Source organism: Nesoenas mayeri (assembly GCF_963082525.1).
Source record: "Nesoenas mayeri genome assembly, chromosome: 1".
In the NCBI taxonomy this organism is placed as follows: Eukaryota; Metazoa; Chordata; class Aves; order Columbiformes; family Columbidae; genus Nesoenas; species Nesoenas mayeri.
Window position 1 is genome coordinate 93,817,664 of NC_137541.1, and position 144,179 is coordinate 93,961,842.

The 144,179-nt window shown below is 38.9% G+C and overlaps 3 protein-coding genes across 4 annotated transcripts in view; 2 read left to right on the top strand and 1 right to left on the bottom strand.

The window, feature by feature from the left end:
- Positions 1-63,390: 63,390 nt before the first annotated feature.
- Positions 63,391-98,218, top strand: GUCA1C (guanylate cyclase activator 1C; the record flags this gene model as incomplete). Its single annotated transcript, XM_080350977.1, has 4 exons — positions 63,391-63,582; positions 92,140-92,289; positions 95,025-95,112; positions 98,088-98,218. The coding sequence occupies 4 exons, from the start codon at positions 63,391-63,393 to the stop codon at positions 98,216-98,218; spliced, it is 561 nt and encodes a 186-aa protein (XP_080207103.1).
- Positions 98,219-117,376: 19,158 nt separating this feature from the next.
- Positions 117,377-134,047, top strand: HJURP (Holliday junction recognition protein; the record flags this gene model as incomplete). Its single annotated transcript, XM_080351105.1, has 11 exons — positions 117,377-117,406; positions 118,787-118,853; positions 119,452-119,516; positions 120,691-120,718; positions 126,450-126,511; positions 127,679-127,771; positions 128,495-128,576; positions 129,522-131,101; positions 131,642-131,705; positions 132,880-132,967; positions 133,972-134,047. 11 exons carry the CDS (start codon positions 117,377-117,379, stop codon positions 134,045-134,047), a joined length of 2,235 nt encoding a protein of 744 aa, XP_080207231.1.
- Positions 134,048-141,920: 7,873 nt separating this feature from the next.
- The window catches only part of TRAT1 (T cell receptor associated transmembrane adaptor 1), a 9,642-nt gene continuing 7,383 nt past the window's right edge, over positions 141,921-144,179 (bottom strand). For both annotated transcript variants that reach the window (XM_080361433.1, XM_080361434.1), the window contains exons 5-6: positions 143,481-143,539; positions 141,921-142,376 (exon numbers count right to left, since the gene is read on the bottom strand). In XM_080361433.1, the coding sequence (XP_080217559.1) occupies positions 142,098-142,376; positions 143,481-143,539 (338 nt within the window). In that variant the 3' untranslated portion in view covers positions 141,921-142,097. The remainder of the gene's footprint in view (positions 142,377-143,480; positions 143,540-144,179) is intronic.

Consider the following 144,179-nt stretch of genomic DNA (forward strand, 5'->3'; position numbering starts at 1 on the left):
GAAAGAGACGCCATAACAAGTTTCCTTTCTGCACCGCTTGGAACAAAATGAAATATGTCCATATGTAGAACATAACTCCAGTAAACAGCAAAAAAATGCAGCTAGAATAGCACATCAGAACATTCTATCAGCTCTCTTCCGTAGGAGTGAAGGAAAACTTACAATCAAAAGACCCTTAATTTCCAAACACATTGTTTTTTTCCAGCAGGTGGAGCTAAAAGGAAAATTTCTGCTGTACTTTTTGGACAATAGATGTGGCATGACCTCAAGTAATGTAGTTATATAAGTGCTGAACTGCATGGCTAAAGGAATTTTCTTTAAACTAATGGAATACTGTACATATAGAGCCATTTATTATAATAGGTAAAATATGCCTAGATCAATAAAGAACATTTGTACACTATGAAAAGAAAAAATTAATATGAGGATGGGGTGTTGCTTTTTACTGTTTCTAAGATGACTGTGCATTTTTTTAAATGAATAAAATGTGAAATTGATCTTTATAGAAGTCTATCTGACTTGCTTTAAGCAGTAGCACCACCACATGTCAGGAATCAGCCAGAGGTCCAAAACACAGTATTAACGCTGAAAAAAACTCACTAAAACCTGCTTTAAGGAAAATATCCTGTAGGTTGTTTTTTCAAAATTCTACAAAAGTAGGATATTAGTCACAGTTTGCAAGGCAGATTCTGTTTCTAGTTAAATCTCCTTCCTACAATTCTTCTTCCATCTTTGCTCCATTTTAGGGCATTTCTTATACCATGCCTAAATTGTGTGAAGTCAAGAGAGTCCTCCCTGACTGCTGCATTGCCCCCTCTCCAGAATTCACATTTCATTACTCATTTGCTGCAGCCTTTGCTGCATTGTCCTTTAGTTTTATCAGTGCATGTTGGGATCCTATGGCAGGAGAAGTAAGGTGAAAATCTGGCAAAAGAAATCACTGTCTTGCTGATGTCCTGAAAACTGCTTTTCTCTTTAAATACCACGTGTAAGAATTAAGTCTGAGACTCCCACGCTCTCTTAGCCACATTGAGAAATCAAAAGAGAACTTGAGAGGATTTTTTGCTCTGAGTTCTCCAACTCCCTTGTGCTGTGTAGTTAGTTCCATGGAAAGCTGACCTACAGCAATGCAGTTAGATGAAAAATAATAGTGGCACAAATGAATGTAAATGGCCTTTTGCTTTGAAACTAATGAGAGAAGAAGCTTGCAAGGGATACTCATTAATTTTCTTCAAATATGTAGAACTTTGATTCATGTGCACTAATTGTTACTGAGATGTAGCTGGCACCTGAATTCCCAGCCCCTGTATTTTGCTTAAGTCATGCAAAGAATAGCCGTTGAAGGTCAGTTATCTGGACAAGGCTGTTTATCCTCTAAATCAAATATTTTAAAGAAAACTCATATCAATGACATCTGCTTGTGAGAAGAGTCAACATAAGCTCACATTGCTGCATATTATATTTTTCTTCATGGTCCCACACTGACAGTTTCCTAAAAATTCTTTCTTACAAATGACTGTCATGGTGGTAACTTTCATTAGTTTAGAGACTCTGTGGTAAAAATTTGCATCATTTTGCCGTTGTGTTTTGTAAACTGACATACAGATAGCATTAAAGCATTCCAGTATGACAATGTTCTCACTCACAGCTCATTCTTCTATGGGGAAGAAGCTATACACTATTGTAGTGGGGAGTCCTTAGCTGTCTAAAAAGTGTTTTCTGGCTTTCTCTTGCTGTATCTTTATTTACATATTTCTTTTTAAGACACCATTTGTCCTTTTTGAAGCTTCCAAATAGCCTTATAATCAAAAAGGTGTCTTTGTCATTTGATATCTCAGTTGTTCTGTGCCCCTGCCAAGTAGATATTGCAAAGTCTGTGTCCTGCTATCTTTAAGTTTGAAACAGGCTGAAAATAAGCTGCTCTCAATGCAAGGTTGCCAGGTATTCTTGTAAGCCAGCTCTTTGTATTTAACCCTTTGAAATTCACCTTGAATGTGGATTTTCCCAAGAAACCGAGCTCTTCATTATCTTCAGCACTACCTACAGAATCTGCTGACTCTGCAAGTTTGCATGCATTTTATGATGGGGCAGTGGATCACAGTCTGGAATCCAATGTCATTAGTCAGCTGACTGATCCAAGTTATGACAAGCCACTTATGTTAGAAATAGGAAAACTGTCCTTACCTCTTCTGAATACTGAAGATTAATTATTATCATGCTTCTGAGGTATCCAGAGCATTGTATCAAATGTGATGTAAACATCAGCTAAACGGCAAATAAATTTTATTATTTATAGTTGATATGAGTAGAGAGTGGATCAGGCCATTGGTGTTTGGTCTCTGGTCTCTGAAATCCATCTCTGGCTTCTGCTGGTTGACTCAAGCCTGGTTTCGGGACAGGGAGAGGCCTGCTTGTGTTAGCTGTACTGAATTTGCTGAGCTGGGGGAAAATGTGTTAATGCCTACCAAGCCAAAGAGATAATAACACGCACTTGAGTTCTGATAACTGCTTTGTTCTGAAGTATCATGAATTATAGTAGCACTAAGAAAAATACTGGATTTTTTTGAAACTATGTATTGCACAATTTAGGATGTTACCTAATAAACGCCTCATAGGCAGTATTCAGTAAATGAAAAGCCTGCTTGACTTTCAGAGAAAGCAAATGAATTCATTTATTCTGGAAGGTTTTCTAAATGGACTTGAGACTCCAAGATTATTAGATACTGATAAAAGATGAAGTCCAAGGATTTGCTTTTGAATCATAGGCTTATAACCACTTGTCTCTGATTTTAAATAGTTGTCCATTTAATGACAAGTTCCATAGACCAGGTGGAATATAAAGTTATATGGCCATGAGTAGTGACAAGCTAAGTAGTTAGCTAACTCACTGTTTAGATTACAGTTGTTGCTAATGATGCTAATAATGACCACAGCCAGATCTGACCAAGCTACAAAATGATGCCGCTGACATCTTCTTGGAGCAGAGGGACTATGAACCGAGCCTTCCCCTTAAATCAGGGCTGCCACCTAAGGAGACTTCCTGGGACTGAGAGCCCTCACCTCCTCTTTGGTGAGTGATTATTTCTCCTGGATACATCCTTGAGTGAGCCCTTTTTTCCCCCTGGGCAAGCAATTGTTTCTTCTGGGTACCCTCGAGTTAGAGACACTTCACTTTGAGTCAGTGCATGCACACTGTGGATCATCATTCTTGTGTGGTCATATGGTAATCATATCCCCAAACCTAGAGTTTATTAAATGTTTTCAGGTTGCTGATTGATTTTGTATTACCCCCCACTTGCACTGGTTTCTTTCCTTCCATTTCAGTCTGTCATTTGGTTTTGGTTTCAGTTCTGAATTGAAGCTGATTTAAGCTTACATTTGTTTGGAGTTGGTTTGGGGTGCCCCTGTGACAACTGTTTGGAATAGTATATGTGTAAAAATATACTCAGGAAAAGTGAAAATTGTCTTTTTCTTTCTTTAGAAAGGATGCCTATGATCTTGATTCAGAAATCAACACCTGTGTTTCCAAAGTCCAGTTTGTTACAGAAAGGTAAGTTTGCTATGTGGAGGGACTTGCTAACAGCTGTAAAGCAAGAAGATACCTCACTGTTAGCCAAACCTCATGCTGCCTGATGTCCTGCAGTGATCCTCCCTGAGCCTCCCATTTCACTTGCTACTCCTGCCCCTCTGACCAGCCTCGATGGTTCCAAGGAGACTGCCACATGCAGTTCTCCTTTATGGGGTGAACAAAATGGTTAATGGACACCAGGGACTAAATAATCAATTCGTTGTGCAACCCAACTCAACTTTCCTAGAGAAATGGCCCATTGTTTTAACTCATTAAGGTTTGTAAAGCTGATTCACTACAGCAAGCCTCGTACAGTTGGCAGGGTAAGCAACAACATGAGAGCTGAAAATTGTGGGAAAAAAAATGTGGAATTGAAAGAATGTGTAAGAAAAGGAGTGGGAACAGGGAATGACACAGTAAGAACTGATATAATGAAGCATCTAACTCATAAACCTTCGTTAGAGAACCTAAATAGTTAGTAATGCAGCAAGTAATAGAGTGACCAGAAAAAGAGCACATGGTCTTTCAGCATCAGGGTCAGTGGTCTCACTAATAACCCTTCTTGCTCTAGGGTGGCCTGATCCTCTGCTATTTGAGGACAGAAAGACACATGGAGTAAACAGGCTGTGCCTGACCTTTGTGCACAAGAAAAAAGAGAGGAAAAGGTAGATGTAAACTGCAGTAGTGTTGCACTTTTACACTTTCACAAGAAGTTTTTTATGACCCTGGCAAACACAGGAGGAGTGGGTCTCTGTGATTAAAGAAAAATGTCACAGTGAAAACATCATGGGAGCAGAAGTCCAACAAAAAATTTAATCTCTATGTAAGACTCAAGAATTATTTAAATCCTAGCAGTTCATAAGCTACTCTGCTTAAAGGCCTGTGAATAAATAGTGGTGACCATCAACAACTGGTGGATATTTTCTCATACCCAGGCCTCAAGTAAGAAACCAAAGAAATTTTCGGTATATGCTCTCTGTGCTGTAAATGTAGCTTTGCATTTGCGGAGGAGAGATGTGATCCCAGTACAACAGTGAAAAACAAGGGCAAGTATCTTCATGCCCTAAGTATAAAAGAAAAATAAAAACTCAAGACATTCCAGGTGTCTTAGGGTACAAGCACACTAGGCAGAAACCCCAAAATAAAGATCATACTTCTGTAGAGCAGCTACCAAGGATAGGAAACTGTGACTGCAGAGGAACAGTTTCTCTTTAGAGGTTCTGTTTCTGCCCTGCTGCATTTCACATGTTGCAATAAACTGAAGCACAGACCTAAATTTCAGATGTGCTTATGTTTTTCTGTGTTGCCTCTGGTGACTTTGCACCTTTAAATATATAACTCGATAATAAGGTTATTGATATAATAAACTCTCACGGTAGAGGACTGTGGACAGCAGCAGGTCTGATCTGGGGTGTTCTGTGAAATTTTGTTTTATTAATAATTGTAATAACAGCTTATGATGACAGCACCGGGTGCCAAATAAAGATAAGGAACATTGTACGAGTTCCATTTGTGATTGTCTTTTTCTGGAAGCATGATGTAGTTTTCTTCATTTCTCAAAAGAGGAAAAGGTTGCTTTTGTTGGAAAAGTAAATTATCTTTCTCAGCTGTTTGTTTAGTCATTTCTCCTTGAGGTTATGAAGCAGTGCAGCCGTTTCAAGCATTCCAGATCTCCTTATCTTAGATAATGATTTACTTATTTTGAGAATTTGGCAGTGAAGGCCAAATAGCACTTGAGTACATCACAAATTTTAGTATAACCTTCCAAGACAGCATCTCTGTGAGAAGTACATTGCTGTCAGCTGATCTCTAGTCATACACTTGATTTCTTTCTGGCAATCATTCAATGAATATATGGTAGAGAATGGATCTAAACCCAATACTTTAGGTTGCAAGATTGTTATAACAAACCAGTTAGGGAATGCCACTACAGGTTTATAGCTGATTTCCACAGATTGTTAACTGGGTGATCAGCCACTTTTGCTGCCTTTTTCAGCTGTAGTCCTTGAAAAGATCTCTGCAGAAACAGTGGCCATAATATACGTTTCAGAACTATTGATTCCAGGTCTCAGAAATAAAATGAAAACTAACCGTTAGCAGATTACTTCTGTGGTTTTAATTTCACTAAAACTCAGCACAATTGGCACTGTTCTCATCCTTCCTTTTGTGAGGCTAATTATCTTGAGGATAATTCTTTAATTTATAATTTTTTCAAAAATTCAGAAGTCCAAGAGTAAGAACATTTATTTCCTATTTTTGATAAAATAGTGCAGGGATTATACTTTTTATTATTTTAGATAGTTGTCATAATGCTTTTGGTATGATCAAGTACCAAAGAACCCATCATGGGTTATAATGTTTCTCTGTGTTGTGGAAGTGTGACTCACTTCAAAATACTCCTTTTTAAATACTTAGCCCGAATTGATGCAATGGTTTGATGCCTTCTGTGGTGTAAACAGGAAGTACATAAAGCTGCCATTTTAATGGTGATAGTTTTATAATGAACTTAAAATATCATTTATGTGCAGCCATTGTAATGTGCAGTAACAATGGAGTATTATTTGGGATTCCAATTTTACAGAGTCCAGTTGCTTATTTTTCTATCCTTCCCCTGCCTTTGGATGTGGGCATTTTTAGTGTCTTTATTCTGTCTAACACATGACAGAGGTGCTTGGTGTGTTTTCTCCCCACCTCCCTTATTTCTTCCCCTCTCAATCCCCCCCCACCTCAGCCCCCACTTTTACAGTTCTGATTTTACAGTTCTGATTTTACAAACACTTTGAAGTTCTCCATCATTTCCCTCAACTCCTCCTCTCGTTGTCTTGGCCTGAATCAGCATAGGGCATTATCCCAGTCACAATGGTCCAGGCACCTAAAAGAGGCAAGATTTGGAATGAGAGATCAGAGCACGTGTCTCCAAAACTCTGCTTCCTGCAGCAAGTCCAGTGAACATGCATTTGCACCATTGCTGGTATTTCCTAGTAGGACTGAGACCTAAAACTACAAGCTTTACTTCTGTAGTTTTGTATGAAGTGAAGTAGGCCCCAGAAAATAACACCCTTCTTTGTGTGAGTTTGAAAAATGAATATTCTTCTCTAGGAATTTTAATTTTTACTTATTACTTAAAACTAAAGGATAATGGAGAGCCCAGCTATATACAGAAACACTTTGAATGCTGGGCTGCTGGACAAGTGCCATGGCTTCATTGGGCTACTAGGATAATTTCTTTAGCAGACACAGCAGGAGAACAGTGTGTTATTATGGCAGGCTAATAACACATTTGGAGGTGAAAAATAGCATGGAAATAGCATGGAAATCATTGTGGTATTTAAAAAAAAAAAAAAAAAGCAGTGATGAGGTTTGGTTGTGGAAATGAAATGGGATGGTATTATGGTGTCTTTTCAATGACATTAGATGAACAGTACAGAAAATGTTTAAAAAATAACAAAACAAAAAAAATCTACTCCCTGTGTTAGCTAGAAATTTTTAGGAAGAACTACCTGGGGGAGTGGTGGGAGAAGGCAAGTTCAGCTCTTAGAAAGGAGGAAGCCCCACTGGAAATAGGGGATGCTTTTTTCAGTAAGCGGTCTTTGTATTTATTTTGGATTTTGACTCAGCAATATTTATGTGTCTTCAGTACAGACCAATAAGAACTGTAGTGTCAGTTTTTGTAAAGCATCATTAACACATTACCACATGCATCATCCAGCAATGCTTTTAGAAGAAAGTTCAAAGTTGCTGGGATTTTTTTTTTTTTTCTTTTTCTTGACATTTAGCTAGGGAGAATGTCAGATATGACAATAAATCCTGATTCTGAATTTTTAGAAGGAATGTCTTATAAATCTTGATCCTACAGGGAGCAGAAGTGAACTAAACAGAAAGGAGGCACCTGGTGGCCAAGGGAAGGTGTGAAAAAAATAAAAATAATAGAGGCTATGAAAGATGAATCCTACAGAAAAGCTGTGGCTGCTGGTGGTTTTCCCTGAGCACATTGTCTCCACTTCTAATCTCCCATGTCTTGGCGCAATATTTCAGCAGGGGGTGCTGGTGAGCACAAAGCACAGGGGTAAAAGGGGGGCTGGATCTTTGGTCCTGGAGCAGAGCTCCCTGCAAATGGGAGAACAGGCTGCAGAGGTACTCTCAGTGGGCGAGAAACACAACAGATATTGTCTTGCATGGTAAGAGTTTTCCAAAGGCTTTGCCTAAAAACTTTAACAGGGAATGGAAAGGGGAGGGGAGGGGAGGGGAGGGAAGGGAAGGGAAGGGAAGGGAAGGGAAGGGAAGGGAAGGGAAGGGAAGGGGAGGGGAGGGGAGGGGAGGGGAGGGGAGGGGAGGGGAGGGGAGGGGAGGGGAGGGGAGGGGAGGGGAGGGGAGGGGAGGGGAGGGGAGGGGAGGGAAGGGAAGGGAAGGGAAGGGAAGGGAAGGGAAGGGAAGGGAAGGGAAGGGAAGGGAAGGGAAGGGAAGGGAAGGGAAGGGAAGGGAAGGGAAGGGAAGGGAAGGGAAGGGAAGGGAAGGGAAGGGAAGGACATAAGCAGTGCAGAGGAGCAGGAATACCTCTGTCCCTCCCAGCAACTCAGGCTGGATTCCACCTTGCTCTTCACTATGACTCTTTTCACACAGGACAGCGGTTGCTCGTCCATGATTTAGTGACTCCACGGGACAGCCATGCCTTGGGCCTACCCCATGTGTCATTAAATCCCACCAACTGGTAAATTTTCATCATGCATGGCCCCAGTATTCTATTATAAATCTTGTTTCTAGCTGACCATAGTACATGTTCAGTTCTGTTAGACTCAAGTTTAATGAAAATGCTCAAACTGAAGCTTCCTTGCAAGGATCTGACAAATTTACTCTAAGGAAAATTCACAAAATCATCTAATTTTCCACAAAGTGTGCAGAGGGCATCCAGTGCACTTTAGTTTAATAACTCTGGGATGTTTGTGTGTTTTTTGCTTATTATGCACCTAATATTCTCCATATAATAGGTTTTTCACTTTGTGATCTGCAAACAAACTTATTTATGTGTCAAATATTTCAGCCATCCAGGATGGCAATCACTGGAAGACTATGTAGCTATTATTGTGTTTTGACCCACGGATATGAATACTTCTTCAAGCTGAGAAGGCAGAGGCAAACCATATGCCTTTTTTTTCCTCTAGACTCAGGTGAGCAAATTTGCATTATTGTTACACTCTTAGATATTTTAATTTTCAAACCAATGCACTTGAAAACTTAAATAACCTTTTTTTCATGCTGGAAAATTGACTTAGATAGCAGGGTGACTTATAATTTAAGTAAAGTTCAAATCGCACTGGCAGGCAAGTCTGTTTAAGTGTAACCATCTGTGACAGAAAAATTTGGCAGTGACTGCAACAAACTGCAGCAAGCATAGTACAAAATATAATCACCTTAAGAGGTACTTTTGTGGGGGTTTTTTGTTTTGGTTTGTTGTTTTTTATTATTATTATTATTATTTGGTTTGGTTTGGTTTTTTGTTTGTTTGGTTTCTTTTCTTGAGTGTTTCCAAAGTGTATAAAAGTTGCAATATAGGACTACAGATCATTTATGCAGCTCTTTTATAAGGGACCCTTAATCTTTTAAACATGTCATTTACACAGAATTGCTCCTCAAGTAAATCTTTCCATCACTAATTAGTGGACAGATTCCCTCTCCTGCTGGAACCTGCTCCAGTTCTCAGATATCAACATAGAGAGACTCCAACTAAATGTACAATTTGAATCAATCCATTATTCATCGGCTAAGTTGTTAACACAGGTTCTTTACGGAACAATTGGTCATTGGCCCTATCAGTCTGTAGCACAGGTGATGATATATAAAATGATATATGAGTCGTGTTGTAGATGAGGTACGGGTGCAAGAGCTCTCCTAAAGCATACTTCCAGTTTGTGAAATGCAGCTCATATGAATACTGAATAAAGATATTGGAATTTTAAAACACAGATGTTTGGCATAGAAGGATCCCGGATTTCCTGGTGTTCAGCCTATGTTATATAGGTTAAGTTCTGACACACATAAAAGGTTATGTGGGTTCATCTTGCTTTACCACTTGTGACTGTGGCAGATAGATGCTGGTGCCACAGCTTCTGTAAGAGCTTTAAGCAAGTTCTTAGGAAGACTTGCTTCAGGTCCTTTTAAGCTGTTGACACTGATGAATTATTATACAAGTTTTAGCATGTTTTTCCCTGGTTGATGCTCCCTATATGACAAGACTTGATTTTTATTTTTATGGGGTCCGTCATTTTTATCAGGTTTAAGCTTACTGTTGTTTAGATGCATGTTTTCTTGTATGCTTTGTAGCTGTGGAGTCCAAAAGTAGATTTTTCAGAAGTGCTTAACCTTGACCTTATTTCTGTCTTCTCAACTTGATAGTTTTTGGCCAGTGGAGTGCTATTTCCCTGCCTGCTGCTTGTAATCTGCTTGTTTGCTGCAGGGTGAAGTGCAGATTGTACCTGTCATACACACAGCTGGATGTCATAAATGATTCACACCTATTTTCAAACAAGTGTACTTTTTATAAAAGTCCTTGTAGTAGGTGTTTTATAAACTCAGCAAGACGACGAGTCCAACAATGTAAATAGGAAAGAACCAAGGGTCTGCTCTGTGTTTTGGATTATGACCTTACCCAGCTTTAAAACAAAACTTTAATCACAGAATCAGCTGCTTCAGCTCAAACTTCTGAAACTAGATGACAAACTTGTGGCTTTCCTCTTCTTTTGTCTCAGGCTTGCCCAGTGACTGTCTTATCCTGTCATGAGTAATTCTTGCTCTGTGCCTTTATTTTTATATCCTGCTGAGCTTGACTGAGGGCTCTTTAAAGGAATTCTCTTGCTTTATGTATCTGTATTAAAATGTATGGGTTCATTATCATTATTTTCTTTCCAGCATTGATAGCATGTCTCCTACTTCTTTTTCTAATTGTTATAACTGCTCATTTGTGATAACTGCTCAATAATAATAAAGTAGCTGTTCCTGTTAGGCAAAGTTTTCCAATTTGAGCTATAAACAATTTCTTCAGTTGCTACAATTGTTTGGGCAAATTCATCACCTATTCAAGTATTTGTGAGAATTTTGTAAACATTTAAGCTGACATAGTTATCTAAAGTCCAGGGCTGAGCCAAATAGAAAGGAGCAAACATAACACTTGAAACATACACTTGGTAGGGGGAGAGACATAAAAGCATGGGTGACATCTTGTAAAATGCTGAGCACAAAGTTAAGAGGAATAAAGAGATAACACAAAAGAGTGCCGGCTTGAAGAGAGTGAATGTTGTATAGTTGTGGTATTAACATAGTGAAATCTTTAGCTTCTGCCCTGAGGAGTTGCTTTGCATTGCTTGAAGTCTCAAGGTGGCTGCCTGTTAAGTAGTGTCAAGAAATGAGTCACTGCAGGTTTCCTGCTTTGAATTGGAAAGCACTCTGGAGCAGAGAGGATGGCAGGAGCCTAAGCCTTTCAGTTTCTCCAGCAAAAGTTAACTGCTGTCTTCTAAATGACCTCTGGAAGTCACTTGTAATTCTTCAGTGTTCAGGCTGGAGAGCCTGCAAGCACGGTGCTGCTGCAATGCCACTGCAGCACCTACTGCTCTGCGATTGGAGTCTCCTGTAACAATAACCATCCAGTGCCACCCTTGCTTCAGATGCTAACTAGTTAAACAGTAGAACAACTTCTGAGGGACCAAAAAAAATCATTCCTTCTGAAAACGAGCTGACTATTCTTTTGTTCTAAACACGTAGTTTAGTGACAATATTCACTTCTTCCATCGTTTTTCGGAGTCTCATCTCTTTTTAGTGTTATATTAATATCATTTGCATGTCGCTTCTTTGTTCAATCACTTTTAAATATTAAGCCCATTATCTTGGCTCTCAGTCATATTTAATGGACTTTTCTGTGATTTGTTCTATTTTAAGTACCAATTGCCAGTTCTCTTTGTTAATGTATTGTATTTGCCCTTCCCCGTTTTTCCTATGAAATCAGAATCTCTTCAGATCTTATAATGTGCTGCCACATTCTTATATATGTTAGATATTGAGAAAGCGATATTAGAATGAAATGAAGTCTAATCAACTTCATGTATTATGTGTCTCATCCAAGAGATTGGAGCTCAGTTCTCTTCATGTTTACCTGCTCCTTCTTGTTCCCTGCACCAATGCATGGCACTTCAAAATGTTTTTATTTTGTTGCAGGAGGTGGCTGTAAGGCAAAGAAAGATCAATCTGATTGATTCTTGACACTGTTACCTTTAATTCATAAATTGTTTTCATAACTTTTTCAGTAGTGGAAATGTCACAAAGAGTCGTGTTTGTTGTTCATGTTCATGCTCTCCATGTCCTTCAGCTCCTCCATGAGACATGTCAGTTCAGAAGAGATCTTTCTGAACACTATCATTATCACTGTTCAACAACACTAATACAGCCATTTGGTTTTCTTGCTTTTATATCTCTCATTCTTCATCCAATTAGCCTGTAAGAATCAAAGATTAAAAGGGGTGGTTGATACTATAAATCTGCAATTTATAAGTCTTGTCTCTCTGTGTTGATGGAAACTGCCATCTTCACCCACTCTTTGTTATTTCAGTATTGGCTCCTTATCAGTAACCTTCCTCCCATGCCTGCCTTTCCTCATGGCTTGGGATCCAAGTCTGTACTTCATTCCCTACTCACTGATTTCAATGTTTTCTTTTTAGCTGTCCTCTCTCCAACACTTAAGTTGTTTAATTACAGGATGCAAGCATTAGGCATATGTTCAAGTTCCAGTTTTTATCAGTGTCATTTCTTATTTAGTTTATGCTCCATACAGGTTTTTATCAGTGTCATTTCTTATTTAGTTTATGCTCCATACAGGTTCTTTTTTATTATTATAATTTTATTTTGACATTCCAGGTTCTGTATGTTTTGTATTATGCTGTTGCCAATGCTGTGTGTGTTTGGACTCCAGTAATCCTCTGGACAAATGCTTCATGATTTGCCTATTGTATCTGTCACATTGTTGAACACTCTGTTGCTTCAGGTGCAATATTTAGATATGCTGGCTTTCGGACTCAGAGAGCACCGTTTCAACTCACTGTAAGGCTCTTTCGGGTGGTAGGAAAGATTTATGTTACTTGTACTCTTACAGTTCTGCTGTGTTGCCACATTTCTTTGTGCATTTCTTAGTAAGTATTAAACACTAGTTATTGATTAAGAAGTCTTGTTTCAGCATTTTTCAGTTATTTCTCCCTCGTCAACATGGTCCCAGTATGTAGGAAATAGAATCACAGAATTATAGAACGGTTTGACTTGGAAGAGACAGCAGGACAAGAGTCTGTGAGTGCGATGCCTCCTGTAGCTGGAGTAAGAACGTTTCATCAATAGCCTCCCTCTGATTGGGCAGCCTGTAGTAGACACCAACCACAAGGTTTCCATTGTTGCCTTCATCTCTGATTCTTAACCATAAACTTTCTACCTGTTTGTGGCTATTCTTCAGAGACAGCTCTTCACCCTCTCTTGATCCAGCAGGCAACCCTTCCACCCTTCCTTCCTTGCCTGTCCCTTCTGAACAGGCTGTAGCCATTGATCACCACATTCTAGTAATGGGGTCTGTCCCACCAAGTTCCAGTGATGACCACTCCATTGTAGCCTTCTAGCAGCACGGTTGCTTCCAACTTCTCCTGATTGTTACCCATGCTACGTGCATTGGTGTAGAGGCACTTCAGCTGGGCTGTTGGTTGCACCCGCTTCTTAGAGAAAGACCCCTTAATTCCATTGAGGTATTTCACTGGTGTTTTCCTGTTGGCCTCTATTACCTCAGGAGGCCTCGCCCCATCCCCATAAGACTTCAAGTGTGCTCCAGTGAGGCCAACACATGTCAAGGCCACCAGCTGAGGGTCCTCGCTAGCACCCCAGCCCTCTACCCTTGGCATCTCATCCCACAGCTTGTCACAGGTGAGCCTTTTATCATCCCCCTTCCCCATCATGTCTAGTTTAAATCTCTGTCAATGAGCCCCACTAGCTCATGTGCAAAGACCCTCTTCCTCCTTGGAGAAAGGCAATCTCCATCTGATGCCAGCAAACCCAGTGCTGTGTAGGTACTCTCATTATCAAAAAACCCAAAATTGTGGTGGTGACACCAGCCATGGAGACACTTATTAGTTGACTGCAACTGTCTATTTCTTCTAACGTCACTGCCTGCAACTGGAAGGAGAAAAAAGAAAATAACTTGTGCTCCTGATTCCCTCACCAACCATCCCAAAGCACTGAAGTCTCTTTTGATTGCCCTTTGCTGATCTGCAGTTGTCTTAAAGGTTTCTACAATAGCCAGAATTTCTAACTCTGAGCCATTCTTTGAACCTATGAAACATATATATGAGACCGGCATTCACTGAAGTACTGTATTTGACTCACACTTACTGCCATCAGATTAAAGAGTCCGTTTGCTAAAACTGAAGCTACATGGTTATATTTCTTTAAAAGATTTTTTTTTTAACCTCCCAGATACTCCTTCAGTTTAAAATGAACTTCACATTGACCAATTTTTTTAGTTTTTTGTCATGCACCAAAAGAAATGGCACAAAAGGGCTGCAAAAAATGCTTGTTCACTTTATGGTCCTTGAATAGACAGAGCATCTGTTGCTTCATCAAAACCACTGGCATGGTGAAGAAGGCTTTGCATACAAAACTTGACTTTTGTGCCAGCCAATAGCTGTAGGTAAATGAAGAAATGAACCAGTTTCAAAAAACAGGCTGCTGCTTCTAACAGGGCAAGTTGATTGCCTCCCACTTCTCTAGTATGGTTTACTGAATCTGACACTACCTGATCTGGAGCAGGAGTGCAAATGCTGATCAGATGGCTGTGTCAAAAACAAACAAAAAAAATCTGTTTTGGGGTCTGCATAGATACTCAGTTGCTCCACTTCATTACAGTGATTAATTATACCCCTTCCGATCCTTTCTTCTTGGTTCAGTAGGTGGAGCTGTAACATCTGTTTAAATTTTCCCTTGGCCAAGTTGTACAATTGTGGGTACACTAACGAGTATAACTTTGAGTTCCCAGCACTGCATATATTTATTCATTTTATACAAATTGGCATTTGGCGTCATTTTGAAATTGCACATGAAAAGGACCCTCAAGATCTGTGTTCAATCTGCTAGTTGGGAAAAGCCATCAGTCTCTGTTTCTAATATGCAGTCTTCAGCTCTTGGATGGTTGTTTTCAGAAGAACACAAAACAAGTTTAGGTTCGATTTTAAAATTTTGCCTTTGGAAATAAATAATCTCTAATTAATACATTTTGTTTATTTTGCTGTTTCCTGTTTTGAAACAGGCTCTTTGGAGCAATAAAGAATGCATTAAAGCATCTTATTAATTGTTTTCAACTTCAGAATCATATCAAATCCACTGGCAATTGTTAGTTTTCATGTTCACGAGTAGTTTACACTGCATAGTGTCAATGAAAGCTTTTAAATAACAGGACACCATTACATAAATGGATATTTCTGATAATTTTTGCAAAACCGCTCTTAAAAATCCAACGTTAGTGAAACAAAACAAAAGCCTGGTAATGAGACTAATTCACTTTTCAAATGTTACAGCATCATTTGAGCATTGTCTCATCATCTCAAATCATTCTGAAGTCTAAGAACCCATTCCCATTTCAATTTTCTGTAAAAGTAATGTGAGTATCCAAATTAATTTTAAAGATCACAAAATTGCTACTTCTTTTTAGAGGAAGAACTGTCTAGTACTGATCTCTTGTATGCAAAATTATCTTAATGATGTCTTCTTTCATCTCAGTGTTCTCCCTTGAGCAGTTTGAGTGCTTTCTGGTTCTCTTTGGTTGCAGCTAAATATTTAAAGCAGACGCTGGAAACAGTGAAGATTTTGGCTTGTCTTCTTTTAGTTCCAAGGGCTGTTTTGATGTGGGTTGGTGAAATCTTTTCATGGTGCAAGGTATAAACTGGCAATTACCAACATTTTTCTTTACGATTTATTTTTCATAGGAGTTTCTAATGACCACGACTTTACCCTTTTCTGCTGCTTTGCTGCCACTGCCCGTGTGCTCTCCCATCCCTGGATACAGAGCCAGGCTGCTGCAGTGAGGCTGTCCAGCCTCAGTCCTTCATCCTTGCCTGGTTCCTCGGGCACACTGTGCTTCCCAGGGGCAGAAGGGATTTAAATGGGCAGGTCAGAGGTATGGCGGAAGGACCCACTTGCAGCATTACTGTCTTTCTTTACTAGCCTGTGTTGCCACCTCCACAGATAATACACCCAGCAGAGCTCAGCAGCTTCCATCCTTCTCAGCAGTTTACTATATACATTGATGAGTTTCTTGCCTAAGTTGTTTATTAGCTAGAAACCACTACTATACATAGGACGAGAAAAGAGCCAATGTTTTATTAAACACCTGATTCTTCTTGTTAGGTGTTGTACAAGCATTTCCATGATCTCTAACAATCTGAAATTGTATATTCACTTTCAGCTTGAAATATAGCTGTCCCGTTTGGAAAATGTTATTATCAATACTGATGTTATCCAAGAGACTTTATTTGTCTAATCAATTGAGTTGCCAGGTTGAGTTAGCAAATCCATTTGTATTAATCAAAAAGCAGTCTGTGGCTGTGGTGTATTTGTTTATGATGTTAGGTATGCATGCTGGATAGCTTGGATGCAGACATTACAATTCCTTTGCCATAGTCCCATGCAATTTAAACCTTAATAAGTCTTTCTTTTGAAAACAGTAATGCAAAGATGAGAAAAAACTTCTGGAGTCTATATAGGTTTTGGGTGGCAGATCATTTTTTGAGAAACTTGTTTAAAATTATAGCTAGTGGGTGCTCTGCATTGTAGAGCCAGGTGTTACTGCTTCATTAGAAGGTAAATTAATCAAAACTGTAGTAATCCATTACACAGCCCTTAATGTATTATGAAACATTTTATGTGCTTGTAACTGTCTTGAGGGGTGTGTAAACTCCACCCTTCAATGAAAAGCTTATAACAATTTGCTGTATTCCTTCATAGCATGTATCCTTTCACCTCAACCATCATTAAAAAAATGCTACATTGAGTTAAAAGGCAAAAGTGCAGCTGAAGATTGCTATGCGGTATCAACCTGTTTACACTTTTTTGCTGTGTTGTGTGCATGCTCACATTGCTGTTTAGTACATACTTGTGGTTTACAAAGGCTGGCTAAGCTTATGTGCCAATAAAAATCAGTAGTATTTTATTGTGTAACCTTACACTTTGTTCATAAACTTTCTCTATACTTGCAGACTCTTAAGACTGTTTAAAAAAGATATCAATAGTGATGAGTGATCACTATCTAGAGATACCTTATTTTAAAGAAGACTTTTGCTTAGCAAGTGCGACTGTAGTGTTTGCTCTTGGGACTGGTAAGCGTGAGAGGAGAAGGAAGAGAGTGGTTCAGGGTAAAGTGTAAACAGCAGAACGAAAATTTACTAAATATATTAGTTTGTTAATACATACATTTCTTCTGCATATCTTCAGTTAAAAAAAAAAATAAGCACATTTTCTAATTTGGTCAACTTATTTCTCCATGGCAATGGACCTGAATTTTAACAGCAGCAGTGAAAAACTGCTTTAAAAGGTGGGAACTCTTTTTTCTGTGAAATAATATTTATTTTGTTTCTTTCCTTCTCTCTTTCCCCATCACTTTCCTCATCCCTTTAAAAAAATAGCAAAAAAACCCCTCTCCTCCAAATGCAATTGTACTAATTGTGAACATGTTATTACTGCAAAATTATAGCAAATAATTGAATTCCAAGTTTCTTAGAAGATATAATTGTAAAGCAATTATTCTAAAGTGAACCAAATTATATTTTAGTTTTTCCCCAGCCATCTGGAAGCTACGAAATCCTGTCTCTGGGAGGCAGCCATCTTTTCATCTCTACATCTTCAAGCCCGCCATCCCATCCCCCTAAACTTCCCATCTAGCTTTTGTCAGAAAGATTCAGCAGGCAGCATGCTCCCAAGGAATATTTTGGGTTTGTTGAACAAGTATTTTCTGATTGTTGCAGGTTGCATTATTTGCTACTCTTCCTGCATCTCTGGGTTTGCAACCAAACTGCATTTTCTCAGTCAAAGTGGGCTTATTGTGAACCATCTCATAACAGCAGTGGATGAACAGACTGCTCAGTCCAACAAAACTCTGAATAATTCTTTTTAGGCTGGCACATATGACTGTGGCTCTGAGAGCAAGCTCTCCTGGGTGATGATGCCCCTGCTTCCCCCAGCCCCTGCACCATTCACAGTGGCTGCAGCCACCTTTGTCCCCGGGGCAACTCATATGGAAAAGGTACCTCCAGGTGGTTTAGCAAGCACTCCTAGCTGCTGTGAATGCCTGGAGGTGGAAAAGCACTCAGCATCTCACAGATACAGAACTAATGATTCTTATATCTAACATGGCCAAGTTGTCATGGCAATTATCAAATGAATGTTCTTATTTCCTGCAAAAATGTGGTTTATAATACTCTAAGCTACACTTTGAGTGACTACTTCGTGCAGGCTACCTATGCAAACAAGCTGTAAAAGAAGCTAAGTGCCAATTAACGCATTGAGAAGAACCTCTCTTGCATGAACTTGGCAAGGTACTGTAGCATACATAATATCTCTTATACAAACTCTGAAATGTTGCCTTTCATTTCCAATATGCTACAGCAACACCTGGTTTATAGGACCCAGGGTATTCCTGTGGAAAATCAACAATGGCATGCTTTTGGAAAACTACCCAGTTTATATTTAATGTAATTGTTCCAAATCATGTTAAGAACAAACTGAATGAAAGGTTTTTGAAATTTATCCCACTGGTAGCATTACATGAAAGGGAAGATCAACAGATCAGTTTGATGTTAATTACACATTTACTGTTACCAAGGAGGAAGTACTTAGTAGCTTTGGGATCAAATTCTATCCCTCCTCTAAGATAAGGTTTTAAGAAATTTGGCTGATTATACTTTCCTAAGTTTGCATGTACTGAATTTTTTATATCTCCTTATGTTTGAATCAGTTGTATTGTGTGAGACAACAAATAAATGTGGTTTTTTGCATTTATTTCTTTCCACAGTCTTCTGTCTCTATGCATGCACACGGACTTGAATTCTCTCTGTAGTTTCTCCAGGGTGTGATAACAGCAAGGCTTCTGCCCTCTGGAAACATATATGACTTTGCTGAATTAATAACAACATGGAAGAGGAGAACCAGCAGCAGATGCAGGTAGGTAAACCATTGCTAACCATCGAACCTAAATTACTTTCTAAATTATTATTTTGGTAGTGTTCATCCTTTCTAGTATTTGAAAGGAGACTGCTATTTCTATATTCCACTGTTTATTTTATTTCTACTTGTCAAAGATGTTGGTTTTGTTTCTTTGTTTTTCCCTTCTGACAGGACTGATTTTGCTTTTTATTTTGTGTCTATGGAAAGTAGATTCCTTGAAGAGCCTGGCACTGGGGTATCCTGCTGTTGCCTTCAGCTCTATCTCCTCTACTGAACAGTGGGAGTAAAGGCTTAACAGTCTTTTAAACTTACTCAGATTTAGTTTCCAGTGTGCAAACACTAAGTAGAAGCATCAAGTCAGCTTTCAAAATAAGGGATACCTTTGCAAGCAGCATGACATCTAGACCGTTTTCTCTTTTCAGAAGGATGTAACTTACTCTCTTTTACCTGATGCAAAATTAAACTTATTTTCCTCTTCCTTCCACTGGTAAAATTGCCTGCTCAAGCTCTATTACTGTACACTCAGGAAAATGAAGAATGTGTGTGTCAGGAGCTTGAAGAGAAACAAAGGCAAGGTGCAAAATATGAAAAGAATGGTTCTTCTATTTAAGGGGCAGGGAAAAAATGCTGTAGGGCGGTTGTAATGGATAAATGAAAGCAATATCTATAATGCTGGTTCTGTTTGTTAGAAATGTTGGAGAAAAATTTCCTCTGTTCCTGAGAGATTAAATCATAACTATGTAAAAGTATGTGTTTTGAAGCCCCTTCATACAGCTGAGCCACACAGGACAGCAGGTGTGCAGCACACAAGGATTGATAGTCCATAAAATGTGTTTTTTTGAGAGGAATATTCTGCTGTTAGATGCCAATTAGTATTTTCCTGCACCAGTTTCTGAGTGTAGCCTGTACTTGCTGCTTTGAAATTTTCTATTTAAAAAAAGTTTGGTTCATAATGCCTACTCTTAGGAATACTTTTATCCACTTGGTGTATTATTTTAGAAAGTGAGAAGGAAATAGAGAACCTGGATTGGCTTCCTTGGCCAGATCATCTTCAGACCAGATCTAGCATATCCTTGGGAACACTTCCCAAGGACACCAGTATCCTGCAGTATTCTGTAGGTATCCTGAACTCTTTTATCTCCTCCTCAGCAAAGCGGTGGCTTTGTGTTCTCTGGAAGAACACCTGAAATCTAAAGCTACTTCCCTTATCTATTAAAAACTTTACCTGTTTTCTGTTTAAGCACAGTGCTTTGACTTTTAATCTTTGTGATTGCAGTTGGAAATTATTTGTGGTCCATATGCACTATACCAGCTGCCAGTATTTGGAAGTCCCTGACTTTCTTTGTTCACAGAGAGGGTGAGTTTGTGATTTTTTTTTCTTGGTTTTGCTATTATTTTGTCTGTCATATTTACAGCCATTCAATGTCAGTTTCTTTCCAAACACAGCTTGGTAATGGCCGTTAAACTGGAAGTATCTTAAGTATGTAAAAAATAGAAAAGTAACAGCCTGTTCATTTTTCACTATTTAGAAAACTGAGAAAGTCAAAGAAGTGCTATCAAATATTTAGAATAAACGTAGAGAAAAGAAGCCAGGGTAGATATTTCATTTATAACAACATTCATGTGGTCAGAATGACTAAAAAATTACAACCCAAAAAGGAGCCACAACCTTAGTAAGTATTCTTTGGCTTTTTTTTTTAAATAACATCTGGATTAAAACTTTATATGTGCTTTTACAGGGAACAGTAATTTTTGGTTAGTAACAAGACATTTACCAGCATCTGGGATATCTAAAATTTAAGGCTAGAATGAACTCTGTTGTGGGAGAGCTGAAAAAGAACTGATTTGCTCTTGCTTTTTTTCCAAATCATCCTGTCTACAAAGTTGTTACTCTCGATTATGTCATTTCTAGTTGGAGTTTTTGCCTGGGTAAGCTAAGAGCAAAGGTAATGTCTTTGTTACTCTTCCAGACTCTGGAGGCACTTCTTTTCTCTCATCTACAACACATTTTCAGGTTCTTGCCTTACCCACTGCTCCAACAACTTTGGGTCCCAGCTGATTTTCCTCAGCGTTGGAGCTGGTGCAGTACGTATGGCATGTGAAGGCAACTCACAATAAGCAGACTTTCACTGGGAATTAACCTCTAGTGGCAACCACACAATGTAGACTGATTGAGCACTGGAAGTGAACAGCACTAAGCAAGTCTTAAGCACTTGGTCCAGCCAAGTGGGATTTCCTTGGTTCTTGTTTTTCATGGCTTTTTTTTCTTTCAGAATGTCATTGCTAATCCGTTATATATACTAGGTGAACAAGAAGGGGAGCACAAGGAGAGGGCACAGGTCAAAAATGGTACCAGTGGCAATTTTAGGAGATTTTTTCCATGCTGAGCATAAACGGTGACCAGATAACTGACGTACTTGCTGTGCAGCTGTCACTGTATCTGGGAATATGTGTGGGAACAAAGATCAGTAAATGCCCTGACACCTCTTAAGAGGCATATTTTGTGCAGATGGATGTTGGCGATTCAAAAGCTAAACTGGGATCTAAGCAAGGTCATTGGCTAGTCAGCCAGTTTATTTTTGACCTAAGCAGTGGTTAATTTAAGAAGCAGAAGGACTGTGATAAGCAAGTATAAACCGAAATGGGCAGCTGGCTGCTGAGTGATATTGAAGCAGAGTCATCCTAAAGGGCAACCCATTTGTATCCTCCCTCAAGAGAAAAGAAAGGCAAAGACCATAATGACAGAAAGGACCTCCACCTGCCCCCACGATACTTTAGTAGCAGTGAACTCAAACCATTTCTATTCCACTAGCAAGGAGAAAAAAAAAAAAAAAAAGGAAAGGCAAATGCACAAAAAAGTAAATTTTCTTTAAAATATACCTATATATGCATGCAAATTAGGTGAGACCCTTGGTGTGTCCAAATATAAAGCAATGTTTTAAAAACTGTAATGTGTTTTTTGTAGAATTTCTTAATTCCAGTGTGTATTACAAATATATGCAGTGTGAATAAAACCTGAGCTTTTTCATAACAGCTCAGGAGTGAAAGTAGTAAACAATCTTAGTATGGCTTTCTTATAAATAAAACATGCTACTCTGTTTTGTTTAGGATCTTTAAGTCCTCAGTTCTGTGCTGGTGGCTGAAATAATTAGGTTGTGATTTGAAGGCAGTGACTTTTTTTCAATATAAACATGAATTTGTCACTTTGAAGAAGGAACTTTCTTCTATTTCAGATAATTTTTTTTGGTAGTTGGAGCTTCTTGCATCACCCAGCTCTGCTTCTTGCCAAGACTAGTTTCCTCATCCTACACTACCATCCTAAGTGTGCTTTTGTGGAGGCGCTTCTGGCTGCCTCAGAAGACTTGCTGTCTTTTGCACTTCAGCTTAGATTTGCCTGACAGCACTCCCTTTTCTGTCTTGAGCATTAAGGTGCTGTTGCAATACTTAAAAGCAGTTTCAAATAGATCAGGTGTGACAGAACTCCCCTAACTCTCTGCAAAAAGCTTTTTGCCCAATTCCCTTCTGAAATACCACCGAAGTGGTGTTTGACAGATTTGTGTAGCTATAAAAGCTCTCAATTGCTATTATTACACACGTCTCTCAAAATATATTGATAGGCTTAAGTCTCCATATTTCTGATTCCACCCACTAACCGCAGCCCTAGTCTATATTTCTGGCTAACTACCTTTCTCCTCTTGGCCAGATTCATGTGCTAGTGTAAGAAACGGGAAAGGGAAAGGGAAAGGGAAAGGGAAAGGGAAAGGGAAAGGGAAAGGGAAAGGGAGAGACAACTGTTATTGCTGTGGCCTCAACACTGCCTGGTAGGAAGAATGGAAGGAATAAAATACTTGCAGTTCTCCAGTGTATGAATAGCTACTTGTAAATGCTAAAGTGGGGTACCTGCTTACTTTTACACTCAATTTTGAAACAAGGAGTTATCCAAGCATGAGCTGAAGTAAGCAGTTTATCTCCCGTATAAAGGGAGCCATAGGTTTGATTTCTGATAGTATTTTATGCAACTTTTCTTCTCTTTCTCATTACATTAGCCTTTGTTTTTGCTGTGACATTTAATTTACCAGTGGTTAGACATAAAGGAACCACTTGCTCTCAGCCAGTGAGCCGAGGTGTTTGGGACCACTGTGAAGCCTGCGCTTATGTGCAGCATGTGAGAACCATCCTCTGGGGACTTCTCCACAGCTCTGAACTGCATCTGAGAGACTGGACACCTGGGCCAAGGACACACTGTGATATCAGGGACAGTAATGAGGAGAGGCAGAGAAGAAGGAGCTGCTTATCCTTTTAGGTTGCCAATACCTATAGGTGCAGTACCACAGCTTGTTTGCTTGTTGCTTACAAGATTTAGGAAACTGATGATAGTTGCTGACTCACATGAGTGAACTGAAAGCCAATTTGGCTTTGGCAAAGCATAACATTAAGCAAAAGTCCCTACTTCTAAAGATGCACTGAAGCCCGCAGTTAACCTGGCCAGATATGAGAGGCATCTTTTAAGAGGAGAGTGACTGGATCAGGGCAATGAAGTACCAGTTCTGCAGTCACAAGGAGCAAGGGTGGCAATGCCAGGGGAAACAGTCACACTGGGGGTGCTGTCCTTAACCTTTCCTGCCTGTCTCAATCCATTATGCCACTCTGCACTTGTGCACTTTTTGTGCTGAACACAAACTGGACAGGACTTGCTGGACCATGACATCCAGAGAACTGGACATTTAGTCCTCAAGTCTATTCACCAGGGACCAGCACTTTCACCAGCTCTCAGTAAGCTTCAGAGCTAGAGTAAGAAAAAGAGTTACACCTGTGTGTGCCATGACCTTTTATTAATTCTTCCTGTACTGTGTCCTCTACATGTTTCATCAAAACAAAATTCTCTCCATTCTTCTGAGATGAATTGCATTGGACACAATGGGAGAATGAGAAATACTTTCTGCAGTTTTCCTCGCCTCTGTATTTTTTGACAGCACAGCCACTACGCACAAGTGTTTTAGCTCCATTTTAGCTAGCTCCACATTGTTTTTCCTTTCACACATTGTGGCTTATTTCCCTGTGCCCTGTCATCTCTTTAAAAAAACATGGCAGTCTTTGTATATGTTGTTATTTTTCATCACTCCAGGACAACATAATGTGACTGCAGTATTTGCACCTTTAGACGGTGATTTGTGGGTTCAGCATGCAGTTCATTTAAGTTCTGCTTGTGTACCATTCCTGCAGCATACTACAATGTGAATGGGTTTTCTGTGCACCCTGTTCTCCTGTTCAAAGGGCTCTAATTTCCCATATATTCAGCACAAGCAGGGCAACACATTCATTTTATAAATATTTTTGGTGTGAGGTGGCTTGTATGTTTATGCTTGGATCAGTTGAATCCTGTGGAGATGCTGGCTGGCCATACCAATGGCCAAGAAGAGATAGTTAGAGAAGAGTACAAGGACAGAGTATGTCTATACAACAGGTTCCTCAAACTATTCCCCCAGCATCTGGTGACTTATAGCTCAGGTTGCTCTTGACCAGAGGCAGTGTGTTTGCATTCAGTGGCCTTTGAGGCAGCTTTCTTTCACTAATTTCATAGAATCATAGAATGTCTTGAGTTGGACGGGACCCACAAGGATCATCAAGTCCAACTCCTGTCCCTGCACAGGACAACCCCACAGTTCCTATTATATGTCTGAGGGTGTTGTCCAGTCTGTTCTTGAGGCTTGGGGCCATGGCTATGTCCCTGGGGAGCCTGTTCCAGTGCTTCATTACCCTCAATTTGTTCAACTACATTTGAACTCCTGCACAGTTTCAGCATCCAAGACAATCTGTGGGCATATCCCAGTCTAACTCCTTGCACAAATACCTCCTTTAGTATTTTTGTCTACCTGCTGCCTGTTTCATTTGAGGTACCATAGTTCTTGCAGTTCTTCCACATGACTCTCATGTTTCCACGATTTACCTCCACCAGCACCTCCCTCGCTCCAGAGCCCTTGACTATGTTTGTGGTAAAAGAAATGCAGGAACCTCTGCATGTTCTCCATATGAATTAAGCAGCAGTTACCTGGCACTGACTGGGATGAGACGGGCTATAAAATTCAGTAGTGCACAGCAATGAGAACTTTGATTCTCAATCTGGAACAGAAAAGAGAGGAAAGACCATTTGGGGCTTTCTCATAACTAGTCTGACTCATATAAACCATAGTTATCATACGTTCCTGACAGCAACATACCAAGAAAAAAAAGATTGTTCTTATGGCAATCCCATGCCTCAATAATCTCTGTAACATCCTTTAGGTTAGAGCTTTGTGTAAGCATCTATTATTGTCTGCAGCAATTCTGGGAGATGGAGCTGGATGAACCAGCTCTGACATACAGAAAAAGGGGTTGAAGAAAAGCTCAGTTACTTCAGGGTTCATGGTATCTAAAGTAACCAATCTTTCAATGAGCTTTCTTTTATAAATGCTAGGTCTGTTGAAGCAAAGCTATGACAAAGATACAGTGATGGGAAAATCCAGAATATACAGAAATGCAATCCAAGCCAACAGTTACCAATATGATATAGGCTTATTTTCACTTACTCGTGGCACTCTGATTTTGTTTACCTTTTTATATATAGAAAATAGAAAAATCTTTAAAAAAATAGAAAAATTAAGAGTCTCATGGAAATACATGTAGGTATGTGAACATTGCTTGCCTTTTTTTTTTTTACGGAAGTTCAAATAAATGTGACAAAAGAAGTCTTAAGAAATCTTTGGGGAGAAAAAAAAAAATAACAACCCAAAGAGGTCTTTCTCTTACTTGTTCAAAATGTGCTTTTTATTTTTGGTTACTCTGTATGAATTTCTTTGGATTCTGGTTTCGTTTATTCTGATTTTATATATCTATATACCTCTACTTCTGTGGGAGTTTTGCTCAGAGATTTGTCAAAGGAGAAACAGGTCAGATTCCCTGGTTTCCTGTGGCCTTGAGATTCTCAACAATTTATTTTTCAAACCTAAATGCCAGTGGGTAGGTTTATAAGTCTTTGGAGTTATAATCTGTAGAATTTAAGACCTAAAATTAAATATACAAAGCATCTGCATAATTTAAGGACTCCATTATCATTTGCTTTGATATAGACATGCCTATTAAATTGATGAACACTCCTTAAAATTGTATTTTGAATGCTTCAGTAAAGTTTTTTGGAAGTTAAATGCATCTGCATTCAGAAACCTTCCCTGGTCTGTCACTGTTTTTCATAGTAGGAGATTGGATATATTCAGCTTTGGGGAAAAAATGATTTAGTTAACATGCAGTTTGAAAGCTCCCACGACACTGGAGTCATTTTAGGGAGCATATTTTCCAAACAGATGCTAAAGTCTCTCCTTTTTGCTACAGCTGTATTTTAGTAATTTTGGCAGGTGGGAATGGCCTTCATTTTGAAAAGTATTTGAGGACAGCTGCATCTGTTGAACAGGTGAGATGTCAAAAAGCTGTTGATATGTAAATAACACATTTCTGCAGAGTGCTTTACTAACCACACATCTCCACTTCCATTTCCACACCAGGCACTTAAAGTATGTCTCCAAATGATAGGTATGCAGGAGTCGGCAAGTTGCCTAGTGGAGTTTAACGATGAAGACATGCTTCCTGTGCATTTAAGGCTTTTCAGAAGACTTAGCAGAAATGAGGTGATCAATCTCACTGCAACCCTTACAACAGGTAGGTAGTTAATTGTAAAGTGACAGCCCTGATTCTTTTGCAGCCCCTGGAAGAAAGCCCTCTTTCAGGGCAGCATATCACCCAGGCCTGTGTCCTGGCAGCTGGCTGCTCCAGTTACCTTCCTGCCTACATATGCTTCTTGACACAGATAAAATTTCCTTCCCTGATGTACATTCTTCACCTATAAACTCTGCAAACTAGTCAAACATGTTGCTCTGGAATAGGATAACTGGCTGTGGTTTTTTTAAGCCCAAAGGGAGTAGCTTCATTCTAGAACATGTTTAGTTTTAAGGTGACAAATGGTCTGTGAAGCTCTCAAAAGCAACTCATTATAAATGAGGCCAGGCAGAAGTCCCTGTTGTTGCTCAGTGTGGTGAGCAAACATAATTGAAGCTATATAAAGTGAAACAGAGTTAGGATTTAGCAAGGTAATACCCACAAAAGTCACAAAAATAAAACACCTTGCTCCAGCTCTTCCCAGTACCTTGAGAATATAATGCCATGCTCTCATTTGCTGCTTCCTACATATGCTATGTTTTATTTCTTAATGTTCTCTTGCTTCATTTTTCATCTTTGCTTAAAGAATGTGTCAACATTTTGTAAGGGTTGATTTGTCAGTTTCATTTCTGCCAGTTTTTGGTCGCTTCCAAAGACACACAAGAGATACAGCAGCAGGTTGGAGAACTCTAGTATACCAGGTCTCTTTACTCGCAGAAAAGAAGAACAGAGGCAAAATTTTAAAACTGAGTCTGTAGGTTAGCCAACATTTTTAAATAACTCCCTAAACTCTTTTTACAAGTATTATTTTACGGTAGTGTGCTCTGATTAAAGTTGGCTCACCCTTCCTTGCATACCAGGGCCATGCAAGGCTGCACCCTTCAGGCTTTACAGCTGGGAAAGACCAAGTCTGAAGGTGACGGGCTTACATGGTTGTTTTTGGTTTTGTTTTACTCTTCATATCAGCAATACACTGTGAATAGAGGTCTTGCCAGTTTAATTCAGGTTTAATTTTCAATTTTTTTTCTCACAGCTTCCAGCCATCCTATGGTAATATTTATTTTACAGATGGTCAACTTGATCTTCTGACTTTCTAATAGGAAACTAATCCCATGCCTGAGTTTTTCATAATACAGTTAAACAAGTACAGCACAAGTCATTCTGAAGAACCAAGGAGACAGATGTTCCAAGTCAAAAGTTTAATAAGAGGTGTCTTCATGGAAAAGCTCCTGTAATAGGTTTTCTTTTCCCCTCGATGTCTCTGAAATATGGTATATTCTTGATTAAGTTGTCTGTTTTCATGAAGGAGACTACTGCAATAACAGTAAGAGTGAAGAACATGACATTTAAATTGCCTTTAGCGTTAAAAAGAAAAAAGACACAGATGGTGTATGAAATTTTAAGTTTCTCTGTTTCAAATATGTTCCCCTGCTTCAGTGTAGAGTGAAAAATACAAATTATTTCCTTTACCCATTAGATACATATGTCTTCATAAAGTGAAGGTTGCAAAATTGTTACAGCAGAATTGAATATTTCAGTTGCATAAGCAACAGCACTTAATGCTTAACCTGGATTAGTGTCAGACAGGACTCCACCATAACACAGAAAAACTATTGATAAACATTGAATGAACAGGGCTCACAAAAAAATTTGCCTGAGATCATCAGAACCTCATGCTGCTCAACTTTGAAACAGCATGCAAGGTGCTAATTTTCATCTTTGGAAAGACATGCTGTATTGAATAAATAAATTAAAAGTAATAAAATTTAATATCTGCCAGGCTTCCCCAGGGGACTTCAGTTCAGATGTAAGTGGTCAGCTTCTGGAGGAAAACCACTGGAACAGAAAGGCAGCCAGAGCTGAAGCCATCTAGAGCTGTCTGTTCCACAAAAATAGCACAGTTCTTTGTTTCTGTGACTGCTTACTGAAAGTGTTGAAATTCAGTGGGGTGGAAAGGAAAACCAGCAATGTGAATATAATACATAGCATTCAATTATTTGCCTTGCTCACATTGTGGCATTTTGACAGCAGTTTTACTAGTCAGTCATTTCTTAAGTATCTTTAAGACGTTGGATTGATAATTAGAAAAATATTAACTTCTGTCACACGAGAAGTATAATGATTGCTAATATTTAGAAAGTATTCTGCTCACTTTATTAGTGCTTAAGTCATACAACAGGCTCTACAAAAAACCAAGTTAACTCAGATTTGACCAAGAAGGAACCAAAAGAGTGTTAGATGACTGGTGAACTTACAGAAACTGTACCATGAAAGAAAAATCATATGGTTGCACCTCTTTGTTTTGTTTTCAAATTTGCATGGGTGAAAGAATGGGATGATGATTGTTTCTAATAACACACACTAATTATGTAAAATTCTGACATAAAATAGCCTCTATAAGCAGAATTGTACCCACATATCATTACCCTCAACTTCATATTATGGGCAAAAAAAGAAACACACATTATATGTAAAGCAAATAATTTCTTTTCAGTCCCATTGAAATCCTAACAGTCTAATTAAATAGTATTTATTACCTCAGATGAAAACATTACAGGACATAAAAAATAGTACTAAACAGAAAAAGTTTCATAATATAGAGTTGTCATACGCATAATTCCTAGTCTCTGCTACTTTTCCTGATATTATGTTCAGCCTTCCAATGCCCCTCAGGGTCCTAGCATCAAAAGCTTCAGAAGGAAGAGGAGATCATGCAGCTCACATCTTTAGTCATGAGGAATATAATGCTGTTGTTTTCTCTTTCTTCCTCTTAGAGGCCTATTGAAGTAATATTTATTTGTTTGCTAACATGCTGTACACCTTCCTTGCTCTTTTTTTGATCAGTTCATGGTACAAGTAGATTTCCTACATACGGTGCATTTCATGCAAGCTGGATGCTTGTTCTTCACTCTCTTTGTGCCTCTAAATATGGTTTTGCTCAAGTTCGAGTCTGCATTTCTTCAACTGACCATCAATGAGTTGTTTATAGTGCTGGGGCCTCCAGTGTCAGCCTATGCCCCATCTCCTACCATCCCATGCCTGCACTTCTCTAGACCACGTCCTGTGTCCCCACTTTTCAAGGCCTCTCCAATCACAAGAATGTCTTGAGGCCTTGGCCATACAGTATTTAGTGGGCTACAGGGCTACAATACACAAGCTGTGAAATAATACATGTTGTTTTCCTTAGTAATGTGATTCCAGTTAGGGATATTACTCTTGGAAACATTTTGGAACTACTTCAGCTAGTTTTTTCATGTGTCATGTCATTCCTATGGTACCGTATTTTCTCTCCTCATAGGATTTATGGTCCCAGATCCTGACTTTTTCATGAGAATGCTGACAGTAGGATTCAGTCATTCTTACTGTGTTGGACAATCTTCTCTCATACTTCAAGTCATGGCACTTGATCTACTCTGAATGTTAGCCATTCTGGGGTATGCAGGTAGTTCAGGGAATATGAAAAGCAGGTTCCTCTGTAATAGACTACTTTGAGGTTTGCTTTTGGTTTCAGTGACAGCTATTTGCCTAAATTTCATAGAATCATGGAATGTCCTGAGTTAGAAGGGACCCATAAGGATCACTGAGTCTAACTCCTGTCCCTACACGTGACAACCCCACAGTTCACACCATGTGTCTGAGGGTGTTGTCCAGTCTCTTCTTGAACACTGTCAGGCTTGGGGCCGTGACACCTCCCTGGGAAGCCTGTTCCAGTGCTCCACCACCCTCTGGGGGAAGATCCTTTTCCTAATGTCGAAACTGAACCTCCCCCGACACATCTTCCTGCCATTCCCCTGGGTTCTGTCATTGGTCACCACAGAGAAGAGATCAACACCTGCCCCTCCTCCTCCTCTTGTGAGGAAGCTGTAGCCCCATGAGGTCTCCCCTCAGTCTCCTCTTCTCCAGGCAGAACAAACCAAATTACTTTAGTCACCTCCTCATATGGCTTCTCGTCCAAACCCTCACCAACTTTGTGGCCCTCTTCTGGACACCCTCTAGCAGCTTTAGATCCTTTTTATCCTGTGGCGCCCAGAGCTGCACACAGTGCTCCAGGTGAGGCCGCACCAGTGCAGAGCAGAGCAGGACAATCACCTCCCTGCCTGTCTGGCAATGCTGTGCTGGATGCACCCAGGACACGGGTGGCCCTCTTGGCTGCCAGGGCACACTGTTGGCTCGTGTTCAATTTGTTGTCAACCAGAAGCCCCAGATCACTCTCTGCAGAGCTGCTCTCTCACCTCTCTTCCCCAGTCTGTATGTACAGCAAGGGTTACTGTGTCCCAGGTGCAAAATCTGGCACTTGCCCTTGTTAAACTTCATGCAACTGGTCATTGCCCAGTTCTCTAATTAGTTCAGATCCCTCTGCAGGGCCCGTCTGCACTCAAGAGTGTCAACAGCTACTCCAAATTTTGCATAATTGGTGTACTTAGTTAGTATTCCATCAGGTCCTATGTCCAAGTCACTTATGAAGACATTGAAAAGTGCTGGCCCTAAGGTGGATCCCTGCAGAACCCCACTAGTGACTGGTCACCAGCCCGACATAACCACATTTACTAGAACCCTTTGAGCCTGGCCCATCAGCCCATTGCTCACCCACTGCATTGTGTGTTTATCCAGCTGTATGTTGGACATCTTGTCCAGAAGGATACTGTGAGAGACAGTATCAAAGGCTCTACTGAAATCCAAAGAGATCACAGTGTCTGGCTTCCCTTGGTCAACTAGGTGGGTAACCTGGTCATGGAAAGTAATTAAGTTTGTTAAACAGGACTTTCCCTTCATGAACCCGTGCTGGCTGTGATCAGTGACTGCGTCGTCATTCAGATGGTTTTTAATAACTCCCAGAATAATCTTCTCCATGATTTTGCCAGGCACAAAAGTGAGGCTGATAGGCCTGTAGTTGCCAGACTCATCCTTGTTGCCCTTCTTGAAGATTTGGACAATGATTGCCAGCTTCCAGTCAGCTAGGACCTCTTCAGATTCCCAGGAGCACTGAAAAATCATGGAGAGAGGTCTTGCTATGACATTGGCCAGCTCTTTAAGTACACTTGGGTACACAATGGGTCCCATCAGGCCCCATTGACTTAGGGATCCAGGTGGAGCAGCAAATCCTGCACAAGTTTGGGATTGATTGGGAGTTTATCATTCTCACAGTTGTGGTTCTCTAGCACAAGGCTCTGGGGATCCCAAAGCCCATCTTCAGTGTTGAAGACTGAGGTGAAGAAAGCATTAAACACCTCTGCTTTGTCTGTATCCCTGTTATAAGGTGACCATGCTCATCAAGTAATGGGTCAGTGTTATTTCTGGCTTGTCTTTTTCCATTAACATATTTTTAGAAGCCCTTTTTATTGTCCCTCACAGTACTGGCCAGCTGCAACTCTAATTGAGCTTTGGCCACACAAATTTGCTCCCTAAAGTGGTGAGCGGCATCTCTGCAGTCCTCCCATGATGCCTGACCTTGTTTCACTGACCATATGCTTTCTTTTTTCCCCATATTTCAAGAAGAAGATCCCTGCTCAGCCAAGCTGGCTTTTTGCCTTACCTGCTTGACTTTCGACGTTTTGAAATTGCCTATTCGTATGCTTTTAGGACATGGTACTTAAAAAGTGACTAATATTACATTAGTTAATACATGAAATTAGTACAAGCTCCAATAAATTATTAGGCGTGAAGAATGCAGTTAAGCACAGTATCTAGAAGAAATTAAGGAATGTGACACAGGGTTAGACATTAGGTCCTATATTTACCATCACTTGGTAATTGCTTCATTTTGCTCTCTCTGGGTTGCCTACAGGAAATGCCTTTCCATGCCTTACATGGAAAGTTCAAACATATTCCTCTAGTGTAAAAAGTATAGAGGGTCTAAGGATTCGAACAAAAGTCCCTAGGGCTTGGAAGGAAAATAATGTTTCAATTCATCAGTCAAGTCCTTTTGATGCAATTGTTCCTCAAATACATTCAGTGTTGGTACAGTAATAAATCACACTCAGTAAAAGTACATCTAGAAAGCAAACATTGAATGACTTTTTGTTTTTGTGATTTTCTCGGTTATTGTGCAAATATATTGCTATATAGGTATGTATGTAGTTATAGAGAATAAAATATTTAGCATCTTTTTGCAAGCCACAACTGACAGCTAGTTCCCTAAGAAAAGTTCACTCTCATGATGTAATACAGTGCATGGTTTTGTTCCATCTCTGCAAACATACACCAAACGCTGATGGTATGCTCCTGTTGGACCCAGCCTAATAGTGAACTTAGCTTCTGGGTCATCCCACTCATTCTATCATGTTCATGGCTTCAATGTCCAAGGTGCCGTTCTGGTGAGAGTCAACAGATACGTTGCTGAGAGCCAGGCAACAATGGGATCATAACAAGAAACTTCTGCATGGGAAGAAGTGGAGACATACATCCTGATTTCACACCCATGGAGAGAATTGGGAATCCTTTTCTTTGGGCGAATGAGACAAAACCATGTTGGTAAATTGCATGTCAGGTGCAGTCCTACTCTGAAAAATAACCTTGTAAAAGAAATTTCAAATCATAGAATCATGTAATCGCTTTGGTTGGAAAAGACCTAACATCATCAAGTCCAACCATTAACCTAGTACTGCCAAGGCCACCTCTAAACCATGTCCCTAAGAAATGAAACCTTGCTTCTGGTTGCCCTACTGAAAAAGATTAAGTGACAAGGAAAAGCTGTTGACCCTGTAATGCTCAACCAGACTCTTCACAGTGCTCTATTCTGGCTTTTACCTGGCTTCAGTGTGATTAACAACTAGCCTCTTTTGCAGATCTAGTAGCAAAACTATTGTACATGCAGTGCCTTTCCATGGGCTTCCTAGAGCCAACAGCTAAAATTAGAAATGCTTGCTTTTTCATTTGATGTTAACAGGAACAATACAGAGTACATTCAGAGAAGAATCTATTGTATAAAACAAACCTTTCTTATAGTTACTCTGGAGAACAACCCCATATGAGAATAGTGCTGTACTTTCAGTCTTTAAAGATAACTTCTTGCCAGGCAATGCAAGATAATGATAGCACATAATATTCCTTTCTTGCTGCTTTTTCTCATGTATTGATTGGTTCTATCCTGTAGGTGTGACAGACCAGGGTGCTTACCCTCAATTCCTCTGAGCACTTTGAAGAAACTATTACATTCGTCAAATGACAAAAAGAATCACCTTAGAGAGTCAATTGAGAGACATCAAAAACAACTGGAAATTCTGCAGTCCCAGGTGAGCTGTTATTTGAAGATTATCCAGCTTTCTTTTGAGTCATCTGTGGTTTGTCTTTGTAGAAAGCTCTGTTGAACTCAGTCTGCATTTGAGAACTAAACACTGGGGTGTTTTATTTGTTTACTGGGCTCCCTTTCTCCCCTATCTCCTGGGAAAACAGATTAAAAAAATGTGGTTAAAAGGATTGTGGGCCATGAGGTACTTGTCCTGTTGCAGCTGGGGGGTTAACATTGCCTAGATAAAGATTGTATGTTTGAATCCACTTTATAAAAAATAATTTAAAAAAAAATCACTTAAAATGGTCTATTTTTGAAATTGTATATTCTGACTGTAAAAGCATTAAAACAATCATGGTACATTTAAGGTATGAGTATTTTTTTCAAGTTTGTCTCAACTCAGGGTTTTTCAGATAAGAATTAGGATTCTGGAATCAGCTGCTCTAACCTCTTATCCAAATCCAATGTAGAAGCTAATATCACTTGAAATAATTAGACATTTTTACAAACCACTAAGTTTGCTGGGAATGAAACAGAGAGTGACAAGTTTGAAAGATATAAACATTCTTCCTCCTGTAACAGGAACACAGAAACCAGTGTTTGCTTTGAAGTAGTAATAAGTTTAGCAACTGAAGGTTTTTAGGAATAGGATGTATCAGTATTTTATAGGCACACTGTTTGCTAGGTGCTCTTAAGGAAGTACCTTCCTTAGTCCAGGGAAACAGTGGGCTTCTAGAAGGAAGGCAAATGCAAGTAAGTCCTTCAGGATCCTGAGCCTAAACCCAGCATCTGGTTTCAAAGGAGAAAGAAAGAATTGTTGCATTAGATCAAGGGGCAGGTAGTAAATAAACATCTGCTGTTTGCAGGAATTTGCATCACAAAACTGTATGGTATAGTGCTTCTTCAGATGACAAAGTGCTTGTTTTCAGAAACAAACTTCTAATAGTGTGAACAAGGACATATGCTTGTTTCTGCTGTATTTAAGGAACAGAAAATTACTGTTTGGTTAAGTTATCACTTTGTGGCATGTAATATCATTTTTTTTCACCCTGATTTCCAATTCTGTCATCTTGAGGGAAAAGTAAATCAAAAGACTTTCCCTAAATATATTTAATCTCTAATGCTGTCCTAACAATTGAAATTTTCCTCATCAACTTATCAACTTTGCAGCAGTGGCATAGTTCTAAAAATTACTTAACATGTTCATTTTTAGACTACCTCATTCCATCTTTTTGTCACATCATGCTCTTTATCAAATTATTCTAGTATTTTCCAATAAGAGCCTTGATAGAGTTATTATTAATGATCAGAGATGAAGACATAGTGCCTCACACATTGTAATTTCTACCCTTCGCTGTGTAGTGATAAAAGGACAGGAAATCATTTCATGTTTTCTTTGTCTTTATATCAACACAAGTGTATATTAAGCTGATTTCTGTAATTCTCATAAAATCAGTTCTTATATACTCTTTGCTCACAGGCTCTCAAGCATTGCAGCCTGTGTACCCTTCTGCCCCAGCCCCAGCAGCTGGAGCCTGCTGTGGTGTTTGGGTTTGTGCCTGGTCTTCAGCCGTATGGGGCCACACCTCCGCAAGGATGGGTCTCTGGTATCCTGGTGTGCTCTGGGACACAAGGCCATCTGTTGGCATTTCCTTCTGAAAGTGGAACCTCTTCCACATGAGAGATTTCAGAGTGGTAAGAATTCTCTTTTCAAGAGCCTTATTCCATTGCTGGGGCTCCTTTGTCCTTTATCTCTTTGGACATGTGTGGTAGTCTGAGAAGACAGATTTTGCACAGGTTTTCTAAAATGTTTGCATTCTTTCCAGCTCTTTGATGGACTGGGAATTAAACAGTGCACCATTCTGCCATGGCTGCCACACCACTTGCAGGTGTTCTGCAGGATATGATTTGCTGTCTCAAAATCATAGAATAGTTTGGGTTAGAAGGGACCTTAATGATCACCTAGTTCCAAACTCCCAGCCATGAGCAGGGACACCTTTCTCTAGACCAGGTTGCTCAAAGCCCCATCCAACCTGGCCCTGAACACTTTCAGGGATGGTGCATCCACAACTTCTCTGGGAAACCAGTTCCAGTGCCTTACCACCCTCATGGTCAAGAATTTCTTTCTTATATCTAATCTAAATCTCTCCTGTTTCAATTTAAAGCCATTTCCCCTTGTCCTATAACTATACGCCTTTGTAAAATGTCCCTCTCCAGCATTATTGTAAGCCTCCTTAGGTACTGGAAGGCTGCTATATGGTCTCCCATAGTTTCTCTTCTCAAACACATTTTCTTTCCCAACTCCATTCCCTCCACCATGTGTCACTTCAGAAGATCAGGCTTTTCTTCTACATCACAGTCTCCTCTCTGCCTTGCTCTTAACTTCATCTTTGGCTGATCCTGATTCTTCAAATTCTCCCTTTTTGCCTGTCCTGTTTCACAGCCAATGTGCTTTGTATCTCTGTAGTGACATCTGTTTATCTGTTGCTTCATTGGATTTTCCATTCAAGTCACCCCATTTCAGAGAAATCAGTTTTGTTTGAGGTTTCACCACAGCGCTCTGGGCAATATGTATTTGGTTTCTTAAGGATTTCTGACCACAGTTCATGTAAGAAGCAGATGCTTGGACACATATCAAGTCTTGCAAAAGCTATCAGCCAGAAGTATGATCACACAAGGATGGTCAGTAGTTTCATGGATTTTTTGAAATCTCTTTTTAATAGCAAAACTGAAAGTACTTGAACTACAGAAAAACACATCACTCCAATTCTTTTGTGATGTTCTTGCAAGGTTGATAATACTCCTCTTTTTTCCATTCAATTAATCTAGTATTTTTGATCTATTTTCCTTTCTTCCCTAGAGATTTACAAACAAGTTCCTTAACACAAAATATCCAATTTTCTTTTCATATTTCTTTCTTTTCTAGAACGATTGTCTTTTCAAGTAAAGTATCATTGCTGTCACTAGAATCAATATTTTCAAAATTTTCACTCTAACTACAGAATCTTTTGAGGATTTTCAGGTGAAGAGGAGATAAGCTCTTTTTGGATGCTGCTTGAAATTAAGTCACCTATCGAAGAGTAATAAATGCATTCCTAAAAAGTAGTGATAGCACAATGCAAAAAAGGGATGCATAATACATATTGTTCAAAATGCAATACAAACATTTATTCTTTTTTTAATACAAAGGAAAAGAAAGGAAGAAATAGTCATCATTACACATAATTTAGGCAATGCTAACAGTTTTTCCAGGGAGGAAGTATAGATGCTTTCATATTTTTTTACAATATGTACTAGTTTTCATGCATAAACATACTTCTGTAATTCATAGAAAATGTACAAAAATTTCATTTAAAAAATTACAGCTAAAAGTAGCTGAAAGCTGTTGCAAAAGTATTACATATGGCTTCCCTGTTCCTGTTCTCCCTCAGCATTTTCTTAGAGCACTTCTGGGAAAAGAATAGCTGGTGAGATGGGCCCTTGGGATGAACCAAGTCACCAGCTTCTCTGTAGTATTTTGGCCTCACATTTATGAAATTGATACATCTATTTATTCCATCAACAAGGTCCAAACATAATTCTATGCTGAGTGACCACTCTTATAAAGCCTGCATTCCTTGTGCAAAGAATACTATAATTTCTTATAAAGCCTGCATTCCTTGTGCAAAGAATACTATAATTTCTACACATAACATGTCTTCTGTTGAAAACGCATACAGAATAGCTCTTAAACAATCACAAGGTGGGCTATAATTTGAAGGTTGAACTAGTGTTATCTATGATAATTTATTAAGAAAACCACTCATGTTAAAACATATTACTACTCCCATTTTATAATTTTTTTTTTTTTTTAATAAATCTGCATTCTGCTCATCTTGTGGCCTTCTGGAGAATCTCAACCTCAAGACATTTGAGAAGCAAAAAATGAAGGGTTATTTCATATTCTCATTTCTTGAGTGTCCTAAAACCAGAAAATATGGAGTTATGTGTTCAGTAGCACCCATTAATGCTATCCTGAATTATCAATGAATGGTAGAAATTATATGTGTGCAATCTGTACGGTTGCTTCGCATGAGGGTGGAGGGAGCTGACATGATGTCATCTGAACATGCCCAGGATGCATCATCTCAGAAAGAGCTGGTGTCCATAGATGAAGTGACCTTTTTTCTCCACAGGCTTGCAAGTGTAGTTAGAAGTCATTTTGAAAGGGGTTTTGGAGCTTATTTCTGCACTTGTTTCTTTGTGCTGCTATATCGGGGGCATGCTGAATCTGAGCATTAACTTAAAATGTCAGTTGCTAACCTTTTGAACAGTCATTCAATGAGCCTTTACCCTTTAATGGCAGGCATATATAATTAGGTGCCTAAATTTCATCCACCTTTTTCCCAAAGGCCTTATTCATTAGGATCACAAACAGTTCTTCATTCTGGAGGGAGCAGAGCCCCAGGTACAAATCTATTTAATTGTTTGGTTCCGTGTTTTCTGACAAACACCTACAAAACAGCACAAGAATGAAAAGAGTCCAACCACACAGTCAGCTTTTGGCTTTAATTCATGCAAAATAGAAGTTTGCCCCCAGAAAAAGTCACATTTCATTAAATGGAGACAGTCTACTCGATTGGAAACCCATTTAGCATTAGCAGGGAACTACCAAAGGTTAAACTTTACACTTATTCATGAGTTACACTGCAAAATCAAACACACACAATTCTTAAATGGACTAACCAAAGCAGGAGAAGAGCTGGTTACAGTATATCTGGCATCTTCCTTTCTCTAAGGAACAACTGAATGATCACAACAGAGTGTACTAAAGCTACTTTTCTATGAGGGATCAGATCAACCACTTCTGTGCCTAGATGACTGTAGGAAAATGAAACAAACCAAAACAAAAATAAAGGCCACATGCAAAAAGCCATCTGTGTTTCAGGACAGAGACTTAATCCCCAAAGAAAACTAGATCACCGTGCTGCACAAATAAACTGTTTGCTTTTCAAGCCATGGGGAACATCCCAGCGCTCCTGAGGTACAGTATTGCAATCTCTCATTTCACTCCTTATGTTAACTCTGTATTTGCATTTTGTAACCAAGCAATTTCAAATGTGCTTTCAGAAACATTAAAGATTGTGCTAATACTATTAAAAGTGATTTACCAGACCTAATTTGAAGGGAAAAAAATATTTATCCTTTCTTTGTAAGCCCTATTACCTTTGTATGATGACAAACACACAAGTCTAGTGGGATGAGAATCACACAAGTGCCCACGCAGCAGCCTGGGCTGCCTCGTGTTCTGCCATTTGTTTCAATTTTGGTTTTACCTGGTTGCCTGTGGGCTCTCCAGTGACCAGCTGCTGCACCAGCATGGCAGCAACCAGTTTCTTCATTAAAGCTCTGCAGGCTAAATACTGAGACATTAAGGCAAGACAAACTTCAAAAAGAGGTTTGTTATATAGCAGAGGCTGATGTGAGGGAGTACTATGTACTGAGTCTTGCTTGCTTTAGGCACATTATGGAATAAATTTTTGAGGCAGGAATTATTCTTGATATTTTTAAGATTCCTTGCTGAACAATACCTGTGCTTAAAATGCTGTTGGAGTGTATATAGTAAATGATTTTCTGTTTTCCTTTTTAACTGGTAAATAATAACATGAGAACCTTATTTCAGGCTTGAAGCAGTTTTGAAATGGGTAAGGAATCAAAGACTTTTCCCCAGGGGATTTGCATTTGTGCTCACAGGCCACAGCATCACAAAACACAAGTTTTTCCTTTGTCATTTGACAGCAAGAGCCACATGGAAAAGATGACATGGTAAAAAAAAGTCTGTTCTGTTAAATACCACACAGGAAAGGCTCAAATAATGAGACTAAGTAAAGAACAGCCTAAGGTGCAAGGTATCTACAGAAATTGTATACATCCTGAGTGGCATTTGATTGTACAGGAAAAAATAGTACTTTTAATGTTATGCTGGTTTGGTCAGGTTTTAATATAAAAATAATAGCATTCTTAACATTACAACAGGTACAAACTTCCCTGGACTGATCTCCAAGTTTGACAGCAATAAGTATGTACTCCTCCTGCTGTTGTTACATGCCTATTTTCACGTAGCTCTCCATTTGTTTGACTCACATTTACTACACACCAAAATCCAAATGTATGGTTAGCCCTTGCTGGTTAATTTATCACCCTCATGATCTGAGAAATGTTTAATATTTTTCCCTCAAGCATACAGAAGTTGGTGTGTCTATTAAAAAGTTGCTCTCTGCATGTCTATTTTTAGAATTGTAAATGTGCTGATTAAATTTTACCATATCGCATTTCTCAGTGAGAAGTTTCCTATAGATACTGACTACAAATTTTAACATCTTCTCCTTGAAAACAGTGTTGCAGTTCAGAGCAAGATGATGATTTTTTTACTGCCCTTGACATGGGCTGCGTGAAATACCAGATTCAGGAGCACGTGTTTGGTATACACATTATAGTTAGCAAGCTCTTTGGAAAAAGATTTTTCTATGCTGAACCACAAATATTTCCACTCATGTTTTAGCTCATGAATGATGATGAAGCTCATCTTCTGTGTCAGTAATTTTATTACAGTGACCAGATCAACTGAGGATTAATGCTTCTTGGATTTGGCAATAGCCTCTTAGACTGTGATATTGCAGGTCATGCCTTTGACAAGAAGACTAATTACTAATTACATTGCTCCTGTGAAGGTTTGTTTATGTTTTTTTCATTAGAATAGCTCCTATGCCATTTTTCAGACAGTTAGGTCAGAGTACTTTGCTACAATTTTTTATACAGAGAAAAAAAAAGTAACTTTTTTTTAATTAGGTTGTTCTCACATTCCCTCAAGCATTAAAAAGACAGAACCATTTTTATTTCAGATGGCTGAAAATTCTACCCCCTCATACATCTTCAAAGATTAAACTGGGGGGGATGGAAGCGAACTAAATAAATGGCTTTGCTTTAGATAGAGACCAGGCCTCTAGCACTATAGATTTCATTCCCAAAAGAAAAGCATCAGAATGTTAAGGTATATGCAATTGAGAAAATAACATTGTGATGTTATAGTTCCTATAATTCAACTTACCCAACATTTCTGTGTTGTGCTAGAAGAAATAGAACATCAGAGAGCAGTAAATAAAGCTGTATGTTAATACAAGTCTAAATTATAAGGCACGGCATGAGTAATGCTTGTAGTTAAACTGGTTGGGATAAAAACTTATTGGTGCTGTCAGTCTCCATGCTTCAGGATGTACATCGATCAATCAAAAAAGTCAGAAAAAACATCATCCCCTTGCAGCCCATTCTTCTTCCTTTCACTGCAAGTTTCTTGAGTAGCAGTATGTTGATTGTTTGCATATTGGTTTATTTGCTTTTCCCTTTTGTTCATTTCTGCTGAAATATTGGTTTGACCTGATAAAATAATTCCTAGACATATCTGCAGCAAGCAGTAGTGAGGAATCATGTGGCCACATGTGAAATGATTAGCGTTTTACTTGTTTTCTGATTTCCTGAAAAAGAGGTGTGTCAGATCTCAGTTTTTGGAAGATTAACCTGTCATTAAGCTAAGTGCTATCAGCAAGCGAATAAGCTGTTAATTGAAAAACTTTTTTCTATGACAATAAATAAGAGGAAGGTAAAAGCTGTTTCACCCACATTTTTCTACAAAAACTGCAAATAGGATGTTGCACAAGAAAATGGTGCTTTGAAGACAGAGGCCACTTTCTTGAAACTTTGGCCCTAAAATCAGAATTGTGAACCAGGATGTTTTAACATGGAGCTATGTTCCCCAGAAATGTAACTTAACAGTGTCTACCTTAGGTTCATGTAACTGACTCTATGATAGCAGTGGTTTGTAAGGCAATTTAATGATATCTTTCCAGACAGATGAATCTTTGTGCTGCTACCCAGGTGTGAGGCAGCTCTGTCTCCGTGGTCCTGCTCAGCTACAGGCACTGGTGCAGCACACAGTCCAGAAGGTCCATGCAGCGTTTCTTCCATGTACCCATAGAGGTGTAAGTCACGTCTGGAACATCCCATTACAAACTCGAGACCTTTTAAAAGAGAAACATTCTGCAGTGTGACACAGAAGGAGACATCCCAGGGAATTATTTCAGACTGTGAAGGTGTGCAACATACATGTTGTTAAGCTAAAAATACCTCTAGCCTAGCTGTGTCTGACATAATTTACAGGTACCTCTTCTCAATATAAAGGAAAACACCTGTTTTGTGAAACATAGATATTGTTACAATTGATGAGAAAGACAATGACCCAGAAATTATCTGTGTGGGAGATTTCTCTAAAGCACCAGAGCTGTTGTATGAGAATAAATCATATCAAAATTGAACACAAGTGCAACTCTAGACCTCCTGCTGCTTACAAAATGTTTTTAAAACTGGTGTCTTACAATATTGTTCTATCATTGAAGATTGAGAGCAGTTGTATATAAATATTAATTTACCAGATTTCTTGTAAACCATGATAAAAGACTGTGCTGTGGCAGGAAAAGCAGCATGGATGAGCTCCAGCATGGATGGGCATTCAGTGTCTTAAAGCCAGTAATACTCTTAACATGGTGACTGAGCACTCTAATTCTCTGGCTTGGGACATAATTTGCCTTAATTACTTGTGGATCATCTGTGTTAAAGCGCTGACTTGTTCTTGAAAACATAATGTTGGTGATGCAGTGAAAGTTAACCTACAAACCAGCTAGATAAGTTCAATTAGTACTTCATTGCAATTAATTACACAATCAACCCAGAATAGTATCAAACCCTCCAAATAGTAGGTTTATCTTTCCCTCTCTCTCTTTCTCTCTCTCTCTGAAAGAAAAAAAAAAAAAAAAAAAAAGAAAAGAAATAAAACTCACTGATATAATCTTTAGGAAGTGAAGACATCTATTATGTATTACATTTCAGAAATAGAAATCTGATAGCCAGAGGTTAATTTGCAAAATATAAAGAAATCCAGGAAAAGTGATTTTTTTTTTTTTAGATAGTGTGAATTGAACACCCAGAATCAAGAGTGTAAACATAAGATAAATCAAGCAAAGCTAAAAAGTATTAGTAGATTATTTCCATTAATTTGTTGTAGCACATCTCTGCAGCACTGAATGGGACTGTTAGGGTACAAAGAGTACAAAAAAAATCCTAATGTCATTTTTAATTGAACAAATTAAATCTGCACCAATTTATGATACCTTTGGTGGAGAAAGAAAGGGACTTTCAAATTAAGGAGCAGTTTTTATAATAGCAGTATGAATGGATAGCAGCCTTGCATTAGGAATTAGCAGTCAATTTAAGAGCAGAATATTGGTGAGCTGATTGAAAGTAAAATAGTTTCCTTCCATTAAGTGGAACATCAGTAAAGTTTTGAGTGCCTATAGCACACAACTGTTTCTTATAAGGGATATGAAATCTAGCACTGAGCAAGGCAATAAGCTGTGTGTCATTCATTATAAAACCTTGGAACTCATCCATTTTGGGTGATATTGTAGGAAGCTGTTGCCATCCTTTTGGTCAAAACGAACCACAGTTGTGTTGCTTTCACTTACATGGAATTCCATGATTTTCCTTCAAATAAATACCTGCCTATGTGCAAATAAAGTCATTCTTAAGCGGCAGCATGCATGATAGAAAAGGAATCTAAGTTAGTATCATCTGCTCTGAGTTTACAGGTCTTACCACTCTTACCCACTCTTCATTGTTTGATCCTAATCTGTCTTTAATTACTGCTTAGATACTATTCTGGTTGTCCTATGAATGATGAACAGCTAAATCCCTACAAAGGGCGCCACCTGAAACGTTACAATTTCAAGATTACTGCATAATTCTCTCCAGGTTTGCTGCACACTACAATGCTTATCTTCTCTGATTCTTTATGAGTTTCTTTTAGCCCTTATGCCACCATCTCAATTTGTTTAAAACATGTATATTAATACATATGCCTTACGCTATGACTTCCCTAAGCAATGACTACATGATCACAGCTGATAATCTAGTCTCAGATTGTTGGTAAATAATTAGGTCAGCTAATCACTACCTCATGCACCTTTAATTGCTTTTCAATTATGCTGGTTTTTGCTAGAAATTTAACATAAGATTTAATTGCCTTGTGTTCCCTTAGCAGCTTCTGTTACCCTGAAGCTGATAGTTTTCAACTTAACTCAACCCCACTTTCTTTGCTTAGCTGTTTGCACACAGTCGTTCTCCCATTTTTATGTTTCAAGCCACAGAAATTCTGGTATTTTGGCAGAATAAAATAAGGTAGTAATTTCCACTACTACTAGGCTCAGGATTTTTGTGGAAAGTGGCCTGAGTTGTCTTAAGTTGCTAGATATCTGGCAATTTTACATGAACTGAAGATCAGCCATTTTATCTGTCAGATGGAATAATGTAGGATAGTTTTGATGGATAGTTTGCAGCACACTTTATCCCTGTTTTGGGGCTAGCTGAAATATCTGATAATCATATGTTATACCATGCTTTACCTCATTTTTATGTGTTTGGATAGGTTGTACATTGTTTTTAACACTTCACATCATGCCTTAATGGTGACAATAATAGTTCCAGTATTGCTTTCTATTTGTAAGAAAGTGATGATAAGAACTGATGTAAGTGACACCTACCTTGAGCCCTTCTCCCCTTGGAAAGCATAATGTTTCCTTTCCTTATCTCTTCAATCATCTGTTGGGCCTTGTTGTCATTAGCTATGTCAACACATTTCAGAGAAATGGCGTAGCTAATGTTTGGCTAAACTGACTCGAGAACTTATTGTGGTCACAAGAGATGAACAAGAGCACTTAATGCTCTTCCTTCTGCTCTCCCCATCTGATCCTTTAACAGCACCCTGCACTTCAGGAGCTCTTTGTTTTCTTTTCTTACATCTTCTTTAATTCTGGAGGAGTTTTGGGTGGTTTGGGTTTTTTGTTTTTTGGCTGTTTGTTGTTATTGTTTTGGGTTTCCTTGTTTTGTTTTTCTTTTGAGCTAGAAGCTTGCCTGTCTCCTTTTGTGAGCTAGTAATTTTTGACTTTCCATGACTTTTATACTGGACATCTAGACCTGTAATTAACTTTTGTGGCTGGTCTGATTTGACCTTAGGTGATAATCAGCTTGCTTTTACCACAAAGAAAGTTACAGTACTGTGCATGGACACTTCATAAAACCGTCTTTCCAGGACACTTGTACTGCTAAGTTACAGTACACATAGATAGAAGATAATCAATGTCATTTGCTCCATGAAGAATCCTCTATTATTCTCAGATGGTATCTCCTATCACCTCTATAATAAAGGCCTGCTACCAGCTCTGTTATACATCCCTGTCCTTCCCAAATCTGTAACAGTTCTCTAAGTATACTCTAAGATATAGCTTGATATAATAAACTTAGTATCAAAGAGCAAGTGTGAAATTACCCACTCCATTTTCTGTAGGCAAAAAAAACAGGGCTCTCGAAGCAATTATGCACTATATATAAAAGACAGAAAATTGTAGGCTAGCATGAATCTGGTCAAAAAGGATTTAGTTTCTGCCTCCAACAGGCAGCCTGCACCCAGCTGAGTGCTTTCCCTGCAAAACCAGTCTTGTTTCTGCTTGGTTTTGACACCAAGCTGGGAGGAGTGGCTGACACAGCAGAAGGCTGTGCTGCCATCCAGTGAGACCTGGACAGGCTGGAGAGTTGGGCAGGGAAAAATTTAATGAAATATAACAAGGGAAAGTGTAGAGTCTTGCATCTGGGCAGGAACAACCCCAGGTTCCAGTATAGGCTGGAGAATGACCTATTCGAAAGCAGTGTAGGGGAAAGGGACCTGGGGGTCCTGGTGGACAGCAGGATGACCATGAGCCAGCACTGTGCCCTTGTGGCCAGGAAGGCCAATGGCATCCTGGGATGTATTAGAAGAGGGGTGGTTAGTAGATCAAGAGAGGTTCTCCTTCCCCTCTACTCTGCCCTGGTGAGACCACATCTGGAATATTGTGTCCAGTTCTGGGCCCCTCCGTTCAAGAAGGACAGGGAACTGCTGGAGAGAGTCCAGCAGGGCAACAAAGATAATTAAGGGAGTGGAGCATCTGCCTTATGGGGAAAGGCTGAGGGAGCTGGGTCTGTTTAGCTTGGAGAAGACTGAGGGGTGACCTTATTAATCTTTACAATTGTTTACAATGTTTATTCCTGAGTGTCAGGAGGATGGAGCCAGGCTCTTCTCAGTGACAACCAATGGTAGGACAAGAGGTAATGGGTTCAAGCTGGAACACAAGAGGTTCCACTTAAATATGAGAAGAAACTTCTTCTCAGTGAGGGTGCCAGAGCACTGGAACAGGCTGTCCAGGGAGTTTGTGGAGTCTCCTACTCTGGAGACATTCAAAACCCGCCTGGATACATTCCTGTGTAGCCTCATCTAAGCGTTGCTGCTCTGGCGGGGGATTGGACTAGATGATCTCTTGAGGTCCCTTTTAATCCCTAACATTCTGTGATTCTGTGATTCTTGCTTTTGGACTTTGCGTGTAGAAGGGCAGAATCTGCGTATCTGCTTATGACATTGTTTAATACCTGTCAGGATGTAGACCTACTTAAGATAATTAAGTCAGTCAAAGAACTTGCAAAAAGCTTAATCCTTCTCACCAACACTAGTAAGATGCTTTGTGTGTGCACACATATTTCTTTGTATCACAGTATCACAGTATCACAGTATGTTTGGGATTGGAAGGGACCTCAAAAGATCATCTAGTCCAATCCCCCTGCTGGAGCAGGAACGCCTAGGTGAGGTTGCACAGGAACATGTCCAGGTGGGTCTTGAATGTCTCCAGAGAAGGAGACTCCACAACCCCCCTGGGCAGTTGTTCTGTATTATGGCCAGCAACTGAGTACCCACCAGCCACTTGCTCACACTCCCACCTACCTCCATCCCCCAGGAGACGGGGGAGAGAAAGGGAAAAGCAAAAGTAAAAAAAAATCTGTTGTTCAAGATAAAGACAGTTCCATAATCTGTTTCATAATAATTATGAGCTAGAGTCTGAAAATGTAAGGGATTGAAATGAGAAAGAACTAGCAAGGAAACATTTATAGCTCTGCTCTGCCATTTTGAACCCATTAACACCTGTGGACTTATTTCTGATGAAAATAAAAGCAAAGGTAAAGTAGGATGTAATTGCACCTGATGAACCAATAGCATCTGACTCTTGTTAGCTATATCAACATAAAAAACTTGACTTCATTGTAAGTGACATTTTACAAACTTTGCTTCAAGATGAGACTGAAGACTTCAGCATGAGGAAAGTTAAGAATAGGCCTGATTGATGACAGGGAAAAAATGCTGCTCTGAGCTTTAATGTGCATTCATGAGATTTTATTTCTTTTGAGTGTTTCTTAACAAAGCTATTTATATAACAGGATTAAAACCTTATTTTGCTAGTATGTCGTGGAACTGCAACTAACCAATCTGAATGCCATCTGTCTGTTACAGATTATTTACCTTAAAGAAGAGTCACTCTGAAGAGCCTTTTGCTCTGCTTGTACTCAATAAAGAGCATTATGATTCTTCTATGTAAGCCATTTTAGAGAAACGATTGTTAATATTTTGTAAATAATAAGCATGTACATACTTACTAAAGGTAGACATGTTTTAAAGTTCCTTAAAGATACCATTTTCAAATAATTCATCTGATGTTCTTCGCCAAGTCTGTAGGCTTATTTGAGAGCAGTGAAAATGTTATGATGTACAAACATGTATTTGATGGGGGGAAAAAAGGGAAGTAACTTGGTGCTTCTAAACCAGACAGGCAAGAAGAGCATCCATGCTACTTGGAATAGCTGCAGCCGGTGATACAAAACAGATTGCAACACATAACATAGACCACGCTATATAAAAGAGTGAGTTAAAAACTGGGGCTAATGATCCCTTCAGGTTTCTGTTATGAGATCTTCCTTGGAGAATTATGACGGCTGTCTCGTATTTATGCTTTATTTTTGGTGACTGCATAACCATAAAATCTACTTCATTGATGTTGTACACCAAACTGAGTGGTAAAAATGTCCTGATTCACAAAAACATTTCAGACTGGAGGCTTTTTTCTGTAAACAGGTACACTGGTAAAATGGGATCATCGTCAGTATAATATGTAATTTACAAAATATAAATATTAGAGTATTAGTACTATCTGAGGATTACATGGCCAAGAGTATCCTCCTGAGTCATAGCTGCCCACCTCCTCATCCCAGAGTCAACTATGCCATATAACTCTATTCATAAACCAAGATCCATGTTTTAGTGCAGCAGATGATCAGCAGCCTCTCCTTTTACCAAAAGTAACAGAAACTGTGCTCTTTGCTAGCAACCTTCTCCTAGATTTGAGTGTGATATTGAGTCTTCTGTATGAAATTTTGCCTTGCATACCCATTGAAATGATTTTTTACTCTTTTGAAGATTTAAACCATAATTCCAGTCAATTTTGATAAACTAATAATAACTTTACACGTTACATTTTTCTGTAAATAAATGCCTCTTGATGTAAATTGTATCTATAGAATTCTTGTTTATTCTTGTTCTTCATTTCCTGCTACTTCATTTGATAAATATAGGGTTAATACAATGAATTTGACATTCTTGTTGAAAACACAGCCTCAATAATTTCCAGAAAGAAGACTTTAAAAACAATGATAAAACACTTATTCCCTAAACTGCCAAAAAACAGAGAGAGTTCTTCTAAGACCCTGCTGTTCAGCCACTATAATAAAGTCAAAGACTTGTCCAAGCTTTCAGATCCCTTAATCACACTAGCTTATCTTCAATTGTACATTTTTAGCATGTAGTTATACCAATATAATTACTACTTTATGCAGCTGTGAGAAAACATATGTTCTACTGTAGCTGCTTAACTCCTGTGTGCCAAACACAACACGTAGTCTTGCAAGGCTTGGAGCAACATCTGCTCTCATAAATTTGCTATAATAGGACTCCCTAGGCTGGGGTTGTTGGATGCCTGACCCTAGTCTTGTCAGGATGGTTAAATGCAGTGTAGCATTCAGCCAACTGTCTTGGCCTTGTTGGATGAGTAAGTTTAAAGACGTGTAGAGTGTTGCCTCACAGAGGTAAGATAAATGGAAAAGGCACTTCAGTAGCACTAATGCAGGTATTAAAATAAGACTATATCAGAATAAGGTAGTATCCGGACAAATATTTTTTCTGCAGTATCTCAGTCATTTATCTTTACATGGTATGTTAGACTGTGACTGTGTGCAGTATCAGTTTTTGCACTTTACAGTATTTATCAAAACTGGGAACTGTTGCTTTGAATTTTCTCATGCACTTCTCTCAAAATTCAGTGAAAGAAAGATCACTGAATAAAGCTTTACTTTAAGCAGATTTCTCAAAATAATTTAATTTTTGCAGAGAGGGCAACAGTCAGAAAATTGGCTTGTCAGTACTAACATGCTGTGTAAAATACTGTAAAATTTTATTGTAAAATATCCAACATTTTTTAAAAATCCAAAATAAATAACACTATCTGTTTCTTAAAAGATTTAGTCTTTTTCCCATAGTCCTTATTTCTTTGTAGAAGTACCTATCCAGCTGTTACTTGTTTGATTTTGCACATTTAGGCTAATTAAGTTCTAAGGTTTCACTCCACCAACCACTTATTTGCTCTTTTGTTAAAATTTACAACTCTAATTCTGTTGTCTTCCTAATACAAAAGTACCTGTCTCCTGTTGGATGAAAAAACAGGTTGAAGCATGCTTTCTGTTCATCTCTGTCTGATATTATTGAACTCCAGCTGGCAAAACAGTTCATTTAATCAATATTTTCCTGGTTTATACTGTGCATATCGCACTCTACCCTACACAGCCAGGCTGTCCAGGAGACCATGCTTTTCTAAGCAACATATATTCTTGTTCCTAAAGCAAAAGCAGATTTTTCATATCTGAGCTGCTTTCACTCCTTTTCTTCCAAACCCTTCCATCCCTTTCTCTTCCTGAGAAGCATCAGTACTGCTATAATTTGGAAGGGCTCAGACTTACCTGACCCTATTTGCAATCATTTCTGCCAGCCCTTTGCTTTCACTTTGCTCTTACAACTCTAAATGCACTTTTTCTGCTCCCTGGCTGAAGAAGCTGGGGCAGCCACCCCTTACTCCCTGCTTTCATGACCAAGTGGACTTTAAGACTGTGCTACAGGGCTGGAGAAAACTGGAGTTCAACAGTCCAGAGCCCTGGAACCAGCACCCTCTGCCCAGTGGAGGTTTCACCTGCTTCCACAACCTTGACTCAAAAATAAGAAGAGCATGGTCTGCCTGATTTCAGGTTTTAGTTTGACACTTCCTGCAGCAGCTTTAATGTGTTAACTGCGAAGAAGGTGATAGGAAAGGGTACCTCTCACTTTCTTTAAGTTTATTCTGTTATCTGCTTATTTAGTGTACTGAAGAAGTGTGCACCATTAGACAAGAAGCTGATGCAGTGAAGGCATTAGTGGGATATTCCCTGTGCATGTGCAGGAGGACACTGGAAATGCCAACCTCTCATTTAAAGAAAGCTTTTCTATGACACATACCTGAGCAATCCCGCTGTGCTCACCTTGCACACAGGCAGGTTTGAATCCAATTTCAGTCCGTGCTTCAGAGCCTTATGCAGAAATATAAACAAAGTTTGAGCACTATACGAAACACCCAGAACATAATAAACATCTGATCAAGTTTTCACCAGTCTATGACGTGTCCTGCAGTTTAACTCTAAGCAGAAATTTTCAGGTGCATATAGATGACCCGGAGTTGGCTCCTGTAAGACGATGCTTGTCTGAGAGTTACAATTTCTGAGGACTTGGCTTCACCGTGTTGTTTGCTCATGACGGGGCAATGCTACTCAGCTGCATGAGCAGCAATTTTAATAAGAAAGGGAACTGCTAGATTCCTCTCTTCGCAGGTTGAATTCCCATTTTACAACATTATGTAACTCTAATCCTGGTTTCAGCACTTCAGCAGGATGAAAGTGGCAGGTATTTGGCTCTTTTCCTGACACATCACCATAATGTAATGATGGATTTAGCAGAGTGAAACGAGGATTTTCATCTCTTAGTACCTCTTATGTCTCTCTTGGAAGCCAGTAATAGCCATGCTCCCTGCACGTGTTCAGGACTGTTTTTCAGGGACTGAAAGACTGTTCCTTTGTCTGGACAGCGAACAGAATTAAAATTGAAGCTGCAAGTAGTTTGTCCTTGAACAAAGGAGGAAATCTTTGGTTTTGTGCTGAACTCGATGGTCAGGAAATTGCATAAACTGAACACGTAAGAATTTGGCAGATGCTGTGTTTCTACCAGATTTGGAGGAGGAATGGGGGTTTGGGAGTATAACTTTGAAACATTGCACTTAGAATTTAAACTAGATGCATTGTGGCAACAGTGCTATCTAAACTCTCTTTGCAATTCTCTTTAACTTTTTCCTGCAATTTTAATTTGGCTCATCATACACTATGTGCTTCATGTAGGCAACAAAAAACCAAACCAATTGACTTGCAGATTCGGCTTCTGACGCTGACTGCTCTGTAGTAAAAAGCAAAGTGTTTGGTGTCAGGTTCTGAAGACAGAAGCAGAAAGAGTTTTAGATATTTTCAGACCATTTATCTCCTAAAACAAAAAGGAGTGATGTACTAAGCAAATGACAGAATTAGGGACATATTCTATACTCCTGTTACATTGATAATTAAAACTAACAAGCCCTAGGAAAGGTATAAAGAGCAACTGGTCCTATATTAGGCATCCACTCTCCAGGTGTCTTTCACATCAAACAAACATGGGATAAAGCACAGTTTAGTAGATTCTTCTTAAACTAAAGAAAAAAATACATGCAGGAACTATGACTGTTTGATTACCAGCTTGTGAAGTGAAACATTAGAGATATGAAGAATCTTTAAAGATATTTGTTAGCAAAATGATGACACTTCCATTCCAGTGTATATAGTTGCTGTGGCCAGCTATGTCATTAAGATTGTCAATATAATTGCTCTAAGAAATTTTCTGAGAGGAGAAAAACAATTCCTAAATCAGAAGAAATGCTGAAATCACTCAAAGACCTTTTAATGACCGAGGAAAAACTGCTGTGTGTTTTTTTGTTATTCTTTGATTCAGTAGATGCAGTTTGTAAAAGAGCATGAGTATGGTGCAGTTGAACTGTCAGATTTTAGTTCACACAATAAATAGTCTCTACAAATGTGTGTTATAAGCATGATATAATATCCTTATCATTATTATGTGCCTGAAACTGAGCAGATGATCAATAAAATTGCCAGAAGTACCAGTGGTTCCCTAAGATGACTTTTTTGCCAACAGGGAGAAATGCGTTAAACCCAGACTTTCAACACTGTTATGTGGAAATGCACAACTACCTGAAGTCCAGAAGTACAGGTATCTGAAATGCCACCAGTGTCAGCCTTCACAGTCAGACTTTTTGCAGGTAAAATTAATCTTGTAAGAATCCAGCTTCCCTCACTTTCTAAGGACAGTAACACAATAATTGAATATGTAAGCTAGGGTCTCACACAAGCTTGCAGTACAGTTTCCAGGTTCTGTCTGTGATTTGGGTTGCACTTCATTTATTGAAAAGGCATCCACAATTTATTTGCTTCCATCTTAAGGTATACAGTAATTCTAGCAGGGTTATTAGGCACTGCAACATGAATATTCTGTCTGAAAGAATCTCTGTCATCCCCTTTCTCTGTTGCTACTTTCCTTACTGAACTAACAACCACTGTGCATGCAGTGATATGAGTAGTCTGTATGTTGTTCAGTGGAAGCTGTCACATCCCCGCAGCAAAAGGCAGTTCTTCTGCACCTCTTCCAATGGCAGAACTGGTGGAGTGGGAGGGAACCTCATCCCTGAGATGCCAAGTGACTAAGTCAGATGTCAGATCTGCACACGCTGTTACTGATTCCAGCATGGTTTCACTGCAGCTCTGAGACAAACCTCTTTCTGTCCTGCAGCTTCTTATCTGGAATACAAGGAAGGGTTTTATAAAACATGACTTTTTCCATCATTGATGTAAAGTTAATATAAAAAGAGCTTTCTGTTCTTCTGCTGGCACTGTGTGGAAGACACATTGATGGCATCAAATAGCATAAGACACATAGTGAAGACACATTGGATAGCATGAATGGTTGACCTGCAGTCCAGTTCTTTAATTTTAAACACAGCAAACTACACATTAAGGCTGCCAGATGGTTTGGTATCATTTTATACAGCTGGCTGAGAAAACAGAATTAATTTTCATAAAATTGAGAAGTTTTCTGCTACTTAAAAGTGTGCTGAAATGGAAGCTGCCAACAAAGTAAATTTTCTGCTAGTTCTAATAGAATGGTGTGCACTGAAATCTTGTAAGCACACTTTGAGTGTATGATTTCAATCTTTTGCCATAAAAGCTCTGACCAAGCTACAAGAAGTTAAAGCCTTGTGGTGTTTAAAAGCACTGTTTCTTTTGTGGCACACAGGTTGTTTCCCTCCACTGTACCAGGGCAAAGCTTCACTACAAGCCATGGTCCTTTGTAAAGGTGTCCTGAGTGACCAGAACATGACTTTCCTGGCCTTAGTCCTTTAGAAATCTCCATCACTGGTGTGTATTTGCTTTTATTGACATTGAACTTCCTAGAGTTCTGCTGTAGTTTTTTGACAGACGTAGGTTGTCAAGAGAACAGCTTGACTTCATGCCCATAGGGGATCTGATATCTCATGTTTACAGTATGGGAACCTACAGTTACTTGATTGCATTCACTCAGAATTAGATTACCTTCCACTATAAAAGGTCCACACTGGTGTAATTAAAAAAAAAAAAAGAAAGCTTTCTAAATAGGGGGAATACCCTGCTCTCTTCAGTACTTCTGACATATAGATGCAGGCAGACTCCCTTCTTCATTGGAAACTGCAGTGACACTGACACATAGATATAAGAAGACCTTACAGAACTGGCATCAATGCGTGCATCAACATGATTTTTCCAATGGGTTTTGCAAGGGAAGTTATTGACCTCTCCTGTTTTTCAGAGTGGGCAGTCTGTGCCTTTATCCCCAACCTCAGCTGCACTGAAATTTTGGTTAAAGCAATCAATGTACAGGGTGCTGGTGCCCAGCTGCTGGCGAGGGGCTGCAGGGCCGGACACAGACAGTTCCAGACAGCTCCAACCCACCCACCATAAGGCACGGCTGAGCCCCGCAACCAAGATGGTAGCACCCTGGGAAAAGCCTGTGTAAGAAAGTGCAAAACGCTGCCTGGAAGCGAGGAGCAAGGGGAAAATGTGTGGGAAACAGCCCTGCAGACACTAAAGTCAGAGAAGGAGGAGCAGAGGAGGTTCTCCAGGCACCCAAGCAGAGATTCCCCTGCAGCCCCTGGAGGAGACCTGGACTGGGTAGACATGCCCTGAAGGAGCTGCAGCCCATGGAGAGCCCACACCGAAGCAGGTTTATTCTGAAGGACTGCAGCCCATGGGAAGGAGCTGCAATGGAGAAGGGGAAAAGAGCATGAAGGTAGGAGAGGAAGAGAGGAGCTGTCATGGGCTCACCACAGCCCCCAATCCCCATCACTTGCACTGCTGGGAGAGAGGAGGAAGAGGAGTTGGGAATGAGGAAGTGAGGGTGAACATGGAAAAAAGGGTGGCTGTGGGGAAGTTGTTGGGTTTTATTTGTCTTTCTTTCTCAGCATGGTGCTCTAATTTATTTGTGAATAAATTAAATTCATTTTCTTCAAGTCAGGTCTGTTTTGCTCATGACAGTAATGGGTAAGTGTCTTTATTCTGATACAGGAACTTTTTCATCTTATTGTCTCCCTGGCCACAGTCAACCCACCATAATCATTTCCAGCAGAAACTGGTACACTTCAGAATCACAGAATCATTTCAGCTGGAAGAGACCCTCAGGATCATTGAGTCCAACCATAACCCAACCAGACTCTAGCAGGGAGTGCAAGGAGCGCAAGAGTCACTCTTGGTAACTGCAGCTACTCAGCTTGATCATTCTCACTAGCCCACATTACATGTGTTTAGTTTCTATGTTTTATCTCCGTGGACAAATTTTTGCCCACTTCTTTCTAAAACTTTGTAGATGTACAATGAACTCAGGAGACAGGACTACAGCACCATTCAGAGAAGCTGCAGCTCGCTCTGCCCCTGTTAATAAACTGCTTTCCTCCAGCTTCTGCATATTGCTGATTCAGTTTAGAAAGGAAACAGCTCCCAGACACCTTTAATGTGAAAGGCAAAGATCAGATATTTTCATGCAATATTTGAATTATTTTCCCATCAGGGGCCCAATAAACATATAGATCTGTTTTCAGAGATCTCTTTGTATTTGGTCCTACACTGTCTTGCAACATCAGCAAAGTTTACTACCTATGCACGTTTACTGGGACATTGTTACTGGAAGATGCCAGTGCTTGGTTGTCCAAAGTGCATGTTCACACTCTGAGGTTTGTTGCAACAACAAACTTCAGTTTTTCAAACTTTTCCAGGAACTGACCTACAAAATTAAACAGCCTGTTAATTAAACAGCCTTCTGGTGAGCTTCATTTTAGATCAAGGATTTGACACTCATATTAGTATCAGAAAGCAGTTTTATCAGTTGTCCTGGCCTTTTCCTCCAATACTGCTGACTTATTATCTTTAAATACTCCAATGACACCTTTAAGGCATGGGAGGGTAACTCAGCTGTGAAAATGTCATTATTCACCAGCTGACAGTAAAGAGTTAGTTTCCTTACCTAGGGCTTCCATACCCTCCTGAACTTAATTAGTGTTCTCTCCTTTCTCTATTAACTTTAGCCCAGTTGTTGTTCCTTTACAGACTTCTCTTGACTCCTTCTATACACACACATAATACTCACCTCCTGAATGTAAATGCAAATTGTTTTTCCTTCTAAATAAGAACTTGAGATTCCTTCTGAACAATTAAAGAAATCAGAATCTTGCTACATCCAGTTTAAAAAAAAAAAATCTAAAATTCATTTCTATTTCAAGATGATTTGCCAGTAGAGAAGTGCTTAATTGTTTTTTGTGGATGCTACTTTCCAAGGAAAAAAGCATTCTTTGTTTTAAATTCTGGAATTTATTAACACAAGTATATTTACTACTCCAGATAGCCTTCTGAAATTATGTGAAGTACAACAAAAATTAAAGTCTAATTCAGAAAATCTGAGCTCAGCTTTAGCTTTCAGTTATTGTTGCAAAATATTGTGGCAGTCAAGACTATCAAAAGATTAATACAGAAATAATTTAGTTCACTTAAATGTTTTTTTGTGAACTTTTGTGGGGGTTGTGAATACATTAATGTCTTTGATGACAGGCTGGAAAATTTAGTCTCAAACTTATTAGTGCAAAACCAGAGTGATTATCTTTGAGTAAATCTTCAGTTTTAGAATAATTGCTCTATAAGGTGTACTTTGTATGCTAGGCAAATCACACCAACGTGGTGATTTTTAAGAACTGTGAGAGAAGTGATGTTAGTCTATTAAAGGTCACTTTTCCCAGCTCATGCAAACTTGCTGTCAAGAATAGTTCACATATTTCAGTGTGATGTGCTTTTCAAGGATGAGGCCTGGTTTAGTAAGTAAATTAACTTTGGTAAAATTTTCATGCCCCATATGTGTTTTTCAAGGAATAAGAATTTTTTCCTGTCATCCTATATCTCTCTTTCTACCAGTTCAGTGGATATTGTATTCTCTAAGAAAATAGAAGTTTGGAATGGATTAACGACTTTCTTAAAATACCAGCTTATGAAAGCTTATGGAAAGTCAGTCAAGGTCTCTATTTCCACTGAAGTATAATGGCTGAGAAGAACCTACCTGGTTTCACAAACAGAATGTGTAACGTGCACTTTTTAAGCTAGAAAGATCTATTCATGAAATTAAACTTTAAACAGCTTTGGAACCCAAATCAGTTTTGGTGGGGTTTTTTTTCCTTTTATATTTTTTCAAATTTTGATTCCAAGACAGAATCCAGTTTTTCAGGGTTTAGAGTTCAACTGGTTTGCTCTTAACAGTGAATGCTGATATGCTGACTTTTATATGATGATGAAAATAGTTTAAAACTGAAAAAAAAAATGTCTGGAAACAGTAATCTTTACTTTCTAAACACTATCAGATTTCCTGTGCCTTTATTTTAACTGCATGTCCTGATTAAGCATATACATTCCCTTTCTAAAAGCACTGAAGCCGAGCATATCTACTCATACAGTGCAACTTAGTGAAGAGTAAATTCTCTAAAGTGTTTTTGTCAGTTTTTCAGACTGAAGCACAGAGGAATACTCTTTGTCAATACTCAGTGAAAAAAAACAAACCACACTTGAATAATGTTGCAACTACCAACATTTTTTCATATCTTAAAATTTGTCAACCGTTACAGCAGTCAGGAAATATCTTTGAGATTGCTGTGGCAGCGTGAGACAACCTTACAGCACAGTCAGTGCTTCATAGCACAGTGGTGATGAAATTCCTTTTGAGAAATATAAACTATAAAAGGTTGAAAGATGTTCCCACATCTTTCTTTTAAGTTAAATTCCATGCTGGTTTTATTTTTGTGTATTGCCTCTCAGGATCTCATACCAAATGCTGATAGTAAGATAAAAAGATATCAGTTTGCTTTTTGGTTTCTTTCTTTGTCCTGTCCTGTTAACAGATCTTGCTTTCAACTATTTGGGGTTCTGACAGAAAAACAGGAGGGAGAAAACCAAACTTACAAGTTTTTTTCAGTCTGACATCAATAATGAAAAAAACTGGCATTGTGGCTGTCAGGAGGCCAGCAAAGGTTCAGATAAAACTTTCTGGATATGCTATAAAGTTACCGTACTCACCTGAGTCGATTCTGCACCAGTTGCTGTTGACCAGACATGAACCACAGATATACCTTACAGGCCATTGTTTCCATATCCTCTGTTATGGGTTATTAACCACAACATGTTATTAGCTAGTAATTCTCTACATGCAGATGAATATTTATATTAGTTCTCAGTAGAACTCCATTTTAAATGGAGTGCAGGGTTGTCTGTATCCAGGATATAAAACAAAAGAGTTTCTGTAGATTTGAAAGACTATTTCAATCCATAAAAAAAAAAAAAATAGCTGTCCCTCACTTGCTTGCATCTACAAAGCAGAGTATTCTAGAAACTGCAGCAAAGCTGTGAGTTGCAAACACAGCTGTTCAAGGAAAATTTAGTAGCCTGAGGGGAAAGAGGGCAGAATTACTAAAGCACCTTCAGAGGGTAAATTACATTTAATTACAAGTATTTCTAGTTATTGAACAAACACAAAAAAATGTGGCCTGTCATGGGCTTCCAGTTAGTTGCATGTCCATCTATAATCACAGATACATATAGATAGCATAGACGTCCATCTATGGATTATTTGTAGCCTGGGAGACGTGCCCTGGTGCGCTGCAGCTGGATCTGCTCCCATTTCCCACTGAGTCCCTCTGCACCCAGATGCTCAGAGGAAACATGATGCTTTGTGTGCTGTGAATTCTTGTGCCCGTTCACATAGCACTAACCTCACTGTTTAGATAATCCCAGACTCTACTCCAGCAAGGACTAACAGATTAGATGCAATTACTGCTGCCAAATCAAATTACGACTTATTTATTGAAAGTAAGGTTTCTTTTCAAGGCTAATGGTGGTGCTAAGCATGATATGTATGTTCTTCAATTTAAGTTCGTACAACCACTTTACAAATATTAGTTGCTAAATCGTTTCATTAATACCTTTTGGAGAATTTTATAATATTTAGTATCCTTCTGAAGGAGGAATAAGTCTTATTTATCCTTTCTCTTTTTTCCACTTAGGGTGGGGGGAAGGGGATAGTTGCCTTTTGGGGTTTTGTTTTTGTTTTTTGTTTTGTTTTGTTTTTTATGATAAAGTCATGTCTCTGTTGTATAAGACTCACAGAAAAGCAGTGATGTTGACTCAGTACTTTATAAAGGGTTTAAGTAGCATTAGAGTATTACCTAAGTAAGCTTACCAACACTTCAGAAACAACTTACAAAACTGACTTTAAGAGCAATCTAATAAAGTTTATGAGAACCACTGAAAATTATTTAATAGTAAAAACAATAGCAAATGAAGAATTATAGCTTAATTGCCATCTAATAATCTCTTCAGTGTACGCTATCACAACTCTTTCTGATTTTTGTTGTCTTATTAGCTGATATCAGTAGAACCATGTTTTGTCCCTCCATGCATTATGACTTTGACAGCAGACAGATTTATGCATATGTATTGTTTTGTCACTTAAGAAAACAGATATAGGACATAACACAATAAAAAGACACTAGTTTACAGGTTTATTGCCATGTAGTCAGAGCTGCATATCTTCACATACAAGCTTACAGTCAAATTAAAACAGAACGGGTCCTAATAAGGAAGCAGTAAGCCTGTGTGAAAAAATGATGGGAAGATGCAAATAGAAATTGTATGGAAAAAATAATTTACACCAATGCTTTTTTAATAAATGTGCAAATTACAAATAAAATGGCTTTGCCTGCATTGTACCCAGACATCCATCTAAGACAGGACCTGTGAAATAGTATAATTTTTTTCAAAATGTTTGTTCTTTGTTCATTCAGTCTGACCGTTAGCTGGATAAGCATAAGCCAATTAAACAGTCTTCGGATCACGGCTGGTAAATAAAAATAGCTGTACTAGTCAGGTCAAAAGTATTTCTGGTCCACTTTCTTGTCTCTGGCAATAGCCAGGAGCATGTGTCTAGGGAACAGATACCCCTCAGTCACCTTCCCTGCTTGCAGTAGCCAGTGGCCACTCAATCAAATAACTAGTTTGATAAATGGGTTTAATGGGCTTTTCCTCCATTAAATTGTCTAATTGCTTTTTGAACTCATATTTACTTTTTGCCTTCATACCACCTTGTGATAATCAGTTCCACAGAATAATTACACAAATGTTCTTTGTTTAAAGAAATCTGAGTGATCCTTTCTCAAATTATTTTGCAGGAATATTTCAAAGAATTTCAGAAAGGCTGTCTCGAGGTTAAAGGAAAATAAGACTTTTTAATTCAGTGACCTGTGATTTTTGTGGCCACAGTTAAGATCATTGCCTGTCACCATAGCAAAGAGATCAGATAAAAATTCTAAATGGTGCTGTCTTCCTGTGTCCTTGAAGTCCAAGCATCTTGTCACTGGATTGCAGAGACTGATGTTGCTAATATGTAACGCTGAGAAAGAATTAATAAGAATTTTGCTATGGAGAAAAAGCTGGGGTCAGAGTTTTGTCCATTGAAGCTTCTCCATGAAATACCTGTTGATTTCTCTGTCCTGATACCATTGTCCTCATTGACTGCGACTTCTGTGTTTCAAATGTTTCATTATATTTACCCCTATATTTCACAGCATAATGCATAGAAAACTTGAAATTTCCTAGGCACAGTTTGTCAGAGCCTCAAGGGCCTTTATTTCATAACCTACATTAGCAGCCATGAGTCACTTCCATGACATATGATGGTCTAAGTGCAGGTGCCATCTGGTACCATGCTGAGAGGCTCCAGGTGACCTGGCTTTTTTTTTTCCAATCATGTTCAGAAGAAACTAAGCACATGGTATATGTTTGATACAGGAACTACTCAGGCAATAGGTTTCCCTGTACGACTGTTGATGCTGGATTTAAGATTTTGGAATTAAATTCTAGATTTAATTTGTATGCATAATTTCAGCTTCCTCTTTCCAGGTCTCACACTTATTTTCTGGCAGTTTTGTTGTTTTGTGGTTTAACTAGAGAAGTACCTTTTCCTCAGACTGAAAGTGAGGATAGTATTAAATTGCTAAAAAGAACAGTGTTGCCAACATAGCCCTTCTAATCTGTGTGTACTTCACCACTGTAATCCGTCAGTAAAGCTATCCTAACAGAACCTTAAAAGCAGTTTCTTCTCCTACTCACACTTAATTCTAGCCTTCGTGTTTCTATTTTATCCTGGGCTGTTGCACTGCTTCTTCAAGTCTTCTGAGTGTTCTCTCTTATTTCTTTTTTAATTATGGTCTTTGCTGATAAGCATCTTGTTCATATGCTTATTTTGTCAAATGCTGCAGTGTAAAATTAAAGTTTTTTTCAGATTCCTCAAATAAATAATTTAGAACTGTTTGATTATCTTGAAGAGTTACTTAAAGAAAATATGGATTTCTCTGGTGTTTTAACCTTGCCTTCTGTGAGGACAAACACAACAGTTAGGAGATTCTTGCATTCTACATGAAAGAACTATGCGTGTTTTTAAGTACTTATATGTCTTAGTCTTTGATACTCACATTAATGCTTTCACATTTGAAAATGAAAATGTACAAAAAATTGTTGTAGACAATGATTGTAGACAAAAATCATTGTCTTTATAAAAGGAAAGTAATTGTCTATTGTTTCTGAAACCTATGTTTGAAGCCTTTGATGTTTTCCTTTGAATACTATTGTTATTTCTGAAGAATAAAAAATGGAAGTCAGAGTAACATTTGTGTTTTAAAACACTTCCTCTTTTCTGTTGAACAAGAAATCTAGTTAGTATACACTTGGAAAATCTGTGTTGGCATTTCCAATACCTAGGAATTAATAATTTAGATTTGATGAAAAAATATAAAGGACTGAAGGTTGCTACTTCAAGCTACCTTTCTTTTGCTTGCTTCTCTTGGTTTTTACAAATACAGCATTCTTTGCCTGCTAGTGATATTTTGAACCAGAGTGTTTCCAAATACCACTTCACAAGTTTCAGATTTATTCTGGTTTTATTCAATATTTTACTGCTTCTCAGTATTGAAGGCCTTGATCCTATAACTGACAGCATGCTAGCATACAGCTATTGTTGCTCTGGGGAGACTGTTGAAATCAGTGCAAAAAAAGACCAGAGATTAGAAAAATCACCTTTTAATGACAGCTATAGTATATGTCGCTATTGAAGTCCTCTAGGCATCCAGGTGTGCTTTTTTCCCCTATCTCTCCCTCCTCAGCAGCAGAGCCCTGACTGGCTGCAGCCTCTGGTTTATGCAATGTAGTTATAAATATGCGCTGAATCCCTGTTCCTGTCACAGCCCAGCTTGTTCCAGCCCTGTCACCTTTTGCAGTGAAGGCTTGTACCTATTTCTGATAAATATTATGCAATTCTAATATCACGTGATTAGTGTGCCTCAGCTCTTTACTTGTCTACAGATTTAAACAGAGTTCAAAATACTGGATGACTATGTGAACCTGTATGCTGTGACACAGAGCCTGACCCAAACCCTCTGCTGCAGGGGCAGCTTGTCCCGGTTCAGTTACGCCACCCTCACTGTGCACACCCAACAAGTGCACCACCGCTCACCCCTTGCATCACCTGAAAACCAGATTTTGTATGCATCCAACAGTAGCATTCAGTTTCTTTGCAGTTTTGAGATCAAATTTGTCTCTCGTGGCTGTTAATACCGCTTTCGCAGCTACGCCAGCCTGAACCTTGGTCCAGAGGAGAGTTCAGCCCATGCAGCTGCACAGCACTCCAGGGGCAGCCAGACTGCACTCTGCTCCACAGAGAGAAGCAGAAAAGCTGCTCAGGTAGTGCTCACCTTTCCTCTTGTGAGGCATCACCAGAGTGCCACTGGTGAGACAACATCTTTATGGTAGGCTTAGGTTAACAACTGTATTTTTACATTCTACCAGTTTAGTCTTTAACTACTGCATGCCATAGCATATGCTGTAAGGCTTAAACACCCTAAAACTGTAAATTGCTATGTAACACTATACAGCACAGAGACTATGGCATTACAAGTTTCCACAAAAAATTTGAATCAGTAAAGGAAGCAGTCCTGCACATCCTCTGCTGCTGGCCACCCTTTTTCATCCCTGTTTAATCTGTTTTCTTGTACAATCCAATGTTTTGTGAGACTAGGCAATGCAAAATTTAAATAACGCTGTCTAAATCTAACTATATTAGTATTCAATTATATTGCACGCTTTTGCCTGGATCCATTCTTACAGTTGTTCCCAAGTGCAACCACAAACACTCATGCTGGCCTAAGGGAAGGGAAATCATGGGGTTGAATGAGCAGTGGCAGTGAGGGAACAGTTTTAGGGACATTATTGGCTTATGCAAGCCTCAGATGCTTGTAGAACTCCTGTCTAAAGAAAATGGCAATTTTTTTGTGCTTCATACATATCTGCTTTCAGGGTTTTTTTCAGGTATCCAAGTCAAATCATATTGTACTTTTGGCCTATAAGGTAAGATTTGGAACACGGTATATACAGAAAATAAAAATGAAAAGTCAGTTCCTACAAGGCAGCAGCACAAAAGGTATCCAAATATTAAAGTGGGGCTGAAGGTTTAATTAAAACCTTGAGAATTATTAAAATATAGGTTTAGAAACTACTTTCAAAGTCCTTGTGTGTTGCTTATTCAATATTCATCCAGTGTACAGAGCTTTAGCACCACAGATGCCAACGCAAGATGAGAATCAGCATAATCAGTCCTCGTGCCCTGCTGAGGCTTTGCAAAGTGACTGTGCACAGACAGTAATCAGCTGATAAAACCATGGTGCACTAAAACTGGGTGCCAGTAATCCTGCTAGGGTGCTATATTTACTTAGTCTATATCAGTCGTGATCTGTAAGAGGTTTAAAGTCACTCTCAAAAGCAGAGTTGGTGTTTGAATCATCATTGTCGGGAAGCAAGAATTAACATTTGGATGAATAAATACTGAAAAAGGTTACTTGGTATGATTGCTATGGGTGCTGCTGGATCAGCGGATGACATTAATGCTATGGAAATTCATCATTGGTACACAAAATTTATGAAGGAGTGCCCTTCTGGACAGCTTTGTCTGCATGAATTTAAACATGTCCTGGATCTACACGGACTTACTCCAGAAGCTAACAGCTATGTTGAACAAGTATTTCACACATTTGACATGAATAAGGTAAGAATTCATTCTTAACTCGCTGGCTTTCTTATGGATGTATCATTTGATGCATTCGGCGACAAGTCTCAGAGGGTTGGCAATGCTGACTGTTCAGAGGTAATGGAAGTGATTCAGAGGTGATTCAATAGAAAACCATGGGCAAATAAAAATGTGGCAGGCAAACCATTTTGAATGCACTGTTTTCAGTACATTTTGTCATTTTGAAATATGCATACAGTCATTCTAATATACATTGAATAGTTTCTCATATTGGAAACCCAAATTTTTATTATTGTTTTCATCGTGTGTTAATAATTGGAAGTTTTATTTATATAACTCTGCCTGAAAAAAAATCGTTTTTAAAGCAGTATTTGGCTGGGTCCATAAGTATTAGGACTTTAAGAATATGCAATAGAGACACAATATGATTCCTTTTGTCACCAAATAAAATATTGCTGGATGGATTCCAAGCATCTTCTGTGTCTTAGTTTGGTATCAGTTAATCCCCCTTTTCTAAAGACACATCTGTCTGGTTTTGATCTACCATCCCAATTTTCCTGCTTAACATCCTAGGTCATCCCAAAGGCATCTAGTGGCTGTTAGTTACATTATTGTTTATGTTCTTCCAACTCATTGTTCATATAGGTTCCTTCTAGTCATGATACCCGTCCAGAAGACTGTGTCTTGTTATTTTCCCCTTAAGCCAAAATAACACTTTATATCAAATGCTACAAAAGAAGTGGAGAATCATGTGTAATTCCTCCTAAAGTGTTTGTCCTTGACTGTAATAAGGCTTAGGCTGAACTGTCAATGCTGCACAGTTTTCTTCCAGCTAATAGAATACATGGGCCCATCATGGTATAAAAACTTATTTAAAAAAAAAAGCAGCATTAGTGTTCTCTACCCATGTCATTGGTTCCAATGAATTCAGAGATGTGGATTAACAAATTCCGATACGTGGTTTAATAACCCAGCAGGCAGCTAAACATCATACAGCAGTTCACTTACTCCCTCTTCGTGGGATGGAGGAGAGAATCGGAAAAAAATAAAACTAGTGGGTTGAGATATAGACAGTTTAATAGGACAGAAAAGGGAAAATAATAATACTAATGAGAAAAGAATATACAAAACAAGTGATGAACAATGCAGTTGCTCACCACCTGCTAACTGATGCCCAGATAGTCTCCAAGCAGAGGCCACACCCCCACCCCTGCCCCCAACCCCAGCAAACTGCCCCCAGTGTTTTGTTCAGCATGATGTCATATGTTATGCAATATCCCTTTGGCCCAGTCTGGGTCAGCTGTCCTGTCTGCGTCCCCTCCCAGTGTCTTGTGCACCCCCAGCCTCCTCACCGGCAGGGAAGCAGGAGAAGCTGAAAAGTCCTTGACTTCATGTAAGCATTGCTCAGCAACAAACTAAAACATGGATGTGTTATCAACATTATTCTCATTCTAAATCCAAACACGGCACTACACCAGCTACTAAGAAGAAAATTAACTCTGTCCCAGCTGAAGCCAGGACATAATGAAAAATGTGTTATTACATGCATGAGTTTAGTAGCAGGTTAAAACTGGTCCAAATTGTAGCCAGAACTACTCAGTTTCAATTTCCAGAAATGGCTTTTCTGTTATTTATTACAAAATGAATTATATTTGTTTCTGAAAATGCTGAGAGTGTAAGGTACCTCGTGGATTTTTTACACCAACCTTTAATTTCTTGTATGATCCCCAGTAGATTAAGAATTCCCAGAATCAGTACCTTTCTTACACCGTTTTCTTGTTATGCGTATTTCCACAGACACACCCCACCCCCTTTTGGTTGCTTTTGGTATTATGTCATTCTTCCTTACATAATCTTCAAGTACCGTTCCTATAAAATCAGGCTTATCATGTGCTCTTCCCCCCTCTCCACCAATTACCAGATAAATGTACTGGAATTTGATTAAGTAGGATCACCTAACTTAATAAATGTGCTAATAACAGATGACAAGCAAACTTCTAGTCCATTAACATGCAATCTGACTGGCAGAAATTGTCAATCTACTGTGTTCTTTTCAGTTAATAAATCGATGCATTATATTTCCCAGTAAAGTTTTTCAATGTTCACTTTCTTGGGTAACACGCATGGACAGTGTCTGAGCTCATCAAAGAACTTTTTCAGTTTAGCTTTGATGTGTACTGCAAAAAGCCTTTGCATATCAGTGCTCTTGACAAATATTTGGAAATATTTCCAAATTTTTTTTAGACAAATACTTTCAAAGCAACTAGTGGCTCGAGGATGTTTCAGAAAATAGAGTCTGCAGCTTCTTTTAGTTACTCTTCAGAAAACTGAAACATGAAATAAACACTACCTGAAAATCAGGCTTCTGTCAAGACAGTAGCATAGCAGGGGAGGACCAGTTACAGGCACAGGGAAACTGAATGTTTGCCATGAGATGTAAGAAGTACCCTTCAAATAATTTTGCACCTACAGAAATGCCTAGCAGAACTTGCTGCTACTGCTGATATTGGTCTATATATTTGAAAATATCTTCTGTGCTCTGTAAATGGTGCACCTGGTACAGGCAGAAAGTGCAGAATAAATTAAATACAAACTGTCAGGGTACAGTTGCTCTTTACCACCTTGCTCCCTCCAGCTTTCTCTACTATTTGTAGTCTTTGTAACACTATGTTTAATCAACACTGTAACAGTTTTCTTCACTTGTTTGTATTACTTACAGTATTGAGAATGTGCATGTAGATGCTGACATTTGCTTTTTTTATACTTCAAGCATTACAATACAACATGTTGCAGTTGTGAGGAATACTTTTCTATATCTAGGTTATTTAGAGTACCTTTCTGTAAGGAAAAATATTTTGCAAAAGTAGCCAGTCACTCGGTATGAAGACAAGCCTTAGGTGAACCTGGAACCTGTCTAAACAGGCAAAGAGCTCCAAACAAAAAAGGTGGAGAGCATGTGGGGGCGGGAGTTGGTTCGGTTGGGTTTTGGGGGGTTTTGGGTTTTTTTGCTTTTGTTTGTTTGTTTGTTTGTTGGGGTGGCAGGGAACCTTTTTTGGTTGGTTGATTTTTTACAAGTTACCAGTCACAGGGCCTTCTTCTCAGCACAAATAACTTGGCACTCAGGGAGCATCTTGCTTAAGTTATCTGATGGATATTAAGATGTATGCCTTAAAGTTGTCTGCCTATACACACATCAGAGTTTGACTGTTACATAGTCCTGTCCATCAATCTCTGATCCCCTTCTCCCATTTCCTCATAAATTTTTAATTTAGCATATTTCACTGGCACTTCAAAGAGCAGGCATTTCAGCTGATTAGTTCCTAAAGTTTTAATAAAATATGGCAGCTGGTTAGCAGGGACACACGCAGGATGAATGTCCCACTCATGCAGAATTCAGCTTTTATTCATTGTTTAAGGCAACAGCTGGCTGGCAAAATAATCAGGCACTTGTTTCCTTTTGCCTGGTTAGGATACAGGGTGGAGCTGGGGTACTGGGGTGCAGAGGTTTATGAGACAAAAGACAGAGTCTGTACAAATCTAGGCTTTTGTTTTGCTGTTCCCAAAACAGCTTGTTTAATTGATGTTCCATGTTAGACAGAAAAAGATGTGTCAATGTTTCATCTGTTTGGAAGTCTTCCCCCCATTTTAATGAAATTAAATAACAATTTGGCCTTTAAGGCTTCATAAAATCCACTCTAAAACTGCTTATGCTAGTCTTATAACTTCATTATTTAATAATGAGCACCAGCTAAAGATCTGATATTCATTTCCAGTTCTGCAAGATGTTTTAACAGTTCTCTATTAGCTACTGTAATCTGAGGCATAGTTTTTATTGTATATTTTCTTAATTGAGCTGTTGCAGCAGTAGGCCCAGGAAAAGTTATTCAGGAGGCAGGACCAGAATGGCACATTCAGAATAGTCACATACCTGATACTGTATAGTCTGTATCCTTTTGCGGCTGAAAATAATATGAAGAATATGGCATCTACTTCCAGAAAAAAAAAAGCTGTCAAGTTTTTTCTCCTTGTCCAATCTATTTGTACAATGTAGTGGCTTGAAAGGTTTAAATGCTTAGAGAAATGAATCAACTAAACTAGAATGTTTTATCTGAATGTTTTACTTTTTTCCTTCTTAATAATAAAAAATCTATTTTTGTTGACATGGCAACAGTATAATTTTTAAGAAATGGCAACGGTATAACTACATGATTGAGATACACAACATGTAGCATCTAGATAAGCTGTAGCTCAGTTTTATTTTTTGCTTGTCTTGAATAAAGTCTTGTGAAAGCCTCACTAAAAAGCCTGTGGCAAATGAGGACCAGGACCTCTCAAGACACATGCCAGGATTCCATAAGCTTCCCCTTTGGGATTCATAGCACATCTGTTTAGTTTGCTATGATGTGTATATTTATCTGTTATGATATGTGTTTCCTGTGAAGTCATTCTATGGGGCTTCAGGCTGGCTTAGGGAACCAACCTACATAATAATGAGCTGTTGGTATACCAGCTTGCCAAGATTAGCACATATGGGATTTTTATGGCTTGGCGTGGGGCTTTCTCAGTAACCGTATCCTTATACTGTTCTTGATCATTCTGTCTATATCGACATTTTTCTAACAAGAGCATGACTTATGTGTAGTACAGTCATAATGCATTTGTCTTCTGGATTCTGGTCTTAATACAGAAATCCAATTCAAGGCTCCTTTCTGTGCTTAGCAGAGCTGAAGGATCTTATTTCAAGATGACTCAGCTCTTCACAGATTAGATGAACCAAGCCTCCTCACCCTTCTTTATACTTCAGTGGGATAACTACCTACCTGATTTGGTCATCAGAAACTATTTAACTCCTTCTTAACAGAAGAAGATATATTTTTGTTGGTGTGAAAGAAACCACACATAAACCGAGGTTCTGAAGTGTCATAACATCTTGCCCACTGTGATACAAATTTTAATATATTTTAGAAGTTGAAAATGGCAGGGTTACTTTTCTTTTTTTGTTCTAAAGTCTATTTTTTTTTTCTTCTGTTAGAGGATCAGATTTTACTGCTGCTGTGATGGTAAAAGTCACTGCCAGATCTTTGACATTACTGGATTAAGAAAATAATTTGGGATCTAACCTCTTGCAGCATGTATTTGGCATTTAGGAAGTGAGATTTCAAGCAAATCACAGATTTTGGTGTGCTGCAAGCATCCCCCTGAACCTGAAATTGCTGTAGGTGCCTCTATCAGCTTCCAGTTTCTATGATACTGAAAGTGCCATGCTTTAAATATTCAAATTTCTATAACTGTACTATCTGAAAACCTATCACTGAGACTGTGTGAACAGAAGTGTGTGTTAAGTGGATTATGCAAATGAAGCAATGTGATTACTTTTTCGTGCCTCCCCACACTCTTACTGTTTCAGAATTATATAAATAAGGACATGTTCCTAGTTCTTTTTATCTTAAGATTATATGAAAATTATTTATCACATGCTTGGTTCAGATGGGATGTTAAGTAAAATTCAAAGCATGTACTTTGAATTGGAGAGTTATGAAAAGTCTCCCTTCAGTTAAAAAGTCCCCTTCCTTAATTTCACTAGTTCTGATTCATATCCTTCCTTCAGGTTCTGGTGTGTGAATTGCACCAGTTTTTTATTTAAATAACCTGATGTCTACTGTGAGAGATTATCAGAGCATTTGTTTTCAATGCTGAAGTTATGATACTGTATGGACTGTTTATCGATTATCTTCCTTCAGCTGGATGAACACTTACTGGCATACACCAGAGCCACCATACACCTCATCAGCATTTTGCAGGATTTACAATTCTCCCTGTTTTCCCAGTGACGGAATGCAAGGCCCTCCAAACAAAGCACAGCAACCCCATTTCACAGTTTAGGAAGCATTCAGAGTCATCTTAGCCAGCACATTTTCAGTGCGAAGCATTTTAAGTTTAGCAAGGGTACCAAGACTGCAAACCTGGCACAGGATCTTGCACAACGTGAGCAGAAATTTCATATTTTGTCCTCAAAAGAGCCCCTGCAGAAGCAGGCTGAGCCCTGTGAACATGTTGAGGTAGCTCTAGCTAGAGAGAAGCAGCCACCTACTGACGAGCCTGCTTGCATTCAAACAGGCTGCAAAGAAAGATCCTGTGGAGATTCTATTTTTGCCTAATCCCGATCTGTAGAGATCTTTAAGAGGTTTATAGTAGTTTTACAGTTCCTGGTCTGTTGGTGAATTCTATCTGGATATGAGCCAGGGAACACAGGAGCACTACGCAAAGGTAAACAGTGCGGCATGCATAGAGAGAAGGTGCTGGGGGTGCCAGGGAATCAGCTGATAAGTTTGCTGCAATAGAAAACAGCCAGTGGTACCAGAAATCTATGAATTGTTCCCCTTCTGGGCAACTTAGTCTCCATGAGTTTAAGACAATGCTGGGTTGAGCAGGCGTTTCACCTCTTTGACATGGATCAGGTAAAGAAAATTTCTCGGACTATTTTAATCATGAAATGTATGTGTTAGCATGACCAGTAGAGGACTTTGGCCTAGTGATATCAAATAAGAAGCGTTAAGTAACCATAATTGAGATTTTTCTCATTAATTTCCAGCAGCTCTGCAGTATTATTTAAACTTAGAAAACTGGATTTGTTGGATTCTTTTCAATGTCATTTAAGCTGTTTAAGAGAAGAGCTGTTCAAAAATCTACTAAACAAGATTGATTCCTTGTAGGTAGGACTGGGCAAGAGTCCTAAAACCCTCATGTTCCCTTTTTTTACTACTGGAAGGTTGTGTAAATATATTTCTGTCTTCACTCTCCTTTTCAAATATTATTTTCCTCACCATTTCCAAAACAAAGTCTCTTCAGATCTATTGAGCTGCATTTTTGGACAGTCACAATGAATTTTTTTTCCTTTATTTTATTAGCACAATTTTTATTCTTATTTGGAAAGTCTGTAGAAGAGTAATATAGCTGCTTTAATTCCCTACCCAACCCTTAATAAAGCAACATTTAAAGCTGAGCAGTGGAAGGATGGCAGAATTGAATTTTTGCATAGATCAGAAATCAGAAGACAGTGTTAATTCTTCAAAAAGATAAATGGAAAGAATCAAGAAATGCAGTGGAAAAGTACAGTCAAAAACAGGAATAGGCAGAAATAAGATATGTAGATACCAGGCTTTGAGGAGGGCAAAGAAATAAGTGAAATGTAAAACAAACAAACAAGAAATCAAATTGATAAAGTTCAGCCACGAGTATAAAGATGGAAATACATCTTTGAAGAGTAGAAGGAAGAACCAGTGTCTCATGCCTTCTTCATACGTTAATTGAAACCCTTGTGAAACTCAAATGCAAGCTGTGCAGGAAAAGTGTTGAAAAGATAGTTAAGATCTTAGCAAGAGATTCTTTTTCCATCAGAAACAGAGAAGATAACTTGGACAAAAACAACGTATGAGAATAAATGCGGCAGTTTGCGCAGCTGCCGCAAGAGGGAGAAGAGGCTGCTGGCAGTGTCAGCCACAAGATCCAGCCCCTTGGGGTGTTTCTCCACAGGTCTTGCCTCTCCCACTTGCCCGAAAAACCACTTGGACAGGGATTACTAGACAGAAATACCACCGTGCTCTTGAGCAAACGCAACAAACCCTTGCCTTGCTAACCAGAGCCACTGGGAGATGCAAGTTGCTCAGTGTCTGCTCGGTTTGGGGAAGAGTCCAGACACCAAGAAGGAGAACATCTCCAATCAGAACAATGGTACCTAATTAGGGAAGACAGCCTCTCCTTTTCATTAAATGTTTAATGATGTCTCTCTATTGGCTCAGTTTTCCCTCTTCCAAAATGCTTAACTCAGTGGAATTTATAGCTGGTGGATGGGGAGGGAAGAAAAAAAAAAAGATGCTTTAATATCCAAAATTTTTCCAAATCACTATGCTGTGCAGGCAGATAAAAACAGGAAGCTGGGATTTAGAGTTGTGTAAGGATCTATATTAAACATTATTAACTGAAAAAATCCAAGTTGTCTAAGCTGAAATCCTTAATGAAAACAGCTTGCGGCATCAAAATGTCATTCGGGTGGGGGTTATTTGGGGGACTTTTGAAACAAGAATTTATTAACTTAATTTACTTTTTATAAATTCAAACTAATGGTAGCTACAGATGGTTGAAAACCAAGTATTTAAATTTTTTTAAAAGTTAAGTATTTTGTGGTTTATCACCCCCACCCACCACCACACACACATCTCCCTTCCTCACCAGGTTATCAAGATGTAAAAGTCGAATGGTTTCCTCTCTTTTTACTTTTCCCAGCTGAAGGCTGGACATTTCATTGGCCTCTCAGATTTCCCCTGGCTGAGAGGTGTCTTTCCCTTCATTTCTAGTAAGACCACTTAAAATTAACAGTTTCACAGTCACCACACTTGCCTCTCCATCCTTAATCAGAGGTTGTTTGTCCCATTTGCAGTTCCCTAATGACCACAAGGCAAAGCGCAGCCCAAGCTCTTGCCAACCCTGAGTTCAGGAAAATCAGTGAATGTGCAGTACCTACAAAAAAGGAAGTATTCCTGACTTATCCTCCTGATAAAGGAGGATGCAGCTCTTTGGCAGCTAGAAACCTCGACTTAAAAAAGCAGATTCAGGAGTGGGCCTTCATTATGTTAAATCTTTAGCTCCAAATGAAAGATGTAAAGTCAGTATCTCGGAGCACCTCCCATAATCATTAAAATGAAAACAACTGCACTACAAATGGTTCTGTGGGAAGTGTAAGTCTTGTTATTTCATTATGCACAGTCTGTTGGTTATTTATAGATATCAGGGCACTGTAGCATGTGTGGCTAACACCACCCACAAAAACATGTCTGGAAGTAGTTAATGATAAAAAAAAAAAAAGCCTAGGCTAGACGGTGTGCAACTGAGATAAGCACAATTGGTTATCTCATCACCAGAACAAGTATCATTGTGCTACATCCATAATCTCCATGTCAGGAATAATGAAGCAGTAGTACAAAAAGGAATCGGACATAATAGGCTTCTACAGATGTACTTTTAAATGGTCACTGCCTTCTGTTTTGGTTTTAAATCCATACCCAAACCCAAGGAAAACATTATTTTTTAGAAATATAGTAGCAGGCAAACAAGGAATGTGATTATTAACTAACAAAGCTGTGCCAGTGCTTGATCAGTGTTTTCAATGATAGAATAATTAAGTGATTGTATATATATTCCCACACAATTTGCTGTGTATGCCATGGTTAAAACTCCATAGAAAGTAGAGACGACATCTCTTTTCCTCATCCCCATGCCTGAGTTAGCAAGAATTTGGTGAGTTCTCCCCTCTTAGGCAGAGAGACTGGAGGTTGTGTCTTACTAGAAAGTTGCCTCATTACTGCAAAAGTTTTCTAGTTTATGAAGGAGAGGAAAACTATCCTTAAAAGAAAGCCACCATTCCGATGAAGAGACAGGAAAAGGAAATGCTAGCTTGGTCCTTCTCCTTGTACCATGGATAAGAGGAGGAAAGCAGAATTTAGAAGTTAAACACTCATTCAAATAGTTAGAAAAGTGTAGGGTGGACCATAGGGAAAAGATGGTGATGCTTGGGTCCTCACAGCTTGGGATTTTTAAAAAAAAAAGAGTTAAAGCCTTCATGGGGCAAATTTTCTGACCAGGATAGGCCACTCCAGCTCCTGATTGAGAATAGCCCCTTTCTACAATTTTGTATCCTGTCCAGATGGCTCTCTTTCATTTGGGCAGCCTAGGTAGTCCTTCTGACAGCACCTCGCCCAGGTCCGCTTGAGCTAGGAAGTAGGTTGCGTCTACCTTAAGAGGTATAAGTGGACTCTGAAGTTGGCTGAAGATGAGGGGTAGCCATGTGCATGAGCATGAGCTGGCAATGAAGTTAAAGAGAGGGAGATGGTAGGACAGGGGGAAGGAAATGATGCTCTTAAGTCAGCTGGCTAGGCTGGGACATGGGAATGCAGCAGTGGTGCTTTCTGTGGTCCTGCCCAGGTAGCTGCCTTCTGAGATTGAAATGAGCAGATCTCTGCATGCACCCAGCACTGGTAGGACACAGCATCTGATAGCAGTGGAGTCCAATGAAGAAAGCGAATGGAAGAAGAGAGACACGGGGCAAAGTCCAGAAGCACAAGCTGAGCCACACAGGAGAGAGAACTGGCATGTTTCAGAGCAAATGGCAGATAGACGCTGCTGAGGAAGGAAAAAGGGAGTGGGCAGAGTGAGCGAGAGTGGATTAAAAAGAAGAAAAGACAATAAGTTAATTACCAAAGATGACACAGCTTCCAGATTAAAAATCTGTAGATAAGCTTTTATTCAAATGCATTTAAAACTTGGCATTTGCCACTTCAAGCACTAGTAGTTTTTTTTGTCACACACTTCAAACAGGTAGAGTTCACTTGAATCTCTCAGAGTTGAAAGATGTGTGACCTCCTTGTTTCACGACACAGGGATTTAGTATCTGCTGCCTACAGCCAAGTTACTGCTGCTTTCATAATACCCAAGAGAAAGAAAATGTCATCTTGATTATTTTACTTTTCTGCCATTTTTTTATATGAGGGTAGTTCCTGATCCACCCTGCTGTGAAGTTTTTTTCTAAAAAAAAGAAGAGCAACTGTTATTTTCAAACTGTCAAAAGACTATCTCTTTCTCACTTGTAAAAACATCTAGATGGCACAATCCCTTCCCAAATGGATGAGATTTTATACCATTTTTAGAGCAGGATTAATGACTCCGATTTTTTTTCTATATTTTCCTACAGAGAGAGTTTTGCTCTACCTGCAGTGTGCATTTTCTGTATGTCCCATGCTCTTACAGTTTAGAAACAGTTGGTCCTTGAACCAGCAATTTTCTTTATTATAGGACCATTATTTTCAGTGCAAGTACCTAGTCCCACTGTTGTTGTTTGTATCTTTTTCTTAATGCCCAGAATATTGTACAGACTCCAGAAAGCTTCTTGGTATCTCTAATATAGATCTCAATAGATACTGTAATTTTACCTTCTTCTTTCAGCTTCAGTTCAGTTTGCTACAGATAGCTCATTCGGAATCATTTCACTGGGCCTCCTATAAACAAACAATTCTTTGTACCCATTGTTTCAGCATTCTTCAAAATGGCTTTGCTATATTAATTTCATCAGTTCAGCTTCACATTGTTGTGAATTTTTCTGGTTTTATTTATAAAGGTAGAAATGTTCCGTTCCTGCCGGCTTTAGGAACAGCTGATTTCTGTAGAATTTCTACTGCCTCAGCACACATTTCATTTGTGAGTTTATTAAGTGCTGTCAAACTATGCAGTGGGTTATAAATTTCAGCCTTTCTGTGCTCCATAAAACTCACCTTCCTTTTTTTGTCAGGTATAATATCTGCTATTATATACTATTCCAGTCCCCCACTAGGAGTGAGGGATGCTTTAAGAATGAAGTATAAATCCGATCACTTTTTCCCCAGGCATTTTTGCTGTCTTTTACAGGTATTTCAGTTATTGTTATTAAACTAAAGGGATCCTGAAAACAGGTATTAAAGTTGGAATGATTGTAAAATAACACTCTCTTGTAAGTTTTTTACCAGAATCTGATACAAAATCTGATACAAAATCTGATAAAAATCTGACTTCTGAGGGCCCATCTTTAAGTCAGTTGCAGTGGTCTCTCTCGTGTGCCTCAGTCACAATGGGTACAATTCCCCAAGAGTTGCTATCAGGAAGCAAGCAGCAGTAGTGTGTTTTTCAGGGGCAGAAAATAGCAAGGAGGGGAAGGGGTTGAGTAGATGTGAGCGACTCCCCAGTTCCCTGTCCCTAAGTGGGATCCTGTGAACAGTGCTTGCACAAGATCATGTGAAGAGATGTAAGAGAGCTGTTTATTGTCCAAGAGGAAGAGATAAAAGAGGGAGGATAACTAGCACTGGGTGAGCTATTGATGGACTGTTCATACCTGATCACATCATGTTAAGATTGCAGCCTGCCTAAGTCTTGTTCCTGGTGCCCTGTCTTTCTCTGGTGTTTGACACTATGATCAGTCGTTGCTTTAACAGCACGGCATGATGGCTGAAGAAGAAAATTCAGGATTTTTGTCAGACTGCGTATACCCAAGAGGTTTGTCCGCATATTTCCTTTCACATCCCTTGTCCTTGCTTCCTTTTCCCTCACCCCCACTGCTCCAGCCGGAACTCTCCTGCAGCCAAGATGCCCACACAGATGTGTCCCCACTCTCCCTCAGTCACTGGGAGCACACAGCAGCTCTAGGGCTCAGAGATGGTCTTTGGGGGAACAACCCACACCAGCTACCGAGTTCACTGTGCGTTCTTTGCCTAATGAACCAGTCTGGGCTAAACCAACAGCAACGTCTGCATCTTCCTGATTAATCTTCAAAAGTTCAGGGGCACTTGAGGAGTGCTCAAGCTTTCTTACTCTTATTCCACATGTTGAAGTATGTGGCATTAAACTTAGTGATGTTCTTGTAGAGAGAGCTGTAGCATACCCTGTTAAGAGAACAGAAGTCCTTCCCAAAAACTGTCCTGAGCCTGCACAATATTGATTGCTCTCTGGCTTATGTTGGGCTGAAGGGAGGTTGCTGTTTTTCATGAGGCACTCAGGACCTCCCAAGACTGTGCTCCTTAACTCCAATGTGCGATTATAAATCAAAAAGACAAGTGAGTGGGAGTGTCTTGTTCCTGCATTTCTAACATCCTATAGTTTTACACCAGTATTTATAGTTCCAAATTTGTGTGTGCTATAGTAATGCCCATGAGCTGCTCATCTCCTTGTAGAGAAGCTAATCAGTACAGGAGTATTATTGATACTTAACCCCTTCCCTGACCTTACAGAGGAAGGAGTTCAGCTCCTGAAAGCTGTAAAATACAAAGCAGGACTACAGAACTGACCAACAGCGAGGAAACTTGTATTTAATTCACTTCTTAACCCAAGTTGTTGAAAAAATTAATGCAAGAGATTCTTCTTTTGCTCAGGTTCTGTCACAAGGCTGGTGACCAAAAATGTGTGTTTTATCTGGGCACCGTGCTGAGACGGAGGAAATAGGATGCAATTGCACACAAACACAAGATACCACACAGCACATTAATGACAAGCAGTGAGTGCCTCAAGGAGGAGTACAAAAGGCTCTGTTTTCAGAAAGGCTTGAGGCACCTACAACAGAGAGAATGTTATAAGGGGCATATCTTTTTGCACTCTCAAACTTTTCCATCCTTACTAACAGCAAAAATTATAGCTATTCCTTACGGACAATTGAGGATTAGACTTCTATGTGTTGCTAATGGTTTGCATATAATTCGGTCAACCACTTTGAGGATTTCCTAATTTTTCTTTTTCTAATATGCAAGTTCGTAGTCAGTGGGATAGTCTGGATTTTCATGAACAATAATTTGAGCATGGCTCTCTAGCCACATTCTGAAATCCCACCTGATTTAGAACTGGGCATTAAAGGTAATCTCACATGAGTACGGATAGTCACTAAATAAAAATAGAAACTTACGCTATAAGAGGTTTACCATGGTCATTTAAATGCAGAATTTATCTGAGTTCTGATCATATGCAAGACTCTGGACCGGAGAGATATAAATGTGAATAGGAAAAAAAGATACACTTTCTGCATAATAACATGGGCGCCAAAGAATCAGTACCAGGTGATGATCCTATCCCAGAGATGCACCATTACTACAGCAAGTTTATGAGAGAATGTCCATCTGGGCAGCTTAGTCTGCATGAATTCAAGAAACTCCTGGGTCTGCAAGGCCTGGATCCACAGGGAGATGTATACATTAAACGAGTGTTTGATATCTTTGATCTGAACCAGGTAAATCTTCTTTTCTTTCTTTCTTTAATCTCATACTGCTGCTTTGGTTATGAGTTGTAGCCTGCACGCTCCTCTTTAGGGGTCTGTTCACAAAACTGATACTGTGGACAGGGTTGCCATTATGGTACACCAGAGGTGAAGAAGTGGGGCTGTGCTTTGAGTAGGACTCTTCTTAGTACTTTCCAGGGGCACTTAAAAAATGTCAAGAAACAATTCTGAAAATTAGATATAATTTGCAGTTTACTCATTATTCTTCTATCCTTTGCTTATCCCATACTTGTATATAAGTGTATGTAAATATTGGTATGCTCAAATACAAAGTTAAGAAGTTTTTACAACAATGTTAGAGGGGAAGATATGGTTTGCACTTAACCAATGATGAAGTGCAGCATAGATAAACAGATTTGCTCAAAGTACTGTACTGAACTTGTGGCAGAGAGGAAAACGTAACTCAGATGATGAGATCCCACACAGTTCCCAAGTTACAAGACCAAACTTAGTGAACAGGTCAAGCAGCCTCTCCAGGTTACATTTCTAAATTTCTCTCCCTGCTACTGCAATAACTGCTTGTGATTGCAATCAGCTCTCTGTAAGGTGGCTGTCTCCCAGACAAACAATATATATTTTCCTTATTTGTATGGAAAAGGCCAAAGCCATGGTCATCTGATACTTGTGTACAGCACCTTTCACTAGGTGGAGAAGACCTTAGACCATGTGGTTGTGGACAGAGCAGGCAAAAGATATCAGAAGATCTAACAACTGACAGACAAGTGAGGGTTGTTTTCTAGGTCTGTCTTCAGCACTGCCTCATGCTTGTAAGGTCCTGGTGCTGGCCATCTTGAGCTCTCCTCTCATTGCAATGCCAGTGTGTCCAAGGGCACTGCCTGTCAGCACACACACTGCAGAACTGTGAAACCTTCGCATTTGTGAGACCTTCAGATTCTGGATTAATGTAAAAGTGAGGAGTGTGGAATAAAATCAGGATCCAGAAAGAGTATTTTCTCAACATTAGTTGTTGTGGCAGTGGCCACATGGGTATTAAACAATATAGTATCTGAGAATCAAACCCTAGTGCATCAAAGCTCAGAAATCTGTACTGATCACTAGTCTGTAAGCCTTTGTAAGGTATGTTAGGTACTGAGAGAGTCAGCCTTGCTAGGGATGGAAGTCAGGGAACGATAACTTACTCTGGCATATATTTGAGACCAGCAGAGATTTTTATTCAGAATAAAAATTGAAAGGAACTATTCAAGATGTATGATTTATATCCTGAGCCCATAACAACTTTTTACAGAGCTTTACAGACTTGTTGTAGTGTAATCTCTATTCAGTATAATTTTTGCATTTCTGTTACCATACAGCCTTTGTTTCTTTTTCTAACACTGTTAATAGCACTGTTTTCACAAGTTTAATTATATTTTTTCTTTTATTACCAAGATTAATGACCACTGTTTTTAAGGTATACTTTTAGAAATAACACGCATCAATCAAACACTTTTCAAGTACATGACTATGATGTTCTTTAGGCGATTAAGCTGGGAATAAAGTGGCAACAGACCAGCCTCTCAGGGCAGGAGAGAGGAACATTGTATGTTACTGATGAGGTAAAATAAGAGGATCTCCATATTTCATACAGTCACTTTTTGTCCTATGCCCTTTCTACAGCTTTTTCTCCTCCCAGGGGCTTTTGGCAGAAATGTAGGCTTTGACCCTGAAAAGTGCTTTTAGTTAAGCGCAGATGTGTGAAGAGTGGTCAATGGATGGCTGACTGGGAGTATCACACTGCGGGCTCTGAAATGGCAGCTCTAATTGTACAAGTAAGGGGTCATTATCCTTCCATGACATTATGTAGAACATTTAGGCACCATGCAGTATTAAACAGATTATAATCTTTCACCTCCAAGCCACAGATGTTAATGGATGTGAGCAGCTGCATGCATAACACATGAATTCAGAAATAATTTGGTTATTTGAGTTTTTGCTTACATTCAGTTTCCTTCAGTACTATAGCATCTTCTCAGGTTTGTAGATTGAAATTGTATTTCCTTTGCTATTGTATTCATGTCTGGTTGTTGCTTTCTAAAAAAGGGGCCATTATGCCAGTGAGGGGTGAAGTACACTAAACTTCTTTACAGAAATTATTTCCTTTCTCTTAATAATACCCTTTATAGAGAAGTGCTGTTCAGCTAGACAGCTACCAAACTTGAACCTTCCCCCATGCTTCCTCCAGCTCATTTTATCACTATATGACCTGATTTTTTCCTTATCTAACTTTTTGTGGCCAGACAATACCCTGATTTAATAGTCGGATTTTTACAGTTGAAAATTGTCATGATTTCTATCGCTGAAGCTCATGTATAAAAGCATATAGTTTGGGGATTAGCTTACAGTTGCTTTAAATCTAACGAAACTCACTCTGGAAAACTTAAGTCATTTAATAAGGTCTTCTACTCTCGGCATAAAATATATTTTTCACATGCAGGCTTCTGTTTTCTCACAAATAGCAATCTGATCAGAAAGCTTAGTTAAAGTGTTAGGCCAGAGATTAATGTACATTTCCAATTATAGCAGCCTAATGCTCCTTCAGTGAACTTGGGGTCATCCATGTTTGGAGGTATTCTGCCATAGAATGAGATGATAAAACACTCTTCAAAGGTGCACAGACTTTCTCTGCTATGTTTCATGCATGCCCAGTTTAAAACCTCTAGCAGGTAAACTGTGGAACAATAACCTCATCGGATGTCAATGGGACTTGGCAGGTGCGGGGCCGTAATTACAGATGTGAATTGCATTTTACCTCCTTGTTAGCCTTGTTGCTTCCAGCTGAAATATGTTACAGACATGCTTCTCCTACTTAGGATTTCCATTTTTGAAAAATCATCTTGCCTGTAAACTGGAAAGAGTTAAAAAGGAATTGTGGCAGCATAGTAGTTGCTTCTGACAATTTGTGATAGATTGAAAGCCTACTCAAAGCTTGTTTCACTCAAGTCATCCATAAAAATAGCAAGAGTAATTCAGTTGCAAGCCAAATATTATCTTTCTCTGGATTTCTTTAGGTTGCAGATAATAGAGTAGTTCCGCTTCGCACTCATGGAAATGACTGTGGTCAGTGGACGTACAACAGGAGGGGTACATCTCCACATCAAAATCCAGTGTCATGTAGAGATGGAGGCTGCCTCTGGCCTTGGCAGCAGGCAGGCCATGTAACCTCAGAGCATTGCACTAACCTGCCATGCCAAAGAGGCAACGCTACTGTGGCTGTAAGGCTTCTAGGACTCACTTATCTTGCGTGTTTATACGTGGCAGAGCACAGCACTGTACAGGTATTCACACCTCTGGCTCAACAGAGCACATCTGCTCAATGTATAAAAGCTGTTTCCAGTCAGAGCCTGTTCCTATTGGAAATTAGTGACGTAGGCTGTGTAGCTTTCTTCTCAGGAACATACTAAATAAATGCTAACCATTTCTGGTGTGTCTCTTGGGCAGACCACCAGCTGTTTCATAATTAAATGACCTTGTACAACAAGTATGCAGATGTCTTTAATTTTTCCATCTTTCTTAAAAACACGGGTTCTATGTCAAGACTTTTCATCCTTTCCTTGACCTCTGTGGGAGGCTTTGCTGATAATTAAATAAATAAACAAATAAATAAATAGGCTAGCGGAGTTTGAAAGTTGTTCTTCATAATTCATAGCTGCAGTGAAAAACAAAGATGTTGAACATTCAGAATTCTAATTGCAAAGTTAACTTTCCTTGAGATTATCACATGGAATGCAGGAGGTAGCATTTAAGCAAACCTTTTATTCATGACTCATACATTAATACTTGTAAACATTATTCACATAATGGCATTGGCAGTATAACAAATGGTGGGTTTATCTTTTGCAACAGCTTTACACATAAAACCTTCAAAAATAATGTTGGTTTGGTTTAGTTTTGTTTTTAAAAAATATAACTGCAACAGAGTTCATTTTCTAAAAGATTCCATTTATTAGGTCATTTTAAGGAAAAATGATCTCTATCTTCTTCACCCTTAAGCTATTTGTAATACAAAAATGAAAAAGCTACATTCACATACAAGTAAGCTGAATTCCTTCTGCTTTTCCTATTCCTTCTGCATCTCAGTGCATGCATAACTGTCATGCAGTCCTAGTTCATGCAGCCTACTTGATGAATTCTAGAGAGGAAACAGTTATGTTTATCTAAAATACTTCAGTAGTTGCCAAGTATACTGATGTATATTTGATTTTCTGTGAGAATATGTATCATATTTCAGAGAGATTATATCCTTCAAAATGAGGTTACATCAATGTTAAAGGAGAGAGCATTTCTAGAAAAACAATGTCTGGTGTATCCATAATATATTGGAAGCATTAGTTGCTCTTAAACAGAAGTAAGGAGACATTCTTTAGTCAGCACTGCTATTACTTAACACTTATTCTAAAAAATCTTCTTTCTTTAAATCAGAAACCCAGATCATTGTTATCCTCTTCCACTGGCTTGCACATAGGTTTTGCTACCACTAAAAATAAAAATTGAACACTGTAAGAATTGATTGATTGGATTCTTTTCACCTGTGAAGGACAACATTTGCATAGCCATTTAACATGTGAAGCAATGTACTGAAAATGGGATGCTGGTGTTGTAGTTCTCTTTTTGCTTATTTTGGCATTGATTGAAACTAGCTGCAGGAAGAAGTGTCTGTTGCTTTGTAAGAAAATAGGATTTGTAAAGGTAGGATATACTGTGAAGAGTAAAGAAGATTAATAGACATGGCACCAAAGGAAAATTATGCAAGTGCAAGGGTTTTCTGTTGATGTTTTATGAAACATTGGATAGTATTCAACTGAGAGCAGTATTTTCTGCTACAGTTCTTACACAGAGATAAAGTTGATAGATGTAGAAAAATGGACAGTTCACAGCAAAGAGTTCATGAAATCTTTAGATAAGGAGCCATCATTTGTGTCAGTCTTTAGTAATCTTTCTAGTTTGTGATTTTTCATTTAAAATTTAAAGTAGTTCTGTGATAAACTAGAGTTCATCTGACATCATTATGCAGATTAGAACTATAAAAAAGATTTTTAAAGGAATCCATTTTAAAATCTAAAGCAGAAAGTTGAAACAGGCTGTTTGATGTAGATCAGATAATAAGAAATGCAAAAAATGTGTTACTTCAACAGAACTTTGTTGTATGTCAAAATGACTACATAGCAATGTAAACTAAATCTCAAGCTTTATTTTGCCTTTTTTTTTTTTTCTTCCATGAAGAATGAGAGTTTCATTTCATTCCTCACACAATGCTGGCAAGTGTTGGGACGCAGACCACCATTCCTTTCTTCCTCATCCTAGCTCCTTCCCCATTGTCCTGCTATGTCTTTATAGTTCTCATTTTCAGGTAGACTTTTCATCATCTGATTCTGTGTTCTGGCTATAAATAGATTTTATCCTCTCTGGCTATGGGCATATGAATGGGATTAGCCAAGAATATCTTCTCACGTATTGTAGTAGAAGGACATGCGAATCATTTGACCATTAAATTCTCCATGAAAGCAGTAGTTGCACCTCATATTCCAAGAAAAGTGTGCAAATGTTCACAGAAAGATTTAATGTTTTTCAGAGGTGTTTTGATTACTAATGCAATAATTCTCCATTTGATTTTCAGTTATTTTCGCACTCACTTTTTCCTCTTTCTTAAGAATTGTGAGAGACAGAGGAATATTATTTTCATTTATATGAGGCAACTAGTTGCTAGAGATTCTACTGAAGATGTCATTCTGTTAAAATTTACATGGCCCAGCTATGCGATGACTACCTAGCACTATGTGATAGCTGCCTTCCATGTTCTTATTGAAGACATGAAGAGGTCTTAAACAATGAAATAAAATGACTGTAGTGAGCAATACTTCAAACACTACTTGAAACCTAAATAATAAGTGTTTCCACCTCTTGTAGGATTACTTATAAAGGCTCAGGGCATCTTTGCAATCTCTCCTTTGATGGAAAATTTGATCTTCAGTCAGCTTTCTTTTCTTAGATTGTCTTGCTCTGATGTGTCCTCAGGACCAGGAATATGAATTGCCAGGCTGCCTAAGGAACTGCCTAGACTGTTTGCTGCACCCTTACATCTTTGCAGGCATTACCAACGTTGACACAATAGAATTAGGTGTAATAGTTAATAGCTATCCAAAGCAGGGTGAGAGAGGATGGTAAGTATAGAAATATTCTCCCAAACTTCTCTGAACAACTTTCCTCTTTTGTATCCTAAGTCTTCAAATAGTTTTGCAAACGTAAGTTCAGCTGCACGCACAATTTTAGGGATGTCTGCAGGCTAAAATGTCTCTCTGGACAAGTAAACTTCTCTTAGCTTACTCTAATCAGCAAGCTGAACCAAGGCAGTGAGGTTGCAGCAGCAACATCTGCATTATACACTACACTATGGTGCCAAGACCAGGTAAGCTGGCATTGTGGTTGGTAAGACAGGCTAATATTTTATGCTATTCCTTTTCTGTGGTCCTTTTGTTGGTCCAGCACAAACCATTACCACTTTGCCCAGAGAACTCTAAGTCTTACTTTTTCTGGTTTTTAACCCTTTTTCACTCTCACAATTACATCTAATTAGTCTCCACAAGAAGAAATACTTAGAAAACTTATTTTCTTTTCATAACAGTCATAGCTCTCATATTGTGAAGTCAACACTAAAAGCCTGTGTATCAAAAAATTAATCAGCTTCTAAACCAAGGGCTAGAAGAAAATAAGAATCAAGATATCTCTTAGCCAGAAAGAATTCTTCTGTCAGAAGTAAGAAACATTTGCAGCTCTTACTTCCTGAAATATCGGGGCTTTTTGGAGTTTATATGTTCAAATATATGAGTTTGTATGTTCAAATCTTTTTCCCATTAGTTTCAGACACAATTCAACCAAAGCAACAAAACCAGCAAAGCTAAACCATTTGCTTCTCCTTAATCTGGAGTAATGTTGTATAAAATTATCCCAAATGTAAAGTAACTAGCCTGATTACTGTAAACAAGGAGGAGGTTAAATTATGCTTTGTTCTTGTAAAGGCAGTGTAGTTATACCATTTTTGTCAGCATGCTTAAGTGCCTTTGAAAGGTACTATCCCCTTATAAAAAGTTCCATGGAATAGCAACTATGTTCTATGGTTATTTCACCTGGTTCTATGGAACACTATTTATTTACAGACTGTCTTAAAGAATGTGTTTGTTCTACTTCTTAACTACCTCCAGACTTATTTTACATCCACTTTTATACATTGATTCCCAAAATGCATCTATTACTTTGTAAGAACTTCCCAAAATTATTTGTGCAATTTCACAATCTTAGTTTTGTTTTCCAGTGATTTGGCACAGGACTTACTGCTGTGATAGTACTAACTTATGCTGTAACAATGTGTCATTACCAGCTAAAAGCCTAAGCTAACATTATCATTAAAATGATCACTCGCTTAATGTCAGTACAGTTGAATTCTTGGCTACAGGATTTGATGGTACAAGTTAAGATCTAAAAGTTTTAAACCAGAGGTAGTTCCCCAGTAGTGGCATGGCACCACCAAGTGTGGAAGCCTGATTCTTTACATGGGATATTAAAGTGAGGCCTATCTCAGATCTCTATTACGGTATTGCAGATTTTGGCGTTGTTTGTTTTTTTTTTTTTCATATTTCAAAAAGTGTAATCTGAATGTCCAGGAAATTTTCTCTTTAAAAGCAACATTTCAAAATACTAATGTAGGCGAGTGCTATTATTTCAGTTAAATTTTTCTTGCATTGTAGTCTTGGTGCTCAGCTGGACTGGATTAAGCTACATGATGAGGCAGTGGCACTCACAGTGCACCCCATGGAGTTTCCCCACCTCACTGAATAGCCCCTTCCTTGTCACCCGTGCACAGCGTGTCCAGGCTCACTGCCTTTGCAATGGAGATTTGCTGCACTTGGGCAGTAGGTCCATCACACTGTAGAGCGCGTCACGATCAAAGACACTGTTTGTGTGCGGCACAAGGCCAGAGGTACCAGATCCACTGATGCTTTGGCACCTGGCTGTCAGGAGTCCCCTTTCACACAAGGTCCCAGCACCTGAGATCCACAGGTTAAGACATCCCAGCCTGTAGGTCCTGTATGGAGCTGTAATGCCAACTACATTGCACAAGAGACCTAAAGAAAATGAATCACTGCATTGGCTACAGAGAAATCAGTGGCAAAAAAGAACCAACAATAAAAATTAAGCATTTAGGGGTTTGGTCAACTGATTCTTTGCCTTAACTTTTTTTCCTTAACAGGGATTAAATTTGTATTGCATACATTTTTACTGAATGTCATGCAGAAACAGATGTAGCAAAACTCAATGTGAGTCAGTATAGAAAGGGAGGAGGATGAAAGAATGATGAAGTTCAACTTCATTTTAAAATAATCTTCATCATCTACACAGTCTCCCACTGAGTCGTGCTGAGCTACTATGCTTCCTGTTTTTAAAACAAAAAAAAAAAAGGCTTTAGAGTTATTTCATCTGCAGTTACTCAGTGACCAATATTATGCATCAAACTGAAGCAATTACACTTTTCTAACAATGTGACGTTTCTTTGAAAATTTCATTGAAGTGTAAACAAGTTATCATGTACTCTGCAGCTTTCACTGAGCTTAAAAAGCACTTGGAAAGTATTACTACCATTACCAGCTAACACTGTAATTTTGTCACATTATGTGAATAGGCAAGGAAGATTAACTTTGTACAATTAATCATAATTACTTTTAAATACTACTTGTTAAGTTATGATGTATATAAAGGGGAAAATAATTTTAATGAGAAACAGTTCAGGAATCTGCTTCTTTTATTTAAAGAAATTGTAATTTTTTTTAAGTGCAACTGTATTTTTTTTTTCTACTTATTTCCTGATTAATTATGAATAGAGCAGTTAGAGGCTACTCCAGGTTTACATTTTCTTCTTTCTCCCCTTTATTATTTAAGTGTTACTTTGAAACATCCAAAACTATGCAGTCATGATTCACACATTTGTGGGTGACAATGATGTTGGTGAACCATGCTTTGGAAATAATAATTGCAGAAAAAATGCAGCAGAAATTAGATGGTCTGTTTTAACTAACTTGGCCGCAAATTCATGTAATGACAATAAATTGGTAACTGATTTCTTGTGACAAAACACAATCTATAATCTGCCATTTTTTGCAGAAATAAAAGATGCCTACTAGGTAAAAAAGGTAGAGGATATTAACTTTTTCCTTCCCTGAAGTCCTTTATCTGATAGTACTGAGTAGTTCAGGGAATGATAGTATATGTGCTTAACTTTTAGGAGCCTTCTTCCATACATGCCTTGAGACATTAATTCTTAGTAACATTACCTAGGAGCACCCGAGACAATCTGTTAAACAGAGCATCTTGGCCACTAGAAGACACATATGTCTTTGATGTGTGTTTCCTGGAGGTTTGTCCTGATACATTATTGGATTTGTCAAGGAAGAAAATTCTTCTTGAATAGTCACCAAGAAATTTGCTGAAAAATGTGTTATGTGGTCATGGCTGCATTTTTTGGATTTCTCTCGACTACTGCTTTAAGTTGGGAAAGATGTTCCCAAAAGCACAGGCAAAGGCTCAAAATTAGGGGCACAGAAAGCTGAATCCCACCATCCAGGAGATGATGGCAGAGGGTTAGGTCCTTCAGAACATGCTTTTCTCCAGTACACCCCCCCTTGGCACTGCTGTGCTGTGCTGCAGCCTGAGCACAGGACCCAGCCCCGCGCCTTGATGATTTCCCTGTCTTCCTGCTTCTCCAGTAATCCTGAAAGAAAACCATGAGTGATGGTGGGGACTTGGGGGTAGTCATTAATTTTAAACAAATAAAATAGTTTGTCATCTTAACATTTTGGATTTCACCAGGTTTTATCAGGGTAGCCTACCAGCCTGAGAGCCAGGGCACATAGCTGGCTCTGTATTTCCAACTCCTCTAACACAAAGGTCCAGGCATTTTCTAAGTCCCCAAATCTCGCAGGTCTTCTTTGTCCACGCAAAGCAGAACCTTGTGTAATAATCTGGTCAACATAGCCTTGTCTCTTTATATAACAGTGAGTATGCCACAAAACCACTTAATGATCTGCAGCTCCTAATTCCCTGCTTCATTCTTCATCCTTACCTAATAGCTTTTGCTTGCCAAGAGTCTCCCCCACCCTGTGACAAACGCCAGCTTTGTTTACTTGGGAAACTGCTGATTCTGGCCACAGCCTGTAGGGGATCTGGAGCTCTCTCCATGCCCCAAACTCCAGTATCAGACCTTAGGAACACATCAACATAACAGAATCACGAGTCACTTTGTATTTCTTCAGTAATGTCTATGCAACCTTTGAGGAACAGCTGAAAGTCTTCAGAAGCAAAAAGCAAGGAAATAGGTGAAGATGAAACGGAGCAAAATTAATCCTCCTTTAGGTTTCTGAGGGCAGAGAAAGCAGTGCTATATTTGAAATGGGGCCTACACAGAAAAGAGAAGCACATACGATTAGCTATAAATGTCACAGTTATTCTGAGCCATTGTAATCTGATGTTTGACCTGTGCCTCTTCTCTCTGACTTACGAGGTTTAAGTAGTATTCTGAATGACAGGGACTGGGGAGGGAAGGAGGCTTAATGGCCTAAGCCCTAGGTTTGAAATACCTACACCACCTATAATTGCACGCTTGTTAATCCTAATAAAGCCTATTGAGCTATTCTCCTGGTGTTGTCAGGTTGAGTTCAGAGATTTCTCCGAAACGAATGTGAATACAAGACACTGCTTATTGTGCATAGACTCTTAGTAGAGTCCTCAGTACTCTGAGTTCACTCATGACAGGGTTTTGCGCAGACGGAAATCTGCCTTTTCCACGCACATAGCCACGGTGTGCCATGGGAGAGGGCTGGCTCACCATCCCGGTAGCTCTGCCCCAACACGGTCAGGAAATCATGTCCAGCTGAGAGCCAGGCAGCCAAAACACCGAGTTCAGATCACTGTGGCCCAACCTTGAATCCCTGCGCCATTTAAGATCAGGTGTGCATTCACAGCTGACAAGTCAATTATTTTTAATCTGAATTCAAATAGTTTGAAGCTGTGACAGTTTTTAAGGACCTGTGAAGATTAGTGATGCTATTCTAAGAAGCAAGGGATAATGCCCTCCTACAGCCCCAGGGCCGGGGCATTAATTGCTGTTGTGTAATGCTGAGGTCCCTCACTGCCTGACTTTGGCCTCACAGGGCACACATCCCCCTCCTCACTCAACAAAAGCAAACAGCCTCCAGCACCTGCACACAGGCTGACATTCTGAAGCAAAAACATCTCATAAGTAGATAAAATTCAATTGTTTTCTCCTCAGGAGATCCAGTAACTAGTGAACAACTGAAATGGGGCCTGGGCAGGGGCAGTCAGGGCTGGTGGTGCCTTCAGGGCTGTGAGTATCAGTTTTATATCATCAGCAAATTCTAATTCTAGTTTTGGAGCCTTCCTTTGCCTTTGTTTTATGAATCAAACTGTTCCTGCAGCTTAAAAAAAAACACTCATCAGGGAAAGCAAAACAAGTTAAAAAAACACAGCATCAAAGGGCACAAACACATGCACAACCATAATGCCATTCTTAAGCTTTTAGTTCATCTGGTCAAGCCATTAAGAAACTAAAAAAAAAGTATGTATTTTTATTACATCTACTGTGCTAAGCAGAAAGTCCAGAAGACTTTGGGGCATGTATAAAAAGAACTGAACCCTTTTTTTGGTGTCCCAACAGCCCACTTTTCAAAACCATATTAGGAGATTTCCATCCTCCTATTTTACACCATGTCCAGAGGCATACCCTGTAGGCTTACCCCCACTGGCTCTGCACATACAGGCAGGGAAAGAAACAGGACTTCACCACCCTATTAGATAGATGTCCATAGTATCCAAATGTAATTATGCTGCAGCTGAGGAAGGCAGAGCCAGTGCCACACAGACATGATGAATAAGCCTTCACACACAAGAAATGCATCGATCACCCAAATTTGTCCCGTATCCTAAGCTGCCAAATAAGCAGACTTCACCAGCATTAACTCCATTTAATAAAAACATAAGAAGATTGCTCTTTGGAATAATAAAGCACCAGAAGCAAATTACTTCTATCTTCCACCACTGATAATCAGCTCTGCTTATTGTGTTGTTGTTTGTTTTTCATTTTATGGTTATTTATTTCGTTATTTTTATGGTAGCCCTTTGCTTGTGAATTACTGACCTCCTAACAAGCAACAGATGCTTTACTGTGTGTGCTGCACAGAGTGGAGTTCTACAGTGCCCAGAGACACATAAGGACCTACCTAGATACTTGCACAGCGAATGGTTATAGAGTGGTAGATGGGTAAATCAGCACAGCCGTATTCTTTCAATAGCATCATAACACATTTATTGTATTATTTGTTGCATTCACAGAACCACAGGATGATCTTCATAGGTTACCGTTATGGGTTTTTCTCCATTATTTAATGTACTATTCTGAGGCTCTTACATGCTACTGTAGAAAGCATGGTATTTCTCTGCATCTGAGAAAGCTCTGTACTTGTGTAAGAAGATCTCCATAGCCTTCTGCATCACATAAATATGTTCTTTTCTACCTACAATGTATGGGGTTTGGTGTAGAAGGGAAAAACAGTACATTTCTCATCAATCCCTTTCTGCAATGCTTCTGGTCCAACATCATGTAGGTAAATGTCTGCATTCTCGGTATTTCTATTCCTGGTGCACTGGTTGCTGTTAACATGTCGCCAGTGGTCTTTGTATGTCAATAGACTGAGGCCGGGACTTTCCTGACAACTACAACTTCTCTCAGGTATTTTTCAGAGGTGAGAGTTTTTGACCTTGGCCTTCAGCCCCTTCCTGCTTGGGACAGGCCAAACAATCTACCAGATCAGAATTACATACCCAAGCACATTAAGCAGATTATTACATTGTCCAAACTTCTGATATTTTGTCTGAGCAATGACAGTGACACCAAGATGTAGGAAAAAGTAAACATAATACTATTTTCCAAAATCCAAAGTGAAATGTAAGCGAGAAAGAAGAAAATTAATCTTGTCATGGACATCCAGCAAGCCTAAAATGAATCCGTAGTTTCAATAAGTAGCACGAAATGCAATAAAAAAGCAGCAACGTGAAATGCATCTAACCACATTCTTAATAGATCTATCGAATCAGATGATGAAAATGTAATCGGTGAAATAAACCTTGCCCTCCTGTAAAATACTTGATGAGATGCTTCTTGAAATAATAATTGAAAAGTTGAAATTCAAGCTGTGTGCCAAAAAGAAGCATAAAATTTGTGGTACATGATCTGTCATTATTTAGAAAGCATCTGCTTTTAATACTGGGCCTAATCTTGTTTGAAAACTACATGCAGTTACTGCCAAATCTCGTTTTATCTCAAACAGCAGTTGAATGGTGTCTTTGCCTTTGCTGAGTTTGCTGTGATTGCAATTACAATAAATCCAGCAAACACAGCAGAACCTGCACCAAGAGTCTGAGAAGCAACAGTCAGTCTGCACAAGTTATGCACGAACCAGTTCTGCATATATTTTGAATCCAGCGTGTTTGAAACATTGGATTTACCTCTTAGACGCCACTCTGCCGGACACCCTTGTGCAGAAATCAAAACAAGCACTACAAGCATGGCCATGAGTCGCACTGCATCTTTACAGGACTTCTCTTCCTTTGTCTCATAGTCTCAAGGGCAGATTAATGTCTGATGGCTGGAGAACCTCAACTGGCAAAACATGTGTTGATATATGACAATAAAAATAAGTAATACACTAAACCTAGCAGATACTCAGCCAGCCTTCTCAAACACAGGCCATCTGAAACTTATGACAGTCTTTCCAAGGCTTTCCAAGTGATTGAATTCTGACCAACAGAAAGATCACAAGATTAAATTTACCAGCAGCAAATTCTTTATATGGGCAGATGAGAAACAGTTGGAGCAAGTACTCTACAAATTCAGCAACTGCTTCTTCCATCCTTATCACATTTTTATAGAAACAAAGGAACTGTCGCAGTGGCTTAAACCACCTGGCCTGTCCTTGACAGGTTTCCATCACTAGCTTCAGAGAATAATGCAGAAAATATGGCATTAAGTCGATCTGAAATGCTCTTTCCCTATGAACATCAGTTAATCCTCACTATTTAGAAACTAGTTTATGACTTGAAAGCTTCATTTCCCATGCGAAATGTATTAGTCAGAGATATGATGTTTGTAAGGAAAAAAGGCAGTATCTGGATTTCATGCCAGGTTACTGGTTACCATGTACAACACTTCTGCATGATCTCTCAGATGAATAACACCTGGAGCAGCTCTGTTGAACTGGAAAACATCCACAGTTCCGCAGTACTCACAGGAATATAAGCAGCTCTGCTGTAGACATCTCATTAATACCAAACCAGATATCCCAGACACCCTTTTTTCACATGTAGATGTCTACCACAAAACTGATTCTTTTCTTCTCAAAAAATGTCAGTAACAATTGCTCAGAAGAGATTTGCCCTCCACCCCTATTACCCCCAGCTATCAGGGGGGAACAAAACTATCTGTGCTAACACCCTGTCCTAGAGTGTTTCCAGTTGAGTGCATCTTTTTTAACCACCACAGGAGATTTCTATGCTAAGGTGCTTTAAAAATCAGTGTGTGTTATAGTGAATGTGATGACCTGTTTCTGTGAAATTATGAGAATGAACAGAAAACAAATTTTGTTAAAGAGGGTTTTTTTTCTCTTTCTCTCTCTTAGGATGGATTTATAGACTTCTTGGAGTTCATAGCTGCAATAAATTTGGTTATACGAGGGAAAATTGACCAAAAATTGAAATGGTATTTTAAGCTATACGATGCTGATGGAAACGGATGTATTGACAAAAAAGAACTATTAAGCATATTCTCGGTAAGCAAGTTATGACCAATAACAAGGACATTTGACACAGTGCATTGTCCCCAAAACAGTCGTTCATCATGTGTTGTAAATGGGTTGTCTGTACTTTACCTAATGTTGTACAGCTGTAAAACCAGAATTGTTCTGCCAGCAATACTCCTGCTGTTAGTTTCCTGCTTATTGAAGTAAACGTATCTAAGTAATATTATACTTTAAACCACAGTTCTACAGATATAATGCTTTCCTGAAAATAAAAACCTGTAGAAGCAGTAGAGACTTTATTGTGATAAACCATACTGTAAGGCAGGGTAGAACTGAAGCAGCATAATGAATAAAACAGCTGGTTACAAGTGTTTGTGCCAGTCTGTTGTGGAAAACCGGCTCCTCAAACTGAACTTGCTGCAAGAAACAATATAGCTGTCATCAAAATATTCCAATATTTTAAATTTTTGAAAGGCTTTTAGATTTGTTTACTACAAATGCCATTACTCCTATTTTAAAATTAAACTGTGGAAATTTGATTTTATCATTAAAACATGCAATGACATTTGGGTAAAAATATTGCAGAAAATTTTGCAGAAAATGGGTCCATTTCAAACCCATAAAACCAAAGCAGTATTATTTCTTAAAAAATTATTTCCTTATTTTTCAACTTGCTCTAGTGAAATAATATTTTGCACTTCAGTAGCTGATTTCATCCGAAATGTATTATAGGTTTTTTTGCAAATACGAATGACTTAATGTTGCTCCCTAAATGTACAAGACTTGTTACAGATCAAGGTTTTGCTGCAGGGAGCATAAAATCCAAACAGGGATTTAATGTCATTATAAACAAGGAACGTATTTGTATTTTTCCTGGATTCTGAATTACTGCTGGTGCTGGGCTAGTCACTGTTACAGAATTTCAAGAGCTACTGCCCAAATTAAAAGGAACTGGAGCCACATGGAGCCACTGGGTCAAACAAATAAAGCTGATGCATCACCGTCTAAAGAGCAGCTTTCTGAAGGCAGAAGGAGAGGCTGCATCTCCCAGTTTTCTCCTCTCTTTCTTTTGCAGATATTCTCCACCATTTTTCACCCAGAGGCAATGAAGCAACTGTGTTTTGGTTTGGGATTTATCCTTTTAATGTGAAGATTTCTTTTTCAACATACCTGGTTTTAAAATCAGTTTAAACCTCTGTGTGTCATCTTCTGTTTTGGAGTATAAGAACTTTAATGTAAACCTGCCTAAGCCATTTGATCTAGGCTAGATTAAAATCAGTGTGCTCTAAAGAAAAATAAAAATACACGCTCACAGCCCTTATGGGCCCTGCTTAAACTAAGCATCAGTAAAAAGGGCTTGTCCAAAAATATATGTCATACCTGAAACATTAATTTAAATCACAGAAGTCCTATTAAAACTTCATCTGTCCCTATAGCTATGCAAACTTTGGACCAGCAGATCATTATCAACCATTAAAATTCTTTCCAGACAATCATAAACATTTTCAGTGCCTTTTAATAGCACAGTTATTTTTATTATTTAAGGGCGATTCTGTGGTAGTCAGCAATTCAAGTACTTCAGGAACCACTGCTTCCCTCTTAGCACTACAACAAATTTAACTGTGGCAGAGGTACAACCTTCCTCTGAAGACTGCACCAGGACCAGACATATAAAACACCAGAAGTATCTAAAGTATGAATTAGTAATACAAACTAGTTTATGTACCTTTTTTTGTAAAGTTCTTCCTGACTTTCTGAATTCATTTGTGCAAAGTAAAATAAACACAGTGATCATCATGAATTCCACAACAATGTTAAATAGGTTTAACTTACCTTTTATTTAAATACAATGAGTTCTAAAATAATATCAGGAACAGTAAAGGAAAAAAAAATGGCACATACAGTGAATTATCTTACACAACACAGTTCATCTCAAGATAATGCAGGTGTAGAAAAACAAATTCTATAGTATGGCCATTACAGAACATCTACACATGTGTGTTTACATATATATATTTACGTATTTTCACAGTCACTTACTAATTGTGATATTGAGTACAACTCTGTAAACATATGTTTGTCACTTCTGGACCACTGGCTCTTAACACATAGGCAACTATTTTATTAACCTAAATGATCACCATAATGCAAAAATTACTGTCTCAGTGAATAGGACACAATTTTGGAGAAATATTCATGTATACCTTTACTCCAAGCATTGGTTCCCTTTGCCACAGAAGGAGTAGAGGGGAGACTTTTGGTTTTCTTAATTTCTTTGGAGAACAAGTAAATTCTGCCAAACTCCAGGACTGCTGGTCTGACTTTATTTGTGATTACTGAGTTAAACATGTCTTAACAAAAAATGACTTAGGCTTTCTCCTCATGTGTTTTTAGCCGTGAAAAATAATACTATATTTAAATCATACAGACCATAGGGCACTCTCTGAAGATAAGAGAACTCTCTAGGGCAAGATAAAAATGCTGGTGTGGAATCTGAAGTGTATTGAAGAGCAGAAGTGCCACATGGTTTCAGAAGACCTTCAGAGATATGTAAATTAGTCCGTAATCTTCAGGCTGCGTTATGTTAATTAAATTTCCAATCCTCATTATTGAAGATTTACTTGAAATAGCTATTTATTTAGTGATTTTTGAAAGGGCTGATGAACTAAAGAGCTGAATCACAATTAGTGTAGTTCCTAGTGTATTGTTTTCACAACTTGATGGGAAAAATCATCTGAAAGATCTTTCCGCATTTCTGCCTTCAGGCTATCCAGGCTATCAATGGCTACACAAACATGTCTGCTGAAGAGTTCACAAACATGATATTTCAGAAGATAGATGTGAACAACGATGGTAAGAATTTGGGTTTTCTTGGCATTGGCAGGGATTTTCCCCTATAACGAAATATGGGACCAAGAGGGGAGCTGAACACACCACTGAAGAACTGACTGGTTTAGGCAAACTGAAAGCCAGAATCTGTTCCTTACCCGTATTACTTCAGCTTCACAGCAAACTGTGTATCAGTTGACTCTCTTAAGATGACATACATGTCACGTGCAGTAGGGGCTAAAACATGGAGGTCTTGTACTGTTCATCTAAAATGCCAGTACTCTGGTTGCAAAGCAAAATGAAAGTATCATCAAGGTACTTTTTTAGTATATTTGTGTTGGTTTAATCTATCTAAAATGTATAAGAAAATAAATTCAGATGCATGACTGCACAGGCTCTAGCATGTTCTAAAGATCAGACAGCACATTGGATGTCCCTTGAAGTCTGATTGTTAACACATGCTAAGACACATGTTACTGTTTTTTCTCAAAATAGCTAGACTATGCCAATTGGGCTCACATTTGGAAACAAAAACTGTTATTTATTGCTTCAGAGTTGTTTCTAACAGAAAACTTGTCACATGTGAATGTCTTCTCTCATACATCTAATCATGAAGAACCTCCTTCCACTGGCAATTAGATTTTATATCAACTATTGCAACCATTGACAAGTTAGGAATATCAGGAAAGCACTGCAGAGCAAAATCAGATCCCAGCCATGAATTTTGGGCATTTTTTTGTTCATTTTTCTAGCACTATTTCCTATGTTAAGGTTACTTTTAAAAAAGCTGTTTGTAATATATAATCACAGTTTAAACAGTGATCTTGTGATGCACGTGAATAACTTGTGGAGGATTTTTTTCCCCCACCTGCTTGGCCCATCTTTTGGGTGAAGGCAAATTACCAAGGGACCCAAATAACATATAGTCATACTCTGGAATCTAACCCAAATTCTATCATTATTCATTCTTTGGCCTCTGCTTGGACCATATGTTTACGGCAAGTAATAATCTTATCTGAGTTAGACCATCGGCTGAAAAAATAACTTTTGTGTCTTACATTTTAACAGTGGAATACCAGAACATTAATTATTCAGAATTATCTTCATCGTACTCCCATTTCAAACCGCTTTACATAGTTAGTTATTTTTTTAAATAGCTGCAAAGCAGCAGGACTAGCTCTACCTAAGGAACAGAACAAATTTGCCAAGTTTAGCTTAGACTATGCTACCTCCTTGTAGCTTCTTATTAAATAAATGTTGCAATGTCCTTCACATTAAAATTGAAAGAATAATCCCATGGTTGTGGGGAACAATTCTTAGAACAAATCTCCTGATAGCTTTGCAATTTATTTTCATGAGACCTGTCACGGTCACAGTGAGTCTGGCCATGCCCGTGTAACGATGTGTAACTGCACTGGTTTTTGTATACTCACGCACCAGTATTGGTACTTTGAAATATAAAGCTTGGGATCAAGAGGAGGGAATTCCAGACCCGCACACATGCATGAGCAGGAAAATGATGCAGAGTGTCCATCTGACGAGTCCTATCCAACCAAAGGCCTCAGTCAAAGGCAATACAGAGGGAAGGAGATGGGAAGTAAGAGTGCCTGGCATAGGAGAGACTGGAAGAAGCAAGAGGATGAATGGCAAAGCAGGAGGATGCAGACAAGCATACAGAGATGGTTTGTTCTGTCTCTGCTCCCAGGATGATTATCTAAGGGCACTGGGGTTGAAAGAGGAGGTGTGAACATCCTCAGGGCACTGCACCCCAGCCCTGGAGAGGGTCTTATTCCCCTCTCTGAAGCCTAAGAGCCAGGGCTCCTGTCAGCTGATGTCTTTCCACTTGAATAGCGTGTATATGACCCTGTCCACCAGTGCAGCGAGGACCCCTGTGACTGAAGAGGAAAGAATCTTTACTGCCCATGGGTAGAAAGTGGTTTTCACATTTTTCAAATGCTGATCATTTTCCTTTTTCACACCAATTGAAGTTTCCAAGGTTGCCATGAACAAAAACTGAAACACAAGAAACCTCTGAGGACTGTTAAACTCAAAAATAGCCAAAAGTCATCTAGCTAAGCTTTCACCAGAAGCACACACAACTTGAATTGCTGCTCCCCTGCACCCTGGGGCCCTGGGGCCCTACTCTTTGCCTGGCCCTCTGTCATTTCTTATTTCAGTGAGATATCATCCATTTTTGTGATTTTAACAAGAAGCTTTAAATCATCCTCAGAGGAAGAATCAAGCTTTTCTTATTAAACCAAACTCTGTTTTCCCTGTCAGAGGAATCCCAGGATCACTGTAATAACCTCTAAGCAGAGAATTGTGTACACTCTTGTGTAACATGTGAGTAGACACATACCTAGGACAAGCCTTTGCTTTTGCTGACAGGGAAGAGTGCAAAAAAATAAGAATGCTTAGTCATATTCCTGCTCTACAATAAAAATGATTTTATATTTGTCTCGGAACTTCCAAGGTATAGCCTGCTTTTGACATTAGCCTAAAAAGTCACACTTTGGATAACCATTTCAGTTGCTTGGAAGAATTTATCAATCAAACCACTTAAACAATTTTTTTACTACATTTTACCATGGCTCTAAATAATCCTAGTAGTCAATACAGGCAATATGCCTCATAATCCTGAGCAAATCATGCCCTAATCTACGTTAAAACGAGCTATAGGATAAATTCCAGTTAACTCAGTGAGAATTGGTCCATACATCTAAATTCAGCCTTGATACAGGCTTCATTAGCACTCTTTTCACACATTTCTGTCACCATAGATATTTAGACTTATGTGAAAGGTGTGCTTGATCTCTTTAACAGAAAAAAAACAAAAAAAGCAAGTCTGGTATAAAGTGAGAAAACATTAGAAAACTTGCCTATCAGCAAAGAATGGGGAACCTTCCTGAGGGATTCAATATGGCATGCATGGCCTTGTGTGGAGCTGAGAGTGATTGCTGGGTTCCTCGGCTCCTAAGAGGTATCTGATTTCCTTTTAGGGGAGCTCACTCTAGAAGAATTTATCAACGGTGTGGAAAGAGACGAGGACCTAATGGAATTGATTACAAAAAGTTTTGACCTTTCCAACGTGCTCAAGGTCATACAGAGCGGCAGGAGACACAGCGTCTGAAGGATCCAGTGATGGATGTGGCATCTGTGTCATCAGTTCAAGGAAGATAATATTTGTTATGTTCATAGAGCTTGACGTTGTCCAAGCTTGCCCAGGCAATACCAAGTGGCCTGCTCCAGGAGTAACAATTTTCGCTCTTGACTCCATAGCTCTCCTTTTCTTTACTATTTCCCTCGTTAATGACTGTGGCAGCCACAGAACACAAACCTTTGCCCACATATAACAGAAAAGTTATTTGATGCAGCACAAGTAACTCGCTTGGTCTCAATGAACACTGTTCAGAGTAATCAATAAAATAATGAAAATATCACAAAATGCAACCTTTCTAGAAAACATGGAGTTAACAAATTTCTTCTTTTAAGTACAGCCTCTTTAATCTACTACCTAAAGTGTGGACATGAACTTCTAGGAAGGACTGCGTTCTATCTGGATCAATTAAGAATGAAGCCTGGTTTGCATTAACTTAACATTTGCTCTAAGTTCTTAAAATTGGAGTAGGTTCTCTGGGAAACATCTTGGTCAGTTTAATATTCCTGAGATGTGCATCTTCCTTAACAAACTGTCTACCATTCTTGATTTTATTACATATGAAAATTAAAATAATGTAATGCTTTGATGTTTTGGTGTGGTTCAGCTACTGTTCTTTCAAATTAACCTTTTATAGAAGCACTGGAATGAAATTTTGTTATCTTTGTAGATTAAAATTAGAAGTTCAAAGAAGAGCTGAAACCAAATAATTTTGTAAGCACTCTGTTTTCCCAGAGATTTGTGTCCTTTGACTTGTATGTCCTCCTTTTCTAAACAATTTGTTTTCACTGGGCACTTTGCCATGGCTGCATGAGACAAAAGGTAAGAGGCATCGTGACTAATTCCTGCTGATGGGACTGCTGGCTTCTGCCAAACAGACTGTTTAACAGCTGTATTCTTCCTGCCTTTCCCTGACAGGGACTACTAATTTAGGTATCTCTGCCCTGCCCAGATACCTGGGTGAAAACTTTTAGCAATTTAGTCTCTCTGATAGTTCTACCTTCTTTCAAACTGGGTTGCAATTGTCTCTGAATGTGGTAGCTGTTAGGAGTGCGGGGAAGGCATTCACAAATGGCATGATCACATATGCCTCATTTTCCTAGGAAACTAGGCTAAAACCAACTCAATCTTACTTTATAAATAACAAGATTAATTCTACGAGCTAAAACAGAACTGCATGAACTGTCTGAAAAGGGAAAATTATAGTTCTCTCTAGTTCTGTTAGGACTGATTCTCTCTCGAATCCGTAACAAGTTTTATCAAATTACTACATTATATCAGAAGTTCTCCTTGGCTGACAGTGCCCTGCAGGAATCACACTAATATTTGTTAGTGTTAGAAACATCGGCTTTATGCAAAATAATTTGTGCATGGATCGGTGCAGGCTGAATGAAACAATTATTAAGACTTCAATATGAAAATGTTTTTCTTCCAAATTCACTTCAAATCTGTGTCCATTTGCACACGAAATGTGCTCCATCATCTGTAATTATTATCCCAGGTTCTGATTTGATCAACGGACTATACTAAGAGTATGCAACATGCATCACTTGACATTATAAACAGTTCTGACATTATAGTTCTGACATTTGAATCTTTTATATCCTTTCCTAAATAAATAAATAAAGGAGAGAGAATGATGCATGAGATTGCTGGTGGTTCAAATTTTAAGTTCTTGTATTTATTCACCATTGACACATTAATATGTCATTGTCAGTATAAGTTTTCTCACACCGAGACTTCAAAATATCCTTTTTCTTAATCTAATACTTTTGCATTTAGATCCTATGAGGGTTGTATCCTTCAGAACTGGCTTTAAAATATGGTCCAATCTAAACAATTTGGGTGTATGGGAGCAGATGTGGCTTGGATTTTTGCTTTTAAACTAACGAAATCATGGGCTTTGAAAAAATGAAAACTATCTATCTACACAGACTCTTTTTTATAGAGGCATTTTAAAGAGAATATGTCAATTTAAACTTGTCTAATTTTTCTGCATAACTGTAATTATATGAAGTGAATTACCTATTCAGGAGGAGTGTTGTGTTGTATTAAAAAAAATTATGTATGTAAGGAAATTCTTAGCCATTTTTTGTTACACTAAATTTTAAAGGAGTAGCTGACATGGTCATTTTCCACACTTTGATCTAAAATCATTTAGCAGAAACCTGTGTAATTAAGAAACAAATATCTTTACAGTTTAATGTAAACTCTCTGGCACATAATATCAAAAAATATTTACCTACAGTAACTCCACATGTGTTTGGGACTAGTCATAAGATTCTATCTAGTTTTTTATAAGTTGATTAACATAAATTTCCTTTAACTATTTAAGCATCATTTGATACATAGCTGTTTGAGATAAATGAATTATGGCCACAATTTTCTATTGGTGTCATTCTTCTAAATTCATCAGCTGCTCACCAAGCGTCTCAGTGAAAACAAGTCGCACATGAAAAAACCTCTCAGGTGTGACTCCCCAAAGTCTTGCTCTAAACCAATGTGAAGCTGCAACTTGTTGTTGTGGAGCTGCTTTGAAGTCATTGGAATGCTTATTGGAATGCTTATTGCTAGTTTAAGAGGCAGCAGAAAAGGAAAAAAAAAAAGCCTAATGTTAGCTCATGTTACGTTATACCCCTTAGCAAATACCAGCTGTGAAGGGGCAGAGCTGAGCCGCTGATCCTGAGGGCTGCCAGAGCCCACAGGAATGCTTTGGCTTCAAAGCCCTGCTTGGGAGAGAAAGAAAACATTCTAGCACTTGCTCTCAAGAAGCATCTTTGTCAACAAGATTGATGCAGATGCCAGCTGTGAGTGTCTGGAGAAGCTGGGCTGCCTATATCATCATCACGGGGCGGGGCCAGGTTTTAATTAAGATAGATGTGTACTGAGAATGGCTAATGATTTTGTCACCATATTCACCTTGAGAAGAATCACAGGTTTCAAAATCACTCTGTGCAGCTGGGTGAGCTTTGCCAATCAATGGGGTAATTGGTCGTTTCTCTTCTAATATAAGCTCTTTTACTGTTTAGAAATCCTTATGACTTTATGCTCTTTTTATTGCATCCAAACAGCTAAAAGTAATTAGTGTGACAGTCACCTTTTTCAAACAATTCTTAATTGTCCTAAAATTATCTCCTTTTCTTTTCTGGTAGCTCAATATGCTAGGAAAATAAATAGGTACTTTTTCTTCTGAGAATGTGGGAATTCAAAGCAAATTGCCTTTTCTTGTAGATGTGAAACTGCTTAAGCATTAACAGGCATGATTAAACCTTATGCCATAGTTACGCATCCCTGACAAAGTGGGAGGATAACTTTCTGTGGTGTGAAGAAGATCCCATATATGCACTTAATTTTTGACCTTATGTAAAATTAGCTGTACCATACAGACCATAGCAGCTAAATATTCAACTAAATATTCAAAGCTTGGGTTCCCTGTATGCGGGGCGATCTGTCCATTTACTTGATACTGACTCAAGATTTTCCACATGGAAAGATTTCTAGAAGTCTTGCATGGTTATAGAAATTGCTGAAGATATCAGGGAGGGATTTTTAAACATCATTTTAAAAACTTCTGCTAAATACAGTAGAAAGTTCCAAAAACAGCAAATATATGCAGCTTTATGCTGTACATTTTGACCTTCCCTTACTAGAAAGCTGAGGGAGAAAACAGCTCAAGTATGTGATTTTTAACATGGCAAAATCTACATGGCTTGAGGTTTGAAGAGCTCTGTCTGAAATAACAAGTGTAATGACCCATCTCTGGCTGGAAGGTATTTTTTCCAGTCCCAGCCCAACCTGTTTGCATCATTGGTGTATCTACATTCATAACCAGGCTTTGGTTAACCCTTGCTTTATTCTCCAGTAATGTGGAAACTTCTTCTGACCTAAAGATTAGGAAAGGAGCTACTGCTCAGGCAGTACATGTAGCAGGCAGAGAACTTGTTCACTTCTATAGCCTGACTGGGACACAGAGCAGAAGCCTAAGCTCCAGCTTCAAATAAAGGTATACAGCTCAATGTGAAAAGCAATGTTTTATGCTCAGGCCTGCACTGATTTTTGCCTTACAGCAGCAACGTGAGAGAAGGTTCACCTATCAAAGCTAACTTAACTGCCAAAAAGAGTTGTTCTAAAAATGTTTGTGTATCAATACTTAACTTTTATTTCCACCTCCTCTGCAGTAGAACTGTGAGAGAATTTAAGACAGGTAACTACATAGTTGTCACTGTGCTTACAAACAACACTATAATGAAATACTAGCTTTTGATTGCTAACCATCAAATACCACTGGCTCTGGCTTGAATGTCTAGTTGCTTTTAGTAAGTCCTGAACTTCTCAACTCATTTAAAGCTGCACTGCTTATAAAAAACCTAGACTAACCTACATCCCATACAGAATACCAGAAAGACTGGGAGGGTGGATGGGAGTGAGCCGCAGAACACCAAAAAAGACCACCGGGAAAAAGAAGCAGGGGAAGAAACCTGGAGAGGAGGTAGAGGCGATCAGGCTCCATGAAACAGACGTCATGGTATGTCAGCCTCTGGCCCTAAGGGACAAGCTCTAGAAGAAAGTCCAAATTTCAAAGTATGAAAAAGAGGAAAAGGAGAAGAGACAAAGGTGATGAAGAGGCATGTTCATGTTGTGACTGTTCTATGACTCAGATGATACTTGACAACTCAATTGCTTTCGCAACTGCTCAACAAAACCTTAAACAGAAAGTATATGATATTTTGTCTCAGACTGTCCACGATTTGGCTCTCCTTGCTGCCTTAATGGAATTAAAAACATTTCCAACAATGCACTGTTGAAGGAAGAGCCCAAAAGAGGTCATACACACTACCCTGTATAAGCCTATCTCCTGCACAAAGGTACAAACCAAAACTGCCTTTCAAGATTGTCAAGCACTCAGAAGGAATTGGATTAGTAATATTACACATTAGGAACTTGAGATCGTGATAATCTGCACCAGCAGTTTTTTATACCTGAGGACAGTGCTGGGGCACAACGGCTATTGCACTTTATTTCTCATAAACCAAGGGAATTAACCACTTAAGATGTCTTCTGTTTCTTCAGAGAGGATGTTCAACAGCCCAGCAGAACAAACGTTCTCCCTATATTATTTCCTCCCTATATTGTTCCTCCCTATATTATTTTCATTAGCTGTCCAAATTAGTAAGGTACTCAATGCAGAATTTTGCATGCTGTGGAAAACTGTTTATTTGGGAAACACAGTAATTTCTTCTCTCACAGGTAACTAAATACCCTCTGAATGCCAATGATACTCGAGCGCTGTTTTTCACAACTGAGTCTGAGCAAGTGATCTAAAGAGAAAATGGTTGATATTCCCTTCTCCTATCCCATGAGCCATCTTGTCTTCTGGCATTTTGAATATACATAGCAATTACAGATTTTTTAAACTCAATTTTTCTTGGAAAACTCAAAGTACACTGAGAATAATAAATGAATGTGGACTTACGGGCCATTTGTGGTCCCATATAAGTCAATGATCCCATTGGTTGCAAACTGAAACAGAATTTCTTCATGCTAATATCTAAAGAATATAAGAAATGTTTGATTTATTCAGAATCTTATTAACCTTTTATGCAGCACAGTATTTCTGTGGGCTACTGCAGAAGGGTGTAGTGAAGGAATGAAATCAGTGTTTTGGAAACACTTTTAAAAAATTAGTAAGGTGTTAGCACCATGACAATTTTCCTTTTAAAAATGAATGAAATATTCATGGAAAGGGTTGACACAGTTTTGAGTGTATCAAAAGAAACTAAACTCCCATCAGGCTTCAGGCGCAGCTTTCCATTCTTAGCATCCATTCACTTGTTCTTTCTATCCCTGTCCCCAAAGCAAAATTATGTAGGCATTTTTTACACTGGCAGCATACCTCTTTAATGGTTCTGGACAATATGGGAAGAGTTTGCATGTTTCCTCATCTTTTTATTTAAATTACAAATATTTGACAAACTGCTTCTATCCTGGAGGATTTCAAAACACTTCAGATTTAAAACACAGCTCACTCTTAAAGAGCTGCTAACACTTAGAGGAAAAAGTTGAACTTTTGCAATTAAATAGTTTTTTATTGTTCCTTGTTTCTTTTTTATACTAAAGGTGCTTATATCAAAAGAGGATCTTTATTCCCTTACCCTCAATTATTTTTTAATTAGGTCAGTCCTCCCTTTGATACTCTGTTCACCAGCTCAGCCTCTAATGGCAGTGTCAGCTAGCAACCAAATTTGGGCAAGATCACAACAATTCAGTCATCTTCTAAGTAATATGACTTCCAATAACATCCTATAAATAGTGAATATTAAACAGCTTGCAAAACACTATGACATATGTCCAGAACTACCTCCAAGCAGAAGAGTTTTTCAGTTTTCCAAGAAAATTTGGGCTCTTCCCTAGAACTTCAAAGTGCACAGGGAAAACAAATACACAAAAAAAATCCAAGTTTTTTAATTACCAGTTAATTTTTTTCTAAGCTGATGAGATTCCCAAGCACCCAAGTTAAAAGCTCACTTTCCCTAGATAGTGAATGGAAAGAGGAAGCTCTTGTAGCGGTAGATCAGCCCATCAGAACTACCACCTAAAGAAGCTGGTATGAACAATCATGCAAAATAAAGGTATAGGGCTGCTCCCCAAAAAGGGACACTCCAAAAATGATGCGTTCTTCCTGCCAGGGTTAGTAAATGCCTCTGGAGAACACAATTATAAATCTTAACTTAGTACTTCCTGGTGGGTTTGATAGTTTCAGAAAGCACATTTGTGCTCACTCAGATGCAGGACGTGTTCTGCTGTCACCTCTTGTCAGAACGAAGTCAAATAGCGCCAGGTCTCTGAATAGATGTGCACATCGGCAAGAAGCTATCCCCAGGACTAAAGGGAAGCGCTGACCAATGATCATAATACAACCCAAAGTGAAGGTAACGTAAGAAATTATTGTCTTGCAGGTACAAAAGTCAGGGAGATATGGTTCAGCAACTAAACTGTATCATTGTTTCAGATGGAAGACAAATCCTCAAAATCCTCCAAGCCACAAGAGCTTTTCCTGAAAGTGGAAGTGGCAAAGTATGTTTGGGACAAGACAGTCTGCTGCTGGCAGGAAGGAATATTTTATGCAAAGAGCAAGCAAACTGGATATGAATGAAGTATGACGGGTTGTTTTTCCATATCTGTTTTCCAGTTCTCAGTGGTACGGTCTGTTGGTGGCTGAACTATGTTTCTTTCCGCTCCAAATTCTTTGTGCTTTTTTCTACTTGCCCAAAGTGCTACTGGAAGCTTGAGGGAGATGGAGTCAGGCCCTGAGAAGGAGGAGAGGACAGATAAAGAAGGCTTTCCAGCATCTAGGGAGCAGCTTTGTGCCAAAGAAAACTGTTTACTCACAGATCTGCTACTCCTGCTGCTTATTTTGATTTCTTTCATTTCTGCTTTGCATTGACATTCAAGGCGCACTGAGATGATGAACTTTCCTCTTTACTGTAGAGATATAACAAAGCATCTTTTCCTATATATCTAAACCAGAAGCATCTAGAAATGAAAGCCATGGTGCAAGGAGGCCTTGTGACACTATTCCCATGACTAGGCCCTGCTTCTCAGACCAAGAGAAGCATTTCACATGTTGTGGTAATTTGCAGTAAAAATTGCCACAGATGGTGTTAGTTAGCATTTGTGGCATTTATGAGATTAGTATTTGGCTACAGATCTATCTCCACATGTTTCTGTGATACCAAAAAGGGTGCAGAGATAGAGAAGACTGGATAAACACATTCTTTTCTTAAAGGAGGTTTTGTTGAGAATCAATTTCACTATAACTTCTGTAGTAAGAAGGTGACCAGATACAGCGAGCTATATAAATCCAGCTCTGGTTTTCATGCTAAAAGTAATCCTAATCTATATCTGCAAAAGATTCCTGATCAGATCTTGTTTTCCCACATGCTGCTAATCTATGTACAGTATCGCCTTTAAAACATACAAGCGAGAGATATAACTCCTTGACTAGCAGCTCCTTTGCTCCCTCCCAGCTCCAACCTCACAGCATAGGTCTGTATTCACCTTACCAAACCTTCTCTAAACACAGAGAAATGTCTAAGCAAATGTTAGCCTCATGCATCATAAGAGTAAGGCAGAAAAAAAGTGCAAAGCAGTACTTTCTTTTTCTTTCTAAGCTATTTGGGTGTATTGTGCCAAAAAGCAGATTACCTAATCTTTCGGTTTAACTGAGTATGCTGACGAATAACACTCTAAATACAGGGTTAAGTGATGGGGAGCACAGGGTTCAGCTTGTCAAAGCAGCATGATGAACACACAAGTCACACAATAAGTGCAGGTATTATAGCTAGGGGTGCTGGATGATGTGTGAAGAACCAAGCTGTAACAGTGGAGACTGGGAACAGGTCTTCAAAAGGGGCATTTTAAAGCATAAGTACTGTGAGGAAGCACCATCCTGGCTTGGGTAGCAGGCGCACAGCTGGAGCTACAAATCCATGAGTGTTAGATGCCAGATCAGACAAGTAGAGGTAGCTGAGGTGACTCAGGACACAACAGCTCTTCAGAGCCCTGTCATCTGCACTTGTCACTTTGACTATTTCCTTCCCAGATAAATCAGGAGAGGAATTAGTCTAAAATCTTCCTGTTGTTTTTGTGTGTGTTTTTTTTGGTTGTTTGGTTTGTTTTGTTTAAGTAGGGGGATGTAGTTCCTCCTCACTGCCATGAGAAAAGGGCCTCCAAACATCCACATTGTGTACATATGTTGATGGCAAAAGGACGATTTCCAGGCTTTCCTGGTTCCTCTGGGCCCTGCTTCTATTTGTACCCACACCTCCACCCAAGCTAATCCCACCAATGCATCACAATATTTTTTCTACCTTAGCACTTGCTACCAGGTCTTTATCTTTTTTTCTTCTGGAACCCTATCCTTCAGCCAGCTTCATGCAGACCCTGTCTTAATTTTAAAGCCGTCTGCATATATGAAATTTCTTTGCACTTCTTTGAAGAGATCCCACCGAAGAAAGCAATTGAAGGGTCAGGGGCAAGAAAGAGGAAGGTTAGAAATTCAGAACTCCATGAAATAATGCAACTGTCCATTGCACCTCAGAAGTGATAAGCCAGACAAGGAAAATTGAAGCCTACATGTCCAGAAAGGTTTAACTCCTTGCTTTGTGGTCGATGGTAGTCAGACGTCAGAGCTCTGAGACACGCAAGACATAACTGTAAAGCTATGCTGCCCACTGACTCCATTTGTAGCCATCAATCCTTATGAGCTTTGCAATGAGGGAAGGATGCCCAGCACACCTGATTTTGGGTATGATATAAGTCAATATTATAACACATGGGAGTATATGCCACACAACTCTGATTTAGCCAGGTACCTGTTCCACAAAAATCCTTGAGAATACAGCAGCATGTTTTAGGCCTTCCAGGTGTGTTTAGAGGGAGCCCATGCCCTATGCAACCCCACTGCTCTTGCTATTGCCAAAGTCCCGGCTATTTGGAAGCCCCTGGCATGTTCACATCTCCATTTGTAGGACAGACCCAGAAACACTTGACTTCCATAAAGCTTGCCACAGATGTAAGAGAAGCAGAGGGTAGAAAGAGGAGGGGAAATCATAGCTCAGGCATAGCTCTGTTATCTATTTGTTCTCCACAGCAGCACATCTAGCTTAGAAAGGTGTGAATCTTCACAACTGCAGCCCAGAAAAAACACTTCCTGTTTTCTCCCAGCAAGCACTAACTTCTTCTGTGCTCTTAAACCACATCCAGCGTTTATAACCAGACACTGCCACAGCATTTGTGTCAAAATATGCCATTCTGAAAAATGGTCTTGCAGTCTCTGCGTAAAGTAGTTCTTTCAGGCAAGTGCAAATGTTTATGAGCAGTTTTCTAATAAGGACATGGACACATCCTTTTAACGAAACTAACATTTTCTAACTGAGGAACTGTTACAATGACCAGGTATATATTGCTGAATCATACAGACCAAATATTTATTTTGGCCACTTCAAAAATACCTGGTGAGCTAACTCTGGTTTTCCCAGGTCTTTGTTAAACTATTGCAAATCAGAAACATTAAAAAAAAACACACAGCTTTTTTATGCATAATTTGTACACTCACAGTAGAAAGGCCTCTGTATCTCAACTAAATCATTTGCAATGAATAATTCCACCATTCAGTACAGATGCAGAGCGTTGGAAGTTACAGAACATTATGGAAATGTATCTTCCATCCTCAGGAGATGGGAGAATTTTAATTCCTGGCACAGAAGGCAGGCTTGAATGAGAATATGATTAAACTTTTATAACTGCTTGATGTTTTCTTGGCTCAATCAATATTCTTTTCAATAAGCCCTTGGCCTGTTTCAGAACCACTGCCAATATTTGTTGTTGAGTAAATGTGTTTTTTTCACTCCCGCTGATATGATCAACAGAACGACATTGATCACAATGAATGCTGTGTTCAAACATTTTAAAACAATTTAATCTGCTCATGCTGGACAGAGGGTAGGTAGCCATTTTTAGTGGCCTCTGTTACAGATGAATATGCTTTGATATCACCTCCCATGTATCTGACTGCAATCGTTCATTTGTGCAAGCTGCAGGCATGGATGGGGTCACGCAGAATGGTTGCTTCCTTTCCTTCAAAGGAAGACCAAAAGGGACACAACAGGCAGTCAAGTGCTCCTCAGGAGGACTCACATCTGGGGACAGACCTTGAGCCTTCCACCCTGATGTGGGTGAAAGCACTCAGAGGAACTGGCTATGATCACTTACACGTTAACACTGTCAAGCAGAGGGATGCCAGACTAGAATTCAGGGTGTGCCTATGGCCTATTCACTGATCTGCCAATGGCATGTGCATAACCTTGGGCAAATCACTTAGCTCTGTGCCTTGGGTCTTCTATCAAACAAGGTTAATAAATCTTACTATGTTTTGTGAAACAGTTTGACATCTATGCAAGAGAGGCATAAGTCATGACATTCATTCAGCACATCAGTGACATTTGTCAGTCTAGGCAGGAGCCACATCTACAAAATGTCAGAGAGAGCGAAGGGTTTGGAGCAAAAGCCAATCCAGACAGTTTCAGCTGGTGCTGAGAAATTGTAGAAAGTGGTGAATAGTGAAAGGGGCAAGCATTCCTCATTCCTTTGCAAGCAAAATCTCATTCTTTGCTTCAATGATAGTGCAATTCAACTAGGTCTGATTCCTGAGCTTTGTGCCCTCAGTCTTCAACGATAAAAAGTTACTTTTGTTCTCACTTCTCCATTGCCACATGTAATAGAAAAGAGGATTGACCATTTCAAAGTAATGGCTGCCCTAGTAGTTGGTGTCCTATTCACAGACATGGTGGTTGAACTTGGGATCTGCCTTTATAAATTAGCTTACAGTTGGATATATTTCAGTCATCAGAAGGCTTCAGAAGTAACCAGGTACTGTGGGTTGAGCCCTGCCACCAGACAAGCACCCATACACACCCTTGTGGGACAGAACAGGAAGAACAAATGCAAGAAATCTTGTGAGTCAAGATAAAGACAGCTGAAAAGGTGAAGGAAAGAGGGGAACAACAACAACAAACTCTACAAGAACATTGCAAAGGCAATGACTCCCTACCCCCTCTAAGCAGAGCTTGCTGAGCAATGGTCAATATGGAAGGAAAAAAAAAAAACTCATCTCATTAACGATTTAGATGAGGGAATAGAGTGTACTATCAGCAAGTTTGCTGATGACACTAAGCTGGGAGGAGTGGCTGACACGCCAGAAGGCTGTGCTGCCATCCAGCGAGACCTGGACAGGCTGGAGAGTTGGGCAGGGAATAACCTGATGAAATTTAACAAGGGAAAGTGTAGAGTCCTGCATCTGTGCAGGAACAACCCCAGGTTCCAGTATAGGTTGAGAAATTACATATTAGAGAGCAGTGTAGGGGAAAGGGACCTGGGGGTCCTGGTGGACAACAGGATGACCATGAGCCAGCACTGTGCCCTTGTGGCCAGGAAGGCCAATGGCATCCTGGGGTGTATTAGAAGGGGGGTGGTTAGTAGGTCGAGAGAGGTTCTCCTTCCCCTCTACTCTGCCCTGGTGAGACCACACCTGGAATATTGTGTCCAGTTCTGGGCCCCTCAGTTCAAGAAGGACAGGGAACTGCTGGAGAGAGTCCAGCGTAGGGCAACAAAGATGATGAAGGGAGTGGAGCACCTCCCTTATGAGGAAAGGCTGAGGGAGCTGGGTCTCTTTAGTTTGGAAGAGACTGAGGGGTGACCTTATTAATGTTTATAAATATATAAAGGGTGAGTGCCACGAGGAAGGAGGCAGGCTTTTCTCGGTGGCAAACAATGATAGGACAAGGGGTAATGGGATCAAGCTGGAACACAAGAGGTTCCACTTAAATTTGAGAAAAAACTTCTTCTCAGTGAGGGTAACAGAGCACTGGAACAGGCTGCCCAGGGGTGTTGTGGAGTCTCCTTCTCTGGAGACATTCAAAACCCGCCTGGACATGTTCCTGTGCAACCTCACCTAGGTGTTCCTGCTCCAGCAGGGGGATTGGACTAGATGATCTTCTGAGGTCCCTTCCAATCCCAAACATACATACTGTGATCTTCTTCTTCTGCCTAAGTTTTACTGCTGAGCATGACATTATATGGCATGGAATATCCCTTTGGTCAATTTGGATCAGCTGTCCTGCTGTGTCCCCTCCTAACTTCTCGTACAGCCCCAGCCTGCTCATACTCCCTGCGGGAGGAGTAGAGTGGGAGAGAGCAGAGTGGGGAAAAAGAGAAAGCCTCATGTTTGCAAGTACTGTTCATCAATAGTCACATAATTAATATCTTGCCAACACTATTTTAACCTCAAACCCAAAACACAGCACCACACGGCTGCTATGAAGAAAGTTAGCTCCATCCCAGCCACACCCAGTACACCAGGAAACTAAACAGCACAGTCCCATTCTGGCAGAGGACTGATTAGACTGGAACTGATTAAATTACTTCTTCACAAAATTAAACATGCTCTTGAACAACTGATTTCAGTAAACAACCTTCAAAGAATGAGCAGCCCAGGAAGGGCAGCCTCAGAGCCTGCTCTGATTCCCTTCCAGCAGCCCTGCACCCCATGTTTGGAAATATGGAGCTAAATAACGTTACTCTGCCCAGTACCATGCTTGGGAGCTTAGCAAAGTATTTGACTTGATGGGAGAGATTTGTGATGGCTTCCTGATGGCCAGCCATGGTTGGTTTGGTCTGGTTTCTTTTATGTTTTATATAAACAGTTACGAGTGGTTGGGTGTGTTTAATTATTATAAGGTTTGGAAACAGTTGTCCGTTTAACAGACACTCATGCAGGGACTGCCTTCTGTGACAGAACAAATTTTTGGCTTTGGTTACAGTAAAATACCACTTTCTGTCCCACCTCTAGAAGAGCAGGGAAGGCAGGACTCCTCACAGAGGCAATGGTACATGGCACCTGCTGCAGCACCTGTGCTGACTAATTTACTGTGGTGTTTTCTAGTGATGCTCATGCTCCCTTTACCACAGGCTACCAGCTCTTCCACAGCTACTCCCCTCTCCACACTTCTCAGTCGTTTTTCACAGCCTCTGAATCTCTAATTATATTCACTGAGTTGACACAAGCTGAGTTGTGCAAGGGTTTCTGGAAAAGAGCAGTTATTTTATGCTTTCATACTCCCTTGTACAAAGGGAGCAGCGTGCAATCCCGAACAAATGTAACGAAGAGACATGAGTTTGTCATTTCAAGAGTCAATGTGATGTTTTGGCTGTATCTGAAGATCAACATTTACAGAGAATAGATGTGTAAATCACTTTTTTATATGGTTCTTCAGAGATTATTTACTATTCCAGATGCCTACATACTCAAAGATATTGACTGTAAAGAGTTCAGAGTAGAATAGTAAAAATGATCACTTAGTGCAGATGTTTTGATTTATAAAAAAGTGATTAAAAGATTAAAAGGATAAAATACAGCTTGGGGCTGGACCAACTGATGAGCTAGAGTGGGCACAGCCCTCTGCAGATACGAATAAAGACCATAAATAAAACAAGTACATATGGCAGCATACCACGGGGTAAGCAATGGCACACACAACTCAGTCCCACAAATTTTTCTTCTATAAGCCAAATTAATCCAAGAGAAGTCGAGGTTAAATCTTCTGTCAATCATTTCTGCACAGACCCACTCAACAGAATTGCAGAAGATGTGAAGCTTGGACAGAACTGAGGACAAGCTTCTAGCATTACACAGGCACCAAAGAAGTTTTCTTCTTGAAATGCCTATGTTTCTGCATCATATTAATTAACAGTATCATATTTTATAGCCAAAAAGTGGCACAATGTTAATTGTTTACTTAACCATAAGATTAAAAAGATGCTGGCTGTCTTCGCACCCTAAGAAATTTTCTGCCGATGTCAGTATGGCCTTTCCCAGTGGCGGAGCAAGAGTGAGAACCAATCTAAAAGCAAAGCCTCAGAAGTCTGGCTGTGCATTGATGATGGGACCAGGACATCTTCATCTCTCTGCTGGTACCATCCAAACCCCACATTTCCTCATGCCACAGATTGCACGATTACAGCTTTACAACCCAGCCACCCCCACTCACATGAGGACTGCAAACCAGTCCTCCCAGTACTCGATTTACTCGTGACTCCAGAAATCATTTTAATGATTTATTGAGTATCTTTATGGGAGCAGAACATAAGACAAGGTCCCTTCCAATCCCTAACATTCTGTGATTCTGTGTGACTTTGTTAAACCAGGTGCTACATAAAGACAAATGGGTAGTCCCTGTTAATTTACAACTCAATTAAGCAAGGGATGGCAAGTAGCAGACACAAAAAGAAGTACAGAGGAGCACTCAGAAAAGACAGGCCATTCTCACGTAACACAAGACAAATGACAGCTGCTGTTTCCTTAACATCAACATTTTAACATTATAGTTTTTCCTTGATTCGTTTCTTTTGCTTGTTTATAGTTTGATGCACTATCTTGCTTTGCAGTCTGCATAAATGCATCCTCTGGGCAAAAGCATTAGCTAACGTTCATTGACTTTGTGATTCCTAAGGTCATGGAGTTTGAAATTCTTGGTTATAACCTATCAAATATACCAGTTACTACTGCTATAGGATAGTTTTCATGTGCAACTGCTGAATGCCACTCTCATTTTCTCACAGGGGTGGTGTAAGAAATTCTTTGCAATTGAGGGCTCCTGTCAGTCTAGTAAAGTGTAGCATGAATTCCAAACAGCCAAAAGTAACTACTGGGTAGACTGGCTGAAAGACTGATCTTGTCCCAATGAAACTGAAACAACAGGAACATACCCTTATTTTCCCAGGTTAGTGACTACCTCAAATACAAAATGTCTGAGGCTACTTCTATTTCTAGTATAAAATTACATATTAAGAAATTAGAAGATGGTTGTAAACTGAGTGACTCCTCAGCTAGGGAATGTCAAAAGAAAGTAATTAAACTCATCCTGTGTGTGCACTGTATTTTGATATTTAATTATCAAAGCACTGCAAGGGGATCACAAACCACTATAACAAAGGCCATGATGACCCTAAAACCTAGAGTCAAAAAACCAGACACTTTATCATGCTTTTTTTTTTTCCCACAAGTGACTTTATGATACATGTTTTCCCATGGGAATAGCACTTTGTTGAAAGAACTGAATAGTTCATTATCCAATACTCTTTTTATACTTCTTTAAGTATGGCACCTCAGGTTTTATTTATTACAGATCATGTAAATTTTGCCCTGAACAGATACAGAATTACTTGTTTACTAATAAACTTTCTACTACTATTCTGACCTATCCCAATATTTGACCATGTAGAAAGTATCACATAATTTATTTTTCCAGTATTCGGGGGAGTAAAAGTAGAAGTAGTCGTATTCCTCTTTTGCCCATGGGAAAGATTACAGGGACTTGATTCAAACTACTACATGCACACCAATTTTGTCAAGTCAATCTGAGCTACGCAGAATCTGATTTATTCAGGGTATTTACAATTTTTGGTTTTTTTATCATAGAAAGTTTATATGTGCTTTTATATATTCAAAGGCTATCTTCCATTAAAGTGAATAGCAAGAGAAAGTGCTGAGAGCTTCTGCAAACCCCCTCCCAGATGGATATCAAGAAAATAAAGAACATGCAGTTAGGTGATTCTCAGTGATGTTCTGGTTTTTAGATTATTTGTCTTGCATTCATCCCAGTGGGAGAAGAGTGACAAATGTAGGACTGTGATCTAGTTCATCAAGATTTGAATTACTTCACTCGTCTTTTCTCATCCTGCTAGCTGAAATCAACACTTTGCTACTCTCCTAAATGTGATTTAACCACTGACCACAGGGGTCTATGCAGTGGTGGCAGAAAAATCATACCTTGAAAAACAGTAAGTCCTTAATGCAGAACCAGAAAAGGGGTAAGATCTGCTAAAAACAGGGTAAGGCCTTAATGCAAAACTTGTCAACTGTGTCTCCTGGTTTTGTTAAAAAACAAGTTTCTCTTTTAGTGACTTTGCCTGTCAGCCAAAGCCTTCATATTAGCTGCTTTCCTGAAAAGCCAGATACATGTTTTGGTAGACACAGCCATGGAAAGTGAGGTCATTGATAAGGATGGATGGATGTACATCTCGCTAGAGGGGCAACGAGAAACAGGTGACCAGAAACTGACCAACAGAGTATAACATCCCATTCATGTGAATACTTCATATAAAAGTGGGAGAACACAAGGATCTCGTCCCTTTTTCCTTATGGCCAACATTAGGAGAGGACATTGCTAGTCATCCCTGCGAACTGAGGCCTAGTGACAGACTGAACCCAGTTCCAGTTGGCCGCAGAGTCCAGTCCAGGACTTCAGGTGCCAGCCCAACGTCTGCCAGAGCAGTTGCCGGGACTTTAAAGATTAGTTTTGTATATTTTGTATTATTTTCCTCTATTTTATCAGTAGCATTAGTAAAACATTTTTAATTTTTCCAACTCTCTTTTCTCTGTCCTTCTTCCCCTCCTGATTGCCTGTCCTGAGTGGGAAGAGGGAAAGGGAGGGGATGAAGGGTGAAGTGGGGAAAGAGGGGGTTAACAATACATCTGCCAGTTTTATTGTCACCCTGCAATCAAAACTTCGACACTGTGGAAATTTCACAACCACATAATAGTAAGAATGTTTAAAAATGGATGAAAAAAGTATTTTTCTTTAGTTGTGTAATTTTAAAAAATAACATTTATTACAACTGAACACATAAAAAGTAAGTAGATAAGTAAAAGTCAGCTTTAGACAAGATGCCATTATGAAGACACCATTCTGAAAAGATGCATCTAAGTCTTTATATCGGTGAAATAGAAAATGTTTTTGGAATGGGAGGTTCCAGGCAACTCAATGTACTGATAGCAATTTTTAAAAATTAAATCTTTATTTATAGAAAATGGTTTGTTTAGGAACATTGGGAGAGGAACGGGACGATATCAAAAATACCAGTGCCAGCAGACTGGTAATGCTTTTGGTGGTGTCAGTTCCAGCCCTTCTCCTCGGTGGCCTCAGGCCTGCAACCCTTCAGGACACAATGGATAACAACCAGAAAGGGCATGAGTCATGGTGGCCACTTAGAGTCCAGTTTTCCAGCCCTTGTTCCTCTGGCCATTTCTGCAGAACACAACAGGAAGGTTACATTCTGTATTGCTTTGCCCAGAGCTCCCCACTGGGAGCCACAGTTCGATATTAAGCCACTAGAGACTGTCCAGAAGAGGGCTACGAAGTTGTGAAGGGTATGGACGAGAAGCTGTATGAGTGGCTAAAGTCACTTGGTTTGTTCAGCCTGGAGGACACTGAGGGGCGACCTCATGGCAGCTACAGCTTCCTCACAAGGGGAGGAGGAGGGGCAGGCACTGATCTCTTTTCTCTGGTGATCAGTGCCAGAACACAAGGGAAAGGCAGGAAAATGTGCCAGGGGAGGTTTAGGTTGGACATTAGGAAAAGGATCTTCCCCCAGAGGGTGGTGGAGCTCTGGAACAGGCTCCCCAGGGAGGTGTCACGGCCCCAAGCCTGACAGTGTTCAAGAAGAGACTGGACAACACCCTCAGACACATGGTGTGAACTGTGGGGTTGTCATCTGCAGGGACAGGAGTTGCACTCGATGATCCTTGTGGCTCACAGGACATTCTGTGATTCTATGACTGCCCAGTCCATACTGCTCCCCAGCTGGGGGGCAGCACAGCCTGCAGACCCAGGGAGCCCCAGCTAAGCCTGGCTTAAAACAAACAAACAGAAAACAAAACAAAATCAAAACAAACAAACAAACAAAACCCACCTATTTTACATGAAGTGGCTCATGCTCTTTTTTTAAAAATACTGGCCTTTTGCCGACGGCAGGGCACCACTTTGCAGGGAAAGCAGAATTTCCTGGTCTCGGCACCCACTTTCACAGCAGCCACTCCGCGGGGCCCCTGGGCCGCCACGTTCACCCCAGCAGCGTTCCCACTGGTAGAGCTCTCCTCAGAGCACCCGACCCCACACGGCCCACGACCGCTAAGCAGCGGCTACAGCCCGCAGGCGGGACACGGCTCCAGGACCCACCCAACAGGAGGAGCCCGCAGACGGGAAACAGCCACAAGGCCAGGGCCGCCACCGCCCCTCAACCCAAGCACAGAGCTCGGCGGGCTGCGCCTGACCCCGCGGCCAATGGGAGCTCACGGTGGGACACTGTTGCTAAGTGGAACAGAGACGTCGCGCCGCGTCCAACCCCCGATTCGCTGCGAGCCCCGTAGCCAATGGGAGGACCTTGAGGCGAGCTGGCGGTGAGGAGGGGGTGGGCGCTCGGCAGCTCTAGCAGCCAATCAGAATAAGAAGCGCTCCTGGCCAAGTACTCGGATGGGCTGCGGCGCCTGTGCGAGACCCAATCAGAGGTGGGGTGGGGGCGGAGGGGGCGAGTCGGCGCGCAATTTGAATTGACGTGGGGGGGAAGAGGGAGCGTCTGACGGCAGTGGAAGCCGGGCTGCGGTCGGGGTGAGCAAGCGCGCACGGCTGGGTGCGTGTGCGGAGCCGCCGCCGCCATTCCGCCAGCGCCGTGGAGGAGCCCAGCCTGTGCGCCATGGCCCTGGAGGAGTCCCTGCGGCGGAGCAACGCCCGCTTCATGGCCACCATCAACAGCATCTTGGAGAGGGTGAGGGCCGCGCGCCGCCGCCGCAGCCGTTGGATGGCGGGAGCCGTTGGCAACGGCTTGTTGTTTCCGTCGCCGTCCTGAGGCGGGCTTGGCGGGGACGCTCTGTCAGCGGCGCGACCTTCAGGCTGCTGCCGCCCGGCCTCGCCCCTGTCTGTCTGAGGGGCGCCGTGCGCTTTTACGGTCCCTCTTGCCGAAATGGTGTGCGGCGCGGCCTGGCCGCCCTTGTGCGTCCCTCTGTCCGCCTCCGGCAGGCTGCCGTGGCCCTGTCTGCCTGCCTCGCCTGGCGCGGTGGCCGGGCTCTCCACTCCGATTCTCCCTGACCACCTCCTAAGTCCTGCTTTGTTAGTGCCGACACGTTCATTTTTCTTTCCGTTTGCTGATTTGCAGTAACTGGCACTGAATTCTCTTTGTCAATTAGTTATTTCTGGTGTCACAAGCTCCCGTTTTTCCTGGCTGCTGAGAGCAGCTGTCACCTGGGGCCTCACGCAGCTTTGCAGTTTGTGCTGAGCTTTGGCGTGAGTAACACTTAGATCAGGGATTGCCAAGTTTTTTTGAGTCCGAGTTGTCTTTGTAGTGCCCTTAATCCATTTTAGCTAGCATTAGATGAGGTATTTTCAAAAAAATTACAGACAGAAGTGAAACTCCCTCCACAAATCCTCTTTATTTTAGAGCTATTTTCTGCTAAAGATGTGAGAACCATACACCTCCATCCAGAGATGCATGTATTTATTCAGGGATGTCAGCTTTGCAGTTCAGAGAAATGGTTTGTGTTAATGTCTAGGTGCTGGCATAAGGCTATATTTAGATATATATATATATAAGGCCATATTTAGATACAAAGCACCTATTACCATGTCAATAAGCATTCCTTGGAACCACTCTAACAGCAGAGGTAAGAACAGGAGTTAGCCTGTTAGTACCTTAGCAATGGTTTCCAACAACTTTAAAAAAAAAAAAAAAAGCCACAAGACTCTGTTTCTAGAATGTTTTCCTCATCTAGCATTAGACTGGATGACATTTTCATGTGTCATGACCTGTAGGTCTATAGTAAGTGGCTGCTTCCAGTTACGACAGAGGGAGTTTAGAAGCTCTGTAATTAAGTAACTTAACCGTTTTTTGAAAACTCGCTGAAGCCTCATTTTGTCAGCAACTGGCTTATGCCTTGAGATTGAACAACTCATACATATGCTTAAAATATGTATGTTTTTTCTAAGAATTAAAGTTTTGAGATTGCTAACTTCTAACTATAGCCAATAAAGCAGCATGTGGATAATTTCATGTTTTGGTCAAAACAAAATTGTGTAAAAACAATACTTAAAATGCATGTTAAAACATCACTGTAAGCATTTATTCTAATCTTTAATGGTCCTTTTTATTTAGTATAATCATCCTTTTGAAGATGATTTACTTATCTCCATGGAAACTCTCACTTACAGTACGCCTGATGGTAAGAACTTCATAAAGCTTCAATATTTACGTGCTGTGTATTTATACTTAGTAAAACATGCAACTGGTGAAACCTTTGATTTGTAAAGGCTGGCTTATACTTTTGGTTTACTAACCTCTATTCAGTATGGAATTAATATGGATCTCAGTCCTGTCAAGCCTTAACTATGGCTTTAACTAATGTCAGATACCATGTAGTCAGCATGTCTTCAATAAAATTTTAAGAGTAAAATAATTTGCTTTTTTTCCCCTCTTCATGGCATGTATGGCTGTAATGCTCCTTGGATTTTAGCTTAGTGTTGTTAGACTTAGCATGTGATTTTTTGTTGTTGTTGTTGTTGGGTTTTTTTGGGTTGGGTTGGGTTGGTTTTGCCTGACTTCTCAATTAACTTAGAATTACAATTTTCTCTTGTCTTGTTTATCTATGAGTTTTTGCTTCTACAATTGTACTAGAGGCTGTTCAGATTTGATAATGTGTTGTTACTATGTAATATGTTCTTCCTAAATGTTTATGTTTGTTAGAATGATAGTGTAATGATAGGTATATATAATGTTATAAGCAAAGCTATGTTTATACTCATATCTCTTGTTATTTCTAGGACCAAAATCATGGGAGGATGTGTCAACTGAGGACCTTAGAAAATGGCAGGAGGAAATACTTGAGGTAGCAATTAATGTACTCCTACTATGCAGTTTGTAGTAATGTTTCTTTTTCCTTATTATATAATATATATAGGAATAAATTCAAATCTTGCTGTGCCATATAATATTTGCAAGAGGTATTAATCAATTAATTCAACATCTGCCTTAAAATAGGGGTTTAGGATAAATTGGTTAAGACTCTCAGATGAGACAGACTAAAATAGATGACCATTTACCAGTGGTAAGCACCACTAGTAAACCTGGAAAAATAAATATTTTTTTTCTAAATGCTGGCTGATGGGGATGTGTACTTTTGGATCTCATCAGAATATTGTCATTGAAGTTAACAAGCATTGAATCAATTTCTCTTGGTTCAGGTAATCAGCTCTGCAATTCCAGAGGGCTTACTGGTTTCATCATTAGATTATTTTTTTTTTCCTGCAAAATAATACTAAAGTAATTAAAGTATTTTTGCAGTCTCAGCACTTGCTGTCTTTGTCAGGCTAAAGCCATTACTATTGTGTGATCTGCATTTTTTTATTCTGAGTACTTACATTAAACAAGCAGTTACTTCTTTTTCTATTTCCTGAACTCACTCGTAAGAACTCAACAATGAATTTATTCTAAATCTCAGTGTTTCTGCCATAACTGCAAAAAGTCACGCTGTTGCTACATTCCTAATATCTGCCTAAAAAGCTAAGTTATGTGGTGTGCCTTGGTAGTTAACACAGAAGCTGTTTTGAACCCCACAGAGTGAGGGGACAAGGGGTAAAATTCAGTCTTGGGAAACAGGAAAGTATTCAATGGAGAGAGCAAAGGGGCTGTATTTCCCTTTCCTTTTACATTCCTGGGTAATACCTTGTGCATCATCTACTAATCATTGCTGCACAACTTTACAGACTAAATACATTAAGGACTGTAAGAGGAATTATCTATCTTAGCCTGGGCCAAGGTAGCTAAAGCTTACATTCTTGTAGCGATTTTAACAGCAATAGTATGACAAGAAGTAAGTGATCAGGTAACTTTTAACATGTATTGTATTTGTGGCTTTTCTCATCAGGCCATGGAAAACCCCATGGAAACTGTATTATTTAGGAAGTGCCTAGTTATGAGATGTACCAAAGTAAACAAAGGCATCCATTAATTATTATTCTAATATTCTTCTGATGTTTCTTCTTTTCCTGTTTTAATTGCAGTGTAACAGAGGAAGTGAAAGGAATGCAGGTAAAGTGTTTAAGAAAATAAGTGCCATAGATTATCTTATCCAAAGAGTCTTGACTTAATAGAAGACATCCTGATTTTATGCCAAACTCTCTAGGATACTCACTGTTTTTTGTGGAGGGAACCACACAAAACCAATAATGTTCATAATTAAAGGTTTGAGTAAATACATTATAATTAATATTGCTGTCATCACAAGTTGTTTAAAATAATCTCATCTGATCAATTAAACAGATAGCTCTTTGTTGTATGTGTCAGTTTCAGCAGATGTTCATTGAATCTAAAAATTCCAGCCCTAACTTACATGGATGTTCAAGTGGAGAGGTTTGGAAGTTGCTAACTTTTTGAAATAACTAGATAAGTGGGCATATTAGAAAATGATTGTTGAAAGAATCTCATGAAGTTGCATGATGAACTATCAAAAATTTAGCAGATTATTCTGTATTCTGAATGAATCAGGCTGCCTGCAGGAAAAGGTTCATTAGAGATCAAGTATCACAATTAAAGTCAAATCAAGACTGCATACCTAAGTGTAATTCTGATACTACTTAGGGAGATGTATGACATATGAAGATTTTCTCATTGTTCTGAAAAGGTCCTGTATGTTCCAATAAAATACAAGTTTTTACTGGAATAAATGACTGGGGGGAAAAGCTGATGTGTAGTACAGCACAGATGTGTTGGGCTTTATTTTCTTAAGGCTTTGCAGTCTCTTTTTTTGGTGTTGCTTATTTCATGACATTTATCTAAGAAGCTCTTAGCTGAACATCTGAGGACAAAACACAATCTAGTGTCTCTGTCCCTCTGTAATCCTACCAAAAAGGCTTTCCATACAGGCTTCAGGTATACTTTGAATCAGCCTATAATTAAAATATTGAGCTGGGGAGGGTCCGATATAAAAAGATTCAGATGGTCCAGACCTTTGCCTCCAGTTTTTAGAAAATATATGCCGAGGAGTCTGAAAACTACAGAAAATGACTGGTTACAATCTATGGTAAAACTCAGAAAGTAAGCATCCAGCAGTTAGTTTTTTTAAAAGATACAGTGTTGGAAGTCTTTCAGAAGTAAGTTTTTGTTAATCTTTGTGTGTTGACCTAAGGTCTGAATACCTTAGGAGTTCTTATTTAAGGAATTTACTTGGAGTTTATTTAATGCCATGAAGACTTGATCTAATTAATTTTAAATGTACTGCGTTACAGATAAGGTAGAAAAGCAAAAAAACCCGATGTCTTACTTATTTTTTCCCAACTTTGAATATAATTTGAGCAAAGTCTTTGTTATTTAGTTATGTTTTAAGTTATGCTAGGGAAAATATATTTAACTGAATATTGAAGGTGTTAACAGCTTTTGTTATGAGGAAAAACCTACTTTTACAGATTAGTATTTATACTTGTATATTTATATATGCTATAAAAGATGGATTCTCATAGGTTTTCTTCAATTTAAGAAAATCATACATTGTGTTGACTTTTTTTTATTTGAAATGCAAAAGTAAATGGAGTAAGCACATGAACTGGCTGATTATGGTTGGTGTAACCCTTTAAAAAAAAAAGGCTCTGGCTATGGATTATTAAAGCTACTGTGTACATTTTACCTGTTCTTCTATATTCTTAAGTGGGCCTGATATGTGTTTTCAGTTAGGGTACCTAAAGTTTTATGCCATTAAGTGTGAACATTTAGAATATCTTTATGAGATCTGAATACTTATTAGTGAACCCTTTGTTTAGTGACAGTCTTGAGTAGGGTAAACATACCTGCTTAAGCACATGTACTATTTTTAAGTCACATGCATTCAATCATGAGAAGTCCTGCTACAGCTTTAGTACCAGCAGAGTCATATGTTTGGGGATACAGATCTTCTCTTTTGGGAAAGATTAAGTTTCTGTAATTTATGCAGCATTAGCAATAGCTTTAAGCAATTTTTTTTTTTTTTATACACACCTTATAATCATATGCACTCTATACAGACTTGAGAGGTTGTGGCTTGCTATAGATATATTTTTATATCTAACAAGGCAGTGGTTAGAAATGTAACTTTCTTCTGCAATATCGAAACAGTTTTCAGTCGGATTAATTTTAATAGCAACAGTATTTGTCTTAGAGGTTCATTATGAAATAAACTTGTGTGGAAGTCACATTTATTTGAAGATAGCTGCTTCTCTGTGGATCTCTTTTCGGTTTTATTTAAATCCATTTGAGTTGCAGTAGCAAATGTAAAAAATAGAGATCTCTGCTCAAATAGGCAGCTTTTACAGTCTTCATATTTCTTCTACTCCTTCTGAGATAAATGAAGGAGGAATAACCCAAAAAGATTGTGAGTGGGTCTATCTGTGCAGGAAGACAAGCACAGCACTTTTGGAATGTCCCCTTGCCAAAAATCATTAAAAAGATGCAACAGAGGTTTGAGGCTCCATCCTCAGGCTTCAGGAGTAATACATCTTTTTCATATCCTTTTCAACACGTCAAGAAAAATGCAGAAAAAGTCTTCAGTTGTCTTCCTTTTCTACAAGTGATACCAACTGATAAAAGGGTAGATTTTATTTTCTGTAGTGCTTCATGGGTCAAGAAGAAAACAATATGGTAGATGTGTATCTCTGATCAGAATTAGTCTGCTGTATTTGACTAGAACGTTGTTCTGTCACTTATCTGTTCTTTGTATCAGTGCTATGTAAGTTCTCAATTTGCAAAATGTCAATGTTAAATATTTTTCCAAGTAAGAGTATATACAAATGACGAATTAATGAGTTTGGGTATAATATTGGTCTGTGACTTATCAAATTGAAATAGAATTATTTTTTTCCTCCTGTGCATGCTAAGAAATGTCAAAGCAACATAACAGTGATTTTGAGGATGGACATTCAACAGGACATCAGGTATGGGCACCACATTGCGTCTACCGTTACAAAGTCTCTTTATTTTCTCAGCTTTTGAGTACATAAATACTTTTTCCTAATCGTGAACAGGTGATCCTATATCATACCTATAAAGTTAGATTTTTAAAGGCCTACTCATTGCTAAATTGAATCACTTTGTTCTCCTTAAGTAAGAACTTCTGAAAAAAAATGAGGGCTTAAAGTATTTTGCTGCAGTTCTACTGCAGCTCTTCAAGTTTTAGATACCTTATTAAACAATTGTTTTGTAGTTCCCCGCATGTAGTTGTATTATTTTAGGAAAAATGTGTCTTTACTTGCTAGGTGCACAGAATCATAGAATCATTTTGGTTGGGAAAGACCCTCAAGATCATTGAGTCCAATCATTAACCTAACTTTGTCACTAAACCATGTCCTTAAGAACTTCATCTACACATCTTTTGAATGCTTCCGGGAATGGTGACTCCACCACTTCCCTGGGCAGCCTGACAACCCTTCCTGTGAAGAATTTTTTCCTAATATCCAACCTAAACTTCTCCTGGGACAACTTGAGGCCATTTTCTCTTGTCCTATCACTTGTTACCTGGAAGAAGAGACCAACACACTCCATGCAACAGCCTCCTTTCAGGGTTGTAGAGAGTGATAAGGTCTCCCCTTAGCCTCCTTTTCTCCAGGCTAAACAGCCCCAGTTCCTTCAGCTGCTCCTCATCAGACTTGTGTTCCAGACCCCTCACCAGCTTCATCACCCTCCTCTACACTCTCTCCAGCACCTCAATGTTTTTCTTGTAGTGAGTGGCCTAGAACTGAGCACAGTATTCAAGGTGGGGCCTCACCAGCGCTGAATACAGACTAGTTAATATAGCTTATGCTACCAGGTCTTAAAATTCCTTTCATGTTTGTTTAAGGAATCTCCTGAGACTTCTTGTGTGAATACATCTGATACAGGTGGGTTTTTTAATTTACTTTTTTGATATTTTTTTTCTTTTTGATACTTGTATTACTCAAGATCGTTTTATTATTGTGCATATAAAAACTTGCTATTTTGCATAAATTAAACTATGGCTAGGTGGTTACCAGCATGTAATGATGAACAAAGCAGCTGCAGCAAAATATGGTTAGCTGGTGTTTAAATACTCTGGTGTATATTAGGTGCTTCACACGCATAACTGTCACCAAGGCAGATGATTACTTCCTTCTTGAGGGAAAACAGAAAATAGCAATCTGAAATTTGTCCTGTCATTTCAGAGTGTAATTTCAAATATCTATTTGAATGATAAAATAATTTCTGCAAAGTTAGAAAATGTAACCTTGTGTTTTCTCAACCTGTGTAGTGAAATATAGGAAACGAATTTCAGAGGCATCTGTAGCTTAGCTTCTTTAAGTGTCCTTTATCTTTTGCACTCATGGGATAAATGAGTGATGCAGTTCAGACTCCGGTAGCTTCATAGCAGTGTGTGATATGATTATCCACTCCTCCTCCTTCTCTTGTAAATGTTCTACGAAGAGACTGGAGAGGATTTATAGCAGCCTTGGTGAGCTCCAGCTATCTCCAAATGTAGAAGTTTCCTAGTGATGTTGGGTTGGATTCCTCACTTAAAAATTGAATTCACTTAGGTGTTCTGGTTTGGGGGTTTGTGGGGTTTGGTTTGTTTTTTTGTGTGTGTGTTTGGGGTTTTTTAATATACAGAAGGTTAGCAATAGGACATGCTAACTCTTAAGAAAAAAGAGTATTTCTAGCTGCTTTAGCTGAAATTTTAGTTTTAGCAGGTTTTTTCCATCTTTAGTATTCATATAGAGACACTTCTTAATGAAGGCAGTGTTTCTTCCAGGTTTTATACAGTACTTTTGTTCTGAAAGTATGTGAAGCCTATCAACAGCAGGTACAAATAAACCAAACAGCTCTCACCTGTACATGAAAGTATTGGTCTTCCGTTAATCGGGAAAATTATAAGGTCTACCTTCTTTGGTTTCACAGGAAGTAGCATGGCAAAGTATAGTGATATCTGAACAATTCCTTGTATCTATTAGGGTAGTATCACAGGATAATTAATTTGGAGAGAAAGGGGAAGGTTCAATCTGCATTGTATATTTATCTAAGTGTATTTAAGTTTAGAAGATTGTGTCAAAGTCAAAATTTAATATTTACAGTAACCTCCCTATTAGTATGTTCAACTCTTATGTAAGATATCTCTTTTAGGTAATGATATATCTTTTAGATAACATTGCATTGAGTGCATTTCCAGTGAAATAACTTCCTGTATTATTGGTCAAATTTTTCAGAGAGAAAGGTGGAAGTTTTCATTTTTCCTCTCTCTCTCCTGCACTTGAGCAACAAAGATGTTCCCAAATTTCCCTTTTGGCCCTTAAAAACACTTCAGGGTTCCCTGGAGAAGTTACTTGACTTTTTTTCTGTTTTGTGCAGTGCCATGATCCTCTGCTAATAATGTTCTAGTGATTTGAAGTATGATTGACAATACATTAAAAACATACTTAAAATTACACTTTTGTGATGTTTCACACCTAGAAGGATATTCAATTTGTATGCAGATCAACTTGTATGATACAACCTATTTCTAATCATTTGTAATTGACACGATGGAGTCAACCATTCTTGGACACTTGAGTTACCTTTATACAAGAACCTCTCATTTCTATAGCAGTCTAGTAATTTCTGACCATTTAGGGAGCAGTATGCCAGTTTTGTGCCCAGTTCTATTGGATATAGAATACTGTTTTAGTGTAGAAAAGAGTTTTCTAAAATGAAACCTGTTAGCAAATGAGTCATACAGGATGTGTTTAAAAACATTCCTGGATTGGTTTTGAGTTCAACTAGGTTTTATTTAGTATTTATTTTCTAATTGTAGGTGAAGAAAGTGATACGGATATAGTTTCAGTAAGAAGAAAATTTCAAGACATTCACTTACAGGTAAAAATTTCTGATGTCTAATACAATGGAATAATTTTATGTTCAATAGAAATGATTGAATTACTTGAATAGCTTACATATGCCTGAGGTGTTGATGCAGTCAGCAAAAGACTCCATGTAGCCTGCATATTAATGCATATTTTCAGCAAGTATAGCAAGAGAGAGGTTCAATAAATAATGTCATGAAGACCAATATGAAGTAATATCATGTCTTGGTATTATTAGTATACCAGAGAAAGCTATACAATATATTACATAGAACAGGCAACTCTGAGAAAGGCTACAATAGGTATGGAAAAAGAATAACCAGATGAATCACAAAATGAAAAAACTTATAAAAATATGATCATTCACCAGAGAGCCTAACATAAACAGGTAATGTGGTGTTTTGGGTTTTTTTTTAAAATAAATAAATAAATCTGAGATAATGGCTACCATAACAAAAGCAGACTGGAATATCCTGCTGTTGTTTCCCAAACTAGACTATGGGCTACCCAGAGTTAGTTACACTGATGTGGAAAAGTACAACACACATTTTGTGTGTTCAGCCATACTAATCCTGTGTTCTGCTTGCTCAAATACCAATTACTAAAATTGAATTTACTGTCCTTGCTTGTTCAGCATAGTGCTAGGCATTGTCATGTCTCTGACAACTAATACAAACCACTTCAGAAAGCAAGAGTTTTGCTAATGAAAAACATTTGCCGTTTATCACCAAATGCTTTTAGATTTTACATAGAGGTGAATTACAGAGTAGGCCTTAATTTGTATATGAACTTAGGCAATATTAATAATATATTTAAAGATTTGCAGCTGTAATTACCAGTGATTTGTAACCTAACACTAGGACTCTTTTCTTTTTTCTTTGTTGTTTGGGGTTTTTTGGTTTTGTATGTATCAGTAGGTCTTCTGAGGCAGTGTGTGCTTTTTGCTGCATCAAGAAACTAGCTATTTATCTCTTTTTTTAATATGTCTTCACATATGGTTCCCTCTTGGGATATTTTTAGCATAAAATGTCTTCATTTAAAATAAGTTTATGCAGGTTGAATATCCTCATCAGAATAATAGTAATTTGAAACAAATCTCAGTAATATTGTTTGGGTTTGTCAGTGTCAATAACTTCTGTGTGTTGAATTTAACTTTTTTTTTTTCTTCTCCCCCACTAAGAATCTGTATGTATGTGATGGGAAAATACAAGAGAAAGTGAAAGTGGATGTTATAGTTCAAGATAATGTTAGAAAAATTCCCGGATGGATTATGGTAAATACATCACCTGTTCTAAGTTATTAGCTAATTAGAATAAAGAGCTCTCTAACTGTGCAGCACCATGAATTCTAATACAACTTCTCTGCTGTTCTATCATTGTTCCTCTCTTGCTTGCTACTTACATAAATATCACAGCATCTCAGGTCTCTGACAGCAATGATTTGTAAGAAACAGTGCAGACTATATCCAAATTTTTTTCTTTTTTTCTACTTTGTTCTTTGAACCTTGATGTGCGAGTTGATCCTCACTTCAGTAAGTTTTCTGAAAAGCCTAAATTTGAAGGTTGTAGAGAAAAAGGGAGATTTAGCTTTATTTTGGGTTTGGGGATAAGGGAGAGTAGGGGCACGAAGGACTATGTTACATGGTATGGCTTCTGTTTCCTACTGAAGTTGACAGGGATGTATAGATTATCCAGGTATATATATCGATGTGTAGATTCTCCTATTTGGGAAAGGGGTTAAAATATGATACATAATGTAGAAGTTGCAAAAATAAATAGCCTTTCCAAGATTAAACTGGTAACTCTTAAAAATTGTTACTGAAGTCTGACTAGACATTTTCTTCCTTGTCTGAAACTTATGAAGGCCCTTAAGACCATAACTATACAGGATCTATTATAGTAAGGAGAGTAGGAGAAGTCACAAATAAGGTTTTGTTGTTACTTCTAATGTGCAAAAAATTGAGGATATTAGATTGTGTCTTCTGTTTGTTTTTCAGAGAGAATGTCAAGGTTCATCAAAAGGTCTGCATTTAGCTTCACCAGTGCAAGAACTAATTGGTACAGTTAATTCTTTTGGAGGTTGGTCAAATATTTTAGTTAAAAAACATGTTTCTATTAAAATTTATTAGAAATATTTAATTTATTGAAAATACGAGAGGCACTGTTTATCCAACAGAAAAGTTATACGGACTGGATTCTTGAAGAGAAGACAGATGTGATTTTGCTTATGGCAAAATGTGCTTGAAAAAATAGAAAATAAATAACTTGTATACAGAAAAGCAGCTTTTCTTAAATAGCCCCAGGAAAAAGAAATGCATAGTTACAAAATTCAGAAGGGTTACGCTCCATTAAATGAAAGCGTAGTTTTTTGTTTCTGGAATGTCATGAATGGCTTTGGGTTGGCTGGTAACTGGTACTCAAAGTGGTACTTTACTAGTAAACTTTCTTTTTTGAGAAGTTCTCCAGAAGTTCAGAAGTTCTCCAGACTTGATGCAAACCTAAAATAGAATTTTGGTGTAAATACTTCAAGCCTAACAACTACAAAAAGCATTATGTTAATCATGCTTTATGGCAAGCAAAGCTGTGCTGGTACTAGCCAACTACAATGCTTTAAAGTAATATAAAAATAGAGTAACAAAACCTGTTAGATAAGGCTATTCCTTCTGATCAGAAATCACGAAGAGCAAAGCAGTCTTCCTCTACAATGAAAACATTTTAGATATATATATAGATAGATAGATATAGATATATATATATAAAGCTATTTTAAGATGGGGAGAGGGGCTCCAACACATCTCTCTTCTGTCTTCTATAGTCTGTGAAATCAATATTTATTTTTTTATCCTAATAGATTGTATGTTAATAATCCTTTTAGCCTAGCAAAAAAAGCTTAATGAAATATGCTATTACGGTAAGACTTGTTTCTAAGTCATATACATTAGTGGAAGTGCCCTAATAGATTTGGGGCTTTTTTTCTTCTTCTTGTTTTGTTTTGTCATTAATTTGGTTGGGTTTTTTTAACAGGCAACCAAGCTGCTGTTTGCAGAAGGAAAGTAGAATTGTCAAATGAATGTTCTTCATCCAGACCTCCACAGTTACGATTTTCTGATGTTTCCATATCAACAAATACAATAACCATACCCAGGCATCAGACTTCCCCAGAACTGTATAAAACTTGGTGTGATAGTATCTTGGAAGAATACCAGTCTGCAGATGAGGAATGCTCCTGGAGCAATGTAACTCTTGCAGACTTGTATCCAGGGATGTTAGAGTCACTTACACGGCTCATGAAAAAGCAGACTCGAAGAAAAGAGTCAAAATACATGTTTGGACAATTAAGGCACAGAAGACACCCTTCTGGAAGACCAAAGCTCAATGTCACTTTAGTCAAAATAAGAGGGTTCAGACCCCCTAAACTGAAGCGAGCACAACCTAGCATATGCAGCAGTAGACATGAAGACATCCAGAATCAAACTTTCAGAAACGAGAATAGAGAACTTTGTGATGACAAGAGTTCCATTAATAATTTGTCTGGTGTGTTACCTTATTCTTACCTTGATACAAATGAAATCAAAATGGACTGTTCTGACTCAAGTTTAGTACCTAGAAAAGGCCCAAAAGTCTCCAAACAGACTGTTTTTCCTGATGTTATAACTACAATGGGAGAGACGTTTCTAGTTGAAGATGAGTTACAGACTACTGTCTCACTTAATCCAAAATGCAAAGAAAGTGAAAAATTTGCTTACCAGTGTCCTTCAGAATACTGTTTTATGATGTCTGCTGCCAGTTCAGGGTCAACAGGACTTTATCCGGTAAAAGAGAGTAAAACTCGAAAAAGTTACTTTTCTTGTGGTGATACCTCAGAGTTGTGTTCATCTACTTGCAGTTCCTATGGCAGTAGTCATGCTTTTACACCTGTCACAAACTGTTCTCTTGCAAGAGCATCAAATACTTTGCTCATAAATCCTGAAAAAATAACCTCTGGAAGACAAATTTCTTTCGAGTACAAGCACTTATTTTCCTCGTTGTCTACAAAGCAGAGTCCTTCAAAGATGCCCCAGAAATACAAAGATGCATTTGAAAAGCTCTACTACAAACTGTGTCCCAAAGAAATACAAAAGCCTTTGACATTGACAAGATCTCTTGCAAATTCACAGAACCTTGAAGATAAAGGAAGATTAGTGAAGAGTAATTTAAGTAATTCTGTGAGGTCCCATACACTGTGTGATAGAGAATTTGACAGGATCTATGAGCAATTGTGTAGTGGGGGTGTTCCAAAACTTCCTGGGTTTCAGAGAGCTTCAAATTTAAAGAAGTATGAAGGAATACAGATGTCTGAAACTGTAAATGCTCTTGTTAACTCACCTGTTCGAACTTTATCTGCATCTCCCAGAGTTAAAAGACTGGGAAATTTCCAAAATGATCCTCTTTGTTCACCAGTAAAGCGAGTGAGAGATATACCGGAACGTTACCTTTCTTCAGCAAAATGTGAACAGATTGCTCGCAGAAGAAATGCTGAACTTCAGACCGATGGCATGAGGTTTTTGAACCCATACAATGTCAGTAACACCAGCATTTCTGACAGTCACAACTGCCAGAGTCAGGTACTAAAGGACCTTGTAAAACAATAATATTGTGCAATCTTTGATATTTCGAAAAGGGCTTAAAAATAGATTAGAGCTGGAAGCTTTTTAAACAAGTGGCAGCTTACTTCTTGTGCTATTTGGTCAGTAGAGTTGTTTTACAACTTTGGGGCTTGGGGGATTTTAATTTGCTAAAATATAAGTCGTATCAGGTCTCCTGGATCATGTGAGGAAGTTCGCTATATTTAATAACCTTGAAAGTGGTTATAAAATGCTCAACAGTAGATTGTTTCAATAGACTGTGTCACTGGTTAAAATAATCTCAGACAGTGAGCCTGTTCATTAAGGTGTTGTCCTTCTGAAATGATAAGACATTGTAGGTGAACGAATTGAGGCGAACAAAGTAAACGTTACCAGGTTCCACTGGAATCATTAGACTTGTTGATTTAAATATTAAATCCAGCCCTTATTTCCAGGTTCCCAGTCATTTCTTCTGAGGCAAGCTGTGACATAATACATGAGTTTTTCCATCGATGTAATCTGTTAATGCTTTATTCTCAGGGCTCTGGATTTCATGCTGCATCAGATACAACTTTTCTTGGTGTTCCTGGTACTTCCTTGCAAGGTTAGTTTCAGAGACTTTATGAATTACTACTTTAGCAATCACAAGCACTTCTCCAAGGGTAGATCTACAAATCTCAATAGACAGCTGTCTAGGTGACAGCTCTTCTTCCTCAGTAATAGCTGGGTATGTTCAAGTGTTCCTTTAAAGAATCTATACAGAAAAGGGTTTTCTGAATCACATGTAAACATCAATTTAAGAAGCTTTTCTTTAGGTTAACTAGGACTTCTCCTGCTAAAGTGTTGCTTATACCCATTGTTTTTTTCCCTTCCTTTTTTCTATTTTATTTAAAATTTGCTGTTGCTTTTACTTTACATATCTACATGTTCAGCAGGAAGTGCATAGTTTATTAATCCTACACTTAAATAACCACATGCTTTTGTTTGGATTCTTCAGCTTTACAAAAACTTGCAATTGAGTTGTTGCATGCTACTGTCACTTGCTTAGGAGAATTAGATTGTTAGCCTGGATAAAAAGACTTTTGCCAATTCAGGACAGTAGAATTTTAGAATTTTTAAAAAACACCACCAAAACTAACATATTTGAATCTTTAAGGTAATCTTCTAATTTTCTTTTTAAAATCTGATTTTGGTTTACAGCATGTCTGTAACATAACATGAACTTTTTTTCCTACTAAGTAAAATGTTTGTTTTATTTTTATGAACCTTGTCATCAAGATAACAACTAACATGTAAAGGAAAATACTGAAGAAGGTTCCTTGAAGTATTGTCAACTGGTATACAGGAAGAAAATGGCAGAAGAATTGTATTTCTTTGCATATTTCTTGCCTTGTTGCATTTTCATTGCTGGTTAATTGTGAAGAATTTGTTTATTTGAGGTGGACATCTGTTTATTTTACCTTCCTCAAATTTTAACTAATACTTTATGTATTATGTTTTTTCTGGTATCAGCAGTTCCTTCTATGTTTTTCTAATGGCATAAGCATTTTTGAAGAAATATAGCTTATATTTAAATACAATGTGTAAAATGTATTTGAAATTAAGTTTTGCCAGAACCTTTTGCATTAGAATATTTTTGTAAGGAAACTTGCTCATTGAAGTATGCCAGTGAAGTATTACCCATGTCTTAACAGGCTAATATTTTAACAACATACAGTAGTGTCCATGCTACTCAGCATTGTTCTTACCCTTTTCATACTGCTGTTTTCTACCACCAGAATCTGGGATTGCAGGTACCATCTCTGGTTGGCCTAGTGCAGTGAAGAATTACAGCAGTCCCAGAAATGCACAGTACTGTCGCGAAAGGTAAGTTCTTCCTCAAAAAGAAAATCCAAAAGAAATTTTTGGGGCCTTACATCTATATTAAAGGTGTAGAAGCTGTTGCCTACATGTATACTTCTAGAATGAAAATCAGAATCGATGCTTGGGAAAGTCCAAGCCAATCAAACCTGCAGACTCAAACACTGGGAAGCAAGTGTCTGGACAAAAGTAGCCAGACTTCAGCATGGCTGGCCAGTGAACTTAAGTTAGTAAGATGGCTTGACTCAATAGCTACTCTAGTCCTTCTTTATGTTCCTTGTAGATGCATTTATTATTTTAGATATAAATCAGATGGACTGTCAGCTGACAAGCTTCCTTGGGCCTGTAGTGTGTCGTTCTTGTATACGGTTCCAAGGAGCGAAGCTCTTGTTTAATGGCTACAGAGCCCTCAGAATTGTTATGCTTAAGCCACGTGGCAAAATGCTGCATTTGTAATGAATGGTGGTGGAAAGAAACTAGTATTGTCTTCCTGTCTCAAATATGATAGCCTTTATGGAGAAGGTAATTATGAAAGACGCATTTCTGAAAAAGAAATGTTCATAACCAAAACTTTTCTTGAGCTCTGCATGACTGCTGTTGTACAGCTATAGTGCTATCCTGAATTGTCAGATGTAAACCAAAATGGTTCAAAATATGCCATTTCTTAAGTAATCTGCAAGGAAATAATTACATTCTTACTTGTATCTTTCCTTTATAGCTATTGGTGAATACATTTCAAGCTTACATCTGGAAGTTTAAGAGATACTTATATAATTTAGGTTAAGATAGTAGCATTATGGAGACATTAAAATGACATAGGATGAAAAGTTTTCTCTCTAGCTGAGAGCACATAGGAATGTGGACAAGGAGTCCTGCTGCTGTTTACAGTCAAGATGTTCAGATATCTTGCTTTGATGATTTGTTTCAATTTCATTCTGTTCATCAAAGTTTTGGCAGGCATAGTATTTTTGTGTAATTTACTTTATAATCTTAACAATTCTTTTCTATAGGGTATCCAGAAAACTAAGCTACACTGTGGGTAAAGATGACAAACCTCAGCAATCACTTGGGTGGCTTCCTGGTTGAAACCCACCAAGGAGCATTCATGGACTGCTACAGAAAAAACTTTGTTTTATAAAGTTTGGGTTTGTTTTGCTTTTCTTCTTCCAAGAATCAGGGACTGATTCTGTTATGCAGTTAGTCCTGGTTTATGCTTACCTGTAATGTAAATCTTCAGGAGTGGTTCATCCCTTCTGACAGGGCACTTAGTCCTTTGGCTTCATCAGGTATTGCAGGGAATCAGGGTTCCGTTCTATGGCAAAGTTTAAATTTTGTAGTTAGTAGTGTTTGTTCTAACAGTGTGATCAGTATTTGCTTGTTATCTGCTAATAAGCTTTGATTCTCAACATATTAGTCATAAGATAAGAATCAAGCTCTTTTTGGTGGATTCCTGCCTGTTTGTGCTTTATAAGTGTATTGACACTAAATGAAAAATTTTAAACTGGGATGGATGATTCAAATGCAGTATTAGACGCTATGACTTGTTATATGCCTGCTATGTTATATTTTCTGCATAGCTCACAGAGTGGATTGTTCAATAAAACTTTATATGTTTCAGTGAATTTGACAGTTATATTCTATATTCTGACAAAATATATGTTCTAAATAAAAACCTATTCTCAACAAATATCTGCTTTCAACATTTTATTTCAGGTACATGAATTCTCATGAGGAGTTTGTATCCCTACAGCAAATACATCAGAGTGATGTGGCTGGGTCCCACAGGTTTTCATTGCTGCATTCTTTCTTGGCAAGGAGATTATTTTAGTGGTGTCAGGTCAAGTACACTCTGTTTTATCAACCCTGCCCCTTGTCAGCTTTCTGAGCTCCAGAAAAGGAAAAAATCACATTCCTTTGGTTTTACTTCATTTCTGGGCACACAGGAGTTGTTATGTTACTTCAGCTCTTAAATCAAAATCTTGTTATCTGAAGTGTTTTTCTTGAACAAGAAGCCAGTTTCAGTGAGGTTTACAATAAGACAAGAACTTCTGCAATATACACACACATTCTGTCCCTCACAATTTGTGTATTATGTTTCCTTCAACAACAGCAAAAAAGATTGTCTTTTAGAAATGCTTTTGTGGCTCATTTTTGTTCCAGTTCCAGACATGAATGAACTGTAGGGAATATGTTTTATGAACTACCTTCTCCTTGAATTTGTTGAGGTAGTTATTTCCCAATATTTCTTGATACACCAATACTGAGATATTACATAACTCAATGTCTTCTGTTCTAAAGGAAATTAAAAGTAAACTGGAATTGGGTTTTGGACACATTCTGACTCCAGATGTGTCTACACCGCAACCTGAATATAGGCTTACCAAAGTAGGAAGGTAAGTTTGTTTAAGCCACACAGCAATAGTTCATTGTCTCCGTGAAAATTACTTTGAAAGAGTTTTAAGAGGTGATTCTTGAAAAACCTTGAGGTGTTGGAAGATAAGCACATCCCTTTTTATTGCTAGCAATAGCAAAAAAAATGGGAGAGGGTTACACAGTTATATTTACAGTTTGATCCTCCAGCATCCACTTGAGTCATAAGACTCATAAAAGCATGATATAACCAAAAGTCTGTGGTGTTTTTTTCTAACAATACTGTTTAAACAGATGCATCTGCAGTGATTGTCAGATGCTGTAATGACTACTGGAATATACCTGTGTGAGACTTACAAAAATTTCATGGTGATACTTGATCTCTCTTCTGTTTTGAGCTCCATTGTTCTCCCCTTTCAAACAATTTTACTTCTTCCACCATGTTTCGTCTTGTTTACTCTTTCTTCACTGTTTCATTGAACTGATACTTGAATGTGAAGCTTACTGTTAATAAAAACCTTCATCCTGCTTCCCTCTGCTTCAAAATTTTTATAAAGAGCACTGGAAAAACAGGTTAGGTTACTGAGACAGTATAAACCTAGAACCTAGTATCTCCATATTTTGTTGTAATTAGTTGAAGCTAGAATTTAACTAATCTGTGATAGTTTATATAGGTCTTTCTCCAATGACATGAAGATGAAGCAATGTTGAATGTGCTATTTCATGCAAGAATTCAGTAGTCATTTGAAAACTATCCCCAAAAGTCATTTTAAAAAAAAAAAAAAGAAAAGAAAAATAGGTCATTCAGTTGCTTATTTAAGCAGGCAGAGGGTAACAAGCTGGAGGAATAAAACTAAATCTGGAATGTGGTAGCATTATTTCATTGGAAACAGTTGATAGGCCACTAAAGATGATCCTAAAGTGTGGAGAGTCTGTGAGAGCAGCAGTGAATAATTTAGTGGAAGCAGTGACTGAATATGGAAGGGAAGTATGCACTGAAGGACAACATTTACAGAAGTGCCCTGCTTTTAGCAAGCTATGTTGCAAGGGAAAGCAGCTGCTGAAAAGTGGCATAAATAAATAGCTGGACTAAACAGTAGAGACTATGAATACAGAGGAAACTAGATGTACCTAAAGGCTGTGAAGTGGACTTCCTGTATTATGTATGCTTGGATGAGAGAAGTGTGTACTTCATTTCCATTAAATTAATGATCAGGCTGAAACGACAGATGGAAGTTGGGTAACTCGTAGAAGTTCTTTGGCTTTGGGATTTTTAGGGGAAAGGCATAATCAAGAGTGCAAATGCTGTGAGAAAATTGGGAAATAGCAACTTTTATACAAAAGGTATGCAAATTGTATTAAAATACACATGAAACAAGAGATGCTGTATGTTGGAAAATAGTAGAAAATGGACTCTTGGGCATGTGTTTATTTGCTTGAGAGATTAAGACAGCTTTCTCTTTTAATCATCTCAGAAGGCTGAGTATTGGATCTGATTGGTGCCAGCTAAATTGAAGTATGCAAAACATTTATAGAAAATATTAATGTTATTCAAACAATTTTGATATGCAAGTTTAAGCAAGAGTGTATGATAAATATTTTACTACTCATTTTGCTCCTACTATGGAACAAAGTAGAAGTCTTTCCAATCTAATGAAATGAAGTTAGTATTTCACGCACTGATATCTCTGTGTTTAGCTTTGGATCTTTGGCATTGGATTTGCCTTCCTCCTTGCCCCCCTTAGGCTCTTACTAAGGGTCATCATTTAATGTTTCTTCATTAAAATGGTTTGTATTAATGCTTTGACAGTATTTACTTTTGCTTATCCAATGGTAGTTGGTTTAAGACCATGATAATATGGTTACTTTAATTCCAAGTTTGCCTGGTTTCTTCAGTCTAAGAACCAAGCATGTATTAACTTGATTTCTGTACACAAAAGCAAGTGCTAGCGCAAGACAGGCAGTGACACTGGGCAGCTTTGGATGCAAGGACTGGCCTTTTGGTCTTGCATAGAAATTAAGGCAAGTTAGAGAGGCTCATTAACTATGAGCTAAAGGAAACATGAACCAGGCTGTTAAAGAACTATTTCTTTTTTTTTTTTTTTACCTTGTTAAATTTGTCACATTTCTGGGTATGTCCACCCACTTCTGCCTTTATAAGAGATGTTGGTTCTTTGTACTGTGGACTTTTTTGTTTCTTGTATCACATAGTATCGCACAGTATCACAGTATGTTTGGGATTGGAAGGGACCTCAGAAGATCATCTAGTCCAATCCCCCTGCCAGAGCAGGAACATCTAGATGAGGTCACACAGGAACATGTCCAGGTGGGTCTTGAATGTCTCCAGAGAAGGAGACTCCACAACCCCCCTGGGCAGCCTGTTCCAGTGCTTCATCACCCTCACTGAGAAGAAATTTCTTCTCAAATTTAAGTGGAACCTCTTGTGTTCCAGGTTGATTCCATTACCCCTTGTCCTATCATTGTTTGCCACTGAGAAGAGCCTGGCTCCATCCTCATGGCACTCACCTTTTATATACGTATAGACATTAATAAGGTCCCCCCTTAGTCTCGTCTTCTCCAAACTAAAGAGACCCAGCTCCCTCAGCCTTTCCTCGTAAGGGAGATGCTCCCCTCCTTCATCATCTTTGTTGCCCTGTGCTGGACTCTCTCCAGCAGTTCCCTGTCCTTCTTGAACTGAGGGGCCCAGAACTGGACGCAATACTCCAGAAGTGGTCTCACCAGGGCAGAGTAGAGGGGAAGGAGAACCTTTCTCGACCTACTAACCACTCCCCTTCTAATACACCCAGGATGCCATTGGCCTTCCTGGCCACAAGGGCACAGTGCTGGCTCATGGTCATCTTGTTGTCCACCAGGAGCCCCACGTCCCTTTCCCCTACACTGCTTTCTAATATGTAATTTCCCAACCTACACTGGAACCTGGGTTTGTTCCTGCCCAGATGCAGGACTCTACACTTGTCCTTGTTAAATTTCATCAGGTTATTCCCTGCCCAACTCTCCAGCCTGTCCAGGTCCTGCTGAATGGCAGCACAGCCTTCTGGCATGTCAGCCACTCCTCCCAGCTTAGTGTCATCAGCAAACTTGCTGATAGTACACTCAATTCCCTCCTCTAAATAGTTAATTAATATATTGAATAATATAGGCCCCAGTACTGACCCCTGAGGCACTCCACTAGATACTGGCCTCCAGCTAGACTCCACACCATTGACTACCACTCTATGGCTTCTCTCCTTAAGCCAGTTTGGAATCCACCTCACTACTCTATTGTCCAGACCACGTCTCCTCAATTTAGCAACTAGGATGCTGTGGGAGACTGTGTCAAAGGCTTTGCTGAAGTCAAGGTAGACCACATCCACCGCTCTGCCATCGTCCATCCACCTTGTTACATTCTCATAAAAGGCTATGAGGTTGGTCAAGCATGACTTACCCTTGGTAAAGCCATGCTGACTGCCCCTAATAACCCTCTTATCCTCAATATGCCTTGAGATGGCACCAAGGACAAGCCGTTCCATTACTCTCCCAGAGACAGAAGTGAGGCTGACCGGTCTATAATTACCTGGGTCCTCCTTCTTGCCCTTTTTGAAGGCTGGAGTGACATTTGCTTTCCTCCAATCCTTGGGCACCTCTGCCATTTCCCAAGACTTGGCAAAGATGATGGAGAGTGGTCCAGCAATGACTTCAGCCAGCTCCCTCAGCACCCGTGGGTGCATCCCATCTGGACCCATGGATTTATGGATGTCCAGACTATTTAATTGCTCCCTAACCCAGTCCTCATCGACTAAAGCAAACTCCTCCATTGACCTGGCTTCATCCGGGGTCTCAGGGGTACGGGGCTCCCCAGGACAGCCTCCAGCAGAGTGGACAGAGACAAAGAAGGCATTCAGTAATTCTGCCTTCTCTGTATCTTCTGCCACCAGGGCACCCACCCCATTCATCAGTGGGCCTGCAATGCCTCTGGTGTTAGTTTTATCTACTATGTATTTGAAAAAGTTCTTTTTGCTGTCCTTGACCCCTCTCGCCAGCTGTAATTCGAAGGAGGCCTTGGCTATCCTAGCTGCCTTCCTACATCCTCTAACAGCAGCCTTATATTCTTCCCAAGTGACCAGCCCCTGCTTCCATGACCTGTAAACTCTCCTCTTCTGTTTGAGCATACCCAACAGATCCCTATTTAACCACGCAGGTCTCCTGGCTCCCTTCCTTGACTTCCTCCATGTGGGGATGCTCTGATCCTGAGCTTGGAAGAAGCTGAATGCCACCCAGCTATCTTGGGCCCCTTTACCTTCAAGCAGCTTTGCCCCTGGGATTTCCCCCAGCAATTGCTTGAAAACGCCAAAGTTAGCCCTGCTAAAGTCCAGGGTTGCAATTCTACTTATTGCCCTGGTCCTACCACACAAGATGCTGAACTCCACTGTCTCATGGTCACTTGCAACCCAGGCAGCCCTCAACCTTTACTGCTTGTAACTGCTTTCAGGGTTTTATTTTTCAGGACCTGAAACATTTGCAGGGCTCTATGTGCTTGAGAGTTTCAAACTCCTTGACACTGTGTTCTGCATGGATTTTAAAGGCTCTAACGTCCTTATTTTGAGAAGGCAGAACTCTGACACTTAGACTTAGGCGTATTATTAGTTGGTGCAAAAGTAATTGTGGGTTTGGACCGTGAATTTTGAATCATTATAACTAGACTCAAACACATCTTTATAAGTCAAAATAGGAACCATTACAGTCAACACATTTTTGCCAATAATAAATCAGTTTGTTTATTCCTGTGGCATAAAAATCCATGCTTCAGGATTTGACAAACTCTTGGAAAGCATTTTCTGCATCCTGCTGGTATTGGAAGCTTTTTCCCTGCAAAAAGTTGTCAAGATGCTTGAAGAAGTGGCAGTCAGGGGAATATGGCAGATGAGGCAAAACTTCGTAGCCCAATTTATTCAACTTCTGAAGCACTGGGTGATGTGCAGTTGGGAATTGTCGTGGAGAAGAATTGGACCCTTTCCATTGACCAAGGCCTGGCTGCGGGCTTTGCAGTTTTCAATGCATCTCACTGATTTGCTGAGCATACTTTTCAGATTTCACCAGGATTCAGTAAGCTGTAGTGGATCAGACAGGCAGCAGACCACCAAACAGTGACCATGACCTTTTTTTGATGCAAGTTTGGCTTTGGGAAGTGTTTTGGATGTTCTTCTCTGTTCAACCTCAGAGCTGATCATTGTCAGTTTTTGTACAAATTCCACTTTTCATCAATCCATCACCTTTTTCACCTTTCCAATTTGCTCCAAATGCCAAACAACCATAGGACGGTTGACGCTAAGTTCTTCAGCAACTTCTCCCGTAGTTGTAAGATGATCAGCTTTGATGATTGCTCTGAACTGGTGATTGTCAACTTGCAATGGCTGGCCGCTACCGTCCTCATGTTCAAGGCTCTCATCTCCTTTGTGAAACTTCTTAAACCACCATTGCACTGTACGTTCCTTAGCAGTTCCTGGGCCGAATGCCTGGTTGATGTTGTGAGCTGTCACCACTGCTTTATGAATAAGAAAACCGCTCAAATTTGGTTTTTGTCTAATATTTCCATAGTCTAAAATAAACATAAAATATACAGCAAGTAATAAGTCATTAGCAAAAAAAATATATATATAAAGCAAGAAAAGCACATTAAAATGATGCATAACATAACCACATTTATTTAAGAATGTATTCCAATATCAAATGGAAAATTTCAACAATACAAAAACCACAATTCCTTTTGCACTAGCCTAATACATCACCATGCCTTACTCTTTCCTGCTTCTACTACTTAACGACTCCTGGAATATGAAAATAAAACCCCAGTCTATAAAAGGTTACTATCTGATGAGTTTAAAGTCTTAAGATGAATGTGCACACAATATGTGAATTATTTGGGGAAATAAAAAGGCTCTTTCTACTTTTGTAAAATAGATGAAACAATGGCAGTGAAAAACCCTCACAGAATATTAAACATCACATAGAATATTAGAAGGAAAAAATCCTCCCTAGGAGATTTAATGTTACAGATATTTGGCTAATATCTTTGTGGACTCTTTAATGTGTGCTGAATACAACATTACACTAGTAGAGGAGTTGAGATTTGAGATGTATTGTGGTATAGCTCAGAGAAGGAAACTAAAGATATATAAGAATATTGTTAAGTCTTGCAAAATGTGCAATTACTACTTTAAACAAGCTATTAACTTATTCTCCAATTAGCTTTAGATATGTTGTGTTATTACTATAGACCAGTCACAGTGAGAAAGTATAAAATGCCGAACAGATGATCAGTTTTTAGTTGGGAAAACAACTAAATCGTTAAGTGTGCGAGCATGAAACACAATTTCCTTCCAAAGATGTTGTTAAAACCTATATAGAAGAGTAGTTATACTCTGCTAGGGCTCTACAGACAACAGGGTGGGTCTTTTGGGACTGTTTGAAAGTTGGTGGTTGTTTTAAACTAAGGATTAATTTTTACTGGAATCAATACCATGTGAATGCTGAGAAACTAGCTTCTACAACTCCAAAATGTCTTCAGAAGGGCAGGTCCTTCAAAGTGGCAGTCTGGATCTTATTTCTTGCTCAGTCTGTAAATGTGCTTGGAAGACACTTTAGAACACTTAACTTACCCATTTTATAACATGGTTTGGTATGGCAGCTTGTCAGGTTATTGCCTCTAATCATTCACTGTTTTTCCAGAATGAAGAAGCAGATATCACTTTATGATTACATATTTGGTTTATGAAGCCACTTCAAATGTTCTCTCCTTTGTAGTATGAATCAAGCCCATTAATCTCATGGGATCATCATGAATGGCTTCTACATTTGTCGTGTTCTCAGCAGCCAGCTGCTCACTGTTGAGATAAATGCTAACTTTGGAAGCCATCATGGTGGGCTTAGATGATCTATCTTCTTCATCCTCCTCTAATGAAGGGCCTTTCTTTCTCCTCGGTTTTCTGCGTTTTCCATTGACACTGTGATCAAGTGAGGCATAACACATCTGATTGGCAGACTCCACCTAGATGAAAATTCACTTTAACATTCAGTAGTCATGCTTGCTTTAAAGTTATGTCTAAGACTTTGAGTATGTCTACACCATAATCATAACAGTGGCTGAAGTTTACCCAAATTAGCTCATTAAAAGTACAAACGATTCAGCTGTGGCAGCACAGAAAACAGACCAACATAAACTAACAGTAAATTACTCGTGTTCTTGGGGTAGTGGCAGCTATTATTGGAAAGATTCACTGTGGGAGTGAGGGTACTTTATATAATTGGTCCAAGTTCTTTGGGATGTAAGACATTATTTGATCTGTTTTTCTTTACTGTTTTTGTTTGTTTTTTAAATTATAATCCAGTTACTAGCAACATTTTTCATAGGCTTGGTCTGTGCAGAAAACTAAAGATGGGTGATTCTTGTCTGTAAATAAGATCTCATTTCTAGTGCAAAATCTATTGAAATCATATTGAAATTTCCATAGGTTAGTCTGTTTCTGTGAAGTTAATAAAGCAAATGTGTAGGTTTAAAAAGGAAAAAAAAAAAAAAAAAGATAAAATTTCCACCACCTGGAAATCAACTCAGGAAATAGATGCTAGGAATGCTTCAATTACAGACAAATTTCAGCTGAAGGTTGCATGCTTTTAGGCATCCAGGTATCTCAACAAAATATAAATCAATACAAAACCAGGCATTTATTTAAGGCATATAGATTTTGTGTTGGGCAAGAGAGAGCCAGTCAAACTCATGATTATCATGTGATGCCGCTTGTGTTTTCACTTGACTGATGTCCAAAATAAATACAATTAATTCTTTACATAAGCCATGGCATTAGATGTAGGCTCAATTCAGCCTGATCTGCATGCCTGTGACTGAGCTTTATTATGCCATATGGATGGAAATGAGCTGTCTATAATTCTCCTGCTCCCTCATTAATGTCCCAGATGGAACAAAGGGTCAAGTCCGTGCTTAAATTTCTTGATGAACTACGACACTAATGCATGGTAATTTTCGTGAAGGACGTTGTGAAGATTTTTGTTATATATTGTCATGGGATACACACAAAAATTCTGAGGCAGACCACATTACTCTAATTCAGAAATCCAGAATTAAAATTAGAGATACCTGTAGCTGGTTAACCGGTCTTTGAGGCTGGGACTTCATCTGCTCGTAACAACATTCCTCTATAATTTATCAAAGTAGAAAAACGTTTTCGTTATTAAGGCACACTACCTAAAAGTTTTAAACGATTAAATCAACAGATCCTCCCTGTTACAGAACCAACTTCCCCCAATTTACTTCGGTAGATGTTTGTTTTGTTTTGAAATCACACACACATCTCTTTCTCTATTAACAGAAGGGCAAATAGCTAAGAAATTCAGACATGCATACTGTGAAAATGAAAAGCATTTTCTGTTCATATGGATGGAAAGTTTCTCATTATTCACTAAGTGGGCATCATTTTAGACTGCTAGGGGTACATCTTGCAATTAGAGCATAACCACATAATAATGTATTTTTCAGCACGGGGAAAATTATATTGGGCCACAAAAGAGGCTGTGAGTTGCAGCAGCTGGTGATTAAATTGTATTCCTGACTCTACTTCCAGTTTTCTGAAAAATCTGGTGTAAGTCATTTTTTCATCACGTATCTCATTTTAGCCATCAGTAAACCAGATTGTTTCCTCACAGTTTTCAGACTTTTGTATTGTCAATGCATTCAAGTGTTGGCTTAGTTAAATTTGTTGGGTTTTTTCCCTGCAGTTCAAGTACTTCAGTTTAGTTTTGCTTAATCCCAAAAAGTGCTAGCAAAAATTTGTGTTCA